Source organism: Lonchura striata, chromosome 4, assembly GCF_046129695.1.
Source record: "Lonchura striata isolate bLonStr1 chromosome 4, bLonStr1.mat, whole genome shotgun sequence".
In the NCBI taxonomy this organism is placed as follows: domain Eukaryota; kingdom Metazoa; phylum Chordata; class Aves; order Passeriformes; family Estrildidae; genus Lonchura; species Lonchura striata.
This window is the reverse complement of record NC_134606.1, coordinates 8643503-8752443: the sequence shown is the minus strand read 5'-3', so window position 1 is coordinate 8752443 and position 108941 is coordinate 8643503. Positions and strand designations below refer to the sequence as shown.

General features: G+C 36.7%; 2 protein-coding genes across 5 annotated transcripts; both read left to right on the top strand.

The window, feature by feature from the left end:
• Positions 1-4859: 4859 nt before the first annotated feature.
• Positions 4860-13359, top strand: HAUS3 (HAUS augmin like complex subunit 3). 4 transcript variants are annotated; one of them, XM_077782723.1, is made up of 7 exons: positions 4860-5071; positions 5931-5989; positions 6121-6171; positions 6751-7660; positions 8691-9127; positions 10762-10990; positions 12314-13359. In XM_077782723.1, exons 4-7 carry the CDS (start codon positions 6833-6835, stop codon positions 12557-12559), a joined length of 1740 nt encoding a protein of 579 aa, XP_077638849.1. In that variant the 5' UTR covers positions 4860-5071; positions 5931-5989; positions 6121-6171; positions 6751-6832; the 3' UTR covers positions 12560-13359. The 4 variants fall into 4 exon arrangements, with proteins under 4 accessions (XP_077638849.1, XP_021391315.2, XP_021391316.2 ...); XM_021535640.2 differs by having other exon boundaries at positions 6628-7660; XM_021535641.2 differs by lacking the exon at positions 5931-5989 and having other exon boundaries at positions 6628-7660.
• A 1549-nt stretch (positions 13360-14908) lies between these two features.
• On the top strand, positions 14909-100833 carry POLN (DNA polymerase nu). The gene is made up of 24 exons (XM_021535632.2): positions 14909-14981; positions 17902-17963; positions 21148-21630; positions 21973-22160; positions 22320-22432; positions 24287-24444; positions 26978-27046; positions 28387-28447; positions 28658-28722; positions 29505-29588; positions 29988-30077; positions 32096-32152; positions 32954-33007; positions 33222-33287; positions 48160-48217; positions 49678-49755; positions 50182-50296; positions 67610-67692; positions 71663-71794; positions 74629-74739; positions 78401-78479; positions 89043-89110; positions 97813-97874; positions 100765-100833. The coding sequence occupies exons 1-24, from the start codon at positions 14924-14926 to the stop codon at positions 100831-100833; spliced, it is 2463 nt and encodes an 820-aa protein (XP_021391307.2). The 5' UTR covers positions 14909-14923.
• The last annotated feature ends 8108 nt before the right edge of the window (positions 100834-108941 follow it).

Below are 108941 nucleotides of genomic sequence, written 5' to 3'. Positions count from 1 at the left end.
GCATTAAAAGGCAGCCTACAAGATCTGCATGTTTATTTTGTCAAATATGAAAGTCACATCACAAGTGATGTGCAGCCAGACAAAAACAAGCATTTTAGCTGATGAGAGATGAAGGATGGAGCTGAAATCCTTTTGTAAATTCCATTGTTTTCTCTCAGCTGCATCATGTGACATCCCCTGGTTTGTGTTTCAGTTTGTCATGCATGTTGGTCCTAAATACAGTGATACCTTAAAAATACAGAAATAGTAGTTTTATTTTGAAATCACGGCCAGTAGCTAGTTGATGCATTTATATTTGATTTGAATAAGCTGAGCTTCTGAATCAGTAAGATACTCATGTGCAAAGCATAGTAAACTAATTTTTCTATCACGTTTTTTTAAAAATTAATATTATCACAAAATAAAAATAAAATACAATCTAGCACTTAATAACTTTTTATAAATTAATCTACAACAGAAAAAAAAAAGCTGTAAATTTAGCAGTGCTGTACTTTGTGACAGCACCAGTTTTCTCAGCACAAGAACTGCAGTGGTTAAAAATATTATTATAAATGTGCTGGCACTATTTTTGTAAATCCTGTACAGTTAATGATCTGTACAGCTCTGTTTATGATATTTGTTATATCCTACCATTTGTTTAAAAGAAAAAAAAAAAAAAAAACTTTCCTCATTTCACTAATGATGGATGTTTCAAGTTTAATACTAAACATCCAGAAGCTTGTCCTGCCTATCAGGATAAAAATTGGGGTTTTCATTCAAAACAGGGTCAGGAGAATAAACAGACAGTTTTCTAGGAAAAAGAACATATCCCTTTGTGCATTATATGTTTAAATACATTAGGAGTGGTAGCCTGAAGGTAGGAGTAGAAGCTCCATGTAGGAGCTTCTTGTATATTTACAGTACTGAATCCAACAAAGCTGAAGGAAACTAATCGCTCTGACCTGTTTTTCTGGGAATACAAGGTCTCAGAATGAAATCTACCATTCCTCTGGAGAGAAGATCCATGCACTTGGCAAAGAAAGCAAGTTGGTGCCAAATTCTTATCTTCTGACTTTGTTATAATAAAAGCTCATATGGCACTTTTAGAAGTTAAGAGTTCTGCTTAATCCAGAATACAATTTTGCTTAAAGCAATGAATTACATTTTAGGACAGGGTGTTTCCAAAGAATAATTGTCACTCCAACAATCTGCAGCAGGCACCTTTGCAATCCTGCTGCTGTGAGCAAATGTGCAGTATGATTCAAAATCAAAAAGATTTGGTACAGTTACAGTTCACCAGCTAAAAGCCTATTTCCTTGACTCCTCTGTGTTGATTTTTCCCCCCCAAAACCAAACCATAACCTAAACAAAATCCTAAAGCAGTAACAAGCAAATGACGTTGAGTTTTTAATCTGGCAGATGTATCCCAGTGGGAGGATTCAGCTGCAATGCCTGCGTGGTGGCACTGCACTCCTTGGCTGTTTGTTACAGCCTCAGACGATGGGCAACCGAGAGCTCCTCTCCGAGGTGTCAGGCACAATGATGTCATATTTTGCAGTGGAACAAACAGAACACGGTATGGATGGAATACTGCAGAGCTTGCAGACATCTTTCCAGAAATGTTTATGCCTTAATCTGCTGGAATTCACCATAAAATGGCTTGTAAAGGCAGTATGCTATCTAAGCAGCCTCTCCAGTTCTAGGAAACAGATACAAAACAACTGCTCCTAGAATGGAAAAAAAGGGTAAGGTAAGCCTTAATTATGTTTTGACTGAACACAACAACAACAACAACAAAAAAAAAAAAAAAAAAAAAAAAAATCAGAGGAAAACAATCTTGACCAAAAAGGAGCTGCAAAAGCAAAAGCTAAAGCACATGGGTCTGAGGTTGGGTGGGGAAAGGGGCTGTTAGAAATTTTGACTATATGTTTGTAGAAGGCTGTTGTTTAATCTCTGCCCTAAGAGCTGATGGATAGTCTAACAGATGAAAATTTGTTTCTCTTCAGAGACTTGTTCTTTCGAAATGAGAATTTTAAGTGCACAGTGTTCTGACCTAAAATATTTCAATTCTAGCCTGAATTCCTATGCCAACGGGGATTATGACATCATGCTGTCTGTCAACTCCTCTTTTGTCCATCTGTTCCTCTCCTCCTTTTCTTGATAACTTCTGAACCTTCTGGCTAATTTTCACCAAATTTGACAAAGCAGAGATAGAATGGAACCTGCAATTAATAATCCATGATGAAAACTTTCATGGGAATTCCATGTCTAGGTAGAAAGAAAAAGAAATTATTTCCTGCATTAAACATGGCCAAAAGGAGCTCTTCCCTGTTTTTAAGAGGTGGCCACTGGCCAGCACAGACATAGCTCCAAACCTGCTACAGAATGAGCACGTAGTGCTGCTTTCCCAGGTGAACAGATGGGGACAAAGGTTTTGGGAAAGGCCACGAAGGAGGGGGGACATTATAGCTGTGTGAGTCTGGAAACAGGGAGAGGAAGCAGTCACACAGGGAACTGAAGGCATGAGTTGCAGCAATCCAGCCAGACAATTTGATAGACAAAAGACAGGCAAACTTTTATCAGATGTATTTATGGACTTCATTGGCAGAGCTGCCTTTGGACAGCAGAATTTTAGGAATTTTTCTAGGTGTTTAAAATTTGCTTTTACACAGGCATTTTTTACATGAGTTACACTGATATTTATTAAAAAAAGCCCCAAAACCCCAAACCACAACACTGTAAAGCACAAGTCTGCAAAATACCACTGTTGGAGAAGTTAATTTTGGTGCAAGAAACTGACTGGTCTGAAACAACAGGGCTTTATGAAACAAGCTGGTGAATGCTTTTGTTCCTTCCCTGTTGGACAGACACAATGCACTCTATCTGCAAGATGATTCGAAAACTTCAGCCAGCCTAAATTGCAGCTGCAGATCAGTCTGTAATCTGATGGGGAGGAATTCAACACTACAGCTCTTTTTGCCCATGAGAACTCACTGCCAGGTCAGGGTTTAGTCTAAAAATGTCTTGCACAGACCACATTATACCAGAAACCAACGTTCTGCACTTTGCAAGTGATACAGGTGCTGATTTTGATCAAAAAAGCCTAATGTGAGCTTGCCTTAGCTGTGCTAAGTTGCAAGGTTACTAATTTCCCTGTGTTGGTTCCTTTCAACAATTGCATTAAGTGAGATTAGGGAAGCTGCACATTTAGGACAAGTAGTGGGAGGGCTCCACCACCAAATACAGACTGGGTCAATGCTTCATCAGTGTGAAAAGTAGAGATAACATTTCTGGATACATTAAATTATTTCTTTTTAGAATAACTGGCCCTATGAACCACAACAAAAAGAAATGACATTCTGAATTTAGTCTTCAGCAGTGCAGAGGATCTAATTCAAGAGCTACTAGTGGGTGAGCTGCTCAATAGTAGCAAACACAATATAATTAAACTTAACACTAAGATGAATGCAAGACAAATAAAGCAAACAGATACTCAATTTTAAGAAAATGACTTATGCAAAAATGGGGAAATATGCCAAAAAAACCCTAAATGAGCAGTTCCAAACCAAGAAGCCTGCAAACATCCATAAGGCTTAAAAATACAGGTCTAGAAGCCAAGGTAAAAAGTCTGCCATAAATAGAAAAACATGGCATAAACCTCCCCCCGCCTGTATGACTCAATGACAAATTTAAGGAGGCTGTTGCAAAGCACACGGGGAAGCCCAGGAAAATGTGGCATGCGAAATGTGAAGAGGAAGTGAAGACGGCTAAACTCGAGGAGTGGCCGATAAAGGATGCTCAGAGGGTTAGAACACGTTTACATGATGCTTATTTGAGAAGCAGCCTTTGCAATGCAGAGGTCCTGCAATCTGTGGCGAGAGTTTTCTGCTAACTTCACAGGCAGCAGCAGCCAAAAAGCCAAGAAAACAGGGAGCATTGTAAGGAAGGCACTGGAAATGAGGATTCCATAGAAAACCTTGGTACACCCACGCCCTGAGGACTCTGCAGTCTCGTCTCTGCGCCCTGAGCAAGGCACAGCAATGCTGTAAAAGGCTGAGGAAGATGTTGGGAACAATGAGTGGAATGGAGCACCAAATTTTGGGACTCTCCAAACTGGAGAGGACGAAGCTGAAGGAAAATAATCTGTTTGTTTTTTTTTTAATTGCCAGGAATACCACAGGTAAGGTACATGCAGAGGTGGCAGTGGCCAAATCCTGAAACGCTAGTACCAGGAATCATTTGATAGGTTTGAGAACAAGCTACAAAACCATTAGGAAAGTGACTTTTCAAGCAGCACTTCATAACGTTCTGGGATGTTGCCTTGTGAGGTTATGTGTCAGCATGTTCAAAAAGGCCATAAAGAATTTAAAGCCCATGAATTAAAGGACTAAGCAGGGGTGAAAACCAGCAACACTGGGTACGGATGGCGAAGTGCCCGCCGCTAGCCATGTCTGGGCTTCGAGGAAGCTGAAGGGCACAGCGGTCAAAGCTGGACGGCAACAACTGCGCTCAGGTCTGCCCCATCCTCCCCTTCCCGTGTTCCGGTCGGGGGAACGGCGAGCAAGGCCCGCGGAGAGCCGCAGGGCGGGCGCTGAGGGCAGCGCGGCCGGACCGAGCCATGGCGGCCCGCGGAGCGCCCTGAGGGGAAGCGCGGCCCGGCCGCGCAGCCCCGCCCGCGTGACGTCACCGGCGGGCGGGCCGCGCGCGAGGCGGAACGCCGCGCGCCTGCGCGGGAGGCCCCCATTGGGCGGAGCGGGCGCGCGCGGCAGCGCGGTGGGGGGAGCGGGGCGGGGACACCGCGCGCGCGGCGGGCGGTTCGAGCTGCGGGCGCTTCCCCGAACCTCCCTCAGCCTTCCTGAATCTCCCTCAGCCTTCCTGAACCTCCCTCAGCCTTCCTGAATCTCCCTCAGCCTTCCTGAACCTCCCGCCGCCGCCCCTTACCCTCCCTAAGCCTCCTTTCTACCCCCCCTTAGCCTCCCCTCCGCCTTCCCTCTTTCCCTCAGCCCTCCCTGAGGCTCCCTTCAGCCTTCCCGCCATTTCCCGCCTCGCTCCCCTCCCCTCGAGCGGCGCTGCGGCGGAGCAGAGCGCCGGGGTGAGTACGGAGCTGTGCTGCGGGCTCGGGGCTCGCTGCCGGAGGGACGGGGTCAGCCGCCGCCGCCGCGTCCCCGCTGCCTGCGAGCTCTCGTCCCGGCCGGTCCCGCCGTGGCTGGCGGCCGCGGCCGTCCCGGGGCGCGGCCCCTGAGGGGACGGGCCGCGGGGCTCCCGCAGGGCTCCAGAGCTGCTCTTCGTGGTGTTTGAAGGCAGTGCCAGTGTCGTGGTGGTCCGCACAGGACTGCGTGGGGGCTCTTATTTCACACTCAGTAAGGTTGGAAGGGACCTTTGGAGACCATCCAGTCCAACCGTCCTGCAGGGTCACCTGGAGCAGGTTACCCAGGAACGCCTCCACGTTGTTTTGGAATGTCTCCAGAGAGGGAGATCTCACGACCTCTCCGGGCAGCCTGTTCCAGTGCCCTGCCACCCTCAGCGTAAAGTTCGAAATCAACTCATGTTAAAGTCAAAACTTCCTGTGTTGCACTTTGCGGCCGTTACTCCTTGTCAGTGGGTGCCACTGAAAAGAGTGTGGCAGCATCCTCTTGGCACCCATATTTATCTATTTTGAGGGCAGAGGACGCTTGAAGCGCTGCCCTGTGACACGAAACTCGCAACATTCTGTGTCATCTGCAGTCTCTGAGCTAAGTCAGACACGTGGGGAGCTTTAGAGGAATGGTTTTATTTGTTCACTGCTCCAGGAGGGCAGAGAGGGTTCTCAGGTGAAATGTATGTTTTAGAAACAAAGTGTTATGTAATATCAAACTAAAAAAAGGTCTATTAGTATTACCACAGTATTGCAGACAAGGCCTCCTGACTGTTGATAGCTTGATATCCTTTGCTGTCTGTTACATGTGCTATAGGATCCAAAGCTGATTATTTGTCTGCTATGAAACAGAAAAGCAGCAAACTCCCATTTCTTGTAGGTTGTGACCGTTTCCACAAGAGTATTTTTACACTGCTTTTGATTTTATTTTTTTATAATAAATTAAAAAATCTGCAGGTTTATGTTGAGGTATTTATCTGTTAAAGTATTTCTTGTTCCATTTTCAGAGGAAACATTGAAGCAAAGGTTTAGAAGACAAGATTCTGCTTGCTGTTGAGGTAAAAAAACCCTTATAGCTGAGATCTTGAAGTGCAGTGTAACATCACTGTAGTTTTGTTTTTAGAACAAACTGAAAACCCTGATCATTTTGGAAGATTTAAATAATTGTAGGTGGTTTTTTAAATGAATGTGTGGAAAACCATTTAAGTAAAATCACTTTTGCAGGCCAATGAATTGCTCAGTGTTAACACCTGTTACTTTTAAATGAATGATATGTACTGTTTCCATAATAAGTTTATATGAATTAAGGAAAAATGTAAGTGCTTGCAATGATCTGGGATGTAACTGATACAAAAATATGTCCTGATTTGATCAACAAAACATGTTAAGATATCTGAAATTAAAATTAGTTTCTAGTCTTTGAATAGCCACTGTAATCCAAAACAGCATTCAGGGTTTTTTTTTTTGCTTGTTTTGATTTTTTTGTGATCTGACATTTCCCTTTTCCTATGCAGACTCTTTTTATTAAAAAACTGAATATTCATTTTAAATGGCAAAAAATTTAAAGCTGGAATAATACCCCAGACTTTCTAATGTGTTTGGATCTTTTCTACTTACAAAAATATTTTCATCATGAGCTGTGGGAAGGATTTTGTGGACACTCTTAAAAAAATTGGATATCCAAAGGCTGATGAGCTTAATGGAGAAGATTTTGACTGGATGTTTGAGTCTTCAGAAGACAATTCATTTTTGGAGTGGTTTTGTAGAAACATAAATGGGCAGCATGTGGTATCTGAAGAAGAACTGCAGGATTTTGATAATCTTCTCCAGTGTGGTAAACCTGTTTTGGAAGGAAATGCACTGGATGAAGTCCTTAAAACCTTGGAGCCCATGGGATCAACGAACAGTAGCCAAGAGGAGGACAGGGAAGAAGTGGAGAAATTAGAGGATGAGCTTCAAGATCTTGAGAAGTTAAAAAATCTTCAAATTCATCGGCATAATAAGCTTCAACTGTTTGTTGCTACAAACAGCCACTTGTTACAAACATTCCAAAGCAGAGAGGAAGAAGCACTGAAGGATTGGAAAGAAGGACTGGAAGTGTTTACTGCGGCAAATAATAAGCTTGACAATGAACTGCAGTCTCTTATAGCTGCAGTGAAGGAATTTGCCTCTTTTTTCACTGCTTCAGATTCAGAACAAGGGTCGGATACACATCCAGTGTTTTTTTCCCTACTTTCTTTGGACAAATACTTGTCTGTGGAAGAACAAAACACTGCAGCACTTACATCACACATAAAAAAGCTTTTATATGAAGGTATGTCTAAATGCACTGAAAACTCACATGAAGGCAGCTTTCAACTTGAAGATTTAATCAAGCAAGTCCCCTTTGATGAGCCTAATGATTTTTGTGAAGAGAGGCAAGAGATAGCCAGGCTCCAGGCAGCATATATTTGTGGTCAGAACCAGCTAATTCAGCTGCAAGCTGAAGAGGAGGGCATGAATTCAGCTATCCAGTGTGCAGAGAGCCTGCTGCAGTCCTTGGACACGGTAAGACACAAAAGGTGAAAGAAGGTACTGGAGTTTTAAACAGACAGGCCAGTTCCACTGGATCTAGTGAAAGGAATTGCTGAGTTACTGTTTCTATTGTTTTATGTAGTGAATTTTTATGAAGTTTTAGTCTTGCCCACAAAACGGCTCTTGTGAAATATCTTCAGTTCCCATAGTTGTAATTTCTTCAGTGTGGTAGAGTACCTTTAATTCTACTTTCCAGCATCACTACCTTTAAAATCTTAGAATTTATAGTATCTTTCTAGCTTAGTTTAACTTTGAATTTTCAAATTAGATCTGGCTCTTTGCACAGTAAACAGTATCTTGGCTTTGGTTGGAATTTTGTGGTGTCAGGGAGCCAATATGATAAATGTGTTCGTGTTTGTATTACATAGCATAAGCTTAAAAAGTTTTAGTTTACTCACTTGGAAACTCAAGTATTTGTACCAAATAAATGAATCTGATAGTTGAAGCCCCAGACAGGGCCCCCAGCCCTGTCTCTCAACGAGTGAGTGACAGGCAGATGTGGTTAGTGGAATTTGTGAAGAAATCATAATGAAAGGAAAGGTATTTGCATATGCCAGTCGTGGAATAACTTGAGGCATCATGTCAGTTTGTATATTTTCATTTATGGATGACTAGTATACAGGACTTAATTGATTAGGGTAATTTGAAAAAGATTGATTTGATATCTGACTGAATAGAAAAAAATTTGTTTGCTTGTGAGATTTCAGTTAGGCATGCTTGAAATAGGTGGTAGGTAAAATGCAGCTCTTTTATTTTTAACCCAATAAACTGTTTCCTGACCTTGGCAGGGAATTACTTTTTGCTGAAATATATTTATTATCTAGTTTGTTCATCTGTATTTGCATTATTTTGTAAAATTCTGTAAAACTATTTGTTGAGTTTTCATTTAATTTTGTAGCTAAATATAGCATAAGTAAATGAGTCTTATATGAACTGAAGAAATGTTTGGGAGGTAGTTTGGCAGGAACCATGAAGAAATTCACAAATATTTTGTTTTATGCAGGATATTGGACAACAGGAGAACATTGATGCTAAAATATCTAGTTTAAGTGCTGAAATTTCAGCAATTAAACAAGACATAGCTCGGATAAACAACGAAGAGCTGCTTCCCCTTCTTAAGAAGAAAGCACAACTTTTGACTGCACCAGTGGTGAAAGAATACTTAGATCACCTAATTGCTCGGCAGGACTGTTATGCTGCGATTCAAGATAAAATAGGCAGGCATTTGATAAGACAGAAAACATCGTTTGAACTTATTCAGCTGGCCTGTGAAATGGAGCTGAAGAAACACCAGGAGATCAGCTGCCAGCTTGAGAATTTGGTAGAATCTCTGGAAAAAAGCACTGATGAGTTACAGCAAAGACTACAGTTGATAGCTGAACGAACAGAACAAGAAAAGCCAAGGAGCACTATTAGTTCAGAGGATGGTTTATCTTGCAGGTAAGTATTATAGTCACTGTTGGACTTGGACTTTCTTTGAAATATATTCTTTGAAATAATACTGGGGAGATGAAGGCTCAGGCAAGGTAAGCCTTGCCTGCTGCCAAGTTCTTATGTACTTGCTGTAGCTAATTAGAATTTTGAATTTTCAAGAACTGAAGCTTTCAAGATGTGAAACTTGTTTCTTCCATGTCCTTTGAACTTCTTTTCAGGTTTGCCTGAGGAAAAACTGTTCAATTATCAGTCTTTTTAATATTGCTGAAGCATTCCTAATTAATATCCATAACATGAAGAATGTTCAAACCCAAGCCTTTCTTATCTAGCACCTCCTGATGCTCTAGACATGTAGATGTTAATAGCGGTGATTTCCCGGGCTGTGTGCACGGCCTCATCGGCTGGGCACACAAAAACCCCCCGTGTGGTAGGAGAGAGGAATGACTCCTTTGGACTATGAAATGTGTGTAGCTCCTTTTTACTGCTTCATTTGCCATCTGGTTTGAGTGTCCTGGCACCCATGTAGGAGCCTGGTTTTTCACCATCTAAATAGTTAGGTCTCCTTAAAGTTCAGGTGATAGATACAGTTAAGGATGTGTACTGTGCTGCTCATCCATCAAGACTAAACCTTTTGATGAGATAAATTGTATAATTATAGGTGTGTTACTGTAAGACTTTACCTCCTTCTATAGAATGGTGCTTTAAGTGTTTGTTTTTTTTTAATAATTGATAAGTGATAGCTGAGTATGGTTGGGCACAGTGAATAACTGGAAGAATTAGGCAGCATTAATTTTACTCCTATTGTGTGTTTGTGTCAGCTTGTTACATTTTTGTTCAGGTTTATTATAAAGTCTACAAATCACTGAATGTTTCTGGCTACTTTTTTTTTTTTTTTGATTAAGGGAAGGCAAGTTGAAAGAATTTAAAACTTTATAGGGTTTGTAAACAGAAGACACTTGAAAGACATTCAGTTACTTTTGAAATACAGCCTATTCTCTTAATAAAGCCAGTCTGGTTTTATATTAGCTCCTGAAGATTTTTGTTATGCAGAGGTGGTAGTAACATTTGGACTATGTAATGTTGTCTGTAATCATATTGGGCCCATTCCTGATGCAGTGTAAGGGTACACTTCGTTATAGTGTGTAAAGCTATCTTTTGCATGACATATAACTCATTGGAGAATTTCTCAGCAGTCTCTTCATAGACAGATAGAAAACAGGAAATACTTCAGTAAGCTTGAAAATGTTATGAAGCTTGTTCTTATTTCTCATTGGCCATTGAAGTTTGCTTTCATTCAGCACTTAAAATCCATGTTACTTTGCAGCTCTTGAAGTATCAGGAGATAGTTGGCAAAACCACACTGTCAGTTTCTGTTTGCATTCATGATGTACTTACTGTTAATTCAATATTTCCTTGCTGCTAATTGGACATTGAAATATTTTGGATTCCTGTTAATCAGTACTATATATAGATGGAATCCTGAAATCAGTGGGAGATATAGCAGTTTTGTAAAAGTGCCCTCAACAGAACTTACCTTACTCATCCTCTGACTTCTCAACACAGACATGTTCTCTTAACTAATGATGATAGAGTGCTTAGGAAAGTTAAAATATTTGTGTGTCTAACTTCACTTGTTACAGGCTGTATCAGCTTCTGGAAGGAGGAAGTAAAAAACAACAATTGTTTAAAACATACAAAAGCCTGGAGCAGATGGCTCAGAAGTTAAAGCAGGACTGTGCTAGAGTAGAAGATCAGCTGGCAGCATCTGCTCAGGAGCAGTCTCTCCTTTTGTCCAGCCTAGAAGGGGATGTGGATGCCCTTCGTGGTGCTCTCTATGATGGAACAAATCAGATACAGCTCCGGAGTCCGGTGAGCCCTTCATGATTTTATTTAAATTACTGCATTGTGTGTCATGTTCTTTTACTGATAAAGTATAGTGTGAAGGCATGCAAATGTCCCCACTAATTAGCAACAAATTTATTAACATAATGATGATGGATGATGGATGCTGAACAGGTACATTGTTCTTGGCTAGTGCTCTATTTTTTTTAAATTCTGGCAGGTAATAATTTTTTGGTTTCTGAGCAAACTCTTGCATCTAAGTCAATTTCTTTCAAAGGCATGTGCAGTCCTGCATTCCTGTAGGCTTGTGGTGTGGGAGATCCTTTGTCTGGGTAGGGTGTCACTGGAAAATTCATTTAAGTTGCTTTTCATTTCATATGGGCTTTCTCCCCTACTACCTCTAAGACCCCAATAGTGTGGTTTGGCCCCTTAAAAGCCTGGCCACGGATGTGTCATTTGGACAAAATAAAAATACCAGAATTTTGAAGTACAGCTGTAGTAGGACAATCCTGCTACACCGCTCTCAGATATTATGTTTAGAACATCTTTTAAATGGGAACAGGGTTTGTTAAATGCACCTTGTTATGGTTTTTAAATCTTTGTAGATACCTCAAAAATGCATCAAGGGAAATCTGTTACATAATACTTTCTTGGTTAATTACATAAAAATATATTTAGCAGTCATCTGTCAAATGAATTTACAGCATATAGCACAGTTTTTATTTAAAAATGAGACTGTAATTGGAACAGTACATTTAGAGATTGCATTTTTAAAATCAAATACCTTCCTATTGATTTGAGTTACTTCTTAAAATATGACATCTCATTCTACTGGTACTGTTTCTCAAGAAAAGTAATTCCTTTAATAAGGAAATAATGTGCAAGTAGATGATTAGTCTGCTTATACTGAGCTATCACAAGAATGCTATCTGGGAAAGTTGTAGCTGTAATTTAATGATTTAATTGTAAAATTGATTTGGCTTTTTGTTGTGCTTTTTTTCTGTTTGTTTGTTCCCTTTTAAGATTTGACTAGCAATGAAGACTTGTAATAGAAAATGTAATTCACTCATGTCTCTAGGTCAGGTTCAGATTCTTATGGTCTTAACTCATCTGGTCAAGAAGTAAATTAAATCATATTTGCATAATACAATATGAGTTCTGTTACATGGAGCTCAAAAATGACATACATTGAATGGAATCCCTTAACTTTGTTTTCTGGGTTTTTTTGTGATTATGTTTTGATTACAAACAAATGGCTTCCCAAAGCAAAAAAACCTTTCATGTTTCTAGTTCAGCTAGTATATTAACAATAGAAAAGTAAGAATTTTTTGTCTTTTATTATTTTCTTAGGAACTTAGTGAGCAGTTTCACCAACTGGAAGTGGATTTAGGTGAACTAAATCGTCTCCTTAAGGATCTGGTTGCTGACCTGAAGTCGAAGAGAAGCCTTTTAGAGTCCAATAGGCTGCTTCAGATGGAAAGAGACTTGTATGTGTATTTTTTCAATGATGAAGAGCAGTTGAAAGAGATGGTAGAAAAGATTGAGCAGCAGTCTCAGGTTAAAGCCAGTGGTCTTCAGAACCAGTGCAGTTCTTAATGTCTAAAGAGCAACATACTCATAAGAAAGGAAAATGTCAATGTAAACTGTCTATGAATTTATGGAATAAACTGTCAAGGCTGACACTTGGAACAAGATGTAATGTGCTCATAGTGAAGAGGAGAGTTCTCAAAGGCAGCAGATATTCCATTCTTGTTTCCCTTACAGTTCTTCTAAGAAGACTTGGTTTTGTTTCTAAGAAGACTTTATTAGAAATGTGTTGGAATATGTATCAGAATCTGTTTTAACTACCAAGACCATCTGTTTTAAGACCATTCTAATATCTCTTAATTTAACTTATGGCCTGTCTTCTCCATTGAAGCCAGTCTATATTTATCGTGGCTTGTCAGTGAACAAGAATTTAAAATTTATCTTTTGTACTTCTGAGTTTGCCTTATAATTTATAATGATAGGCATTTCAATTCAGAGTGCTGATGCTTTCATACTTGTGCTTTCATTTTCATTGTTAGCCCATTTATCAATTTTTTATATAGCTTCCTAATATACCAGTGGAACTAAATAGGCTTTTATAGTATGGTAACTTCCAGTCTTTTATATTTTGATGGGATCAGCTGTGCTTGCTTTCAAGCACTGTACATATCGATGGTGGTTAGTATATTTGTTTAAATTCAGTAACAGTAGTCTTAAAACTATTTTGATGACACACTTTGAACTTCTATGTGATTATAACTTATTTTTAAATGTGTAATTTTTTTAGCTTACTGGTTGGATATCTTTATGTCTGGATTTCATGCTGCTTAACTCTATACTTTGTGTATATTATTAAATGCCAAACTCCATCAATTCAGTGCAGTGTGGTTAATATTTATGGTGAATCTGTGTGGGTTTTTCTAGGCCTGTTCTCAGTCATGGTGTCTGCTTTGTATTTAGTCTGATGGCTTCTCATTTTAGTCTGCCCCTGGGGCTGTGACTGCTGCTTCCCAGCCCAAGAAGTCAGGGAACAGTTTAACCCTGTGTAGGAAAGAAGTGTTGCTCTTGGGCATAGAGTTAGGAGGAGTTGAGTGCAGGGAAGGATTGTACTTCTGACTCTTGGAATGTCAGGGAAAAGGAAGTCATGCCACCTCTCACATGCTTACTGATTAGAACTAGATGGATATAGCCAGTGCTAATGCAGCATGATGGATATTCCTCTTTGAATTGGACACAATATTTGCACTTGTAGCTATTAAAGTTTGTAAGGTCTTGAGCCAAGAAAAAGGAGGCAGAGGAACTGTTGTTTGCTGATGGTTAAGTTTGACAATGTGCTCATGTACTGGACCTAGTGGGAGAAGATGAGAGTAACAGGACTCCAGCTACCCACTTGTATAGGAATAGTTTAGTGAACAGCAGGTTTTGCTAGAGTGACTGATTTGTACACCTTGGATCCTTGAAGTATTTTTTTAAATGTTGGATGTTTCTCTTGTGTTTGTGTCAAGTTTTACACATTCTTCTAGTCTAACTGTAAAACAACAATAAGTCATCAGTGTGGACACCGTTACTTGTGATTCTCCAGAGTGTGTTGTACCTAAGGATTCTCCAAAGTATTTTGTAGATATTACAAAATATAGACAGTTCAGCTGGAAAAAAAGCTCCTTTTCAGAAAAGGATAGCATTTACAACAACAGTAGCTGGGGTCAAAACTTGTAGAGACGATAAATGTTGTTGCCCATTTTCTTAAATTGACAAGCTATAGTAGCTATTTTAAAGTTACCAATATATAGCAGTATTTGAATGCATCAATTATACAAAATTTAAGAAAGTAGGGGTCTTTAATGATAAATATTTTCTGAAACAGCACATAACTAATGGCTGTATATTGTGATAGTCTTGCTTGTTTCTTTAATCTTGTGTTGGCTTAATTTTGGCAATTACTTGAAAGTTAATTATGTCTTTCTGAATAAAATCCAAGCACTAGTAACTAACTGTATGCACATGCGAGATGCAGCCTAGTTTAAAGATGGGAGGGAGAGGGAAAGTATCTCAGACATACAGACTTCTTGTTTTATTTGTCAGATTTTATTTTCTTTTAGTACAAGTTAACTGTACTTAGGAATGCTGATTTTTAATTGGTATATTAAAACACTATTTCAAAGAGGTTTGTTTTTATAAATTAGTATATTTTTATTTCTGATACAATACTGATCAGTATGTCTGGGAGCAAATGTAATTTTCTATTGAGAATGAAGGGCTAAACATGTTCACTATATTTTGTCTTTAATTTCAACAGAATACAAGTAAGAATTACTCATGCCCCTAATAAATTAATAATTTGTGTGTTCTGTGTTTAGGTTTAACTTTAGAATGGAGCAGTACATAGGATGTGAGATTTCTAAAGTGCCTTTATCTAATATTGCTCAGAGGATTATGACAGCTTTGCAGTCTATTCCTGTAGAAGCTCAGACTAACAGAGAAAATAACCAGAGTGAGTAAAATTTAGCCTGTGTTTTTCTGTTGAAAAATTGAAACTCAACAGTAACAAACATCTAGTCCCTGTTTTTAAATAGAGAAAAAGAAAAGGTGAGCCTTTATGTTAACAGGTTTAGAAGAGGAATTAAGCTGTAACTGTGACATTTGCTGGGACTTTGCCGATTCAATAATGTTATGTGAGTGCAAGGAATGGTACCAATATTTTTTCTTTCTGTTCCTGCTATGTGGTACAGGATTATATGGGAATTTCAAACTGTTCCTTAAGTACTACAATGTTGTAAATTAGATGCATACATTAATTTGACTCTGGACTGGATATTTAAAGATCGCTGGAGGAACTAGAAACTTAACAGGAATCCTGTGAGCTCTCCAGACTCATGTCTGTCCTTAAAACACATGTTCATTAGCAGTGTGCTCCTTGTGAAATTCTTGGGGGGAGGAGTGAACAAAAGTCCCAGTGAAAGAACAAATGAGGTAATGTTAAAAGTGCCTAGCAGATCTAGAACATTGTGGGCACTAGGGAGGTTTTACAAGGTGCAGGTTTTATTCTCAGTTCTGTGCAAGTCACAGTCAGTCAAATTGTGGCTCTGGAAAGAAGTAGAAAGTTAAGAGTTTCGTTTAATTTCAGTTGTCTGTTTTCTCCTGAGAACTAGATCCTGAAATATTATTTGATTAATAAGCTTTAAATCTAACATTTATTCCTGTGTACACTGTGGTTTTTGCAGCTGCTGTTGTATATTATGGTTCAGGCTCTTTCAGTAAAACATGGGATCAGTGGAGCCTGGTGGTGTAGCAGTGACAAAGGTAATAGTTCATCACTGTGTAAATCAGTGATGCACATTTAAAGAAATGTGGGATGAGTTAATTTTAAAACATTACATTGTATATGGTACATCTGGGACTGAAACCCAAATGATTTTAAAGAAATTTTGATTTCTTTTTAGCCTCACTTTGATATTTTACTTTTCTTGCTACCTTGTCATTGCCTATACATACATATTTATATGTATATATAGCTTTAGTGTGGGTCTGTAAAAAGTTTACCTCTCTTAAAACAACTGCAAACCTCTGATGTTAGTTGGGCTGTTTCAGACTGCATTGAACTGTATTTTATAGATTTTTAAATTTTTATTTCTACTTAATGGAAAAAATGTTTGTCTTTAGAAGGTAAATATTGGGCTCAGAACAAATATCTGCAATGTTGACCTAGTTGGTGAAATTCTGTGATTATCCTGGCAGTGGAGCTCTAATCTTTCCATCAAGCCTTGAGGAGCTGGAAGGCAGGGACGGGTTTCTGCTGCCATCTGGTGATACTTTGTCATAATTCTGAAACGGGAAGTTGCAGAGCTCTTCAATGCCTGTCATACTGATCATTGTGTGCTGGAGGAGAGAAATGTAATCCTCATCACCTTCTCTGGGGATTGGATATGTCAAGGAAAAGTGTCTAGCTGTAAAACAAAAGCATTGACTGTAAACTTTGATGCTATAATACTTAATTTATTATCTCATTGTTGTAGAAAGTGTTGAGAAAACAAAGGTAAAAGGTTTGATGCTGCAAACACAGCTGTGCCTTATTGCCTGTTCTAACAGCTTAGGTTAGAAGTTTGAGCTGGAGCTCAGTGTCTGATTCTACACTTACACTAACATGCATGAGCTTATTGTCTTCTGTAGACAAAGGTCTTGATCTGCCCAGACAAGTGTTTTTTAGAACAGTTCTAGTAAATTGAAATAAATCACATTATACTTTGTTGGACTTTGGTCAATACCATTGTTTTGTTTCAGGAAGTATCTTGCTGCTGGTAATGCCAGTTCATAGCTGACAGCAGCAGTTCAGTGTTGTACTCACTATGGGGAGACAAAATACATACCTTGCCTGTAAGGTGGGCAATAAGATAATCTAGACATAAAGGAATCCTAACTAATTACAAACTCTGGAGACACCTGCACTTCAGGGGAGTTCTCTTTTTCCCTGTTCCTTTCTGTACCCACTGAGGTAATTACTCCTAGCCTGTTACACCTGGCTCCTTCACTGCTTCTCCTCTTCTTGGGACTTGTGGACAGTGTTAAGGCAGAAAAGAAACACATGTCCTAATTGTTTCATTTGCCATGGTGTGAGTTTGAGGTGCATTTGCAAAACCTTGGAACTGCAGAATCTGTATTTTCAGAGCCATGGACTAAAGGTCTCTGGCAGTTCAGTGGGGACCCAGACTCCCAGCTGTGCTGTGCTCTGTGTCAGACCCAGCACTGGTGGCTGCCTGCTTCTCGTGGGATTGTCATCTTCCAGTTTGTCAGGTCTGAGATCTCCTTGCTCTCTCTTACCTGGTCTTAAAAGGCCTGCTCTGTTGCAAGATGAGCAATGTGGAAAAATTATCCCCTGCAGGTGAAACGTGGTCAGTTTGTAAAACACGATATGCTAAACTCAAATACAAATAATGCTTTATAGAACAAAGGTTTTGTGAGATACTGCTGCCAAATTCCTAGAAAACAGTTAAGCTATGTAAAGTTTCTAGAGTTTGGATTTTTCTTCTTTTTTTCCTTCGTGCTCATACCCCCAGCTGTACTATGATCAAAATGAGTTGTGTTTTCTTGAAAGAGGCATGTAATTACAGAATTATAGTAATGCTTCCTCTGAATTCAATGGAAAATATTTTTCTGCTTTGTAGTGAATTTTAAGTAATTTTTTCTTAACAGTGACAGAGCAGTCTTTTACATATGCATATTTTGGAACCTGCATGGCCTTTTTAAGCATGAATACTAGCTTGATACTAACTTGATAAATGGTTGTCGAGGGAAATTTTTTTACAATCCTTTCAGGTTTGGTAAAAGTGTCAGTAATATAACCCTGTATGAACCTAAGTTATATGGGCTGCTTGCAGATTAATTTGTATTGTAAATTGTTTCTTCTTTTTTTGAAGGTATAGAGAAGACAAAGAAAGATAAACTAGGTGATAAGGATGCACATCTGGGAAATGAAAAGGCAAGCATTTACTAAGATTGAAAACCACTAAAAGCAGTCTTCTAGCAGGTTTGAAGTTATAGATTGGTTCTTTCATAACAAGCTTTACCATGATACATTTTATACAGTCATAGTTCAGGTAACTTCCTCTGTCTTATTTTACACTTGACCTATATTTATCTATGACAGTCTGGGCCCAACTTCTGTTCCCTTTTCACAGGAAGCTGGTCTTTTATGACAGATTGATCAGGAATGAGGTTGCCACATTCAGACAGTCACCAGAGTTTAGAAATATTCTCAAACTCCTGTTACTGAACAATCATAAAGTGAGCTGATTCATATGAAAAATCATTTTGTATTAGGAAACTTAATTTTGGGTTTAATAATTTCTCTGCATTTGGTTTGGTGTGCATGTGAGTGAGTGCCAGTGTAGAGTGGGAACAGGTAACTGTGGCAGTCCCAGCTCAGGCTTTGCTTGTAAAATCCATCAAGTTGATGGATGAGTTGCAGATGCTGCAACTAATCCCAGCTGCAAATTTCAGAGTCTGCCTTACCCTGACTCTGGTGCATGTTGCACACTTCAATTCCATTCAGGTTGCTCAAGATGCAGAAAACTGATGCCTCGTGTGGAATGAGATAGTTTCCTACAACTTACACTGGCTCACAGGCGCTCATGCAGCTGTGGGTGCACATGGATAGGAGTGGAGCCCCTTTTTGTAACAGTGACACTCTAATTTTGACTCACTACATCTAATGAGATCTTCCTACATTGATATAAATTATGAAACTACCTCCTGGGAGTAATTTTTTCTACTTCCAGCCATGTCATTATTTGTAATAGAAGGTCAGTTCTTCATGGAAGCTGCTGTTTCTCTCTGTGGTTAATTGTAGTTCCAGCTGTATTATTCTGACTTGATAATTAAATTCCTTCGTTCATATTTTTTGAAACTTTAAAAGAGAATTGCTTATTCCGGGTTCTATAATTACTAGAGTGTCCTAATTTAAATTCTGCTGTGTAAAATGATAAAACTTTGCAGTTTGTCTGGAGAATACACTTCAGTGAATTAGTTGTCTTTCTATGGCTCTTAAACATTTGGCCCTTCTGTGATATTATTTTTTCCCCTTCTGGTAACTTTATACCTTTTTTTTTTTTTTTTTTTTTGCAATTAGCATTGCAAAAGTGCAGTAATTTGTCTTCATTCAGAACAGCCACTATTCATTTTGGTAGTAGCAGAAGCTGAATTAACTTCCTTTTCCTATTTACTTAGAACCTTGTAATTGTACTTTTGCTGTAGAGTTGATCTTGTGAAGTATGATCTAAAGCTGTCTTAAGCCTTTTTCATCGCTTGACTGTATAGTTCTAAAGTTTGAGAATATGGAAACTGGCTTGAGGAATATTGTGAAACCATAAAAAAGCCCCAGACTTACTGGCTTTGTCATTCTGGCTTGCTCAATCAATACAGATGGGATGGAGGTGGACAGTAGCCTTTGATCAGTGAAAAATGTCATCTTGGGAACTGGAGGGACCCCTGAACAGCAGCACCTGGTGGTTCTTTTGGAGGGAGGAGGACTCAGTTTTTGCAGTGGTAATGACAGCAGATGAACTGGATGAGACTGGGCTATTGGAGACCAAAATACAGTAATTATGAGAGACTTCAGTCACTTGCCAGTGGAGTCGATGAATATTAAGCTTATGCATGGTGCTTCAACTGAAAATTAGGAGACAACTGCTTTGTGGAACAGTTAGAGAACTCATGAGAAAAAACTGTTTTTATTTGATTCTGTGTGAGATCAGGTGCAAAATCTTCCCTGCTGGCAAGTGCTTTTACAGAGACTATAATCTTTTGGAAGCATTGAAAGATAGGCAAGACATTAATGCTTAATTTTCAAAAAGAAAACTATATCAAATCAAAGAAGCTTTTAAAAGAAATTGTATGGAATTGTCCTCCAAACCCAGAACATTTGTAGGTAGTATAGGGATTTATTCAAGGCAGAATATTGATTATTTTAAATGAATACTAAATTGTGTCTGGAAAAAGTAGTATGGCTAAGAGACAGTATGAAGGAGACTACTAAAAAATGTCATCATGCAGAAATGTGAGCTTAGCAGAATTTATATTATTCTTTACTTGCCTCATGTGACTAAGTTAAATGAAATATACAGTGTTATAGTTCAAACTAGCTTTGAGGAAAAGCTTGCAAATGCATCGCTAATACATAATTTTTTCTAATGCTTCAGGAGTAGAAAGCTCGCCAGCTCCTCTAAGGTCTGTTGGTGATTGAGGCATAAAAAGTATTGAGGGAAGATGCAACTCTATCTGTAAATAGTTAAACACACATTTACCTTGGGGAATCTTGGAAGGATCACTGCCATTCCAGAGTCATTGTTCATGAAATCAAGGCAGAGGATCTATTTCAGCTGACGAGTTTGTAGCAGAAACTAGCAAAATAAGTAGTAAGAAAGCACTAGGGCCAGTAGCATAGCAAGGAAATTTCTGAAGGAAATAAGGATGGAGGAGTAGAATTCAAGCACTACCATGCAGCATCTTGCTTAATGCTGTTTAGTAGCATGCTGCTGTAGAGGGATCCAGGGGCTATCTGGAGTAGGAAAAACTGTTCTGGGTATATTGGATTAAAAAGAATAGAATGTAATACTTATTCATACAACTCATACTGTTCAATGCAACTTTTTAATGTATTTTTTTTATGTCTTGCAATCCTGCAAGTTCCTTGAAGGGATCCAGTTGATTCACATATTTGAGATTCCAAAGCAGTCATTAAAGTCCCTTGCCAAAAGTTCTGTAAAAAACAAAACTGTCATGAAAAGAGTTCTGAATGTTGAAGCTAAAGATGAAGGGTCTCTTCCCTCTTCATATAATAATAACCTTGTCACTGTGGAAGACAGGCTACTGGACTAGATACCTCTTACAGTTGTTAATTTGCTGTTTTTAGTGTTGGACTAATATGTTAAAAAGTAAGTGGTTGTGGATGTAAATGGTATATGTCAACAAAATCTCTACTGATAAGTATTTGAATTTTGGTTTATGTAATGTGGTTCCCCTAACCTGGCTCTGTTTTGTTAGTATCAACAGTTTTTCATAGAATTTTGCTTTCTTGAAAGCTTATCTAAATTAACTTAGTGCAGTTTTTAGTTTCTCCTTATAAGTCAAATAGTCGGTTTGCTAAAAATTTCTGATTTTCCTAGGAGGATTGTGATTCCAGAATTGCCATATTAAAAACAACTGTCAGCCCAGAAAAAAGAACTGCTGGTCAGATAGTCAGGACAGTGCATATGGATAAAATACTTGGCTGTCAAGATACCAAAATATTGAGCTGTTACCAGGATTCAGGCTTCCCAAAATGGGGGTGTCAAGAAAAGAGTCTTTCAGTAGAAGAAAAAAACCTGAAGGATGAGGAAAACAAAATAGCTATTCCTCTTAAAAGAAAGCAAAACGTGCCTACATCTTGTTCAGAGAAAACAAGAAGAATGCATGCAAATACCTACATGTTCTTACATGAAAGAAGCTGTACTCCTGGACAAATAAAGTCTTCTGGAAAGTATCCTTGTGATACCAGCAGTTTAGAATGTGAAGAAAAAAGCAAACTTCTTGCAACTATAGAACAGGCAGCAGCTTTTGTCACTACTATGATATTTCAAGATGGTTCTTCACAGCTCAACTCTGAGCAGGTTAGTGAAGGATGGGTTTTCTTTAGAGTTACTTCTGTAGAACCATTTGAATGTGCATGTGACTAATAATCACAAAGCCACATTCATTGGCAGCACTTTTGTGTATGACATCCCAAAATGTACAGTTAGGTTACATTTAATTTTCAACTACCAAGTAAAACTTAGAGAAAATGAAACCACTAAGATTTTTGTTTCAAGACTGAAACACTTGCATGCTCTTCTACTGTGTCAATGGTGAATGCAGTAACTGTAGTGTACATAATAGGTTTCATATTGTAAAATACCTTTATAAGATTGCACAAAATCTGTCGGAGGAAACACTATTGTAATTATATCTAACAGGCCTCTACCTCATCAGTAAAAGGAGTTGTTGTGCTGGTGAAGAATCAGACTGATCAGCCTTATTCTCCAGGTCACACTTCAACTGGTTATACTTGGAATGCTGCAAATGAAACTGATAAATTAATTTATTTAAAAACTGAACAGTCATCTCTCTGGGAACAAGAACGAGCTCACAAGAAATTTTCTTGGTGAGAGCATGTAGGAAAGAATACTCTTTTTCTTTATAGGAATAAGGAAATGTTTTGGGTTAACTGTTTAGTATTAGGTGCTAATTAAAAGGATAAAGTAAATAGATTGACTAAATCTAGGAGCAGTATAGTGTGTGTTAATGAACTACTTCTGTGCAGGCAAGTGTTGTTTCAAATGCTGCAGTGCAAAGTTCCAATAATTTGCTTCAATGCAAAAGATTTCCTGAGGACTCTCCTTCAAATTTATGGTAACGAAATCAGCTGGAAACAAGGCAAGTATTGAATCTGTGATCTCATCCTGTAACCTCTTCACTATTGGTGTTTCTGTTAAAATCACTGAGTGTCGCAATAACTGAATTGGTGGTTAAGTAATATATTAAAAAACAGAATTTAGTATAGTACAAAAGAAGACCTTTCTTGGGGGAGGTTGTGACCAGAGGCTTGGCAGGTCAAGATAATGTGTTCTTCTCAGAGTAGGAATTAAATAATTGAGTAACTTAAGGATAGCTGCCAGTGGAAACAAAAGCTTTCAACACAGTCCTGACTATAGCTGAAAAGGTCAAACTACTTCATGTTTCATATTCCCTAGGAAAAATCTTTCTCTGCTTAAAGGAAGGGCTAAAATAAATCCCAGAGATACTCATAGTTGTCAGAATTAAGAATCACTTGAATGGGCCCATGTTCTTTAGATAGAAACAAGTAAAACTCTTCTCTGTGGATTTAAAAGCAATTACTAGCAACAAGCATAAGATGTAAATATAAAGTCTTTCTTGTTTTGGGTTTTTTTGGGGCTTTTTTTGGTTCCATATATCAAATTGTTGAGGTGTTAGGGCATGGGTTGGACTTGGTGATCTTTAAGGTCTCTTCCAACCTAGTAATTCTGTGAAATTACTGCTGAGTGAGTTACAAAAGTACATGTGACCTTGCAGGAAGGGCTTTCTCTCTGGAGAATCATCAGCTTGTGTTCAGCATCTGAAAAGTTTCAGTAAATCACAGTGAGGATCTGTACAAAAACCAGCACTAGGAATGGGAAAGGTGGGAAAAGAAATGCCATAATGGGACTGGCAATAGTAACAGTTTTATAATTTGTACAAACAGGAAGTACTTGATAGTACCTGATCCATGGGATTTGAATCTGCAGTTTCTAGTAACCAAAACAATTCTTATTTAGGCTTTAAACTTTGAAACTTGATGCTTCCTCACACATTATTTCTGCTATGAAAAAAGCAAATAAAGCTCCAACAAAACAAACAAAATGCCTAAAATTCTCTTCAGAGTAGTCCTGTAGCTTTAACTTGCATGATGGACATTAAAATTTGCTTCCAGGTAACTGAGTCTGCAGGGTTGTGAAGCATGGAGTTCTCTAGAAATGTACCTGTAGGTCATGGATTGAACTTAGGGGTTACTGAAGAGGATACTTAGGTTTATCTTTGAATATATCACAAAGCAGTCTGGTTATTAGTTTCCCCTGTTCTTTGTGGAACAGCAGGATACATGTTGAGATTGTAGTTCAAAGGAAAGTGAAACAGCGCTGGGCTTGGCCCATCCTATCCATCTATGTGAGCATGAGGCTGCAGTGTAAGCACATATGATGCTAAAGGACAAAAGGTCTTGAGTTTTGGCAACAGTGCATTGTGCACCCATATGTGAATTCATATATACATTAACAATCTTGGTCTGTTTACTAGGAAGTAAATCTCTCCCTGATCCCCAGTGGCAATTTTGTGGATATCAGTCAAGTTAGCAACAACATTAAGAAAACTGTACCAGAGGGAGACTCATCAAAAAACTTTCAGCTTGAAGTTTTTCAGTTCTAAGAAAAGAACGTTTTTACAGTAAATCTAAGGAGCCAAAAGTTTACTTATATTTGAAAACTTGAAAAAAACAAAAAAATCCACCCCAACCTCACAAAACAATATTCTTCAAAAATGTGCAATACTGCACTTCTTCCTGTGTAGTCATGATATTGACCATGTGTTACAGCTGCAAATTCAATGTTTAATATTTTTGTAGAGTAAATACTTGTCCTTTTATGATGTGTGTGTGCAGGAAATATGGGCAAAACTTTAGAGCTATTTTTCAGTATGGGAGGTAATTTAAGTATTTTGAATAACTTGTTTTTGTAGTTGCCAATAGTGTTGTGTTAGATCCAAGGATTGCAGCATGGCTGATAAACCCCAGTGACACAGTTCCTTCCTTTGAGTGTTTAATACAGAAGTATTTTGAAAAGCCTTTTTCAAAGGGAGCAGAAAATACAGATACAGACACTTTGAGAAATATATCAGTAAGTAGTTTGTTTTCAATTGTTTGGGTTAAGAAGGGAAGGATATTATAATAGAGTTGCTTTTGCTTAGAAAATATTGTAAAAGAAAGGCAATTGATATATTTTATAATGGAAAAAATATTCTATTAATGTGACATGTTGGAAATAGAAATAAAGGGGAGAAGGGGAGTTTTACTTCATTTACCAAGATGGAAGCTCGTTCTCCAGGAACAGCTGTAAAATTTTCCTTTAAAACTGTAAAGTTCAGTAAAAACGTGAATTAATATAGAGCTTTATATTTTTTCTCTTCACCTTCCTGTGAAATAATTTCCAGCTCTCCAAAATATCTAATGCTGTGTTTGTTCTCCAGTTCCTGAGCACTTGTAGCCTTTGTTTAGTTGATTGTTATTAACAATTTTGCTAAATTTCACAGCTGGTACACACCACATTATAGGCTGAGAAACAGCAGGGAGTCAAATGTGAACCTTTAAGCATTTGTATGAAAAAATCTGTGAATTTTAATTCTCAGCATGAGAGGATGCATGATGTACTTTTTTTTCCCTGCACTATGGAAAGTTCTTCCTGTATCGTATCAAATATCCTCTGTATTTCTATTGAAATTCTATTTCCTGAGTGTTAAAAAATATTTGTATCTGTTTTGGGCCATGGGGATCTACTGTGGGCACTTTAGCTTTCAGAGGTCGTTTGAAGAATAAGATGATGTAGAGCAACTTAAATAACGTGGTTTTTTCTGACATTCACTTTTCAGAGGCCTTGCTCATTCAGACCAAGTATTGTACCATGATTATAGGACTTGTAGGATACAAATCCACAGATGCCAAGTGGGCTTGGAGCATAGATAGAGTTTGGTTGCACTGGCACTTACCCATCAGTGTAGACATTTCTGAGAAAAGCAGAGGCAGTTTACTTGAAACCATTGGCTGTAAACTGCAGTTGTTCAGAAGCTGCTTAATGAATTTATAAGTGTAGGAATAGACAAGCAAACAGACAGAAGTTATCTATGGTTCTTTTATTTGCAATGGCCTTGCTGTGAGTCAGCATCCTTAATCTTGTCTCTTCCCTTAGCTTGACTCAGTCTTTTGTTCTTCAGATATCACATCTGTTGTTAGTTATTTTTCAACTTTTTTATCCTGATTCCCAGCTCTGAGTTAAATATTAAAATTTTATTTCCTTCCTGTCCTACTTCAGGTCTAGTTTGTTTCCTTGCCACAGCCATCTCCAGTGTCTTTATGCTGACTTCTTCACAGTTAATGTCTCCTTGTAACATCCTGTGCCTATTCCCCCCACCATGCCTTATTCCTTAATTTGTCACCTGCACTCTCACACTTCCTTTTTTGGCTTTTCTCTTCACTCAGAGAGTTCCACTTCTTCCTGTGTCTCCTGGTTCTTTGCCAGGTTTATCTCTTCAGTCTTCTTGCTCTGTTTTTATTGGTAGATTCCTAACAGTTGTCTGTACTGCCAGAGGGATCTGTGGTAAGTGATAAATCATCTTGTGCCTCACTACTTCAGTGAAGCTCCCTGTCTTCTGCTAGTCTTGTCCACCCACCCCAGTACTTGGAATTACTGCTGGTTTATTCTGTAGCCCACAGCTCACCCACACACCTCTAGCACAAGGATGTGCTGCTTGCTGCTTGTCTGTATATTTGGTGCTGTGCCAAAGTGGTCATGGTCCATACTCCCTGAAGCATTTGCTGGAACAGGTGCTAAACATTATGATGGTCTTGTCATTGCTGCATGTACTGATGAGGAATTTTGGTGTCAGTTGCAGCTTGTCACTGGGCTCACTTCCACCTCCAGAAAGGGATCAAGCAAGCTGTCTGTATTTCAGAGACAGCTCGTTTGTTCCAGAACAAGTTGGTATGGACAAGGTTTCTTGGAGACAAGTTGGTGACTTTTCACTGCAGTATGGACTAGACTGTCTTAGAACAAGGATCATCACCAGTGGATCTGCATATTTCAGCTTGGAAGAGAGCCCTCTGCATCTTACCTTCCAGGCCTGCTGTTTCTCAGTCTTTATTAAGTTTATTTTTAATGGTCATGTTATTGGAGCTAACAATCTTTCTCAGTATTTGTATTTTTCATTTTTCAAAATGGTATTCTAGCCAATTGAAGGAGGTGAACTGACGCTGTGTGGAGCACCTCTGAACAGAAGGGAAGGAAATGAATGGTTCTGGCACAAAAATGGCAGTACTTATATGAGAAAAAGAATGCAAGGAATTTTACCTCATTTTACAAGTAGTAAGGGAACTCTGACTTCAGTGTCAAAGGCAGTTTATCAATAAACTCTGTACTTGATACACAATGTAAATACAGGAACAGGCAAAATCTGGAATGTTCATTATCTAGTGATGTATTCATAGTCTAGTGCTGTGTTTTGGGTTTGACAGAGATCTAACAATGTTTCTAAAATATTAACAGAAGGCATACAGAAAAGCACATTTTTACAATTTATACCTTTTAAAAATATATTGCTAAAAATATTTAGAGTATTATTAGCAATAAATTTATTGATTTTTTGACTTATTTATATCAGTATCAAAACTTAGGTGTGAACTTGGAGAAGCTTTATAATGTAATGATGGACCTTGCTCATGGCTTAAAGGTAAGACAAAAAGAATTTGCTCAGGAATAACTATGTAAGCATTGAATTAAAGAGAGTTAATAATATATTTCTCATTCAAATTAGAATAATAGAATGCTTAGGTCCTCAGTGGTTTACATTGACAGTCAACATTTAAAATAAATTGCCCATTAAATTTACTATTTTTTCTAGAAGGATATGGTGTCAAGGTTAATCTTTAGGAGAAACTTTTCCTCTGCTGCATTTAACTAAATGAAGATTCTGAGAACTGGAAAGGTTCAGAATATTGACTTTTCTTTTAATATTTTAAATCTATATATTACTGTCTAAAATGTGTTAAAAGAGGTAGAACATATTTTTTTCTATGCACCTCTTGCTTATGAAAACTCTCAGCATATCTTTTGTTCTAGATTGCATTAACCAAGCACTGGTCACATGCTGGGACAGGCTGCCCAGAGAGGTGGTTGATGGCCCAAGCCTGTCAGTGTTTATGAGGCAGTTGGACAGTGCCCTTAATTATATATTTTAAATTGTAATGAGCCCTGAATTGATCAGGCAGTGGGACTAGATAGTCATTGAAGGTCCCTTCCGAATGAGCTATTTTATTCTGTTTTACCGCTTATTGCAGTTCAGAATGCATCTCAAGAAATCTGTTGGGTTGTGTGTGTTTTCTGCCTGTGATCATAGGCCTGGAAAAGTGCCAGAATTTAGGGATACACCCAGATTCTGGTGGAAGGGGCATCATGGTTTCCCAGGGATTATCTTTGAAGTTGCTGGTAGCAGGTGTAGGCCTTAGACTATGAGGTGATGGAGCCATGTTAATGTGGCTATCAGCAGTATGGTGAACAATCCATGAAGGGAAGCAGAAGGGAAACACCAAAGGCACAGGAACACTGAAATTGAGCCTACAAGAGTTTTTAGACAAGTCAGGTTGCTTCAGTGGTTAGAAAAACAGACTTTCTGTTCTCTGTAAGTAATCTGGGGACATAACCCTTTCAACTCTTATTTTCTCCCTAATAAAAACAAAGTTATCAATTATGAATGGTTGCCTAATTGTTCAAGTGAACAAAGGAAAAAGGATAACCGTGTCCTATTATAATGAAGCTTGCTTTAAAAATAAAATGTTTAGAAAAAAGATGTATGTATATTTCTTTATTAGCATTCTTGTACAAAATGGTTACTATTGCAAAATTCCTATTACCCACAAAAAGAAGTGACAGCATTTAGATACTATAATTTACCCTAAGTAGTATTTCATGCCACAAACGTGTTGTCATGTAAAAAGGGAACATACAGAAAGTGAAATACTGCTCACTGGGAAATACTGGTACTGAAGAATGTATTTATATCTTACTTTACAGGCTCAAGGTTTGTGGAACTTATTTTGCACTTTAGAGCTTCCACTTATCAAAATTCTGGCAGGTAGGAAAGTTCAATTCAAAATATGAATCTTCACTATTTTCACACAGCTGCTAACTATGCTCAAGTGGAATGTAATTCCTCTGAATATGAAATGTTGTCTTAGCCTCATAACAGCTGTGTGAGTTTGAGTTTACATTTTACAGTCTTAAGAAAAACATAAGCTTGAAATTGTGAATTATAAATGTTCATAACCTAAAATTGTATTTACAGTGATGGAAACACACAAAATATATGTGAACAAACAAGAACTGAAAAAAACATCAGAGATTCTAGGGGTAAATTCTGTATTAATTTTTTTCCTTGAAAATTATATAGCATCATCTTTGTGCTTTTACTGAGGATTAAAAAGAGAAGGAATTTTTGTCACATTTTATGTAATAGTGTGGTGTTTTTAGTATATTGTTATAAATAATTACATTTACATTTTAGAATACTTCTCTATTTACACAAGTAAATTTACACAAGTAAAAAGACACATTTGAGTCATCAGCCTTGCCCCAGAACTGAAATTGCATTGCAAAATGCACAGGTCCTTTTGGATTATGTGTTGTAGAGTAAAAATGGTCATGACTGTTTCTGAACCTACCGTTTTCAGTAACCACCTTCCTGAGAAGTGATAGACTTTTCTCCCTCTTTTTATGAACAATACACTCTTTAAATGAGTGTTCTTTGATAAAAATAGCTACAAGAGAATCTCATTTTGTAACATAAAATTTGACTAGATAATCATACTGGTCTGACAGATTACAATTTATCAGAATAATTTGCATAGCTGTGTTTCTCACAGATCTCTATAGGCTTTAGTAACTTAAATTCTTTAGCCACAAATGTTGGTACTCCTTACTACAATAAATCCCCTTCCCAGATCATAAAACAATATAAATTAAGGAGTATATAAGCAATCTACTCAACCAAATGTTGATAGCCAGCAATGATTACACAATATCAAGTACTCAATTTTTAGAACAAGATTCAATATTCTCATTAACCTTGGAAGCAGCAGATATTGAAGAAAATAATCGTGTGAGCAGAATAATTTTGATGTCGTAATTTATAGTTGCGGCTCAAAGAGCTTGAACGGGAGGCTCATGAGGTTGCTGGAGAACGATTCCTTTTGACCAGCAGTTGTCAGCTCCGAGAGGTATCATTTGTTCTGCTATTTCTACTTAACGTATATGTTCTATAGATTTATTGATACAGAAGAACTGTAAAGCATATATATCCTTACCACTTCTGGCTTATTGTTTATTAATTATTTTCTGATTTTAATGAAGGACATATCAGTTTTTTCGTAAATATGACAATGTTGAATAACCCATATTTGAATGTATGTACATAAATTATGCATTTTTTAAAGTAAATGTGACTTCTTCAATAGCTCAAAAATAAAGATTTTAAATTCTGTGTTAGTTCTCTTTGCTACAGTATGCTCTATTTACCTTGTAACCTGTTTTCTGTTTAAGTTCAAGCACTCAATAATTTTTCTTTCTATTTCAACAGTTGAAACATTGAAAGATTTATTGTCTTTTTCTGACTTTAGGTACTATTTGATAAGTTAAAGCTCCATACGCTGTGTGAGAAACTTCAGAGAACTGAAATACAACAGCTCGTATCCACCTCAGAAATTGTGGTGAGACAGGGAAAGGTTTTAAAACCAGCTGCATGATCTAACAAAACTTCTAAGTTATATTCCAGTGAAATTGTGATTTTTCTAATATTTTTCTAATGATTGTGCTTTGTTTTTGTATTGTACTATTTATGCTACAGTTACTTATGCCAGAAAAGAAAGTTGCACTCCATGATGGGAAAAAACAAACCAGCTACTGAAGTTCTCCCCTGAACCTCTTTTTCTCCAGGTTAAACATCCCCAGCTCCTTCAGTTGTTCCTTATCAGACTTCTGCTCCAGACCCTTTTCCAGCTCTGTTGTCCTTCTCCAGACTTGCTCCAGCACCTCAATGTCCTTTTTGAAATGAAGGGTCCAATAGAGAACACATTAGTCATTGTCAAGTAAAGGGTGACAGTCACTGCTTTGGACCTGCTGGCCACACCACTGCTGATCCAGGCCAGGGGCCATTGGCCTTCTTGGCCCCCTGGGCACACCTGGCTCATGCTCAGCCCCTCTCAACCAGCACCCCCAGGTCCTTTTCCACGGGCCCTTCCCAGCCACTCTGCCCCAGCCTGTGGCACTGCAGGGGTTGTTGTGACCCAGGGGCAGGACCTGGCACCTGGCCTTGCTGCACCTCAGACCCTTGGGCCCACTGATCCAGCCAGTCCAGATCCCTCTATGGAGCCTTCCTGCTCTCCAGCAGATCAACTCTTCCATCCAATTTGATGTCATCTGCAAACTGACGAGGGTGCTCTTGATCCCCTTCTCAAATCATTAAAAAATAATTTTGTGAAGATAATAATGGCAATGGAGATTCTTTTTAGAAGAGAAAAAGCCTCTGTGCAGCTGCACCTGTTTCTGATTTGGTGCCACGATTGAATTGCTCTAGTTTATATAGGAGTTAGAGTGAAGTGCACAACTCGTTGCTGAATATGAACATCTTTGGGAAAAGTAGAAGGGTAGTATTTATTTCTTAAGAAGGAAATTCTACTTTTCAGTCAAGTGTCTGAACTACCAAATATGATCTCCAGTAGCCTCAACAGTATAAGCATAAAACCCATACAGTACTCAAGGAGAAGGAGTTTCATAGATCAGACACGTTATCTTGGAGGGTGACAGCCTTGGGAAATGGGAGGCATCAGCGAAATAGAATTTATGTCACCTTTTTGTGGGAACATAAGATTTGTAGCTATAATCTAAGCAATGCTTTTATGTAGTCCAGTATTCTCTTTCCAACAACTGCTGAGACTTGGTTATTTAGAGAAATGTAGGATGAAACCTTCCAGGAGATAAACATCTTCAGATTAATTGTCTACTATTTCTTTCTCCTTGGTAGCAAAAAAAAAAAACCCTTATATTTTAAATATAAATTTTAATACAATTGCATCTGCTGTTCATCCTGGATTATTGTAGTTCCAGGTATTTTTTGTTGTACTTAAAAATATCCAATCTCTATTGTAATAAGTTAATTCTGTTTCTCAACAGAATTTTTGGCAGTTAACAATCAAAGTAATCAGAAATATGCTTTATTTCATTGGTTTTTAATTTGACAGTTTGAATTTCTCCTGAGGTTTTCCTGGAGCTTTTATTAAGGCATGAACAGGAGAAATTATCCTCTTGGATTGTGCTTGTATAAATATATGTGTGTATATATATGTATTTTGGCTACTTCCATAGTGTTCTCTCCTTCATTGATGCTGTATAGCACAAAAAACAAACAGAGGGCCACAAATAACGCACACACATCACACCCCAGTGTTATCAAAGTTGCTGTGGAAAAATTTTTATGTCTATGTGTCTTTTTGTCTCTGTCTGGGACAGGAGTGGAAATGAAATGGGAAGGAGTAATCTCCAGCCTTCCTAATGAAGGCTTCCTTGGTCTTGGGCTGGGATTGCTTGAAGGACATCATCCTTCAGCCAGTATTTTGTCCATTCAGCTTGTCAAGAAAATTTCTTCCTCCAAAATGTATTCTGTTAAAGTTTGTTTAATAATATAACTTCAAGAAAAGTATGTCAGTAATTCACAATCTTGATTTTGCAGCTAAATAAATTGCAAGATCTTCATCCTTTGCCTAAGATAATTTTAGAATACCGCCAGGTGAGCTGATATTTTTTCCACAGAATGTAGTTACATTGAAGCAAAATTTAGCAAGACAGAAAAAATATTCATAGTTAAATAAGTTGGTGCTAGTGAAAGTTCATTCAAGTATCAATTTGAAGTCAGTATTCTTAAGACATGTTGATGCTTATAGTTGTTTTGCTCTGTTAGATTTTAGCTAGCAAACAACTTGTACAAAATTGCAAAGACAATTGGAAAACTGCAGTGTTAAATTTGTGTAGTGTTAAAAAGCATACTTAGGGCAAAACATTTATTTTTTGAGTACTGAAGAAATGCTTTGCATAAAGTGAAGGAGATAACTGTTTATGGGGAATTTGGAGTGACAAGCCTCCTGAAAATCCTAAACGATCTAGTTAGTCTGCTCCCACACTTAATCATTAGGTTTTCAGGGTATGAGCTTCCAAGAATTAAAAAAAAAATTAAAAATTTTAGAAGTGTGGGTTTCTGTTTGGTTTTGATTTTTTTAAAAATTTGTTTGTTTTTTGTGTGTGTGTGTTTCTTATGTAATTTATTGACCTGGGGACATAAGATGTAAAATAATAAATTCCGATAATTAATAGTATCTGCAAAGCTCTGTCTTTAGGTTATAACCAAGCATTTACCTAACTTAAATGAATAGGTTAAGCTGTCAGTGAGTATAAATCCATTATTTACTCAGATAAAACTGTCTCTAAAAAAGAAAAGTCTACAAGCAGGATGCATTTGGAAATTAGGATCTTTAATTTGAAAAATCCCTTATTTTTCTAAGTAAGCATTTTTCTTAAATTTTATGTATTTTAGGTTCATAAGATGAAATCAACGTATGTGGATGGACTACGAACGTGCATGAAAAAGGTAGAAATATATAAAGTAGCTTGGGAAATCCTAAAAATATGTGAAATGATTGCAGTGTTTACAGTTTAAGAACTTTTATTCATAGAAAATGAAAAGTGTTTATTTTATATTTTCTTGTTTTGATTGCAGTGAATTTTTTTACTGATACTTAAATAAAGTATGGCTGTGTGTCTTCATTCTTTTTTTTTCTGTTTTTTACTTTACTTGATTACAGGGATTCATTTCCTCTACTTGGAATCAAACAGGAACTGTGACAGGCAGACTTTCAGCCAAACATCCTGTAAGTGAGCTTATTGGAAGTTTTGCATTTTAATTGAAATGAAAAATTAATATTAGTTGTACAAAATATGTAATATTTTTAACACAGGAAATATTTGTTTTCATGCAAGTCTAGCAGTCACTCTATTGTATCTAAATGGTGGACAGAAAAAGCTTTTAAATGGGTATTTTATTGTAGGACATCTGTTCTTAGGCATATTTTCTGCTATCTGTGATTAGAATTAACATTGTTTCCTGAAGTAGAGGAGTACAATTGTGAGCCATGCATGTACCTTGAATACTTCCTTGTCATGAATTCTGGTGTTTATGAAGCACTCCTTGTAAAGCATCAGTGAGCCCTGGAAAGTGGGTAATACAGGAAAAAAAAGGAAGCTCACCTGGAATTTGGCTTCAGGCCTCATAGCAGTAAAGGGCCCAGCTGGCAGTGCTGGTGCTCTGGAAGTCTTGCTTACATGGCCGTGACACGTGGGCTCCTTGTGCTTCCTCTCTTGTCTATAATGATCTCCATGTACATGCTTGTTCCTGAAATGTGTTTTATTTGCCTTTCTGGACTGCTACAGGCTTGGGGTATCTTTTTTTTTTTTTTTTTTTGTTCCCTTTCCACAAAGAGGCCTTTCAAGAGCTTGCTAGAATATATTCTATGATCCCATTTCTCTTGGTGTTTGACACCCACTGACCTTTGTCTGTACAGGCTGGCAAGGCCTTTGTGCTCCCCCTGTCACAGCCCATGGCTGCGTGGATGGGAGTGCAGGAGCTGCTGTGGGACAAGATGGGGCTGCAGGGCTCCAGGGGCTCAGGTGTAGGTGAGAGAACAGCAGAAGAAAAGTAATGACTGACTGTCTGGGGAAAGTTTTTGTTTGGTTTAACCATGGTCTTTTCTACCAAAGACCTGGCCTCTGGGCCTGTGGGAACAGATGCAGAGTTGGGACTTGTCTCATAAAGGCTAGAGGGAATCTGTGAGGCTGTTGTTCTTCTAACTTGTGCACAAAAGTGTTGTCAGTTTCTATCTATGTAGATTTGACTACTGCTTATCTCTGTGCAGGGCCCAGCCTTAAGCTTCACAGGTACAAATGGCATTAGGAGCTTTCTGCAGTCTTGAGGAAAGGCCATGGTCTTCCACAGCTCTTTGTGGGAGCAGAGATTTAACCCTAATACTTGTGAGCACTTTGCATGGGTGGGCTCATGTGGTTCCTGGCAAGTCCTGCCTGGAATGGTGACTTTGGGTTTCTGACAGAAACCTGTTCTGGGGACTTCTCACCCCCTCCACACTTGGTGACTTCCTTAGCTGCTCTTTCACCTGTCTTCACAGTTCATGTTTCATTTGCATCTTCCTACCCTCACGGTACATATTATCATACAAATTGTCATCAAACAATTTATAGGAAGTGCTTATGCTTTTTGCTGAGTAAAAAATCAGTATTTAGGATTCTGAATTAACAACAGAATGGGGAAGTGTTACTGCTGCTCTCGTTTGTTATGCACTCAGATGGGAAAAAGTGAGAGGAAAAGATGAAGGTCACGGTTTGCTGAATTCTCTGATGTGATGCACAGGCATTTCCAAGTCAGAGCTGAACAGACAGCTGTCTTGAAAAGCCACATAGAACACAAAGTGACCTTTGGCCCATCATAGTAAAAAGGACATGAAATCAATTTTTCTTAAAAGTTGTTTTTCTTCAAAATAATGCTGCTAAAGTTAGCATCCAGGGTTGCCTAAGGCTGACTTTTCCCTCTAAGGAAAAATATTGGCATGGCTTTTTTTGTTTGAAATGTTTATGGAACTTACGCCATCTGTTTCTGAATCATGTATTGATATAGAAGATATACTGCAGTGCCCAGTCACTTTGTAAGTGTTAAAAGATTGGCAAGATTCTTGCCAGAAATCATAAATATTGGAGATATTTTTGCGGTTACTGTGATATTATGTCAAATTTTAGCTGAATTTCTTCTGAGGCAGTTTATTTTTAACTGTTTTAAAATGCTTTAACAAATGATTAAAGCAAAAGATAAATGTGAATCAGATTCTGGGAGAATTCAAATGGAAAACCATCCCATATTCTGCAGTGCTTCTGAGAGATGGGATTCCAAACAAAGGTTTCTTTATCTTTCTTTTGTTTTGTAAAGGTGATGGATCCATCTGTCCTCTGTCCTTTAAGGCACTTAATGGAGTTCAGGAGGGATTTACTCAGAGGTTTGAGGGAAAATGACTAGATATTGGATACAGGACAGAATTTTTTTTCAGATAAACTCTGTCATTTTCTTTCAGACAGTTCCACATTTGATATATGGATGATGTATATTTTTGGCTTTAGGTGGGTTTTTTATCAGTAGATAAGTTTATTAATATGTATTTTTATGACTTTTGTGTTGTAACAACTTAGAGGGGGTTTCTTAGCAGCACTATACTGGCTCTCCATGTGCTCATATATTTTAGTGTAACTGTACACTTCATTTCTTCTCATTTGGTTTCTTCCTCTACAAAATGTGTGCTGTATAAATAATGTGTTTTTCACAAATAACTGTTAATGTATTATTGCTAAGTAGGGACACATTTGATCTTGTAGTCTCCTGTTATTTGCATTGTAGATGCAAATATTTGCCACTTTCAGAAAACTTGACTATCTAAAACCTAGAAGTAAATGTAAACCCTACAAATTATTTTATAATGTATCCATGTATTAGTTTTGTTGGGGTTTTTTTTCGCTACGATGGATTGCTTATGACTATTAGGGGAATTTATTAGGTTTATTATTTGAATGTGTTATTTTCAAGTAATTTTTCTATAAATGTATTAGTCTTGTCTAAATTAGGCTGCTTTTTGATTATATTACTCATAGATAACATTTCTATTATATATATTTTTGACATTCATAAAAGCTTGTTTGTGTTCTCCAAATCCACCTGGAAATCTCTCTTTTCAGTCTCTCATGTTTTAAAGCAGAAATTAGTCAAGACACAAGTGGAAAAGCATAAAACCAATTAAGATCAAGTCCCTTTCAGAATGAAAAGAGAGAAATCCTAACTTGAGATATAAAGATTGCATAAAATTAAATGTTATAATTTGGTTTAAGATTTAAATTTCAGTGCTAGAATCAGATATTCTGTATTAAGATTTCTTTCCTCCAGGCTTTTGCAGCAGAGAGAACTAAAACGCTGCTAATGAGTTTATGCTTCTCTACTTCAGAAGATGTTTGTATCATTAAATTGAAAAGCATAACGTGGTGGGCTGCAGGGAGTATTTCCTTCCTTTTAGTAATAAAAAGTTATGCTGGAGATAGATAAAAATTTTTCACCTTTTTGGAGCAAGTGGAAAAAAAAAACATTCCCGTTTTTCCTCAGGAAAAGCACTTCTACATCTTGTCCAAAATAGCAAAGAAATAAAATAATATAATCTATCAAAGAAACATGTTAACCTATAATTTGGAAATCAGGAATGTAATTTGAAAGGGAAGCTAATTAGGGCATATTGAATGTTAACATATTTAAGGAAGGATCATAAAGAACCTTAAATATTGCATGTATCTTAATCTCTTCAACAGATATAAGATTCTCTGGTGGTGAATGCACAATAGAGAATTGCATGCTTGTTTATTAGAAAATGAGTGTTGCAAGTAGTGTTTGGAATATGAATAATTAATTTACCCATCTGGTTTTCATTCTAAAGGGAGAGACAATCCCTTGAAGTAGAGACCCCTCTGAGCAATTGCCATCCAAAATGAATCCATTCTCTCAATTAACTTAGCAAACCAGTATTTCTGATTAGCCATACTGTATCTGTTTTATTTCCCCTCTGGGCTGTTTTTTGGAGTGAAAAAATTTCTAATTTTCTTTGAGATAAAATGGAAATATGGTTTTGGCATAGTTTTGGGATTGTTTCTGGACAGTGTGGATGAGATGCTGCTTGTTTTTCTCCCTTTTGGTGCAGAATCCCAATAGGTTTTCCATCTTGCCATCCCCACATGTGCACTCCTAGCAGGGTGGTCTGACAGAATTATGCACCAAAGCTGTTGTGACAGCTTCAGGATATTTGTCCAGCTGTATTAAGGCTGGAGGCTGATGTGTGCTACTATAAATACTCTTTCTAGAAGTTTGAAGTCTGTGGTCACAATTGGATTCCAGCAGAAACAGGATGTCCTGCAAGGTGTTCCAATAATGATGAGATTCTGTGCTGTCTTGTTTTATCCCTGCCCCTTTCTTTCACAGCTTTTAGAAGGTTTGGCAGAGGCTGGTGCAATGTGAGGAATCAGACACCAAGTCTCGGAGCAGGGATATGCTTGCATTTTGCTTTGTTTTTTTAAACCCCCTCCTCAGAAATGAGCCAAGACCTTGGCTGCTTTTGAAACTGCACAGATAGGAATAAGATTTTTACAAACTTGTTTTCATACCCTGTCCAGATTATTTACTGATTATTTACTTAAAATGAAAAAATTATATGGGCCTTACCTTTTCATTATCTTGGAGTGTGCATTTGTTTCTGTTTTTTAAAGTATGTTTATTGGAAAGCACTGGGAATAGAGACATGTTAGACACATTACTGGTTCATGTAAAACATCTTGTCTAAAGCTTCTATAATGTCATCTAGGCTAAGAAAATAATTTTTAGGTAAGTATTCCCTAATGTGTGCTTTGCTTATAACAAGGTTGGGTTGTCTTAACAGATATGAGAATGTCTGTGCTTCCTTGGGCCTTTAATTAAAGCAATTTCAAGTTGTATTTTCTAATCACTACAAACTCCTGTCACTCAGATGAGCTGATGTGCTGTTAGAAAAAGCCAGAGAGTGCTTGCTGATTGTTGTAGTTGATTTGTGTTCTCTGAGCATCTTTTGCATTCAGAACATATTTTCATGCCATATTTCTTTTCAGTATGTTTATTCCAATACTCTTGAGTCATATGGTGGTTATTACTGCACTAATAGCACTAAAATAGCATCTCATTTTATGAGTAATGATGTTTTTATAGTCTCTTCTCTTGTTGCTTAGTTGTTTTGTTTTTATTTTTTTTTTTTTTTTAGTTATCTTAATGAAGGCTTCAAGAAGCTATTATTTACAGTGTTGGAGACAGAAGTTCTCCATTTCCTCTTCCTCACTCATCACAGTTGAAGTTCTGTGACAAGAAAATTGTACTTAAAAATGAGTGAATGGGCATGTTGATAAGACTTTGGTCAAATTACATTTTCAGGATGAAATTTTACACTACCTTAACATTGCAATAGAAAGTTCTTAACTATTAACGTGACAACTGTAGTGTGGAAGGTCACTGTTGGTCATACTGTAACCCTGGTATCTGATGCTTCAGAACATCATTGTGTTGGTTCATTACCCAAATGCAGAAGCAATTGTTTGTTCTCTCAGCATCTGGACTACAGTGTCCTTTCCTATGATATATGCACATCTTTGACATTCTCTTGTTGTAATGCTCCTGATTTGTATATATTCATTTATCTCATGGTGAGTGTGTGTATCCAATACATGGACAACTTTTTATTGCATAATTTGGCTCAGTAAAGCTTGTAGCATCATCTGGGCTGTAATTCTTTAGAACAAGCAGCTCAATCTTGTCTTCTTCTCTTCTGTTTGGGATTATCTTTGCATGTATAATTGTTCTGTGTGTTATTTAAAGAAAGGTAATGTGCAGCTGGTATAAATCTGCTTCCTTGCAGTAATAACATAAAAGATACTTGCATTTTGTTCATGCAGGATAAGGTAGTCTGTCACTATTTCTTCTACAAGCTAAACATAAGCACAGAAATAAACAGAGTAATTAAAATTGGCTGCTCAAAAATGAAAGATTCTATACAATTGGAAAAATATCAGCCAGAGTATTTTTAGCACATTATAAAATATTGACTATGGAGGCTGAGATCTTCCTTCACTGTCCTTTAGTTTCTGGCAAAAGAAATTCTCAGAGAAGCTTAGATTTGTAGAAATGGTGGGGGAAAAGTTCCTCTAAAATCTTTGTATGCTTGAGAGATGACAGCACTGCATACTTCCACTTGTTTCTTTAAAATTAAAAGATAATACATTTCAATCCAGTATGTATAAATTAAATTTTCAGCACTTGAGCATTTACTGCTGTTGAGTGGGCATTGTTAAGGTTGTTGATTATATGCTGATTCATTTTATCCTTTAAATGACATTTGCCAGTGATCTTTTGGGAATGCTCCGGGTAAAAGCCAAAGCAATGGTCATGTTTTAGAAATTCATCTTGGAATGCAACTACTGCCAGGTTATTTTTCTCTATGAATGTGATTGGAGCACAGAGCTAACAAGAATCAACATTAGAATCATCCTTGCTAAAATCCTCGTTTTGATTAATGTAGCTTTCAATACCTTACAAGTTCAAAGGTGTTTTTAAGTAAAGTAATTATAGTAGTATCTATTACTGGAAGTATTCTCTTACATGAGTTAATCTAGGAACTTTGGGGTGTTTCTTGAAATTTTATTAAGTCTGATTCCATGTAATCTGAGAATAGTTTAAGAGCAATATTAGTTTGGAGTTTAGCTTGCAAGAAACAGTGCCATTCACTCATAGTCTCATAGTCGTTGTTCTTATGCTATTTATCTATTCACATTTCAACTCCTGCCTGGGCACTTTCCTTATGCCTGAGGTTGGCATGTGCAGCATCCCCTGATGTCCCCACTGGTCACAGTCACTGTATCTCTGTAAGTTCTGAGGAGTTGCACAGAGCCCATGTCCTGCTGAGGTAATTTTTACTGTCCTCATCCGTAAGACTCAGACTCAGACTGAATCTTCAGCAAAGTGCACAAATACATATGTGGTCCTTATATTAAATATCTCTATGTCTATTTGTAATTAAGTTTTCTGTTAGAACCTCTTGTGAATTAAGATTTTAGAAACTCTGCCTGATGTTTTTTTTTGGTTTTCATATGAAACACTCCATTAGAGGAAATTTTAGATATACACTGTAAGAACTACTCAGAGCTTGGAGACTTACATTCTGACAGGACATTTAAAATAAAAATCTCAGACACAAATTATGTCTTGTCTTACAAGCTCTCAAAAGCAGGAAGTGTTACTATATTTCTTCTGACAGCTGAATTTCTGTTTGCAAGGACAAAATACAGTCTTAATCTCAGCATAGAATTGAGTATGTTTTAGAATTGCAAAAGTATTTAAATAGTTTATCTTGCTATGTAGTGTTCTTCTACTGTACAATCGTCTTCCAATTTGTATCTAAGAAGAAATTAAAATATCTGAGAGGTCTGACAAGAGCAGAAATGACGAATGATAAAAAAAGGGTTTATAGGGGAAGATCAAAGTTAGGTAGATTGAAAGAGACTTCTTGTCTTGGATGGACCAGTTTTCACACAGTAATGATTTTCCAAAGCTTTGTCACTGACATTTCAAAGAAAATCAGGAAAATTATCTCAGCAGCCCTACATTCCTATTATCATCTTTCTCTGCTGACAATTATTTTTATTTCTGTATCAATAAGTGGAAAATTTGCCAATTCTTTATTTCCTCAGCAACCTCTCATAAAGCCTCAGGAAACTTTGTGCAGAGTTTTAAATATGGATGTGCTCTCCCAGCCTGGGAACAACAGTGGGAAAAAACCAGTGGTTTGTATAAGGGTTGCTGAAAATGGACAGAATAGAACAGGGGACATCTTGCTGTCACCCACGTGGCCTTGCTGTCCATGGTTCTCCTGTCCCAGCATGATCATCCACTGGCTCTGGCTCTTGGAAACTTCAAGTTAAGACCACTTCTATAGAGTCAGAAACTGTCCTTTCTTCACTGGGAGCAAAGAAACATTACTTACTTAGGTTTCCTTTAACTCCTTCAACCAACCTCCTGTTCACAGCCTTTTAAGAGGAATTCCCTGCTAACATATGCTCAGTAAATTCCTCAGTATGTGGAACAATCTTCTTTGAGATGCTAAATTTTACCCTTTTCATAAAACAACCATTACATCTTTTTTTTTAACAGTAAATTCTCCAGCCTAGAAATATTGTAATTTTTTTATGCAGTTAGAGGTCTGGTATTTTTACCTTTGGACAATTATTCTTGACACTGTTTGCTTTAAAGCTATAATATGCAGCTAATCTAAAACTATCCAATATTTGATATCTCCAGCTGGCACTCAAGGAGTTATCTCTATGCCTTAGCACTGTTTTTTTTCACCAGAACCAAGTTGTATCTCCTTGGGGTTCATCCCAGAGTTTGAGCTTCCCATATTAATGAATATTATTGTAACAGAGCTAGTATTCTGCGTATAATTTTCTTTCAGGAAAATGAAATTAAAGAAGTATAAAATGTAGTCAGTTTGTATATGGGAAACAAAAGCAGTCTTTTCTCTTGGAAGATACAAAGAGCTGTGTATATACAAGCTTCCTTGCTTGCTATGCAAAGGTGAAAATTTTTTACAGAACACAGATTTTAATCAAATGAGTGAGTAATTTTTTTTTTTTTCTTTTTAAAAATAACTCATCAAAACCATTTCATGTGCTGCTAAATCTTTATTACCTGAAATCATTGCCAGGTCTAAATTTCAAGGAATATGGCAGAAAGATAATCAGTTGTAGGAAATCAAACACACTATTCTTAGAGCCTACTCTCTGAAGTAAGAAGTCACGAATTTTAGTTGCCCTTTTTTCCTTCCTTGTATTCACATCTTTGAAAGCTGATTAAGCTTGTAGGAATGGGAGGAATCACTTCTAAGTTTCCCACTTGTCTGATATCTAAAAAACCTTGATAATTCTTTGCTGCTGGTAAGGCAAGAGGGTAGTGCCTTACCTTAGATTGATTGTTCTCTGCTGAAAAGTGCAAACTAGTACCAAAAATTAAGGAATCCTTTTCCAGAAGTCTATATGATTTGGTGGTTTTTGACAAGGAAAAGAGATGTCCTTAATTTTCCACAAGCCACTAGATGGCGATTGCAGACTATTCAAGATTTTCTAAGGAATGCATATACACATCCATACCAGGCTGGCATTGCTATAGTGACTTTGTTCATTTTCCTATTTTCTGTGTTTATTGAGATGCATACCATATTTTAAAAATTAGATCTTCAGACTGTCTTGAAACTGTGTTTCATATAGAAGTCACGGAAAATAGCTGTTTATTCCTTTAGAACTATAAATTAATGCTAGTGTGGGTCATAATTAAACATGGGAATTTTCCAAAAGGTTTTTTAAAATTATTTTTGCTGTGTAATTTTTCATGAGTGAATTACCTCCAACTTTGGAGTTGCCAGATAAATTGAGTGAGTTTGATGTTGTGAGTGCCCTCAGGATTCAGTCTTTTCATTCTGCATTGCAAAGATGCTCTTCTAGGCAGAGTGCAATTTTCTTGCTGGTTCTCCAATACCTTTGGCCTTTAACAATGGAGCAAGTGAAGTGCTGATGGTTGAGGAAGCAGCTTACTGAACCTGTGCTTCATTTCTTCTGAAACTGATTAAAGAGATGTGAGGGCATAATTTATCACCAGGTGTGGTCCCACGTAGAACAACAAAAGACAAAGAAAAAGGAGTGAGAAAATTTTGAAGATGCAAATAAACGAGAGGGAATGTAAAGAATACCAAGAATTTTTAAAAATAGAAATTAGAAGTAAAAAAAAAAAAAATTGCAATTAGAAATTTGGAATGTAAAGCTCAAAGGAGCTGTCATCCACCTATCTATTAGCATTGTAATGAAGTCTGGTCTTACAAAGTCTTACTTCTGCTCTAAAAGTATTACAATGCTAGTCATCAAACAGATGCCATGGATTTAAAAGCTTACTTTGTGTTTTATTGTGTAGAGCTGAGTTGGTGTTCAAAGAGAATAGTTGTGGCCTAATTATGCTAATAGACTTTCTGGAGAAGAAGTTGCTAAGAGAAACTGCAGAAACTTTTGATTTATAGTGCTTCAGTTTTTGCTGGAGTGCTACATTTCATGAGAGAAACTAGAATTTTGGTGCTCTGAACTTTTTTCAAATGGCACAAAAGGAAATTCCGTGTATTTCTCAAGTATGAAGAAATAATTGGTTTCCTGAAGCAACATCTATTAGAGCTGTTAAGTCTAACAATCCCAGTAAATTTTATTGTTTACAAGAAATGCAACTAGCTTTTGCTATTTGTTGGCGCTGGTAGCCACTGTAAAACAATAATTAATTTGTTTATTTTGCTCTGGTGTTTGGCACTGCACCTCACTAACAGCAGGTGGATTGGTCACCACATCAAAGGATATGTACACAAAACTTTACCTGGTTTAACTCCTTCCTTCTCTTTGGTCTAACTCCCTGGCTATTTTTTAATTTCCCTCATGACACATCTCTCCTGTATACATTTATGAATGGATACTGTTCTCTTTGTAGTAAGTTTTGTCTCTGTTCTTATATTTATGTAAGGTCTTAGAACAGTGGGGAATTAGTCAGACTCAAATGCCACAGAATAGTCAGCAGCCACCTCTGTGCATTCCCATTTATTTCAGTAACTATACCTGTTACATTGCTTTGTTCCCCTCCCTCCAGTTTGTATGTCTTCAGAATGGATATTCCATAAAGGTTTAGAAATGCAGATCTGGGTAGTTATAGATGAATGAGCCTTTTTCCAGTAAAAAACCCCAACAACTTATAACTATTGATGCCTTTGTATACAGACAAACTATGTGTATTCTGAGAGTCACTGGGGTTGACTGAGGTTACTTGTTCAAAATAACAATTTATGCTAATAATCGTGTAAATGGGGAGGAAGAGAGATGTAGGAGTTAGCTGAATCCATATAAAAAAACTGAAAGGGGAATCGGAATATAGGAAATATGAACAACAACGTTACTTGATGTAGAGTAAGAAATAATTAAAATTCATCACCAGCCTCTGTTATTAGGTGAAATCTAACTACACTGACCTCAAAAGTAATTTATCTAATATATGTCTGTATAATGTAGTCCTTGGAAAGAACTGAAAGAGTATACTGATTTTAATCTAGGAAGGAATGACAAGATCAGTGGCACATGAAGATGTAGAATTTTGGATACCAGAAATAGAAAGCTCAGCAGAGTTTAACTGACTGAGAAGAAACTCATAAAACTGGGAAACTGCTTGTTTGATTTTGATTAGGTATTGTTTAATTGACAATTCTACTGTCCTTGTCCTTGTGGCCTTCCTTCTGGATTAGAGCATTTTTTATCAAGGCTTGAAGCTGTGTTTGTGAGGCTTTAAGAGAGACACCCAGGCTCCACCAGTTCTGAGCCTCCTTGCCAGGACTGCTGTAGATTGTCCATTGAGGATTTGAATATCTCCAAGGGTAGAGGTTTTAGAACTTCTCTGGGTAGCCTGTTCCAGTGTTTGACTACTGACATAGCAGAAGTTTTTCTTACATTCAAGTGGAATTTCCTGTAAAGGTTTCTGATTGTCACCTCTGTTCACGTCATTGGGCATCAGTGAGAGGAACCTGCCTTCATCTTCTTTATGTGCTCCCATCAGGCATCCTGAGGAGAGGACAAGGATCAGTCTCTTGGCCTGCTGGTGATGTTCTTCCTGATGCAGCCCAGGATGATGCTCTTGGCCTTCCTGAGTACAAAGGCTCATTGCTGGTTCATGTTCAGCTTGTTCTTCACCATGATGCACAGGTCGTGTTCTGCAGAGCTGCTTTGCAGACTGTGATCCCTGTGGGATCCTGACAGCCCATTCCTCCAGGTACCTGAGGCCCCTCTGAATCACTCATCTGACATGCCAAGCACTGCTCAAGGTTTTGGATTGCCTGTCATCTTGCTGAGGTTGCATCAGTCCTATATTATCCAGGTCACAGATGGGGCTGTTGGTCCTTATTTGCCCCTGGGCTGCTCCAGTAGTGACTGACCTTGAGCTGGTCTTTGTGCCCCTCACCAAAGACCTTTGGACCCACAGTTCAGCCGTGTTTCAGTCCACCTCTTTGTCCACTTATCTAACTTGTACTTCAGCAGCTTCTCTGAGGCTTTTATGAGTGAGTGTTTTGAAAGCCTTGCTGGAGTCAAGGTAAACAACATCTGCTGCTCTCCCTGCATCACAGAGCTGCTTACTGCATTGCACAAGGCTGTTGTTGGTTAAACATGATTTCCCCATTCTAAATCCATGGTGACTACCCCAGATCATCTACTTGACTTTAATATGTTTGCAGATGTTTTCTAGGTTTATTTGTGCCATCATCTTCCTGGGAAGTGAGGAGAAGCTCATTGGCTTGTAATTTTCTTCATCTTCCTTCTTGTCCTCATGGAAGATAAGAGTGACAGCTGCTTTCTTCAGTAACCTCCCCTGACAATCACAGCCTTTCAGACATATTGAAGCTGGGATTTTGGCTTTATCTGTCCTTCTATCAGTTGGAACCCCTGGAAGCTAATTTTGGATTACAGTGTTATTTTTATATGTTTTAATTTTTTTTTTTAATAATGCTAGGATTTTCTTGTTAGTTATCTACTAGAATAGCTTAGCCTTTTTTTTACCCTCACTCAAACAATTAAGAGAGGTATTATAGTTAACTTCCACAACTAGCTTTTCCACCACACTGTTTCAAGCACTCCTAGTCAGTTGGAACATGATTTTTCAGAGAGGACAATTTTGTTTCTCTGTAAGTTCTAACAAGATGTGGATACTGTTTTCTAACAATAAGGGTAACATTCACATTTCAGGTTGTATCTTTGAAGGTTTTGCAGATAGACTTGAAATAGACTCATAAAAACAAAACTACAGGCTATATTATGTAGCCCAAAGTGGTGGTGATCATATACCCCAGCCACATTAATTTTGCACTTTTGATACAGTAAAGCAGTCACCTGACTCAAGGAGAGGAAAACTGGGTCTTTGGAAGACTTGTGAGATTGTCTCCTTATTTCTCTATTCCTTTAAATATCTGGAGTAAATTCAGTATGTGTCTTATGCAGATAGGTTGAACTATCCACTGGAGATTCCTGTCTTTACTGGCTGTAGGGAAATTCTACACAGTGTGTTTAAACCAGCAACTTGCCTAAAATTAATCTAAAATTAGATGAGAGGGATGTGCTAAACTATTCCAATAGCATAAAGATGAACATTACAACTCTCATGTTTCTTGAGTTACCTCTTTTCTGAAGATCTAGTCAAATTGAGTTTCTAACTAATTTACAAGTGAAAAGACATTTTGCACTTGTAATTACTTACTGGTGTTTTCCATAATTATTAATAACACTTGAAAAATTGAGTTGAAAGTAGACTTTTTCATATGCTCTCAATGAAAACAAGATAGCAATGTAGAGATTGATTTTTATATTGTTGATAGATTTTGAAATACTTTTTTAAAAATTCATTTTGTTCAGGATTTTGAAGCTAGTGAGACAAGAAAAAATATCAGTGAGAGTAACTATAAACAATTTTAACCTGTGCTGCAAATTACCTGAATAAGTACATGTCACAATACCAGTGTAGAGTTGAATGAAAGGCCCCTCTCCATCCTCTTTTAGAATGGTTCCATAAGTCAGAATTAAAATGCATTTTTAATGTGTCTATAATTAGGCTCCCACATTCATTCATGTCCAGGTACCTAATAAAGGACTAAATTTTCTGAATTTCTGAGGATCTACTAGATCTCATGGCCACTTACATTGCATATTATTCATATTAATGAGCACTAGTTCTCCCCAGCTTATTAGTGGAAATCAGTAGTTGCCAATGGGAGTGTTACTTTTGTGTACAGATTAAATAACCACTTCAAAAAATGATTTTAAAATATGCATTACCATAAGCATTGCCACAACTGCGTTTTTAAATGTTTCTAGAAGTTAAAGAATAAAATATTCTAGTTGACAAGTGTTTCTTCTGAGTATTAATGGTCTGAGAGCAGTGTAGCTAGTTTTTACCCATGCTGTGAAAATATTCTCTATGTTATGTGGTAGTTTCCACAGCACACAGTAGGGTGCTGTGGCAGGTGTTCAGCTTGAATACATTTAATTGTACATGTTTAAGGGTGGTACTAATACTAGGAATTGTACTGTTGTGGTTTGAGGGTTTTGTTCTTTTGCTTCTGCTTTAGATTTCAATAGCTTTTGCTATCTGATTACATCCCTCTTAAGTTTAAAATAACAATTTTGAGTGGAAAATTGCATAGAAAATGATCCTTCTGATTTGGAAATTATATAGCACTATTCCCACTCTGTGAACTTTCAGTATTGCATAATATTAGTATGTTCCTCTAATTCCTGAACCACTTGCAAATTAATTACATGGAATGACAAAATCAGAGCTTGATACACATTCTCTTGTCATATGTTGCTTTTCTAGATAAAGAGGCATAATGACACAAAATAACAGAAAGGAGTTGTCATGTGCATCTTTGCTTTACTGGAGGTGTATGAACCCAGATCTTGAAAAAAAAAATCTGCTGCTGATCCTAGTCCTGCATGTTGGTTGATAAAATTAGCTCTAGTTTTTAACCTGGACTTATGTGCTGTAGACTATAAAAGCTTTCTTTCTTATTTTAACGTACATTTCAAAAAAGAATAGATGCTACAAAATAATCCAAGAGGCTGAAGAATATTCAGTTTATTTAGCGTACAGGCAAAATTCACATGTACTCTTTTCTCAGAAGTAATGCAATATAACTAAAAGACACAGGTTAAAACAAGAAGAAAATTATTTTTAATTGGATTACTAATTACCTTCTATGGTGCATCCAGAGATTAGGCTTTAAAATGGCCAGAAGTGAGTAATTGTTCTTAGAATATTCCACTTTTCATTTAAGAGCAAATATTCAAAAGTGTTTGCAGATACAGTGTGTGAAGATTCCTTTGGAAGGCAAAGTGCTTAAACTTTCTTATTCTATGGGAAAGACTTGCTGGCACTAGTATCACTAATACTGGTAATAAACTGTTCCTAAACATATTTTCATAAATTTGCACTTACTAAGCATTTTTTATTCTTCCTGTTTGTAGAACATTCAAGGTATCTCTAAACATCCAGTTACAATTGCAAAGAAACAGTACATAAAAGGTAAACTGTATTTTTATTAAGATGAAAAGGCAGTTGTATCTAATTATTTTATTGTGTGGGATTATATTTTGAAGCAAACTGATAGGTCCAGTATTAAATATCAGATGATCAATGCTTTGTTATACATTAGCTTTTAAACAAATTACTTTTTCTGATTGTTCCTGAAAAAAAAAATTGCTTTTTCAGCACTGATTTAAATAGTTACAAGCTTTTAGATTTTTTTTTTTGTCTCCCTCACTTTTTCCAAATGAAATTATGCATTTTAAATACCTTAAATGTCCTAGGGATGATTTTGTATGCATTCAGCTCATAAGGCTTTGCCTGAGTCAATGTTTAAGCTCGGCCATTTTAATCATACTCACAACTAAACACCAGTAGTTAGTCAGATGTGTTGTTTTTGATAACAGATGTGTATTTAAAGGCAGATGGTTCAGAGAGAATCAAAGTGAAGTCTAGAAAAGCATGAGCCAAATGATGAAGACAGAAACCCACAGTAGCAGACTCAAATATAAGAGAGATTTTGGAACACACATTCTCCTCCTCTAATGCCTGCAGCCACAGCTGGGCAGTGCTGCTCAATGTTTCTCTGCTAAGGGCAAGCTTTGCCTTTCCAACTCCCTGTGTTGGAAATAATACAGGTCATTAAACAGGAGGCTAGGGAAGATAATGAAAAATTTTGACAGCAGTTTTATTTTATTTACATGAATCATTTTATAAGCATTTTTTAAAAGTTGCTATAAAGAACTCTGTCAGAAGGGGCAGCATAAACCTGAGATGCTGGGCATAACTGTAGCACATGAAACTTCCTGGGGATTTTCTTAATCATCTTATATACTTCTCAAAAATGTATTTCTAAGTTTTTCCTGTATTAAGACACATTTTTTACTATTGTCTTCACTTTTATGCTGACCAGATTCTGTTGCATTTCAAACCACCATCCCTCCCTACACTATATTAAATTATATTCCCTGGATGCATTCAGTTTCTAGTACCTTGTGTTAGTGTTTCATTATATTATTGGGGATTTCTGTCATTACAATTTGGATGCCTGTGACAGCTCTGTGTTCTCAATATTATCTTCCCCTACCATCAGTAACTCAGAATTTGGTTATTAACACATTGCTGCAGTATGTTCAAAGATACAAAAATAGATATTTTTACTTATTTTTATAGAAGACCCTTCTTTATGAATTATCTGTAAAGAATGTTATTTACTGTATTTATTTGATAGCTTGTGTTTAAGAAAGAGTTTGGATTTGAGAAAGGAAGGTGAGCAGTACTGCAAGGATGGTGGAGGTGAAGTTGTACATGAAATAATTGTGATGCTGGCAGTTGGTGCTCTGCTAGTTTGCTTACACTGCCATTTCTATGGTAGCTGTATATTTCGTATAAAACCTGTGGTTTGCAGCACAATACTTTTGAACTGGTATTTGGGATTTAAATTAGTATCTCCTCTCTAGGAAAAGAAGAGGACATAATAACTATTTCCCCAAGAATGTTGTTTGTTTCAAAAGAAGGATGTACATTTTTAGCAGCAGGTAAGAAAGAGAGTGAATTATTATTCGCATGTATATTAATATTCACAGTTCTGTCATGTCTTTTTCCCCTCTCCTTTGGATGACATATTTTACAAGGCTGTCAAATCCCTTAGTAACAATTAATATTGTTATATGAAGTGTGTTCCTTATTATGCTTTGGAAGGGAATGATGTTTAAGCCTTGTGAGGGGAAACAGAACTAATAAGATTAATTGACACATGGAGATAATGAAGGATTGAGACACTTTGTGATCCATAGCTGGAATACAGCCTCTTCAGGATGAGCTTCTTACAGGCATCTGCCTTTTTTAAGCATGAAAAAATTATTGAATACTCCAGGCTTATATTTTAATTTGTGATAGTCTGGTTAAAATGCAGGTATGTTTTTATTTTAGAGCAATAGATGCATTTCAACACTGTTTTCTAGACTTTTCACATATTGAGTTAAGGATCCTTGCTGACCTATCATCTGAGCCAGAACTTCTGAAACTATTTCAAGAACCTGAAATCATTGATATCTTTGCTACACTGGCTTCTCAGTGGTAAGATTGAATGTTGCATATTTTAATAGTAATTAGACAAAATAGTAAGAATAACCTAAGCTATTGTATTACTGCATAATGATAACAAAAGGCAGTACTTTGTTTCAATATCTATTATTATGATTTTAACACTATGAATTCCCTTCTGTCTTTCTGAGCTTTCTCTTCTGCACATATTAAAATGCTGCAATCCAACTGGCCAGGATGAGTCTTGTGGCAATGATATATTTGGAACAGTGGTTGCTGATAACTTTCTCCTTGTATTATTTTAACCAATTCTTTTTAAAAATCCACAGGTAGATAAGTTATCCATCTGAAAAAAACATAGAATAGCTTTTCTCAGTAAAAGTACAAGCATTGCTGAAATTTATTTAGATATCCAATAGAAGTATTGGACTTGAATTACATATATTTAAGAAACAGAGACTAGAGCTTATAGGATTTCTTTAGAACTGATAATGTTTAGTGCTTCCATATTCTGAAATGATTTGGAAAAAGTCCTACCCCAATAATTTAAAAAAAGTTTTTTTAAATCTCCATATCTATATAATTATTTACTGATCTCTTCAGTGTGCCAATTAAAAGATGAACTATCAAAAAAAGAATATTAATCACTGTTGGAGGTATTTTATATTGTTGTTTATATCATGGTGATGCCTAAAAACCTTGCTTGAGACTGGGACTCCATTGTACTTAAAAGGGCATGAGCACTCATTAAGTGACAGGACAGATGTCGAGAAACTTGTGGTTTCAACAGATAGGTCAGGAAAAGATAGAATAAAATGCTGTAGCATAAAGCTCTGAACAGACTGAAGTTCATGTAAATATTATGCAATTAGCTTATTTTCTCTTTTTCTCCACCTCTTTTATCTTTTCATCTCCATTTCAGTTGGAAGATTGTTAGCTGAAAATGAAGCAAAAATACCTATGATTGATTGAGCTCGATTCTCATCCTACGGTTTCTAAATTTTTGCAGGCATAGTCTTCCCAAACATGGTATTTCCTACACACTTCTGTAGTTCACAGAATCTTAGAATTCTAGAATGGTTTGGGTGGGAAGGGACCTTAAAGACCATCAGGTTCCACTCCCCCTTCTACAGGCAGGGACACCTTCCTCTATCCCAAATTGCTCCAAGCCCCATCCAACATGGCCTTGAACACATCCAGGGCTGGGGCATATTTGTTAATATGCTCTGAGTTTGTATAAAGAAACAAAATGGAGCTCACATTATATTTATTCTGCTACCAACAAATCAGTTCTTGAGACATGTGCATTCTGAGAGAACAAAACTCCAGACCACAAACATTCCATTGAATAGCTCTATGGAAAGATCACCTTTCTTTTAGAGATCCTTAGAAGCTTCTCTTGATACTGTAATCAATTCTTAGCTCCAACATGATATCGCTAGAACCTCATGATGGAGTTAAATCCTTATTTTAGTTTGATGATTTATTGGAAATGTATGCATGAAGATGAGTCAAATTTTGTCTCAGCTCTGGGCATGGCTCCAGAAATACCATTCTATTCAGCAATCTCATGGCTCTTGGCAGTCGTCAACCTCTTGCAGTTGCTACACGGTAACTTTAAATTTAATGAAATGTTACCGGCAAATATTTTTATCAGACAGAATTGTCATGGATTGTCTACAAAATCATTACATAATGATTCTGCTGACTCTACTCTCAAGCTTCAGTAAAGCTAATGCTTGGAAGAAACTTTCTCTTGAATCTGTTAGATGATTTATGAATTACAGGAACATGAAGGGTGTGTTTAATCTCATCTAACTTTGGACATCTGTCACATACTTGGAGGGATTCATTTGGCTGACTGCTAATATGCCCTGTGTAATAAGATCAGTCACACAATAAAAGTGTTGACTTCTCACCATTGAGAACAAAGTAGGTCTGGGGTGGCCAGCTTAAATGTAGACATCTGTATTTGTTCTAAAAAATTGAATTCCTTCTGTTGGGTCAGTTCCTACTGAACTCATCTTGGATTTTTGAATGTTGTCCTTAATTTCTCTGGCACCAAAGAGAAGATATAAAATTACAGGCTTCACAAATGCTTTCTCATTCCAGATATTTATTCATCTTTCATATTCTGCTATTGATAAATAAAATCTTTAGGGCCAAAAATTAGTCAATTGACTTTATTGTAGTTTATTCTACTGACTGGTATTAGAATCAGTTATGAGAAGAACAAAATAAACAACAAATCTTTTATCTCTTCTTGGTCATCTGGTTTTCTCTGGGTCTTAATCCTTTAAAATCTGTGCAACTGATACACCAATGGGCATAGCAAAAGTTTTCTTCTGTTTGAAGGACTTGCATGTTGTTACTATTTGTAAATCTTTCCTAATATATTTTGTACAATTGGAGAAATCTTTACAAAAAAGGGATTTTTTTTCTCTACAAGATCTATAAAGAATGGATTAGTTTCTGAAGCTCCCTCTCCAAGGACAAAAAATTAAGTTAGTGTTAGTATCTAGTAGCATATCAGCTTCTGAATGCATGTCAGGTGGTATCTTTTAGCAGGTTTTCTGTATCTAAAAATTCTTAGATTGATAAATATCAAATCATAAATAGAAAGGAATACATTATTGGATAGAAATCTGAGCCACACTCCAGAGTCCAGCCAAGTTTTGTATCAGTTTATTCACTTTTTTTTTCTAAAATTAATGGCTTCTTCACTGAAACATAACTCCATTCCTTAGCTGCCCTTCAGACTAAAGCCTTCAATCTGAAATCCAACCTTTAAAAAAACTTTCACAGGCTTTTTATAGCATTTGGCAGGAAATAAATAGGGGTGGGCAGTTTCTGCAAAGAGGTGAACTCTATGAGTTCCTGATTAAATTAAGATCTCTTATGTATAAAAGCTTTCCTTTCAAATTTGGTTAGTTATTCTGTGCTGTGACTCAGCCTATCTCTGGTGCCTTAGAGAGGCATCTCTCTTGGAACCCTGTTGGATCCATGTTTCTGCTAAACATAGTTTGTATGGAATCTTTGCCCTGCTCAGCAGAGCAGGTAGAGGTGTGTAAGTGTGTGTCAGCCCAGAGTGTCTGTACATGGCAGTTAAGGGCTGAGTGGAGATATTACCATCCAAGCTGAAATTCAGTCATATGCAACACACAACCCAAACCACCAACCCCAGTGAGAGGCAAGGCTCCCGCCAGGCTGTGCTGGGATCCTGTGCTGCTCTGATGAGCTTGCAGAGACAGCTCATTTCAGGAGTAACTCATCTCCAGCACTCTGTGCTTCCCTGCACTGTGCTCAGCTGTTTGCTGGAAACACTGCTTGCTGTAGAGCGTTTTTGAAGTATTGTGTATCCTCTTTGGCAGAACTGTCTTGAAGTGGCTATTCACCTAAAACTATCAGAAGCTGCAGGTAACTTCCACAGAACCACAGAATGGTTTGTGTTGGATGAGTCCTTTAAAGATTGTCTAGTCCATCCCCTTGCTATGGGCAGGGATATCCTCCCCTAGACCAGCTTGCTCATCTCTGCTTTGTATAGCAAATTTATTTTCTGCTCATCTAACATAGTTACCCCAGCTAGAACTAAGATGATAGTTAGTGCTCTTCCTCCTGTTGTGCTGTGATGATGATTGTACAGTATTGCCAAAATTGTCTTACAGTGAGTCTTCTGTTATGTCCTACAAAGAAAAAGCCTTAAATACAGGTCAACACCTTCTATTACAGCACCAAGAGTGCATTACGTTAATGACGCACTGAACACATGGCGAAGTTTCAAGGCTTGCCTAAACTTTTAAAAATTCATGATATAATGGATTCTAGCTACCTGCAAGTTCACCTTGTGTTATATTGCCTTGATGCCCAATGACAGTCATAATCCTTTTAAATCCAAATCATCATCCCAGTGCTGAAGCTGATGAGAGCTGTCCTGGCAGCTGTCTGACCTAACTGCCATTAGACAGCCCAATGACAGCAAACCTCAGCATGAACTTTCTCTCACTGTTTTAGATTAATAATAAGTATTTGTGTTTAAAATGCCATTGATGTGTGTATCTTAAAATCACTTTCAAAAATAGACGCTGAAAAATAAGTTTAGTCTTTTAAGTAATCTGCACTTTGCAAAATTTAGTAGTTGGGCTGTAATGATTACCTCTCAAACTGTTCTTTTGTCACCTTTTTTAGTAAGTTGTTGTTCCTCCATTATAGTGTATATACTCATATTGACAACATTGAGTCAAAACCAGGAAAAGTATCTTGATTTAGCTAAGCACTTAAACACATCATAGTATGATGTGTTTCATATAGGGGTTTCATCCTGTCTGACTTCTGCCTACTTTTCTGCTTGAGTGCATTTTTGAATTAGGGTAGTACTGCTTCAGAGTTCTATGATTGGAGCATTCATCCATACTTAAAATATTTGGATAAGTCCTTTTGTTTGTTTCTTCTTGTTTTCTCCTTTCTGAGACAGACAACTGAAGATCCTCAGTAGTGACAAGTTCAGCTGCATCCAGTAGAGCACAGTGCTGCCCTCTGTTAAGGGTCCTGAGAGCAGCCTGGCCATACAAATTCAACTCTGTTATTTATGGCTCTGAATAGGCTTAGTCAATTAGAGCTTGAAGATGTCACTGTGATCCAGTATTTGCTACAAGTATTCCTAATATCTGCCAAGTATATTTGTATTTGTATTTATGTTTTATGTTCTCAGGCCTGAAATAGAACACTGATGTCTGCCATAAATGGCCTAGGAGATTTATGAGACAATTTTGCTCTTTCTAAATTATAACTGAACTAAGAGGTAAAACATCTAGACTCTATAGCCTCATGAACCAAGAGGTTCAGAGGAAAAGACCCTGTAAGTGGATTTGTTGCAAATGGATTGAAATGAAAGTCCAATACTCCTATATCCAGAAATTTAGGAAAGGGAATACCCAGGTGATTTATAGTCTCTAGGAATAATACTAGCATATGAAACAAAGAACATTCTTTTGACCATGTTACTTCTCTGAGATTCAATAATATTTCTAGATTGTTTGTATTGGTTTACTGTTATCTTTTCATGGTAGATATACCTTTTCTTTAGATGATATTTGCTATTTGAGAAGGGGAGAAATTAACAAAGATATTTAATGAGTTGCTTACAGTATGATCTACTTGAAAGCATTAATTTATTACTACTATAAACAGTGACTTTTTAATTGTCTGAGAGCAGAAAGATAACTGTCCCTGTGCACAAACTTTCCCATGCAGTGATAAATTATCTGGGTATTTTCTGTCATATATTCTATGCTATAGGTTGTCTGTAGATCCAGTGTAATTATACCCACGTTGGTCTATGCCTCAGAAAAATGCCTTTAATAGATAACATTGTTAAACAGTTGTACTCTAATTCTTTTTCAGTACAGAAATCAGAGAACACACAAAAAGTTTGCCTGCATGCAGTGAGTTTTCCTTAAATTCTAAAAGCTAAAATGATAGGAGAGTAGAGAAATTTAAATAATCTCTATTAAAAATGCTTACATCTTACTGTGTAGTAGAGGAATAGGTCTAATACTGATCAGTATACAGTTGTGTTGTGTATTAAAAGGTATAATAATCTGATAACTGCTGCCATTCCAGTATGAAAATGGGCATCCTCTTTAAAGTATCAATTTCTACCTCTGAACTGTAATTTAACCTGTACACATTAAGTACTGATTGTGAATTAAAGTAACAAGGTAGTTAGTGCATACTTTTTAAAGGTGATATTTGCTCTGATTATACCAATGAAAGGGTGATTTGTGGCAGTTGTGTGCTATGCTTACACTCATGGCAGTGTTTGAAAGAAGCGTGGAGAATTTGATAGTGGTCTAGTTGCTCCTGTTTCACATTGAGATCTGTGTTTTATAAGATCCAAACCACAAAATACTCCCTTCTCTTTCATCTGTCATCTGTTCCCTCATATTCATGCTATTAGTGCTTTCTTTTGTGTGGTGATGGAGAGCAGCATGAATACCTGTGCTTCTTCCAGGTATTGAATTTACCTTCTAGTAAGTACTGGACATCATAATTGTTCACCTGAGTCTGTGTGGCTTTCAGAGAGTTTAAAAAAATGGCTCCAGAGAAGAGGACATATCTTGTTATGTCTTTGTATCCATGGCAGTTTATATCTAAAATAAAGAAGCGTGTAATTATCCTGGAATTCCAAGGGATTTATAAATTCTTTACCACTAATCATTTTGAAAAACATTTCTTTTGGTTTTTATAGCATAGGCTTGGTTGGCTGATGCTTTTAAGACATGGAAGGGTCTTTAGATTATACTATCCATGCCACAATCAAGAACTTGAACACTTCATTTCAAATAACCTTGGGAACTGCAGACTGTTTATAAAATGTTCTAAATATGAAAGTCCATCTCTCCTTAGCTGGCATTTCTGTGGTATCATGGTGATATCTGTTCTGAACTGTTTAGTTAGAGACTGACATGCTGGTTTTGAAATTTACTTAAGAAAAAGCCTAGAGAGAAGCAAAGCACAGAACTACTTGGAATTAACATATTGAAAGGAGAAAAGGCTTTTTGTTATGTTTTTGGGTTGTCTTTTTTTGTTTTTAAATAAGTTCTGCCATCCTTGAATAAAAAGATGACAGTGCAGAAAGGTTTGTTTTGTTCTTTGCAGAATGTCTTCCTGCAGGAAGTGTGGAATTTTATTTCTTTACCACCTGCAAACCAGGGGGCTCACAGAGCTGATTATGCCCAGTGATGGCCAGGTGAGCCAAACTGTTGCATACTGGCAGTTGCTCTGGTAGGAACTGTGACAAAATAGGGACTCTTGTTTTTCCAGTCTCTTGGCAATGCAGGTTACTTCCTGACAATAGCTATCTGCTCATACCCTGCTGAGTTCTGAAGAACACAGGAAATAAGCAAAGGTATTTTGGATATTCCTGAAATTAATCAAAATAAGTCCTCATGGGCTGAATAATACGAAAAGATAACATGGTCTGTTTGAAAAAGATAAGGTCAAGTATGCACAAATGCTTGGTGGTAGGCTAAATATATATACACCTGCCCATATCCATTTATTTCAAATATATTCTTTGTATTAAATAGATTAAAGATTAATCCTCCACAAAATAGTATTTTTTCAGGTTAATTCATATAACTGTATGGTATAGCAGATATGGAATTCAGTTAGGCTGCCTAGTCAAATAGCAAGTGCAAAGGCCAGTTAATCAGGGATAATTTAAATACGTTTTTGGGAAGTGAACACCACATCTGCAGCTGAATAGTTTTTAAACAGATATGAATATTTGTCCTTCTATATTAATTTTATGAAAATATTATCACCGAGCTTGAACAGAGTCATTGTTAATCAAGAGATGTCACCTGTGTGTTTGTTAGGTGATTAAGGAATAATTAAATAATCATGCTTGTCCAGGTGGATTTTTACTAAGGAAACAGGAAGAGCTTTAACTCTCCTCCTGTCCCCATTAGCAGACATAGAGTTACAAGGTGCAGCCACAGGGTTACACAGCTCCCTTTACCCCAGGCAGAGCTCTTGGAGTTTTGTTCTTTATCTAAATAATGAGCAATACTAGTTTAGAGTTCTTAGAGCCCCATATTTGTCTAACAATTTTTTAGATAATCCAGGCTATTTTATACACTTCTAATCTTCTAGGACATGAGGTCTCTTGGGATTATTAATTTCTCCCCTTTTTATGAACTTAATATCAAGTCTGATATGAATTTGAGTTAATTAATTTCACTTCATCCATTTGCAAAATGGCAAAATCTTTGTTTTTGGAGTTGCAATGAAGAAACAATCCATGCCACTGAACAGATATAAAATGGTGAATCTTTTGCATCATTAAGACAAGTTACAATCATATTTACTCTTTACTGGGGACTATTTAGGGTTACTTCTAGAATCCTTTGAAGAGAGTAGAGAGAAGTTTTCCTGTGTGTTACATGGCAGTCCCCTTAAATAAGTGTAACTGAGCATCTCTGCTGAAGTCTTTCTTTAGAAGTGTATGACTGTTGTAATCCTTCAGCTCTGAAGTTTGGATCTGTAACTCAGCCTGTATTGATTCACTGTAAATCAGGAATCTTAAGCTCAGTGCTGCTTGCTAGGACACTGACTAAGCTTTAATATATAATTTCTTTCATTATATTTTACTTGGCTGGTTTTATAATCCTGTTACAATTCTTAGTTAGTTTCAAGGCTTCTACTTACTTTCCTTTGGTGAAACAGATTCTGAAGAAGCATTTTTTGCAGTATATATATAATTTCTATTCTGATCAACAGCTAAAATATCTCTCATCTTGTACCTTTATTTAGAATGATACTGATAAAAAATGTGGAATCAGTAATTTGTTTCTTATATGCTGTTAAGAGAGACACAATTTCAGTTTGAGTGGGAAGGCATGCCCTTTCAAATCAAATCATATTCAGGGACAGATACTATGTACAGGTACTTCTCATTATGAATCTGGTAACTTGTTTGGCAAAAAAGTTGGGAGTGAGGCTGTACCACTTGCAGCTCCTGCAGCTGCTGTATGTGGTAAAAGGGGAAGATGTTCAGTTTGCCTTCTCAGAATCAGAGTTTTAAAATGTTTTAAGCTCTGATTTCAACACCTCATGGGTGTTGGTGTGCAATATTTTAACAGTGCTACTTCTGCAGCAAACTGATTTCTACATGTTTCGAAAGCTCATTTGCAATAGTTGATATTAATGAAATTTAACACTTGTCTTACTTTGCACTCTGACAGTCTATATGACAACCTGTGGAAATTTCACCTTGTACTTTACATTGCCTTATAGAAGTGCAGCTGTGGCTTTAGTTTAGACTGGTAGATAAAGCAGAGGGAATAAATTCTTCAGGAAGCATAATGGCTTTTGTTTTTAGAAGCTTTAAATAAACCAGTTAACTAGAAGTTTAAGCAGACTCAGATCACATTGAGAGCTTATTATTATGGCACATTAAATGCTTTCTTAGCCATCTAGAGTAAATGAAAAATAAAGTTTTACAATTGCCACCACCACAACTAACACAGAGACTAGAGAAGAAAGCAAGGTCTGAGGGGGCTGGATAGTCCTAGTTGTTTTGTGGTGTCTGATAAATTTTGGCTTTGCTAATTTCTTATAAAGCTTTTGTGTATGAAACTCTTATCTCCAAATAGTCATGTCCTTCTAGAGTGACTTTGATAAAATGCTCTGTTTTATGAGCACGCTCCAGAGCTCAGTAAAATATTTCTGTTTACTTCGTTTCACTCAACTTCAGCTCTAGTGTCAAGTTAAATTTTGATGAAACCAAAAATGTCATGGCAATTCATTATTCACTTTTACTTTTGCCTTTAGTTCAATGTTGACCCAAGGCATAGCAGAAATTTAAGCTGCAAGAGATGTTTATAGAGAAGATTGAAAAAGATGGGATAGGAAGTTTCTTATCCCTCTCTGCAGAATTTGTTCAAGACAAATACATAGCATAACTGATTTCTTCCTTTTTTTGATTGCCTGGCCAAGATATTTCAAAGTCTGTCTCTTATTTTTTTTTCTGTATTGAGTGGATATAGTTTGATGTAATGTGACATCTCCTCTCTTCCCCTCCCTGAGGAAACTGTACATTGTTGGAACAATATGATAGCTCTATGTTTTGTTCTGTGTAATATCTGAGATGGCATTGCATCATCTTTTGATTATATATTAAGAACCCTGTTCTTTCTGTTTCACTTCTCTGGTGTTTAGCTAAAGGCTGCTCTGAAGGTCCCTCTATTTCTTTGAGACTTTTGACAGATCCAAGATGTGTAATTATTTGATGCTCTGCTGCAGCTGCCTGTGTCATCTCCCAGAATGGCTGCTGTTCTGTCTTAACTATTTGAAGCCACTTGAAGAAAAGCTTGAAAAGTGATTTGTGATAAGTAAAGAAAGAATTCCAAGGGCATTAATTTGCATTTGATCCCTATTGTTTTGTACAAATGGCTTCTGAGAAATTTTATACCATCTCAGTTTGCATAGACCTCTTAATCCATTAACATTTATTTGTTCTTTCAGTGATGTCCATCACTCTCAAAGCTCTCACCAGCATCTGATGTGGGGAATTAGCTACCCTGATTTCCTTTTCTTCTATACTCAAAGACCCAGAGACCCTAAAATAAGACTGCTCTCGCGCCTCAGAAATAAAAAATCAATGGCTATGTGAGGTGAAAGCCCTTTCTCCTTTTTTTCCTATTGGGGTGAAGGAGAGGCAAGGTGAAGGTTACAGGGTAAGGTGTGCTCTTTCAAGTACCTATGTCAGTGTCAGGGACTTTCTGTTCCAGCTGACATATGTTCAGAACTGTGCATTTTTGCAGAAAAATCTTGTAAATGGCCTTTTTCTAATGAAGAACACTGAAAATAAGTGCTATCTAATTTATCTCTTCAGTATCTGACACCTGAAACAGCAACATGCCAATAAATATCTTAATAAAGATAATGGATCACTTCAGTCCCAAATTAATCTCTCAGCAAGTTGTTACTGATGATAGCTATAATTTATGACATAATCTTGTTGCAATTGCTTTATCTGGTTCCCTGCTACTACAGAAGACTTTTGACCCTCATAGCAAACTGCAAAGTCATGTCTTTATCTTCTTTAAAATACATGAAAGTTAGATACCATGCTCTTTAAAAGGAGGTTGAGGACTAATGAAATAAATCTTCATGCAGTGGATTATAGAGGCTACTCAGACAAAATAAATTATTTTATGATTAACTACTGGAAAAAGTTTTAAAATACTAAAGCACTTCTGGATTCTTGCAAAAGTTTTTTATAGGGGTTATAAAGATTTTCCAGGGTATAAATAGATATAAAATAAATTTAACCACAGTTTGGTAGGGTGTCATACCCAAAGGGAAGAGAGACAAAGTGATAAAATATTTTAGAGTTGGCTGTAGTCTGGGAAGGATGACATCAAGCTGACAGCTGTAGTCTTTTGTTCAAAGAAGTTGAACACAAAAACTTTAAAAAAACCTCTGAACTAAATAAAACACAATGTTAAACTCCTGAATTGTGTGTTGTGACTCTCCCCTCTGACCCATGACTACATGACCCCTATATTTACATGAAAGATCCATGCCAGAGGTCCTCCAGCATGTGCAGTGGCTGCTGGAAAACAGCTCTGCCAGGTGGGGATAAATATACATGTATATATATGTAATACATGTATATATATGTAATACATGTATATATATGTAATACATGTATTGCCCTTCAGCTAAGGAGGAAGAGATGTGAGGGATCTGGCATCCTATGCTGTGAGGAGTTTCTTTGTGTTATTCTGTAACCTTTTATCTCATTTATGCAAACCAGGTAATGATAAAATTGCAAATACAAGCATTTGACATAACCTTTTGAATCAGACATGACAAGTGTTTAGAAGTGACATAGATAAAAAAATACAACAGAAAAACTAATATATACTTAGGTTACATCAGAAAATTTTATCTTTCTGTTACTCTTGACCTGTAGTTTCCCTTCTGGCAAGATGATAGTCTGCATTTTAGTCTTTGTAGATGCTTTTTTCCATAGAATCCTACAATGGTTAGTGTTGGGAGGGACCTGGAAGACTGTATCATTCCAACCCTCTACCATGGACAGGGGACACCTTCACTAGGCAAGGATACTCAGAGCCCATCCAGCCTGGCTGTGAGCACCTGCAGAAATGGGGAGTCCACAGCTTTCTGTGGAGGGATAGCTTTCCTATTTTTAGAAAAGTATCTTAGCTATATTTCTACTCTTCTGGACAGTCTAGAAAAATTTCATTTTTTATCCTACTGTCTCCATGCTCCTATGCCAAGAAAGATAATCTCATTATTTTTGTTTTGAACATGGTTGTGTAAATGCCTCATAGTTATAGTAAGCATAGAAACCATACATTTTACATTTCTGTATGAAAAAAAGATGGGATAATTTTATGTATTCTTATGTATAATTTTATGTAATCTTATGTCTAGCTCTTGACTGATGCAAGACAAAAGTGATGATATATTTTGATATGACAATGTCTTCAGGGAAACTGTTTCCCAACCTCTTCATTTTCTGTATTTTGTAACAGAGATTAGCCAGGCAAAAGTAATTCTAAATTCTCTTCTGCATATTACCTTACAAATGTCTGCAACAAAGTATGCCTGAGCCTTGTCAGCATTTTCCATGAGCCATGGAACAGCAGATTTCAAAAAAAATTGTTTATTCTTGCTCATTGCATTAGCAGTGGGTGAACTGGGTTACAGGTAGCCAGTTTTTTTCCATGTCTTGGATACTCATATACATGGTTATATGTATTCTGATTGCCTCAGGTATAAGGTCTGCTAAACTGAAAGTGTACTTTCAGAATTGCCTCCTACATCATCTTCCCAATGGTAATGCTGCTGTAAAACTGGGCTTTTCTAATTTTACTGATTACATAAAATGTCCGTACTTGTTTCATATCCCAACACAAAGTTCCAGGCACAAACTTACAGAATATAAAACTTTCCTCTGCTATTAAACAGCAATAGGTGATGGAAAATGAGACTTATATAGTTCACTGATGAAAACATAAAATGCTGTAAGAGCCGTCAGATGAACAAATGTGTACCACTCATATATTGACTCATTTATTGGACATTAATGACCACATATAAAATGAATTTAATGCCACTCCATCTCATTTCCCACATCAACAATTCACAGCTTGGACTTGGATTAATTGGCAGATGCAAGAGAGCAGCCAGGGGTTTGTGGCTATTATGAGTGAGCCTAGCTTGGCTGGAGTGTAATGCAGATCAAGGCAACACATGCCTGCCAGATATTGTGTTTGAGGAGTTTGTTCTGCCTTTTCCTGTGCATAAACAGTTGGCTTCCGTCACCACACAACGTTTCCCAGAAATTCTGGAATGTCTTATCGCGTTCTTTTAAAACTTATTTCCTCCCATTTCTACCTGTTCTCAATGTTTTATTTTGCCATTGCGCATACGTTATGCCCTCTGGCCTCTTTAATGGGTTTTTTATGTGTTTATGTTGTGTGAACTAATTTCTGAATACTAAAATTCATATTGTTTTTTTAGTATTCTGTACAGATAAAAATTAATCCATTGAGATGTCTACTCTGTATTAAATGTGTTATTCCAGTTTACAGGTCAACTTTGTTAAAAATACAGATATGATTGCTGTATTTTTTGGGGATATAAAAAAACTTGGTGTTCATCTATATTAGAGACTTAAGACTTAATTCAGTAGAAATGCTTTGAGATGTCCATTAGACCCCATTAATAAATGAAAATGCATAGTGAATTTTGGAGAAATTATTATAATATTCAAATTATTTTATTTGAAAAAGTAATAAATTATATATTCCTCCTCTTGTTTCATATCTTCACTTTGTTTTGTAATGATAATTTCATGTTAGCCTTCACTGCATGCTAGAAAATTTTCTCCATGTTTTTTACTCTCAGAATTAGGCCGCTTGTCCCTTTTAGACACACAGTCCAGTTCTTAATAGAGCCACCTTTTTAAAGACTTTTTGTGTCTCTACTCTCACTGTGTTTGTTAGATATTCTACAATTTTTTGGCTGCAAATTGTTTGCTGCCCTAACAGACCTTCCCAGATTGTTTAGCTCTGTTAACTCCTTTCCAGGATACTGAGATTTGCCAACCTGAACATGTCTTCCAGCACTGTTCTTTTCAAGGCTGTTCTTTATTCTGCCTAAGAGATGTCTATCAAATAAAGTACTATAAGGCAAAGTACTTGCAAATTGGTGTTAAACAAAGAAAAGGACAAACAAATCAGAAATGTGGAAGTAGCCTGAGACAAGTATGCAGGCAAGGAATGCTAGCAATATATTCATGCAGAAATGTAGAAGGTGAAATACTGCACATTTGGAGATTTGAAGATGATGAAAATACTAATTATGAGCTTGAACTTTTCCCAGCATATTTGAGAGTAATGAGAAGGATGTAATAAAATGGAAAAATACATTTCATCCTAGAGCTAGTAACTGCATATTTATTGCCTGCAGGCCTTCAGAAATTTTGCTGTTTCCACAACAAAATCTGCAGCAAATTATTTTTCCTCCTAAGCATTTTTTTCTGTACCAATTTCTGTAACATTGCATTAACAGTCTTCTTACTCCAGCTGTACAGACAGTGCTGGGTGAGCTGGAGTCACAACCTCAGTGTCACTGCCCAGCAGCTACGACTACTTTATGCCCATTCACCTTCCTTTATCATAAGCAAATTTATTTAAAAAAATGAATTTCTACTGAAGATCTATGTTCCATATACCACACTTCAGCATGGAGTATTTTCACGCCCTACATGGCTTACTAAAAGCTTCTTATGCAAGTATGCAGATAACAATGTCTTTTTATCATTATCATGGCTGTTCCATGATGAGTCCAAAGGCAAAATAAAGGTTTTATATTGAAATAGGTTCTCACAGTAACCATTAAAACAAATCAATTATCACAAACCTAAATTAGTTTGTAAAGGAAACATGATAAAGCAGAAAGCCCACTGGGGATTTCTAGCATGGCTGCTGCAGTTCTGAGAAACTGCACACCTCCCCTTTAATTTTATTGTTTAAAGGAATAAACAGCCTTTGTCTCAAACTGCAGGAATGCCTCTCTGAATTGCAGAAGGAATCAAACACTCTAGTAGAAGCTAATAATTGTCAATACAAACAGAAAAAAAGCATTTATTACAAAAGAAATAGTTATGATTAATGACTTGTGTTTGCTCAAGCAGTTTTGATTTATATGGCAATTTTATATCTCATAATTATGTATTCTTTTATGTGGTATATAAATTTGCCAATACTCAGAGTGGTAGATGTATTGCCTCTCTGTCCAGTGCTCACATTTCTCACTAACATGCTCTGAGGTGTTGATTGACCATTTTGGTTATAACATTATATTGAAGGAAATATTTGAGATAAAGCCCTGAATTTTTAATTTTTGCCATGTGTTTCATGACTAACCACAGACCAGGAAATGCTAAGTGACTGTTGGATTGCCATGATTACATGATGCATGTACATCTGCACCAATAACTATGTTAGGCAAGATTTTATTGTGATTGCTGACACTGCCAGTTATCATTACAGCAATAAGACTATTTCTGTTTTTTCCAGTCAGCCCTCCAAGCTGAAGCTTGGATAATGCAAAAGCATAATCAAAGTTTCTAGCTGCAGTTCTAATTGTGCACACAATCTAGTTCTAGTATCTTCTTTCACTGCTAAAACTTCTCTAGAGCCACCGGTCCCTCCCAGGAAGTCTCACCTTGTGTCTCCCTCAGTAGCATGGTCTGACAGATATCTGTGTTCCTCTACAAGTCTCCACAGTTCTCACCCAATGTGTTTCAGCCCTTCTTTTCCAAAGAAGTGAGCAGCTGATATACCCATTGCCTCTCAGTTGTCTCTAGCCTCTGACTTCAGTAAATCTGCAAGTAAATTCTGCTGCTGTTCTCCCATTCTTGCCTTGTCCAATCCTCTAGTTCAAATTATTCAGTATTAGGAAAGCAGTATTACATTTTCTAATGTTTCTCCAGTTTCAGCATTCCCCAACCTTAGTGTTCCATGTCAGAAAGGTCCTCAAGTGATATTTGCTCTCTTACCAGATTCTATTTTCCCTTGGGATCAACACTTTCTCAAGTGTCTGTGTAGTTCCCTGCCAGGTTCTTCAGGAAATTCCTGCAGTCTTTCTGCTGGAGATTGTTTCAGGAAATCCTTAATGATGTCTAGTTTCCTAATTCTGTACCTATTAGCTCCTATTGCCACTTTGTCCTTATATTCAGGTACAACTGGGAATCTCAACCTACTGTATTCAAAAGATCCATGAACTTTTGACCTGCCACAGCTAAGAAAGTAAATTGTAAGAGTCTCAAACTTGCAGAATGACTAAGTGGGAAAAGTCTTCATTACAGGTGGAAACACTATTAAATTATTCTTGTTTCTCAACTAAACTGAGCAGTGAAAAGTTTTGTTTCATCTTTGAGCAGTTAATGCCATTCAAAGGAACAATGTGAGCTTTTGCAAAACCAAAGACTTTTTGTCCAATGAAGGCTAGAATTTATGTTAGGTTTTATTTTTCCTCTTCAAAAATCTGTAGTGCTGTAAAGACTTGCTTAAATCTGACTTCATCCAATGTCTGCCTGTTTGTCATTCAGCATGCCTAATTATACCAGCACTGAGCATAGGCTTGGCTAAAATCAGTGTATGAGGTATGCAAGCAAAAATGTGCTGATTTTCTGTAAGTTTGAATATCTTAATAGTGGTGAAAGACTTTCCTTGAAGAAGATGCATTTTCTTAAACCTTCTCAGGTAAAACCTTCACAACAAATTTCAGACAAAAAAGCTTTCATAGCAAACATAGAAAACTTTGGTTTTAAAAATGCAACCAGACTCATGAAAAAGATTGACAGTTTCATGGGAAGACTTTCTCCCAAGTGGTGCAGATATCATCAAGTATCTCTGATAGCAATTAATCTCCATGATTCAATTTTAATTTTTGTAGGTATGGTTTTCAGAGAATGAGCATATAATTTCCCCCAAGACCCTTCCATTGAAACCAAATGATCAATATTATTCAGTGCTTTCAGTTGTTAATAATTTCAGTATTCTTTCTGAAGCTGTATTTTGATAAGGAAAACTATAAGTGGCACATACTTGATGATTGCAAAGTCATAGCTTTTCATTTTTCACAATGTTAAATTTATTAGCATTTTTGTAGGACTGTTATATGTCAGTTGTGAAAGAATGGGAACTAGGAAGGAGGACACTTGGCTGGGAGTAATCTGGATGCACTCTTGAGTCCAGAATCAGCTACTGCTGCTGTTTTATGGAGCCTTGCTATTGTGGAGGCATATGGAGCAGGCAGTGCTTGCTTCTATGTCATTTGTTGAAAAAAGGTTGGATATTTCTATTTGTGAAGCCCTGATAATAGTCTTATTTAAACAAGCTTTAGGTCAGATCTATGCTTTGAGTCTCTAGACCCTCACATCTTCAAGAAAAGCTGCTGCTGGAAATAATTAATTTTTATCATGAGCCACTATTAAATTTGCCTCAATCTGAAAAACTAGTAATATAGTAGTAGGATTTTTCCTAACCAAGAATTTAATTGAAAAGGAAAGGAGAAGATTAAAATTAAAATAAATAATTTAATTTACTATGGACTATCAGTATGAAAATTTGTAAAGAAGTTGTGATTCCTGGCTGACAACAAAAGCCCTTAAGTACGTCTATTCATATCTTCCAATTTTGTAGTTATTAAATGATTATTGACTTTAAATTAGTTTACTGTGGGGATAACAACTTAGTTTAACTGAAAAGGTGTGATTTTTGTTTGTTTGTTTAGGAAAGGGATTCCAAGTGAACAAGTGAAACATGCTGATAGAGAGCAAGCAAAGCGTATAGTTTACTCGGTGGTTTATGGAGCAGGTAGGCATTTTTAGAAAAAAAAACCAGCTACTGTAAATTTATACTTTATTCATAATTTATATAAGTAGATTGACTTTCTAAAGGTGAGTAAAAGTTTGTCAGAGTATTGCATTTATATTTTTATCCAGGATTATTAAATTATCTACTTAGTATAAGAATTATTAAATTAATGTAGTTACATATACAAAGATTGTCTGATTCTGTATTTATTTACTGCTGATATCACTGAAGCATATATCTAATTTTGAGTGGACTTTGGATTCTCTCAGTATATAGACAGAGATGAGAATAACTGCAATGAAATTTTAAAAATCTCCAATATTGTTTTAAATAACATTTATAGAATCAGAGAATGGCAGGGATTGGAAGGGACCTCTGGAGGTCATCAGATCCAGCCCCCTGTTCAAGCAGGGCTGTTTGCCCAGGACTGTGTCCAGATATTCAGCATCTTCAAGGCTGGAGAAAGGGCTCTTCAAGGCTCCGCAGCCTTTCTGGGGAACCTGTGTCAGTGCTTGCTCACCTTCAGTGTAAAAGTGTTCCCTTACTTTGAGTCTTAATGTTTCTGCCATTTCTTCACAACTGCAGAAAACTTGCAAAAATACGGTTGCCCATTCTGCCCAAGTCCTGACCAGGTCCTAGATAAGTCAAGATGTTCTTCACACTTTCCAAAAGCTATTTCTAAATGATGCCCAACTCTCCTTATGCTTCATACATGCCTGGAGTTACCTTTTCTGGGGAGATAGCTGCATGTATGTCATCAGCCTAGAAGCTGTTGTGAATTGGTTTCAGTGAGCAGCTGGCTAACTTTCTCTACAGAGCATGAGTTCTTGAAAAAGTCATTGAGGAAATGAGAGCCCTGGACTGCAAGCTTTATGTAACTTGGAAACACTTAATGCTATATCTCGAGTTCCTGGTTGTGAATGCTTTCTAAGCTATCTTCTACACTGAGTCCTTGAACCAAAGGCAGAATCAGCCAGAGTATTCCATTTATCATTTATGGTATTCAGTTGGGAAGAAATGCATCAAATTCAGCTGTCTTAAATATCTATTTTATGTTTAGGGGTGTGTGTGTGTGTGTGTATATGCATACACATCTGTGTTTTTATGTTAAGCTGTTTTGCATTTGAAACTTCTGTGTTTAAAGTCTATATTTAAAAAGCCCAACACTGGTACCTTACACTGTAAATTTAGACCTGTCTATGCTGAGACTGGAATAAAATCTTCCATTTCCCACCTGAATGGTTTCATCACTGGGTTATTTTACAAAATGCCAGCATTGTGACCCCTGCCCTTTGGTCCATGCAAATGCTACACATTTCCTATCTCTTCCACTGTGGGTGGGACAGGCAGGTACCAGATGTAGTCAGATGAATCACCACCAGTTGAATGCCCTGTGGTTCTGTATATAGTCAGAAATGCCTCAGTTCTTGGGGCTCAGTGAAGCCTGTGTCTGTCTACTGATCTATAGAGAGCTTGAATCTTTACATTTAAGTACAGTATTGGCACTCCCTCACTTGCTCTGAACCAGGCACTAAAGATTTCAGAGCAGCAGTTCTTGATGTGTGTCTCCATTTACTTGTTTGCTTTGTGTCCCTCTCTCTCAAACAAGGGCAGTTGAAGCACCTCAAAGATAATATGAAGTTTCCAGTTCATTAGAAGTGTGATCAGATCCTGATTAAGACATGAAATTATATCATGAAACCACTTAGATGGAAACTGGGCTGACAAAAAGTAATTGTTAGATACCTAAAATTGATGGACTGAATTCCACCCACAGTTTGTCTTCCTTCAAAAGACAGCTCACTTTTCATAAATGAAACATTTTTATACAACTGAAGAGTGTGAGTAATACTTCTTTTAGGCTTGAAAACTACAAAAACACTCCCTGAGGAGCTTGCCTGTATTATGCTTACAGGAGCTAATAAAAACCTTTAATGTAGTAAATAGTAATCTTTTTATTTTCTTTTTATTTTCTTAGGTTGTATGTTCTGTTTTCTTAAGTTGCATTTGGTTCATACTTTCAAGGTATTTTCTTTAATTTTGAAGGATAATAAAGGAAAAAGAAGATTGGTTATTAGGAAAAAGTTTTCACCCAGAGGGGTGGCTGGTCCCTAGAACAGGCCTCCTTGGGGCAGTGGTCACAGCCCCAAGCCTGACAAGAGTTCAAGAAGCATTTGGACAACACTCTCAGGCACATGGTGTGACTCTTGAGGTGTTCTGTGCGGGTCCAGGAGTTGATCCTTGTGGGTCCCTTCCAGCTCAGGACATTCTATAAGTATTTTTGGTTGGTTTGGAGCAGTTCAATTCACTTGCTTCTGCCTTAGTCATCTTGTAGAACTAAAACACAGGCAACTTAACTTCTGTAAAATAAGGAATTCCTTCTATGCAATGGCAGTATGTTCAAGCCCTGGACTGACACAGAGGGCTATCAGTGTTTAAATTACAAGTAATGCTATTTTCATTTTTGAAAGATGATGCAGAATGGAGAGCACGATCTGACACAATTACGTGGCTGTTCATTCCCCTCTTTTTGCTTCCCAGGAACTGCATTTCCCTGGGACCTTTCAGATGGCCTTGCTAATATTGTGCTTTAATTTTCCTAGTATTTTATGCAATTGTTCTGTATATTAATTGTTCTTTAAATGGATAACATGGACAAACTTAGATGTTACAGTTCTCTAAGGAAGCTACAGTAGTCTCCTAGCTGTTAGCAATGTGTGCTTTATCAAATAGATTTGTCATTTGCTGACCCAGGAAGAAAATAAGATGTCAGAAAAAAGAGTACAGATCTATAATAGCTCAGCAAATGTCATCCTGGATGTCTATGTGAATTTCTTTCTCTAGCACCTTGTCTAGACTGATGTTCTTGCTCAGTGCAGATCCTGGTGTGACTGAGAACAAAATGCTACAATAATTGTTCTGAAATGCACATCAGCCTGACAGTGATGGCATTTAGATGGCTGAAATCCTCTCTCTTTTTAATGTGCTAGACAATTTTCCTTGACAGTCTTACTGTGACAATGACTATTCCATGCCTTTGGTGCCTTTAGATGTCTCCTCTCAGCTTATGTTCTTTGCAGACAGTGCTGGTTCTGTGTTGCTGTGCAGCTGACATAAATATATCTGTCTTTCAAGCTTCATATGAATGAATGAATGTTGATGTATGTTTTATTTTTACTGGAACTGTTTGATTTATAAGTAGGTTTAAATTGTAGCTCTTAGTTTATATTTTCACACTTTGTAATATCTTCAGGTTTTTCCCACCTTTTCTTATAAATGCTCTTAGATCCAGCATAACAGATATTGTGCACCTATATCCTGTAGAAAAGCTATTATTCTTTTCTCTCTCTGTTGGAACACTTTTTCTGTTTTTTTCTTTTTCTATTTTTTTTCTTGTTCCAACCCTTTTATCTCAAAACTTGGACCCAAATTTCTACTGAGCCTAAGACTGTTTGAAATCTGTGGGACCCAGACTCCAAACATCCTTTCTAAATTCAGGCTGAACTCTAAAGCTTCTAGCTAAACTCCAGCATCTCCATCCCTTTTTAGATCTTCATTATATTTGTATTTATTTTAAGTTAATTTCAAGTCTTTATCTGCTCTTCAAAGTTTGGAGATTGCAACACTGAACTGGTAAAATAATACTTAAAGCAACCGCATTGCTCTGTGAACAAAAGAGATTTCAACCACCTTATAGGTATAAATTATAACTAGGAATTTCTTAATTGCATGCTTCTTATATACTTCTTAGTAATTATATACTTAATCCAGTAACTTCAGTAAAACATTGAAGCTCAGGGTTAAACATTTATTTTGTTGCAATGTGATTGTAGTGTATCAGATCCATCCTATTTCATAGAGGTAAGTAAAGTTAAGTAATTCCACTAATTATGCATGAAACAGTGCTATTGTATGTCGTTGTTTTCTGGTCTGCTTTATTACATAATGGAGATGATTTCTGTGCCACCAGGTAAAGAACGTCTTGCTGACTGCTTGGGAGTTACTCCTGTTCAAGCCAGTCAATTTATAGAGAGTTTTATGCAAAAATACAAGAAAGTACATGAATTTACAAAGAAAACCATTGAACAGTGCCGGAGTAAAGGTAATCCAAAGTCTGTGACCAGATTTTGTTTACTGATCTGCACTGTGTGACAGTGGTGAAGACAAAGATTCAACTTGATCCAAATTCAGATAGTTACAGGACAACAAAAAAAGATGGACTATCCTTTCTTGGTGAATCAGGTTTGGGGTTTTTTTTCTGTTTAGCCCTACAAGGAGCTGGTTAAGTCTGCCTTTTCTAAGAAAGATGCTAACAGAATAAGACATCTGTTCTCAGAATGAACCCCACTTAATGTCAAATTACACTGCATCATTTTGACATATAATGTACTCCAACAGAAAGAAAGCCCAAGGAATCTTCTACCTAATAAATTGGGTCCATGGCTGCTGGACCGTGGAAGTTCAGTCAATTTACACAGCCAATTTTTTTAGACTCATTTTTTTTCTATGCATCAATCAGAATTTATGTTCTTGAACTTCAGGTGGTAGCTGTAGTGACAGATGTGCACAGAGTGTTTCTGGAGCCAGCAGCTGCAAACTCTTCTTCCACCAAATTTGTTTTTAATCTACAAATTAATTTATATTTAGTGAATCCTAGGAGTGCAGTAATTTGAGAAGAGAAAATATAGCTGCTTGTAATATTGTCTTTTAAAAGCTAATTAGCAGAACTTTCAAAATTGAGTTATTTTGTTTCTTAATAGGGCATGCAGTACTAAGACTATTTTAGAAATAAATAGTAAATTTGCAATATAATATTACCCATCACTGTATGGGTGAGTGCAATGACAAGGACACATAATTCACTTCTAGTTATGAAAATTGATAGTATTCATTTTTTGTACTTTGTAGGGTCTCAAAGTCTACTATAAGTATGAACTGTCATTGTGTCACACATTTGCATTCTGTTGTTTATTAATATTGCTCGAGAAAAGTGAAGTTAACCAAACATCCATTTTTAGCTGTAATTAAGCCAAACATAACATACCTAGTAAAACATTACACATTTATTATATATTTATTATATATTTACAATAACTTAGCATTCTTTTCTTATAAGTGAATGAATTTCAATAAACAGACTTCTGCGCAAGAGAATCTGGTTTATGAGTTCAGTAGACAGGAATGTCATGATTAATGTTCTAAAGTCATTGAAACACACTTGTCTAATTACTTCTTACTCCTTCTTACACTCCTGCCTATCAACCATTTTTAACCACTAATGGTAGAAGAACAATCTGTTTAGGTTGTACAAACTTTAGAAATCTGCAGCAGATCAATATTATTTAATATTTTTCTTGTTAATCCACCTTGGATTCTAACTTCTCAACAAAAGCATTCCAACCTATTGGGCTCATTTTCTCAACTTATCTGAAGTTCAAAGGTGAGCAGTACCCTTCTGATTAATATTTTTTAAGTTTTATGAATGATATTGCATGTAGACATTATAAGCATATGAATAATTCTATTATGAGGAAGATATTTGTTAGTGTATATATTACTATACTGCTGTTGTTTTTTATTAAATTATTGACATATTGAAAAGACCACATTAAGGCCTCATTCAGGCATGGATTTGCAGATTAATCATTGACACCAGGCACCTTCTCTGCCACTGTTACACAAATGATGGTGTTTGTTTGGGAATACTGCTCAGTAATGTGGAGTCATGCCTCACAGGAATAAGGATATTACAGTAAATTTAATTTTACCTAAGAATACAATTTTTCAAGAATTCCATCTTTAAATAGTGTTCTTCATGGAAAGTGTTAGTTAAACTGGGGAGCCTGATTTGTCAAAGAATACCCTAATTTCCAGATAGTTCTGTTTCTTGTTTCAAAACTGGTATCAGCACTCCTGGAAATGCACTAATACACAGAAAGCTGAATTAATTCATCCTCTGCACACAAGCGTGGGTATATGTTGTCCATAATAAGGTGATAACTTTTTGTTTGAAGAGGTCTCCTCACCACTTGTGCTTGTACAGCAGAGGACATGGAAATTCAATCTGAATTTCCATGGTATCTAACGACAATTCATGGGTAGTCAAGGTGATCAGAAATATAAAGAAAAATTTTTTCAAGATGTATTTTTAACATGGATGGTTTTTCATTTTTCTTAAAATAAGAATAGAAGTTTATTTTTGAAGATAAGCTAAGTTTTGTGTGTGTTATTTTGACAAGAGGAACCTCACATCTCTTTTCCTATCTCAACTCCTCTCACTTGCCCTCCAAAGGGGGTTTCTTTAGGAAAATATGTCATTAGGCCTAACATAAAGCCTTAACTGTGTTTTTATATTTCTTTTAAACTAAAAAATCCCACCACACTAGAGTTGAGGAAGTTTGGCTGTAAAAGGAACACAGAAATACTATATAAAGAAAACGGGGAAAAAAAAGATAACTTTTCTTCCCCCCAAAAAAACTGTTTTAAATTTTTAGGAAATATTCATTACTGATTTAATTATTCTACAAATTGATTTTTCTTTACTATTCCCAAGTAAAGTATTCACTATGTGGAAAGCTCTAATTATGGCTGCTAATAGATAGCTAATTCTGCTAGGTATTTATAGTTTCATCTCCCACAGAGAGAGTTTGCTGCTTTATCAGTAGACATTCCTAAAAAAAATTTAACAACTTAAAGAACTAAAGTTTTCCTTGTATAATATGTACCAATCCTCTGAATTAAATAGTACTTAAACCAAAAATACAATAAGCGTTGAAGGTTTAAATAAGCTCTGACTATTTTCAGAGGACAAAATATTAAAGTGACTCAGGCAGCACATAATTACAAATATCTGTATTATCTTCAAGAAGAATTTTTTAAATCTAATTTAAATCCCTCTATATCACATAACAGTACTTTTTATTTAAATCCTGCAAGGTTACGTGGTTTCCATAATGGGACGCAAAAGGCCACTGGCCAATATCAATGCACAGGATTACAAGCTGCGCACTCAAGCAGAGAGGCAGGCTGTAAATTTTGTTGTTCAAGGTAAATATCTGCCTCCCTACCTTCCTGTCTACCCACCTGTCTCTATCCCTGCTTGCCTTTAGTGGGCAACAACTCTGATAATCTCTGAAGAAATACAGTAGTCTACTAGAGTAGGCGTAAGTTTTACTGTGAAAAAGAAGTTAAAATTATATATTCCATCTATCTTGGAAATTGCCAGTAAACAGAATAATATAGCAATAATAATGATAATAACAGCAACAGTATAAATGTTCTAATACACTAGAGTGCTCTGTGATAGTTAAATGTAGGTATTGATACAAACTACCTATAGACAGAATATCTAGAATTCTGTTCTTCAGGTGCATTGTTTCTTTAAACACTTTCCTTTCTAGTTTTTATAGTCCATTACTCCAGAAGGCTTTCTCTGATTCTGTTCCTTACAGATTCCAGCTTTTATTTTGCCAGGTAGCTTTTGTTTCAGAAATACAAAATGTTACAATAATTGTGCATTGTTATTATTTGTTCGGAAATCCAGCTCATTCTTTGCAGAAATTTCAAACTTAATTCTGTGGAGGGCAAGAAAAAAGGTGGTTTTTTCCACAGAAGAATATTTAACATATAGATTGGAAATGTAAAAGTCAGAATTTTGTGCTCACATGTTAGTCAATCTGATGCAATAACATACTCTGGTCAAGTCACTTGGGGCTCAGGTGTGTACAGGATTTAGTCACCCAAAGGGGAAAAAAACCTGAGCTGTCAGCCCAAGACTGAGATGCCTCCTACCTTCATGTTCCTTAGAAGAATTGTTTTTTTTAATTGCATGATGCTGACAGAGTTTTCTTTAAGTTACCCTGGAAGTGTACAATTTACAGGCAAGGAAAAAGTGCTTTCTAGACCTGGTGATGGCATACTCCTCCTAAAGTTATTTGAACTTTCCTTTTGGAAATACCACTTTCCTATCCAAATATTATTCATTTAATGTTTAATTTTAAAAATTACTTAAGTATTTATGTCATGTTTGACAGTCTTTGAGTACTGTCTCTGCAAAGGTACCTAGAGAGCTAGAATTCTAATTCTCATTCTGAGAGTCCTGCAGAGCACACAGTGTAGCACTAATGAAGAGACCCAGCTCTCTGAGCAGCATTTGCTGTGTCCATCTGTCCCAAGAGATGGAGGAAGGTTGTCACAGGACTGTCTATGGAACACTCACTTCTATATACCTACAATAATAAGATTGTCAGATTTCACTGTCAGTTCAAGTGATACTGGAGGACAAATCTGATGAAAAATAACGTAATTGTTACTCAAAATGTAATATTAGAAGGTGTGGTGAAGCAAGGATTAAAAACTCTAAAATATTCTCTATTCCCAAATTTTATTTAAAAAATTCATTCTAGACTACCATGATGTTTTAATTTTAAGATTTCAGCTATAAGATAATATTTGAAGACCATAAAAACTTTATAAATTATAAAACCTTTTATCACATTTAGTGTACTAAACTGCATTTAATATGTATTTTTTAGTTATACCTAAGAGTCTAATTGATTTAAGTAATTTACATTTTGATTATGGTAGCAGCAACTGATAGCAGAACACTTCAGATGCATGGCAATATTGAAAGAAATGTAGAATTGCAGCTTTGAATTATTACAATTCGGTTTCTCACTCTTCTTTCATAGTATTTTTTCTCTTTTTGAATATTTCCCTGTTCAATCGTTTTTACCAATGTACAGCATATTATTCTTCAGTTATTATTCAGTTGTACCTTATTCCTGTAGAGCAAACAGTTCATTTTATCTTTAATTATTTATAATTATTTTCTTTTTAAAATAGGATACCTCTAAAAATTATATTTCAGTAAAAAAAATATTTGAGAAGCCTTTCAAATTTCATTACTCTACAATGTTTCAGAAAGAATGTATCCAGAACATATCTTTTGTGACTGACTAAATGCTCAGTATAGTTTTATCCTCACAATCACTAAGAAGATATTTACCTGACCTTTGCTGAAACATCCTTTCTTACCTATTATATTAGTTGTCCCTTTTTGCAATGTGTTGAATAATTTGACACATCATTTGAACAGGAAAACAAGACAGGTGTTTGAGGCCAAATCCACAGTCAGACATTACCGCCTCCATCATCAGCTGAGGGTCTGCACTGGGTACAGTTCATGAGCAAAAGAGAGTCTCAGCATGGGATCCAGAGGGGGCAGTTTGTCATAGGTGACTGTGGAGGAAGAAGAGATGTTAAGCTTTTGTCCTTGTTCTCTTAGATCGTCTTCCCTAGCCAGAAGGGCCCACAGTATCCTGGGGGACATCAGGCACAGCCTCACTGGCCAGTCACTGCCCCACTCTGCTCTGCACTGCTGTGGCCCCTCCTCACATCCTGTGTGCAGTTTTGGGTGCCTCAATATAAGGACATCAAATTGTCAGTGTCCAGAGGAGAGTCACCAAGATAGTGAAAGGTGTTGAGGACAAGACTTAGAAGGAGCAGCTGAGGTCCCTTGTGTTGTTCAGCCTGGAGAAGAGGCTGTGGGGTGACTCCATCACAGTCTGCAGGTTCCTCAAGGGGGGAAAAGGAGGGGGAGGTGCTGAGCTCCTTTTTCCAGTGACAGCTGTAGGACCTGAGGGAATGGCATGAAGCTGTGTCAGGGAGGTTTGTGCTGGATATCAGGAAAAGGCTCTTCACCCAGAGGGTGGCTGGGCACTGGAACAGTCTCCCCAGGGTAGTGGTCACAGCATCAAGCCTGACAGAGTTCAAGGAGTGTTTGGACAATGCTCTCAGTCATATGGTTCAGATTTAGAGTCGTGCTATGAGCAAGGAGTTGGGGTGTTGGACTTGATGATCTCTATGGGTCCCTTCTGATTGGAGATTTCTGCAATTCTCTGATTGCCTCTCAGCAGAGTACCCTTGTCACTTGGCTACCTGGCTGTTCTCTGCTACTGTTCTGAAATGTCAGAAAAAATTCAAAATTCATTGAGTTACAGGGTTGTACAAAAATGACCATGATCTAGGACATTTAGTGGGTCAAGGAGGATTATGGCTTCCACTCTTTACTCAAAGGATTGTTTCTATATTTTATCAGATAAATCTTTTGTGTAAAATGTTTGGATCAGAACAAAGACCTTCACCAAGCTGCAGGCCTGGAGAATTATTCTGCTGCTTGATGGCCAGAAATGTGTCATTTTTTCTATGACATGACGCTGTTTTATGCACCATTGCTCTTAACACTGTAATGCAATGAATAGGTTTTACATATACATGGAAATATGAAAAAGTGCAAAATTAAGACTCCAAATTGAAATGCAGCACTGAAACAATGTTCTGACCTTTTGTGACATTAAACTTTAATTGATTAATAGATAAATTTTAATTAAAGCTTAGAGATAGATAATTTTATACCTTTTTTAGAGAAAGCAATTTTTCAATGTATAGTCATGAATGACAAATGAACCTTTAATTAACACATGATTTCATATTGTTATTTTCTAGTTTAAATTAACATGTAATTACTTCCTCTGTTATTTATTAGTCTTATAATCTGTTTCACATATTGCATTAATTGGATCTGCTAGTTTTGAAAATTCTTGTAATTCAGAATCTTCTGATATTTTTTGTTCCTATGCCATAGTTCCAAGAAGAACATTTTCCTTTTGCATGCTTTAAATTAAAAACAGGTCACTTTCTTTCATAGGCTCTGCAGCTGATCTTTGTAAAATGGCTATGGTGAAGATTTTTGCCTCTATTGTCATTTCTCCAACTTTAACAGCCAGGTTAGTAATGAAAGAATGCAAAACTGCTTGCCTTCAAAACAAAATTAGTTGAAATGATGTGTTTCTGGCATTTTAAGCAGCTCTAGAACTACCATGTGTACCTCTGAATCTTTTAACAAGCAAGGACATGTGGAATGGTTTTATACCTTTAAAGTTACATCTTTGTGCTTAAATGGCTGGATCTGTAAATGCACCCCAAGACGTTGAAATGTTCCAGGGTCATTTAAACTTGGTCAGATCTAATTCAGTGGTAGTTCTGCACCTTTGAAATCAAGCCCACTGATCATATCCTTCCTGTATTTGAGTGTATTGTACAGTGGGAATTGAACATTCAATGGGCTGGGGAAAAAAACAGGAATCAGGAAACCAGTGCTGAAGCAAAATAAATGAACATTTTTTTATTCTTGTATAGATGGCTTTTCTTTAAAGAAAAACTCAGTCATCATGATTCTCTTCTGTTGTGACTGCTCAGAGTTGGGTGTGAGATCACAGAATGTCCTCAAAGAGCTTTATGTCAGTAGCAGAAATAATGAAATCTACTTTTCCTGTGGAGAAGTTGGTCCAGATAGCCAGTGATCATTATTATTTGCTGCAATAGAAATAGACTTTCAAATCAAACATGTAGAAAAAAAAACCCAAATAACTGGTTTCTCATCTCTAGTAATGCAAAGACTTTGGAACAAATCATCCACTAGAACATAGATTGGTGCAGTAAAGTTCAGACAAAAGCAGAGTAGTGCAAGTAGGGCAGAACATCAATGTTTCTGTTGTCATCTAGAAAGGATGATAACAATTTAGCTATAGAAATCATGCATTGAGGACTTCTCTGGGTGTGTAGCTCAGTACAAAGAAATAGGTTTTGTCCTTCTGAATATACTTGGCAGTTATGGTATTATCTAACCCTAGAAGTACTTTGTGTGTGTTAGTGTGTGTATTGTTTACGCACAGCACTGTTGTCTTACTTGATCAGTGTTTGAAAATACAATTTCTAATTACGAATAAAAGTTCAATTTGTTGCATTAAAAGTAGTTGGACTCATTCCTATGCTAAAAATAGAACACCTTCTGAGTGGCTCTTAAATGTTCTTGCAACTTTTTAAGCAAAATACCATTGAACTATTAAAAAAAAAAAAAAGTTGCCCACTAGTTCAAATGTGAAAAGGGAAATTGTTCTTTGGTGGAGATCCTGCCTTCATTCAGACAATGATACATTTATGTATTAAATGTTGGATGATGCACTATCACATATTACATTGTACATTTTCAGGCAGATTGTCAGCCCTGATTATAATTCATTTTTCTACCTGAGTTGAATGAAGAGCCCAGAATCTGTCAGCTGTGGCATGGATGAAAATTTCTGTAGCAGCAGCAGGCACTACTGAGTTAGATGAGTGATAGAGGAGCAGCCAACAGCTTTTAGTGGAGGAGGCAAGTGGAGGTGGTGCAAGGGCAAAGAACATACTACATTCTGTAGTTCCTGCCTGGCACACGGATCTTCTTTAGGTTCAGCAACTGCCTGTTTCTTGTAATTCTGAGAAAGCCAAAGTTTTTTTGCTACTAATATCATGTCTGATGAGACTTGTGAATGTTTTTTCTCTTGACAGAAAATTTTACTTGGGTTTTTCTTTCTTAAAATTATTTCTTTTAAAGAAGTAATGTCACCAAATGACTAAGGAGGTAACAGACATGGGGAAGTATTTGAGCTGTACATGTTGAAATTCCTGGTGTTGTGAAAGCATAGGGGAGTAGCTACACCAGATAACAGAAAAATATCACTGCCTATCCTGCTTGTTCCTATCATAAATGTCACAGCTGGGAAAAACCAACACTGCAAGGGCATTTAAAAAGGATAGACTGTTTTAAACAGGGGTTTTGAGCTTCTGCCAGCCATTAACAACTGGATGGCTTTGCTAGAGGGGAGTGTTTTAGGAGTCAATAATGGCTCCTTACTGTAATATTTAGTAGGTACTTACAGACCAGGCTTGTCAGAAAATCACAGTCAATGCCTTTGTAAATTCTGTGGACACTTCCCTGCTTGTACAGTGGCATTTGAAAACATCAGAAGGATCTTGCCAAAAGAATATAGGACTGAAACTTGAAATACTGTGTTTCTGCTTGTCTGCCAGGTGACATACAGTTAGTTATTTTTTCAGTGGTCTGTTTCTTGGTTTTCTTATCAGTCAGGTCAGGATAATGATTCTAACATCCTTTATAAAGCCTTTTGAAAAATATTGTTGAAAGGAAGTGTGGACATAATTGGTGCTATTGTAACAGTGGGAATGTACAGTAGCTCCTCCAAAATGAGAAATATAATCAATCTCCTATTATCACTCCATGAGATCATATTCATTCCAAAGATAGCACGCTACTATCTTTTCCTCTATCTTCATACTCCTGTAAGTATCTTTATTTCCCTGTTAGAATTTCTAATTTTGGAAACAGGGTTTTCACTTTGAACAGCATATCAAAGAGAAATATCATTTTTACATGCTTTAGAAGTGATTATGATAATTTACCCTGGGAGACAGTATCCTATTAAGCATAGCTAAGTTTTGACTAACATTTTGTCTTCCTTACCTTAGAAATAGAGGAAAAAATAATTCCAAATAAGGTCTTACAGTTTTTAGTGTTAGTTTGCAGGTATGTTTGCAGTCTTCACTCTCAACACTGCATTAATTGTTCCTGTCCTGGAGGCTGTTCAGCACTGAGCAAGCTCTGATCTAATAGTGTGAAGCTTCATTTTTGTGTAACTAGCAGTCAGTAGATTTTCAGTTATTGTTTGCACATATGATACTGTATTTGGAAGTCAGGAAAGGTGATCAAGTTACATTTTCATGATGCTTCATCAGAGAGGTGTTCTCCACGGTGACTGATAATTCTGTCAACTCCCAGTCCCATTTTCTCTTTATGTTTCTTTATCTTCTAATTCAAATACTAGACTAGCAGCTTATGCAGTTGACAATAACAAGCCAATTACTTGGAGACAATTTTACATAAATCAGGAAAAATAGTATTAAATGTAATATATATGATACAGATCTACAGTATGGGTTGACTACTGGCATGAGTGTTAATATCTCTGCATTTTCTGTGGTGCTGACTAGAAATCAAAATTGTTCAGACTTCTACTGTATTACCTAGATCTTTCTTAAGATGTTCTGCTGCTGCTGGCCAAGTTGCTCACTGAAAATGTGCTGCTAGCATAAATTATTGAAGTGCCAGCTTTTACCCATCTGATGCAATCCGCAAAGCCTCCTCACAATGCTTCCTGCAGGCAGATGATAGCAGAGAAACTTTTGAAATGAGATCAAGGCGTACAGTAGCAGCTAAAAGAGAGATTTATGGAATTGATGAGAGTGCAAAGGTGAACTTGGTGAACTCAGATGGTTGTAGCTCTTTTCTGTGTTTGAAACATCACTGCAATGAGGGTCACATGGAAACTTGGTGAGAAACAAGGGTGCTGTCAAATTGTAGAAGAATTGCTCCCTATAGCATTCTTTGTTCGTATTATCATTTTGTAAGCTGAAGAAGCACTGATATTACCCAAAGTCTACCTGGTATTACATGGACTTCTCAGGGTCTCAACAACATGCACATGAATTTTAACAAGTCCACAGAACTATTGAGTAATTTGGTGTGACTCCACCAATTCTGCTTTTGCATGAAATTATTGCTCCTTCAGGACTGGACTTGTGCCACAAACACAGAGCTTTACTTCTCAGCATTTCCCAGTTAAAGAGACAGGTTCAACCACAGGCCAAATATAAATGAGTAAGCTGAAAAGGAGAAACTACCAGAAAATAAAAGCAAATTATTTATTTTCTTGGTTGCTCCCAGCTGCTTTTCAATAGCAGTGGATGTTGGAGTTTTGTATGTCTTCCTCAAGGAACACCTTAATGAAACTAATGATTTTCTGTGCTGGTGAGCTGTAAATACAACTTACTTCTACAGATAGCTAAATTAGTTAGAAACAGCTCTTATTGTTCCCAAGAAATTATTCATTTATTGAAAGTGGCTTTCAGTTTTAGTATAACACAAGAATCTAACAGCATTTTTATAAGGTGTGTAGGGATTCAATAATTATTACTTTATAAACTGCTTATAATGTCTCAGATTCATACAGAAGGGCATATTAATAAACCCAACTTCCTGATTGTGTCATAGTTCCATAAAAATAAAGTAAGTGAAATTCTTAGTGCTGCTGTTCTCTGTGTTAATCTTCTTTAATTTGGGGCATAAAACTTACATCCATTTATCTGTTTCTTCAGGAGTTAAAGAACTGTGTTTTCTCATGTCTCTTCTCTAGCAGTTAACCAGGATTTTCAAATAAATGCTTTTTGCTCTGGTATTCTGCCCACAATTCCTACTCAGTATGTGTCCAAACTTTCTTAATGTATTAACTCTAGCAAAATGGTTAACTTTTATCTTTCGCCTGATACTGGAGAAATTGAACCACAAGGAAAAGATAAGTTTTGGATTCTGCTTGAGAGAATAAGATGGTTGTTTCATAGACAAATGCTTTTGTTTCTGTATCAGAAGGAAACTTCTGAGGTCACATTGCACCCTCCATAGCTGTTGTCTAATATGTAGCTCTTGGCCTCCCAAAGTAGCCAAATAACATTAAATTTCTATACAATCTGTAACTTAGAAAAATCATCACTTTTCTCAAGCAGCCAAAGCAATATTTTGCATGTATCCACAAGATGGTGAGCTATTACCTGAACACTTCATTCTCAGTGAGCCAGAGCAAATCAGACTAATTTATTCTTTATAGAAAGAGCCAAATACATTTAAAATGCTGAAATATCACAGCCAAAAAGGACATGCATGGTTTAGCAGGTTTTTCACTCTTCCTGTATGTCAGACACTGAACACAAATAAATATATTTCATTTATAAAACCCTTTTGTAGGTCACCTTTTAGATTTGTATGTTTTCAAACATTTTGGATACATGCAAAAATTCTGTTATCTTTAATTAGCCATCTGTTCAGTTTCCTCTCTTTGTGATGTAGCTGCTGAGAAAACCCATTTCACAGGCTAGCTGAATTTTTATGGTTAAAATGTTAAAATAATTGGGTCTTTATAATGAAAACACTGAAAGAGGTAGCTTAAAGTTAATGCAAGTAGCATCTATTCAGTCATGATGTAACCTGAGCTCTAACTTTAATATTACAACATTAGGAATACACATAGGTGCAGCTTCAAAAAAAATTTAAAAAGGGAAAATTCTACAAAATATTACAATAAGCTAATAATCTTGTTTCTTCCTTACATGACAATAGGAATTCTGTCCACTGGAATCTGTGGGCTTCTGTGAGGAAACAGGGCACAATTAAACAACAGGTAGTGTTAGTAGTATCAGAAAATAAATTAATCATGCTTCAGTGTTGGGAATGTAGATATTTCTAAGGGGAATTGGATCCCGCTTCCATCTGGTCCATTAGCACTGAGTGTGGCCAGTAGCAGATGCTCCAGGAGGGAGGTGTAAGGTTTGTAGAGAGTAGCCTGTCTGACTGCAGATTTTCATCTTCCTCTGCTTGTGGGGATGAGTCTGAGTTCTGAAACGTAAGATTTAAAAGTCTTCCCACAAAATCATTGCATGTCATCATTTCTTAAAGTTCTTCAAATCCGTGCAAGTGTTTGTTGCATGAGCAGCCTTTCTGTTCTTTTTTTTTGGCAAAGTGTTTAATTACGTGCCTTTCAAGTCAATACTTTATTTTATTAGATATTAATTTATTGTGACTGTGTCAATTTTTCATGTGATTAATTTTTTTTTTTCATTTAAAAACATGAAACATATTTCCATTTGTTTTTTGGTTTTGATAGATTGAGTTTTGCTTTTTTTTTTCCATAGTCCCCCATTTGTCTGATTTAAAAATACCTTATTTTTTTAATCTTTTTTTCCTAACCACTTAACAGTTTTTATCCTTTTTGGGTTTATTTTTGAACTTTTTACACATAGCTTTTAACTGTGTACTCACATATCTGCAATTTTGAAGTCTCCCATTATGCATTTATAGATTTAAAATTCAAAACAAAAAATATGGTGTTACTACTTGGATTATTATTCTATTGACTGATTTGCTTATATCAAAAAAGGGGAAGAACATAGGATGAGAGACAAAGATATTAATATTTGGGATATAAAGTCTGATACTGTTGTATGATCTTCATTTCACTGATCAGAGTTATAGTGCTTTTTAAATAAGATGAAAACCTTGTGAGAATAGAAAATGAGAAATATTTTGAAAATATTTTAGAGGATATTTTAAACAAGTATTCCAAAGTATATTATGCTACCAAGTGATCGTCAATGCCCTATTTAAAGCAGCCTATTTTTAGTAACTCTTCAATGTTTGTATTTTTATTGTTCTTATGTAAATATTTAACTGCTAACATTGTTTTAAATTCTCAAGATTTATTATAGTTTTTTTCCTCTAAAATTTTTTATTCAAACCAGTAAGTTATGATGGATTTCAAATAATTAATCTTCTTTGCTCCTTCTCCAAAAACCATCCTTTTGTTTTAGGAAATATCTTGTTCAAATATGATTTAATTTTCATTATATCTTCAAGTTAGAAATAAATTATGTCATTTGTTGTGGAAATTTTACAGTGGAGTCCTCTAGAATCAGACCTGTGACCTCATCCTGAACCACTTTTTTTCTGAAGATGTAGGCATGTCCAACAGGAATCATCTTAAACTTTAGTCTGAGCTCTCAGCTTGGCTCTTGGTTAGAATAAGATGCCCTCAATTCCTTAGAGAATTATAGTATCTGTTAGGTTGGAAAAGATCTTTAAGATCATTGAGTCCTGCTATATTATGCATGATGATGATCAAACCCTCTTTTTTAAAGCTTTTCCAGTTGCCCAATTTTAAACCTTATTTTAATTTATTTTCTATTTAAATTCTTAAACCAGACAGCTCAATGTAATAGAGAATCACAGAATCAGTTAAGTTGGAAGATATCTCTAAGGTCATCGAGTCCAGCTGTTAACCTGGCCAAGTTACCTGGCCAGGTAACCTGGACTGCCAAGTCCATCACTAACTGTTGGTAGTTTATATTTTATATTATCTTTCTACACACCAATCTGGACAGCTAAATCATGTTATGCTTTGTGTTGTTAACAGCACTAAAAATTTCCCTGGTGATGCAAAAAATATATCACAAAAATGTGCATAGGTTTAATCTCTGTCTAACTTCAGGTAGCTGTTTTGGGAGGTGGCACTGCCACAAATCCACCACACAGAGCTGGGGTTTTCCAAGTGTAGGTTCAGAACATCTAGGTCAGAACCAGCCTTAGTCCCTTGTCTGTAGAAGAAGTGTGAATTTAATTAGTTTGAGCATCTCTTGGCACATTCTAACATCCTGAAGCGCTGCATGCCACTGTTAAAAACCTTCTGATGAGTACTACTATGACAATCTTGTCTTTCTTTTTTCCCCTCTCCTACACTTTCCTCTTCTAGTGAACATACCTACACTGGAGCTTGCAGCATGTCATGCCACAGTCACTATCTTTTGAGTTTACACAGAAAGTTGTTTCCTTTAATGATAAAGAAAAATACAATTGCTCACTAATAAGATAACAGCTGTTTTGTTGAAGTCAGTTCAATAGGGTAATTATTTCTAGGTATGTGAAGTAGTCATGGAAAACCTTGCAAATTTGTACTTTAGAACAGAGGAGTCCAGACCCAGAATATATTGATTTCCACTAACAAACAAAATCCTCATTAGTTATTTTATTAGACAACTGACCTGATGCTATGGAAAGGTATGCTCTTAACTGTATGGCTTCATAAATAGAATACTGTGATAAAATCTATTGAGAACAGTTTAATTAGTTTTGGCATATATAATTCATGAATATGATTATGATACAGTAGTAATAGCTGGGCTGATCCACTGGAGCCCTGAGAATTTAGTCTCTGTGTTGCTTTATAGGAAAATGGAAGAATGATCAATGTAGTGTTAAGAAAAGGAAAAATATCTTCTTTTTAAAATTCTATAGTGAGCATAATAATCTAAGATGGCTATTGTATGCTGGGCACACTAAAGTGGTGTCAAAAACCATGTTCAGACTGGCAGTCACAGGAATATTTCTGCATTTGAAGGTCCAGGCTGTAGCACTATTTCTAGTTCCACACCACTGGCATGCTCAGATGCAAGTCATGTTGTTCATCAAAGGAAATCATATGCGTACTCACCAAAAGTGATGCCTAATTTTTATTCAGGCAAGAACATAGTTAATAAAATATTAGTTTCTAAATAAAAGGCATTATTATGATCTGTGGAATTAAAAATATACTAGTGTCTGCCTGATTTGCAGTTTCTAATCCAGTTGGCCACACCTTTTAGCACAAGATAATGAGAGGAGCTTGCTATTGCAATAATCCTTCAAGGTGAAGAGGACTCAATTAAGCAAAAGTATAGGGGCTTTTTTCAAACCTCTTTCACTCAGACTATGCAATGGCTAGGTAGGTGCATGCAGGGGAATGGTGAAAACTGTAAATTTTGAATGTACAAATTGCTTTGATTTTTTTCTTTCATCTTTATTGATGTTAAATTGAATGCTTCCTTCTGTGGAACAGCATATTGCATGCAAGTGTTATTACTTGAGCAAGCCTGAAAAAATACAGGTGGCCTTGTACTGTAAGACCAGAACTCATTATTTGCTGTGAAATGTGTAAGAAGAGATAAAACATCATCAAAAATATCTGTCTTGTTTGATGAACATTAAGGAGGAAATAGTGTGTACTGTTTCATTATTGGCATCAGTCTAGGAAATCATGTTTAGTGTTAATTAAATCTTCTATAATATCTTTCATTTGAACACAGAAGTGTATTAGAAATACTCATATCTTAGATCTCAGAAATATTATTCCCATTTTCTGAAGGCATTGATTAGGAGAGCAGCAGATCTAGACAGAGAACCAGCAATGCCAACTTCTAGTTCTGTATTTAGCAGACAGAACATGGTCCTGAACTTCAAATGAATCACAAGAAGTGTAAGATGGGGCAGATGTAACTCTGCAGCTCCATGCAGCTCCTGAGTTACCTGGCAATGCAGCTGAGCTGATGGGCTGTGATGTTCAGGATGATGTGAGTGAGAAACAGGCTCCTTTAGCCATGATGGAGAGCTCAAGGAGCTGGGCTGCATTCAGCAGGTGAACTGGAGCATGTAGAGTTGTATCAAGTCTATTTTGCTGTCCAGAGAGAAAATTTCAGTTAATTTTCATTGCTTTTTGGACACATATAAGGTAGCACTTAATTTTGGTCCAAACCTGCTCCTCCTGTTTTACTTTTAGCATGGAGGTGAGGTTCTTACAATGCTGAGAGGTTTTCAAAATCCTATTCTTTCATTCCTAAATACTGATTAAATTATGATGAAGTTTTTATGTATATTGTAAGTTCTTCTAAGAAAAGACTTTTCCTACCAAATATTCAGCATATATGGTGCTTTAATCCTGACTGAAGGCATAAGACACTATTCTGCAACAAACAATAATCAGTCTATCATATTTTTATTGCACTAATTTAATAAATGCAATTATTTTCACTTATTCCATTGATTGACTGTTTATTCATCTTTAATATTCACTGTTCTGATTTATACCTTTTGCATGTCATTTCAATGGTTATGAGGATACTCTTGTTTTAATTAATTTACTTGAATTAGAAATTACAACTTTTCATGTAACTGTGTTCTCTTGATACACATGATCCTGGTCTTTTAATCTATTTCCTTTTTTGTGTACTGTGTCCTAATTTCCTATTAAAAATATGTTAATCTGTTTCACTCTGCCTCTGACTGTGTTGTAAGTGACTAATAATTTAAGATCTATTATTAGAGCTCACCACACTGTTAGTCAATGTCACACTGTAATTTAAGGCAGTGTGAAACTATCTTAAGAAGCTGTGAAAAGTAATAAGTCATAAACATATTGATGTTTCAGCCATTTGTAAAGAATTGTTTACTTGAATAACTGCTATTATTAAGAAAAGGAATTAGGAAAATTTAAATTTAATAATAAAAATTTATTCTAAATTATGGAATCATGGAATGGAGTTGGAAGGGACCACAGAGACCACCTTGTTCAACCCCCTGCCATGGGCAGGAACACCTTCCACTAGACCAGGTTGCTCCAAACCCATCCAACCTGGCTTTGAACACTGCCAGGGATGGGGCATCCACAACTTCTCTAGGCAACCAGTTCTAGTGCTGCCTCACCACCAGCACAAGAACATCTTCTTTATATCTAATTAAAAAAAAACATAGTCTGTCTCCATAATTTCTTGTATTTTTCTGCACATTATGTTGGTTTTAAGTGATACCTTGTCATGTCATCAAATCCCTGAATGACATTTATAAAGCTGGCAAGCACAATTTGGATTTACAACTGTGGCCTTCATGTTTCCAGAATATAGGGAGAGGCAATTCTTAAGTCCATTAATGATTTTTTAATTTTCTTTGGATATTTATTTTCACTTTAACTTATCCATGAATGGAAAGCACTGTTAAATTTTTTTTGCATATATTATCTGATGTCTCTGAAATTTTTCAGGTTAATTGCCCAGATCCATGATGAATTGTTGTTTGAAGTAGAAGATTCTCAAATCCAGGAATTCTCAGGTAAATACAATCTCTCTTTCTCTTTTCCTCCCACCCATTTTTTACTCTCTATATCCTGTGATTTCTCAGAGAATAAAGAACTAATGTAGTGAAAAGAAGCACATTGATTCTCACAATTAAGAAAATGTACACGAAGCATATTTTTCTGAATGTTTTCCACCACTGGCTCTTATGTAGATAAAATGTGATATAGTATTTTGGGATTAATTACCATGGTTATTTGTATTTAGTTTTTTATCAAGATTTTATAATTTACTGTGTGAACCCTGTAAAAGTAAATAATATTTCCTACAAGGTTTTAGAAGGAAATAAACCAATTTGAAGTACTTTAGATTAGGGGCTGTTACATAAAGAAGTATTCAATTCTTCATGTAAGATTATACTGTACTGTATTTTCTGTGTTATTTTACTGCATTTTTATATTAAGAAACCTTTATGATGGAACTCTCAAGATTAAGGTAAGTAAAAGTTTGTGCCTATGTTTTGATCCTCTCATCTGGCTTACTTCCAGACATTATTCCCTTAGCCTGAGTTTGTCTCAGCATCTGGTACAAATTTAGCAAGCAAGCAAGGGCACATAGCAGACTGTTGGGCCTCTTCTCCAGTAAGTTGTGGGTTTATTTCTGAAGGCACCAAGTGTTTATTCACCAACATTGGTCTAGTTTGAAGCTCAACAGTATGTTTGGCTAAACCAATTAACATAATGTCACAAATATTTTAAATGAACCAATACAAGAAATATTTTCCATTATAGCACAAGCATTTAATAAAAAATTAATTTCACCTTCCCATGCTGTGTTCATTTGAACAGTGCAATCTTCTACATTAGTCTCATTTCATCACTGATCCCTCTTGTGAGTATTAGTTCAAAATGAGAGCATTAAAACTCTATCTAATCTAAACAAATTACCTGGGAAATATTTCAGCTCAATATATCCAGGGCATTGCTATGAATTAAGTTAATATATTAACATTTGACCTCTAAATACAGGAGTTAAAATCTGATTTAAATTTAAAAAAAACATGCTACAATTTATTGGAGATATCTGTTCAGAAAAGGTAATGTCTAAAATTGACATAGTTTCAGAGTTAGGAAGCATAGTGTACTGAAACACATCTGTAGGACAGCATAGAAGGATTTTTATTATCTTATTTTGCTTCAGTTTGCATAAAGTAGAGTGCTAATATTATACCCAAAAGATAAAAATTATTCATGATTGATTATACATATAGAAAATCATAGATTCTGCCCCCATTGGATCAAATTCAGATCTCCATTACTAGTCTGAATTTTTAGCAAATTCAGAAAAATCAATATTTTTAAAAGTGTAACAGAAAAAAACCTCTATCATATGAATAATAGTAATACATTATCCCACTATGGAAACATAATGACTGAAGGCTTTTTTCTGAAAATGCAAAAAGAGTGCAGTTCACATACTCAAGTTTAGCGTATGCACTGCACAGTAATTTGCTGGTCTCCAGATCTAGCTGGAGAGTGCAGAACAAATATACCTATAAATTCTTTTTTTGTGCCTCAAAGTTATAATCCTATAATTGAAGTTGCTAAGATGGCCTTTAGAAAATGGACCTGGGCAGCCTAGGGGTGTGAGATACCTTGGAAATTGTCATTGCACTTAGCATAGGCTCTCAAACTTGAGTGTTCAAGATGGAAGTTTGATTCATTCTGCTGATTGAAGATTGAGTTTTCAATTTGTCTCTACTTTGCCCTAAGAGTCAAATAAAAAATGAAAATTCTGCATTACAGGAATTTTCAGATATACTCCTGTCAGAACAGAAGAGTGGCAACTTGTTGTATTCTTTACACAAAAAGACCAACCTGAGACATTGATTTCCTTCCTTTTTATTCATCACTGGGAGAGCCTTACTTGGAATATTGCATCTGGTTCTGGGCTCCCTAGTACAAGACTGAAGCAAATGCAAAAAAAGGTGACAAAGATGATGAAGGGACTGGAGCATCTGTTCTACGAAGGCAGGCTGAGACACCTGGGACTGTTCAGCCTGGAGAAGAGAAGGCTCAGGGGTGCTACTAATGTATAAATCCCAAGGGAGTAGGCATAGAGGAAGTGGTGGTGCCCAGTGACAGGACCAGGGGCAATGGGCACAAACCCAAACACAAAAGGTTCCCTCTAAGGATCAGGGAACACTGTTTTACTCTCCGGGTGACTGAGCACTGGCACAAGTTCCCCTGAGGGGTTGTGGAGTCTCCATCCTTGGAGATGTAAAAAAAGCCATGTGGACAGGGTCCTGGGCAAACAGCTCAAGGTAGCCTCTCTGAGCAGCAGGGCTGGATCAAGTAACCTCCAAAGGTTCCTTTCAACCTCCCTGACTGTGTTTTGCAAGTAGTTCTACTACTGATAGAAGAACAAATCCAAGGTGTCTTAAACAGGTTCAAAGCTGGTGATTCTTCAGTCATTAGTGAGGATTTTGTCTGATCTGAATAGGCAGAGATGTCCACACTGGTGTCTCACTTCCAGTCAGCAGGACAGGACGTGCCAAAGCAGATCTCCCTATTGTCCCAGTCCATGGTGTGAACTGTTTCAGTTCACATCACAGAGCAGCCTGAGAACAGTTGACCTACATTCCTTTCAGACGAAACTAAGTAGGAATACTCTTTTCTCCTAGTATTTTCCAATTATTTCAGGAGCTGCTAAGTAAGGTAATGATTAGATATCTGAGCATTAAACCAGAGTCAATTGGTTGTGTTCTCCTAAGTCATTTAAGTGTTATGAATGGTCAAATACAGTTTTCATCTCTTTACCTAAAGTTCTTTCATTCTTTTCTAAAATCCTTACTCTTCTTGCGTTTATTTGCCAATATTCTTTAGCTGTCAGCTTTGTCTTTACATATCTAATGAGCTTTTGTCCATTCAGAAACTTTAAATTACAGAATCTGCTGACTTGCAGTTTCCAGCCTGCAGTTTAATGATCCAGAGAGAAATCTCAGTTGTACAGTCACAAAGCTCAGTAAAGGGAAAAACGTGGACTTGAAGCTAAAGAGCAGTGTTTGAGGGTTTTAATGGATTACACTTCAGTGCTGTGTTATTCTTCTGCTTTTAATGTGATCCAAGAAGTACTGGCTTACTATTCAGCATGTTTACATTCTGATTCCAGTCATGCTTCTGACCTATTTTTTCAGGAAAGCAACAACAAATATATGTCTTTTTTTTCTTGTTTGTAGAATGAAGATTAAACTTAAAATATTTTTAAGACTTACAAATGAAGAACATAAAAGTAAATAGTATTATTTCATTAGATCATAATTCAGGGTATAAGCCTTCTCAGCAGCATTTCCCTAATGGAAGAGTCTCTTTTGAATTGCTTCACAACATTAAAATGTCCATTTGCTTCTAAGACTCTCTTGAATGGCAGCTGAAAAATGCCACAAGGATTTGTAATATTGGCACTTTGTGTAGGCCTTCACATGCTCCAATAAGAATTTTCAGGACTTTACAATATACAGAAATCCCATTTATAGTGCATCTAATAATGCAGAGGGGATTTGGAATCTTTTGCATCTAATAAACTGGAAGACAAGCAAACAAGCAAAGTGGGTTTTTTTTTCTAGATCTACTTCTGCAGAAAGTACTGCATAAGGTGGGTCATCTCAAGGTCTCATCTATATTTTGGAAGAATACCTTCTTCAAAAAGAATCCATTGCCCACAGTTTTATAGTACAAATATGGCTCACTCTGAATGGACAAGGCAGAACATCATTTATTTGTAATAAGGTTTTGACTGCCCAAGCTTTGACACACTACAAAATACAATGAAGCACATACTACTCTGAATAGTGCAATTTTCATCAAAGATATGGCATATCATTTCCTTCAATTCTCTGTTTAGGGCAAGAACATGACAGCAAAAGAGCTTTTTAAAATCCTAATTTCCTATTAGAGGGTGCTTGGGAAGTTCAAATCAAAACATTTGGCAGAAATTCCTTTTGCTTGGGCAGAAGACTCTCAGCTTTACCATCAATAATCTGCCTGGTTTCTGGCCAGCTTGCATGTCTGTCTTCCTCACATCTTGAGCTCTCCAGCAGCCCAGGAAACAGCAAGGCAGATGATATTATGGGAATGCCAAAAACTGGGTTCTTGGATCTGAGAAGGCTCAGTGTTTCTGAGTCCTGAAGTCTGTGTAATCAGGTACACTGTCTGTCCTCAAATCAGACTGTGAGTCTGTGTAGAGACTCTGGAAGAGTATTTAGGAATGGCAGAACCCAATTTTTCATTTTCTGGGCACTGTTTCTGACACTGGTGCTCCACACTATGTTTGAACTGCCACTTTGCCCTTGGATTATGTTGAATGCATTACAGCTAAAAGGGGGAACACACTTTGTGGTGAAGAAAAGCAAAAATTTTTTTTTTTTTTTTACACTACAGGGATACTTGTAGTTAAAACTGTAGAATCTGGCTTCTAATGTGTGTTCCATAAATAGCTGGTGAGTTCGAAAGGTGAACTTTGCCAGTGGCAATTACTGTGGATTCTTCTATCCCTTTGTCTCTGCTTGATTGCATCCATTAGTGATAATTAAATGAAAGATACTTGGTACTTGAAATAACATATTTTTGTAGAAATAGATGTATTCCAGTGCTTTGTGTTCAATATCACAGTGCATTAGAGTAATTTTTAAAGGTGTTTTTTTAGAATTCACTTATAATTATACAGTACTGATAGAATTAAAGAATTTCTGCATCTGTTTGTATTTTTGGTACATGTGCAATGTTGAGTTTGAAAGAATTTTTCTAATATTTTACCAGGTATAAAATATTTCATCTGAAATACATACCTTGAATTTAAGAACACTGAAAAAAACACTCAAAACAAAAATAAAACCAAAAAAAACCGCCCACCTAAATAATAACACAACAAAAAAACCCCACCAAAACAACAATCAATATAAATTAAACCTATTTATGTTGGTATTAAGCTCACTTGCTACCTAAAGACTAGTATCTCTGTTTTAACATCTGCCAGTACACATTTTTGTTTCACATACAGATTACATGAAATTTCACTTTATTCTGCTACAATTTTATGCTTGCTTGGTACTGAGGCAGCTGCATTAAAATGTGCACAGGTTCAAAAGGGGACTGCAGTAACAGAATAACAAAAGAATGAACTGGTCATCACAAGTTAGTGACATTTTCTGTCCTCTGAGCTGCCATTTTCTAACTTGAAAAACACTGGTGCATAAACTAAAGATGCCTCTAGATAGCTTTCAATTTGCAAAAGCCCCTGTTCCATAGATCATATGTCTGGCCAACTTTGGCATGTTTCTGGAGTCATAATTTCATAGGTGAGTGCACTTGAAAAATGTCTTCAGTTCGATAGGGACAAATAAGCTTTTGTTCCACAGCAGGCATGCGTGTCTTATCTTTGTTCCTATTCACAGCACTTTCAATAAGCATATTTATTCTGGTCAGTATCAAGAAAATCTAATACATATTAAAACATATGTTAAAATTTCAGTTCCTCTATAATATTTTTACTTTGCTGTCACCATTTTTTATATGGACAATATTTTAGCATGCATATTTAGCACTTACAAAGCATTTCAAGATGAGTATAATCAACAACTCTCCTAATTGCTGACTATGGGTTTTGAGAGATAACTTGCAAAGATCAGGAGAGCAGCATTTTATTGCAGTACACGGCTGGCTGTAAAGGAACATTTTAAAATTAATAATTTATGTGCCCCAGATATACTAGATTCTTGATTGAATAGAAATAATCATTATCCCCAAAGTGTTCAGTCTGAATCTTAGAAAAGAAACAAAAAATTAAGAATGGTAGAGATAGATTTATTTCGATACTGGGGTTCTGTTTTTTTTTTTAGTGACTACTCTCTAAAATGTATATGAGATAAAGAAGACATAGTTCTGTATGTCTGATTATTTATTGTGAGCCTTGAGAAAGAGGGAAAATTTCAAGATTTGACGTAATAGTGGGAGAATCAGATATTATGTACATGGGACTAAAGGGAACCTCTCCTGTGATTACATACCCCCAGCGCCATAGTGTCTCTTTTATAGATTACCATCTTCATATGAAAAATTACTCCCATGAAGGACTATTCCAGAAATCTCTCCAAAATCTAGAATTTTAAATTTCCAGCCTAAATCTATTCAGCCACTATAACTATTTATTTTTGTGCAAAGACTGTAATGTATTTAAATTCTTCCTTCTTCACTGTTTACAGTCTTAGCAGACCACTGAACAGGAATGGCAATCCAGCTGCTTTTTCTTGATATTTGCAAAGGACTGGTTTCAAAAGGCTGACATGCAGGCACAACAACTTCAGATTGCTTGAAATGAATGGCTTTACTAAACTCTGGGTAAAGAAGAAGTCAGTGTGATGTGAGAAAGAGAACAGGGAGCTGAACTGACAGAAAAAAAGGAAATAAGAAAATGAAGCAAATCCATGGAGAGGTTTTTAATGGTTGTCAAAGTGAATGAGGAGCCATTGGGATTGTTCACTGATGTGGCCACTTTAATCTGTGCATTTTTAAATTAAGAGTATTTAAGAATGCAGCAGAATTGTGATTGTGCCAGATGCCTTAGAGCGAAACGTGTGTGAACCAACAGAGAAGGCTGTTGCAGTCATTGCTGCCATCATGAATCCCTTTTTGGGGTAATGGGACACAACTAAATGGGGCAGGACTAGTCAAATTCAGAGAACTTGGAAAACAGGTCTAACTCAGCACATAGAAAGGCAGCAGCCTTTGTCATATCACATATTTCAGCCCAGGAAGTGATGCTGCTGACTCATACTCCATCTTCTACTGTGTGTTGGAACTCATTTTGTCAAGAAGACCTTTTCCTCTCATTGCCCAAATGCTCTATTGCTGTTTATTTATCCAACAACAAAATAAATGTTAAGCTGCACAGAGTTGAGTCTGCCCATCGTAAGTGTCTAGTGGAAAATACAGAGCTGAGTGATTCTGTGTGAGAAGTGCAGAATTCAGGTGTTATCCTCTCAAAAATTTTGTGCAGTCATAGCTTGGGAAAAATGTTTACCCAGGACTGACTGGCAACACACTGAGCCTTCAGAAGGCATCCCACCTGGCTGGGGTGCCCCAGCATCTGCTGTATTGCTGACCTCCTGGAGCTGACAGCTTGTTGAAATTCAGAGTGGGCTTCTCAAGACAGAGGCAGTCCAACACTCCTCTATTAATAGCCATGTTGACTTGGACTGGATTACAAATGAGTAATTATTTAGGCCAGCACTTTTCCATTCACAATCTGTGGATTGCAGTGTTTGTTTCTGCGCTCAAAAAAATGTTTCTCTGTCCCACAATGGACCATGAACTACCTCAAATTTAACATGAAACATGTCTACAGGTGTAGCTGTACATAGATGTGTCAACAAATGTCTTGGTTTCCTCAGCTCTGGCACTTGATCTGCTGATACTTTCAGTTACTGCATAGAACTTCATAGACTTCATGGAGGAGCTTATGACAGCTCATTAGCACACAAATTTGAGAGAGCCAGCAGGTTCTGAGAACTGTTCAGGCTGAAGCTGGTTATCCTCATTATTATCAGGCCAGCCTCAGTGTCAGTGACACAACATGAAACATTACAGACTGTTTTTCATTGCTGGCATCATTAGAAAAGGTTTTGGCAGCAGCCAGAGCAACAACATCCACAGCTTCTAAGAGTTCTTGTCACTCCTTTGCCTCTAACCTCAGCTGCCAAAGAGCTGTGATGTGCAGCAAGGGATAACTTCAAAGGAAGCTGCTCAGTAATCATGTGGGTTTGCTCTGGTAGTTTCCAGCTCGTATCACAGACCCTGCTCCTTCTCAGCTCTGTGAGGAACATGACCACATAGATTATTTACTCACCCATCCTGTCAGAGCAGTGCAGGTTCTGGGGCCACCTGGTATTCCTGCTTCACTCTCACTAGCCAAAAATATCTTCCATGTTAAAAGCTGTTGATCCATTGAATCTCTCTTGGATTTTTATTAGAACAGTGTGTGTTGAAGCAGCAATCTTTGTCAAGCAAAACGCTAATTAGCAGGACCAGTAATGGCAAATCTGGTCCCAAATGATTGTTTTGGAATAATTCTAGATGCATTTGCACAGTAATAGTGAGCATAGTGTTACGACATGATGAGTTCTTAAGTTACATGAATTATACTGAAGTTTAATTGTTTAGAGTCCTGATATTTCTACTATCCCACAGGGATGATTTTTAAAAAATTTGGCTCTGATCTTTTTATTTTGAAGAGTAAAATATTTTTAAAAGTTCAGATTCTTGTGGGATTTTTTTCTAGCTTCTTTTTTTTAAGTGAGTTTTATGGTTGCACAAGGAAATTAAAAGATATTAAATGTCATCAAACAGATAGTTATGAGTACTGAAGCTGAAAACTGAGCTCTCACACATGCTCTATATACCTTTATATGAAATGTAGTAGTGCTATATTCTCTATATATGGGATATATAAATTAAATAATTCTGTACCTTTTACCCTAAAATTCAATTTTAAAAAAGAAATTAAACTGTTCACAAGAGATAAAATATCACTTTAAAATAATCTGAAAAAGTTGTAAATGGTATTTTTTTTTAATGCAGAAATGCAGGTATTATGTAACAGAATATAAAAAAACTATTCTTATATATACATATAACAGTCCTAACATGGAAAATAAAGCTATAGGTTTTCAAATTTACCTTACAGCACTGGTAAAAAGAATAATGGAGTCCCTGCAGCAAACTACAGCCTTGGAAGTGCCACTGAGGGTAGGGAAAATTTTGAATTTCCATTTCTTTCTCAGGCATGCTTAGCTTTGTACATCATTGTCGTTATCATATTAGGAATCTAGAAACAACTATTTTGTTTTTTACGTCAATTGTTTCATTTTCATATTTACAGTAATTGCTTTTTCAAATTACTACAAAGGAAAATAACTGAAAGAAAGTATACTCCCTTTTGGAAAGTGAGATTGTTGGAGAAATGCATGTGGTAATTTAAAAATCTATTTGATTTTTTGCCGTGGAACTTCTGTTGGGTGTGGCAGAGTGAGAAATATGTCCCTTTGATATGCCCCTGGCTTTCTAGATGTGCCAGGCATTTGTTACTGCTGAAAAAATATTGCAAAAGATCTTTCTTCAGTAATTCTCACCTAGAAAATGGGTGTATTTAACATTTCTGTGTGGATGCCTAACACACAAAGCAAACAAAATAGCTGGTCTTTGCTAAAGGTAGAGGACATCATCTTCCAGACCAACATCTGTACAAAGTGAGTATCTATCAATGTATTGGACCTAATTGTAATTATATTATAAAATAATTTTTCTCTCTACAAAACTGGTCCCTGTCACTGTAGCCTACTGCTCAACTTTTGTTGCTTGGTAAAAGACTAAAGCTCCTGGCAATCCCTAAATTTCAGTGAGAAGCAGCCCAAGGGTTTCCAGTTCCCTGACAAATGGAGTACTTGGTGTTGCCAGGTCATTTACTCAGCAGTAATACTCAACAAGGTTCAGGGACAGAAACAGCTTTATTCTAATTATTTCAGAAATTATTGCAACATACAGACTTGCACTAATGGAAACAGTTGAAAAAGAAAACTACTTGATAATTTGTCTTGTATTTCTTCCTGCAGATTTTCTTTTTCTATTGCAGAATTCCAGCCACTTTGTGGGGCTTCCTCTGGAAGTCTTGCAGTTACAAGACCCTTTATGTGCCCTTAGGGAGCCCATCCTTCCCACAAAAATTGAGAAAGGATAATGAAGACTATGCAAGATCTAAATTACTCTTTCTGCTTCCCATACTGATTTCCCCCCTCACTGTTCACTTAACCTTTGTACGATTTTATATTCCTGTTGCTAAATATGGTCCAGTGAGGCTTTTTGGCCAAACTGGGATTATAAATTTCTTGCACTGATACTCCCAGGCTTTGCAAACTGCATTTCTGTGGGTTGCTTACACTGTACACCTGTGTTTGCCTTTCTTCTTTTGTTACAAATTCCTTGGGGGAAAAAAAAAAAAAAACAAAAAAAAACAAAAAAAAACCCAGAGTGTTTTTCAAGGTATATTACATTCAAATATTTTAAATTACTGTATTAGACACCATGCTGCTGTAAGGTTCTTAAAATAATAAAATACGATATTTTTGGTGGCATATAAAGTGAATAGCAACACTAGAGTCCTTTCTGGATAGGAGAAATTTAAGGAGACTTTTTGGTGCCTTTTTCAGAGGTAACAATGTTCATACTTTGTCTGAGGAAGTCATGGTCATGAAATAAATATGAGCACTGTAATAGGTTTCTAAGAAAGACAAATGTTTACATGGTTGCTGAGAGTGTTCCTAGTTGCAGGGGTAGAATATCATTTTAGTGTTACATTTTTCAGACTAACCGTTAAGTGCCAGAAGGTCTCAGTGTCCTGTGGACAGATGGGACATACCTGGTTATTCACCTCTGTCTAAGGTGTTTCACTGTCACACACTGACTAATTCTTCTCAATGCATTAAACAGATGGATTCAAGATGTCATTCCCATGAGAACAGCAATTCTCCATTAAACACTTACTATGCCTTCATAGGTGAAAGAAACACATTCTTAGACAATAAGTAGTTACCTGGGGCTTTCACATATTAAGACTTTTTAGTAGGCAGTAAAAGTATGTGGAGATACACATTTCATTACCCTTGTTTGGTCTCCTTTTCCTAAGCAAATTGTTGTGGGAGTCCTGACATACTTCTGCTCATGCAGCATGTTAGACTACATCCATCACGAAGATATTTCACCTTCCTCTGAAGCCTCAAAAAGAGATCAATGAGAGAGGCCAGATAGAAAACATAAAGTTTGATCTCAGAGAAGAAATTGAGAGTGATCTTTAAAAAAAGTCTGTTTTTTTGTTCATGTTGTTTACCCTTCTATACAGTAGGAAAATGTCTTTTAGGATTAGAGATGTTGAAGATGAAAAGATTTTTGTGAAATGCTCCTGCTCCCCTTCAGCAGACTTACTTCAGCTAAATATGTATTATGTGCTCCCTTAATATGAATATTATTTCTTAATATGGAGACAAAATGTCACTAAAGTAGAGCACACATAGAGTCTTAATGGGGAGAGATCTCTTTTTTGTCTTTGAGGTAAGGGATGATTTATCTTTGAAGTAGTTTTTTTTTCCAAAATATAGTCCATGCTAATGAGGCAGCTGTCATGTCAACATATCTACTGTGTACAACAGCACCAGGAATGCAAAACAAACTGAAATTAAACCAAAGCAACAATAAAAATACCCCAGAACTTGAAAAGTGTGTGTGGGGGGGGGGGGTAAAAAACCCTAGTATCTTTATGCATTGCAGACAAAGTTGCTGATGATAAACATCAAAATCATAATTTGTAGCTCTTTTAAAAGCATGAGATGAATTTTGCTTTAGTGTATTCCTTGCAATTCAGTAATATGTATTTGCAATTTGAAAACTAAAGGTTTGTTTAAATTGTTAAGGTATTTTTATCAGAACTGTAGCAATAATTGAGTATTAATACAAATGAAGAACATTTCACATTGGATAGGCATGTAATCTGGAGCAGTATCACATCCAAAGGGAAAAGCAAAAATAGTAATCTTGCTATATATGATGTGTTTATTTGTTTAAATTTTTATTTTTTTTCCCCTGACAGGTTCCCTTGAAAGTGAGTCTCACCACTGGGAAATCATGGGGGTGTATGACAGAATTGCAGGAGATGTAAAGCAGTCATTGGGGATGTTATTCAGTACCCAAACACCTCATTGGCCTGTGCTGATTCCTCGCTGAATCACTAGGCAACAGCGCTGCTGGATCTTTCATAAGCACCTAATACTCTGCATGTGAATTTTTTTACTTCATTTTGTCTGTAGCCCTAGGCAACAGCAGTGAGATAAAACTGGTTTTTACCAGTTCATTGTGTTTCCTTTAGCCAAGGTATCCAGTGGGGAGCTGCTTTTGTTCACAGCTAAATTACTACATGTGAGAAATGAAACAAGACAGTATTAACCCTTTGAGAGCATCACAAATATATTTGAGTTACATGGATGTTTAGACTTTAATATTAAATATTTTGTGAAGTGCTTGTGTAAAAATACTTATAAGCTGGCAGTATTTGAACTATGTCAGATGCTTAACTATTGTGTTCAGCTTATTTTGTATTTTGTGAGTAGAATGTAGCTGCTTGGTGTTCATCACATATTAAATGTCCCGTTCTTCAGACTTAGAAAAAGAGTTAATGAACTTAATTTTTGTCTAGAATTTTGGATCGAAACAGGTAAACAGAACTAGAAGCTTAAATGTATTTATAAAAAGGAGATTGTTGTCCATTCAATTAATTTCAAACCGAGTTTGCACTATAGCCTTAGCATACTTTAGATAAAAAATTACAGTTTTACCTAATCTATCATTTTTATTACTGATATAATGATAAATATTGTTTAGATAAATTTTAGGATTCAACCCTATCCTTTTTAGGATTCAGGCTTTTACTTCAGTGTTTGAATTTTTTTATTAATAATTTGTTTTTCTGTAGAGCTTATTCTTCAAATGAGATTTGTTTCATAACATTACTGTTTTACAAATTCTGTCTCTCTGCTTATGGAATATGAAATTGTCCTTGAAGCCTACTAATTATTCAGAAGTTGAAGTCAAGCACAAAACTTTTAAGAGTTGTTCAGTATGTTTCAGCATTAGATATCAAATTATCACAGTAATACAATTTAAATTCTAGAACTGTATGATTGCAAAGACTTTGCAGCATTTTTAATTTGTATAATTAAATAATTTTACTTTGCACTTAAAGCCATTAAAATATTAAACATTGTTTTCTTATGTTGCTTATTAATCATACATAACCTGTCAGCTGATGTGAGTCAGTAGTTTCTAAAAATTGATTCTTATACAACTGGCATTGATCATGTAAGCAAAGTCAGAAGCTGCTGCACATTAACTGGGGTCAGTTTGGGCAGGGGGATCCAGCCTGCATGGCTGTGACACCATGCCAGGTCCTGTGAGCAGGGGCCCTGGTCCCGCCTCTCCAGCAGAGAGGAGGTTGCACAAGTTTTCTTCGGGTTTTTGCTATTTTCAAGCCCTCTGTGTTTGCAGTGGCATTGAATAAGTGTGAAATGTTCTTCTGTCTCATCTCTTTCACTCCTCTTGAAGATCTACTGGTTTTGGGAGGCCCCTACTAACTAAGCCCTGTTTCTATAACACTGCATTGCTAACATGCCTACCATATGGAGGAAATAATAATTTCTTGGTACATTCCCAGCTGATTTTCACACTGTGCATTTTTGTTAGGATGCATATTTTACAATTAGATGGATGGTGTATTTTTTCAAGCCCCAAACAGCACTAGGAATACCCTTCAGCCTAACAAAACCCAAAAACAAGCTTAAGAACAAAAAGAACCTGAATCCACTTTTGTGAATTGACATCTGTTCAAATCTGGAGCTACAGAAATGCAGAGGTCACCATACAAATTTTCAAACACAACGCTTCACAAATGACTGTCAGTCACAGTTCCCCAGACATGTGCACTTTGTGCAGGTTGTCATACAAGCAGGAGAAGTTAATGTTTTATTCTCCTTGTATCACAGTTTCGCCAGGGTTTTAAATTCCCAGAGAATCAGCTAACAGAAGGAAGAAGGTGAAGCAATAATTCACCACTTTGTCACACGTGTCCAAGGGCTCATTCTGTGTACACTGGTGTGGGGGCAAAAGGCAAACTGGCATAATTTTGGAGCATTGTTGCTGACCAAATCTTGAGACTTGGTGAAGTTTGTGGCCCCCCAACTTGCAGGATACATACCATGAACTTGGGATATCATTCCGGTGCTCCAAATTCTCCAATAAAGAAACTGAGAAGCTTTCTCCACTTGAGAAAGAGAAGTGTTTATAATTCATTTCTCAATGAGGTTCCTCTGGACAAGGCATCAGTTTTACCTCACTTGTGTGCTGATCTATGTATAATCATAAAATCTGTGCAGTACAGTTTTTCCAAACTTTAGTTGAGGTCTGAATCTAAAGAGCCATTATAGGAAGCAAGGCCAGTCCTGACCACAGATTTCCTCCCAAATAAATATAGGTGAAAATATTCAGTGTTTGATGACTGCCTCGAATTCCTTTGGGTGGCACAATAATTTCACACTACAGAACTCAAGACCCTTATTTTAATAAATAACCTCCTTGTCAGGTTATTTTGGTTCTGCATGAAAGGGACTTTAAAACATGGTTAGGCTTGAGCAGGAACAATCATAAGGGCACTTTTACATCCTTAAAGCTCTTGATTTGGTCTCTAAAATGATTCTGTTTTCCTCACAACCTACAAAGAGGTACTGGGAGAACATGAAGCAAAAACTTCTGTTTGAATTGCAGAACCCTACAAAAGTACTGATCAACAAGCATGGGAAATCACAGAATAAATGGGCTATGGGGAAATAGCTGGTTGTACTTCATTCCAGATATCCTTTGTGAGCAGGAATTTCATTAATTGATTCTCTGAACACAATAATAACACCCTTTTGAACTGATTTGTGTCTAGGTTTAATTTCAGGCGTGTCTTTGATGGCCTGAATCTTCCTTTAGTTCACCTGTAAATCTCTTTGTTTGCCCTGTGAAGTAGTGGGGAAAGAACACCATTTGAAAATACTTTAGCTCAGTGTCTGGGGGAAATGGAACAGCTCAGCTGGAATGGCATGACCAATACTTCCCTGCTTGCAAATCTTGTCATGTACACATCCAACTGTGGGACAGCAGGACTCTGATCTTCAGTTCTGGTCCAACTTGATAATAACCATAGCTCAAACACTGACCTCAGATTTGATGTGAGCAAGACATCTTAAACATGGGCAGGGAAAAAAAGTGTGACTTCTTGAAAAGTAAGAGTAGATTAAGAGATTGAATCTACTAGATCACCCAGGGCATAGTTGTGTTCATGCTAATCATTAAGAAAAAGCCCTTAAAAAGAAACTGATTTTATTTTGTGGGAGTCAACAAAACCTATTCCTCTCATTTCTTGTTTAATCTGATTTAAAAAGGAGGCCAAAGAACAGGTTCAGGGTTGTATTATAGTTTCTTGATATATTTCCTCAGTTTCTTGCTTCACCATTAGAAGATCAGACTGGAGTAGCCTCTTTTTGACCTCATAGCTCACCCTTCTTTGAGCAGGAGGTTGGACTGGAGACCTCCTGAGGTCCCATCCTACCTGAATTTTGGTCCTGTGTCATTCCTCAGTTAGACAACAGCAATCACCTGGGCAGAAGACAAACCAGAAATTTGGTGCACCACATTAAGGATATACTGCCATTGCAGAAGCCCCAGAAATGTTTTGGGATTTGCCTTCCCACCTGTGTTGCCTCATTCTGTGCCAGCATTTACTATATTCCCTGGCTCACAGGCTCACTTTTGGCTGGCATACTTCCCTTTGGTATTAGCACATTGTCAGAAACATTCCGGGAGTGGAAAGGAATAGTTTTTTCTGCCATTCTGCAATGGTTTTAGTAGAGTGCATATCTAGGTTTAAAATAAGTTTCAATTGTGCCCTGTCTTTGCCTTGCTGAGAAATATCCCCAGCCTAATAATAAGTTCATCCCTTCTGGAGACAGCAGCCAGACTGTTGTCACTGGTCACCTGGTTCTCTTGAGACATATTTGAAGTGCACTTCTACCACCTCTTTCTGGAAGTCCCTTTTTTGTTAGCAAACATGTTGTTATTATCTGCTCTAATTCCAGGCAATTTTTTATGCCGTCTGCTTATGTTTTGAATTATGGAGGTCCAGCTTCCAGCCACAGTTTGCAGGATTGGTTTTTTTTGTGCATGTCACCTTCTCCATTCAAGGTTAATTAGTTGGATAAATTTTAGCTTCTTTCTTCCTCAACTTTTGCTTCTTACACTGACAATTTTCCACTGCTAACCCTTCATCCCACTCCTCATAGATACTGTTATTATTTCTAGTAAAAATCTCACTATTAGTTGTCCACAAGTTTAAAAGAAATTGCTTATATTTTTTCCTCTTATCTTTGTGCTCTCAGTTCATTCCTCTGCCATTTGACATGACATTTAAGCATTTATGGGATTTTGGAGACTGTTCTCTGGCTAACTACATTTTTACTGTAGTTGTTCATTCCATGATCAATTTTTCCAGGCTATCAGAAATTGACTGTAGAAGTCCTCTGTGGTTCCCCCTCTCCCTGCATTTTTTGGCAGCTTCATCTGCTGTGCACATTGAATTTCTCACATCTAATTATTCAAAAGTGTCATGCATCAGATTACAATCCCATTTTCCAATTTGTGTGTTAAGCAGAGCACTAGTTACAGGCTCCTGAGAATCAACCTCCATCCTCCCCACAAGTGGCTGCTGCCTGCTACACTGCCTTTCTCTACAGAATTGGCTGAGCCAGAATTAAATATCTCCCTGGGTTACTTGGCCTCTTTGCATTGATCCATTAGTCCACATCCAGCTGAGTCCAGAAATTAGTTAATTGCTGATTTATCCTAAATGTTTTATTGGTGTCTGGTTGAGTGAAGAAGACAAGTGTCCTCAGGACTTCTGCCAGATATTTTTTCCATCTCTTTTTAACTCAAAGCTATGCCCCAGAGCCTGTTCAGGCTGATGATTGACTCCAAACTGCATGTGAAAGATACCTTTAAGAACTTCATTTCTTCACAATTTATAAATTCTGCAGCAGTTTGAAAGCTGAGCCACCCTGCTCGCCTGCCAGCAATCCCCATCTCTGTTTATCTTCCCATCCATTCACTTGAACCATGATGTTAAATTAAATAAGCTTCCCAGGGAGGTTTGCCTTTAAATATAATGAGCTTTTGTAACATATGAGCTGGGAGAAGTCAACATCTTCCCTTGGGGCCTCTGTGGGTCTCAGATGAGGTTAAAAAAGTGTTGTAAATGTTGGGCTGTAGTCAAACTAGCTGGCTGCTTCTGATTCTATGGCTTGTGATATATTTGATTTTTCTTCTGGAGCTGATTTATTTTTAGTCCTTTAAGTTCTTTTCATATTTGACCTAAAATTTAACCTTCTCCTGGCATTATCCATATTCTTTAACACCTTCCTTCTTCCATTCCCTGGAAATCAGGTTAATAAAAACCTTTTTAGTTCATCCTACACCTCCAGTCTGGGTAGACATTTATCATTGCACAACAAACCAAATGTTTTTCTGCAAAGAGTCATATATTTCTTACCTGGGAAGCTCTTGAGTCCTGTTTATATTGTTTTTGTACAATTGAAATCTTACTTCAAATCCTTCTGGCCAACACGTTTATAATTCAGAAGGATTTTAACACAATGGAATAGTAGTATAAGATGAATATAAAGAAGTGAGGATAAATGCAAAGCTTCACACAAAAGCAAAACCTGTTAGCTACCCAAATGTAAGCAACATATTTCCTAAAATGTAGGGAACAGCTAGCTAGGTATCAATTTGAGGAAAGGACCTGGGGATCTGAAGGTGTTTGTAGAATGATCAAAAGTGGTATAATCAATCCCTCCACTCACTTCAGCCCCAGCAAGGTCTCAGCTGAACGCCCTGCCCAATTTTCAGAAACGTGTTTCAGAAAACAGATGGAGCAACAGGAATCCAAAGGAGACCAATAGGAGTGATCAGAACTATAGACAATATCACCTGTGAGGAAAGGCTGCAAGAATTTAAGTCAATTAACCTTGAGAAGACTGAGGAGAAATCTAAAAGGATTCATCCAGTATGAGACAGGCTGTCGTAAAGGTGGCAGTGAACTGCTCCACAGGTCCCCTGGAGAGAGAAGGAGGAGAGGCTTAAATTTCAGCAAGGTATAACTAGGGAAGATGTTAAGCAAGTCTTTAAAAAAAAAAAAAAAAAAAATTATCTATAATTGAACATGTGGATGGACTTTAATAGAGCTTTCAGGTATTTATTACTATGCATTTCTAGAACAGGATTGACAAATACACATCACAACATACTTATGCTTCTTTGATCCTTTTTCAGTCCAGGGGCAGAGGCTGAGAGCACATTGGGATCCTTTCCAACCCTCCTGCCTTCAGAGAATGCACATACAGCAACAGAAAAGTGCCACTGGCTCTGCAATGACACCAGCAAATCAGACCCTGAGTTTACATCCCAGTGCAAAATGAGGGTGCTTCCAGTACAGTGTGTGTTACTAGCTCTGAGCAGATTCTTACTGTGTAAAAGTAAAGCTCCCTGCCAATTCTTTCTTTCAAGCTGGCCCCTGGGGACAGGATTAGAAGGAACCAGCATGGATCCTTACCAACCTCAGCTATTCTGTGATTCTATACCAATAGCAGAGGTGAAGCACCCTGCTTTTCTGCTGGGTCCCAGCTAGAATCCCACCTGGTGCAGCTCTGCACTCTGCCTGGATGACAGTGCCAGGTTCTTACTTGCCTCAGAGAAAGAGTCCATAATGGTATTTTTCAATCACTGGAGTTTTACTGGTGTAGAGAAAACTGGAATTTTCTGATGAAGTCTGTTCTCAACTAGTGCAGACAGATTTTTCTTCATACTGAAACAAAATAGTTAAATTCTGACCTGCCCTTGATCTTGAAAGGATCTTGAAAGGATCTTGATCTTTTGATCAAGCAAAAAACAGTAGTGTTCAAACTCTCTAGACTTTGTTGTTTCACTGTCTCTTCACACATCTTCCTACTTGCCAGTGACTGTTCATTGCCAGTTCCTTATGGATAACATGATACAGGAACAACTGCAATGTGTTTGCTGAGAAAGCTTTATTGGGACCTGGCTGAGGACTGGAGGCAGGAATCCTCTCCATAATTCTTAAGGAGGCACCTTCAGCTGGGTGAATTGAAACTTGATACAACTTTTATCTGTATTTTTGTAGGTGACTTGCTGCTCAGCTTGTTGAGGTTTTGATACATTTCCTTACCCGGGGTCATGCTTTTTATATGTAACATATGTATATGACATATATATAACTCTATGTTTGTTTAAACAGAGAAATGTACAAATTACCGTCTTTTCTCTGAAACAACATACAAGATCAGTAAGTCCTAAGACAGAAAACACTATTCCCACATTGATTTGTAGACAGCTCCTTAAGACTGACCAAAATTTGTATTCATGAGTCTTCCATGAGAAGTTACTGGACTTCTTTCAGTGTTGGACAACACCTGAATTTTTAAAAAATGTTATTTCCATGTATCCTAATATGTTTAAGGTACACAGTTTTGACTTCAGAGGTGATTTCCCCCTCTGCTTCAATTTTGAGGAAAACATGCCTCTGCAACCTCAAATCACAAAATGAGCATAAAGGTTCATAGTCCCAAATACTTCTTCTGGTGCATTCAGTAGAGCTCATCACTGTGAGGCATCTACAGGTTGACGTTTTCTGACTGAAAACTCTCTTCAGAGCTATTGCTGTCAGTTCATTTGGGAGCTTGAAAATATCTGTGACTTACCTAAAGATAAGCATGAGCATGTATCCTTTGAAAGCCCCAGCACTAGACAGGCTTGATCAGGAATGTGTTGGCTTTTGTGTAGTAAGTGCACTTTACCTTTGAGGTTGGCCAAAAATGTGTTTGTCTATCCCAGCCCACCCCAGCACCACCCTCCATTTCCTGCTCACGTTCTTGGTGTGTCCATCTTTGCCACAAAGGGAGCGGTGACCTGCTGAGCTGGGCACTTTTATCTTTGCTTATCTGGAAGTCCAGCTTGGGTTAAAAGAACTTCTGACCCTTCTGTTCATCAGCTGCTAGCTTGAGTATTACTCAGTCTGACAGGAGTAGCAGGAGCTGGCAGACTGCTGGTGTCACACAGCATTTTTAGGACCAGCTATACACTCAGCATTCCACAAAATGCTAAGAC

Coding starts and splice junctions, on each gene's coding strand:
- HAUS3 (XM_021535641.2), top strand. CDS start 6,746: ATGAGCTGTGGGAAGGATTTTGTGGACACTCTTAAAAAAATTGGATAT. Junction 7,661..8,690: donor TGCTGCAGTCCTTGGACACG/GTAAGACACAAA, acceptor TGTTTTATGCAG/GATATTGGACAACAGGAGAA. Junction 9,128..10,761: donor GAGGATGGTTTATCTTGCAG/GTAAGTATTATA, acceptor CACTTGTTACAG/GCTGTATCAGCTTCTGGAAG.
- POLN (XM_021535632.2), top strand. CDS start 14,924: ATGACAGCTTTGCAGTCTATTCCTGTAGAAGCTCAGACTAACAGAGAA. Junction 27,047..28,386: donor ACCTTGCTCATGGCTTAAAG/GTAAGACAAAAA, acceptor CTTACTTTACAG/GCTCAAGGTTTGTGGAACTT. Junction 97,875..100,764: donor CCTTGGAAGTGCCACTGAGG/GTAGGGAAAATT, acceptor TTCCCCTGACAG/GTTCCCTTGAAAGTGAGTCT.